The sequence below is a fragment of the Danaus plexippus genome, chromosome 5 (genome assembly GCF_018135715.1).
Source record: "Danaus plexippus chromosome 5, MEX_DaPlex, whole genome shotgun sequence".
Lineage (NCBI taxonomy): Eukaryota > Metazoa > Arthropoda > Insecta > Lepidoptera > Nymphalidae > Danaus > Danaus plexippus.
Window position 1 is genome coordinate 7,528,615 of NC_083539.1, and position 144,179 is coordinate 7,672,793.

The following is a 144,179-nucleotide window of genomic DNA, read 5'->3' on the forward strand; positions in this document are numbered from 1 at the left end:
TTAAACAAGCATGTATTCAACATTCAGGAACATTATCGGCTTGTTAATGTCATTCCAGAATACGTATAGTCAAAGTAAAAGGCGACATTTCTAATGCAGAGCTGTTATAGAATAGACTAAGCATATTCTGGCAGGTGCATATTATATACCCTGAGCATACGGCGCGTATTGTACTGCGCGCGCCTCAAAAAGCCATCAGACCACCATAGATGGGACCCTATAGCCCATGTCAAGCTCGGAGCAGGAGAAGGTACGAAGGGTTTTTAGTCAGTAGATGTCTGACACTCCCTCTTGCCCCACCCAGGACAAGAGGGGTCATTTCATGATTTTCCCTCTCAAAAAAGAGGTGCATATTCTATTTTAAAATTACTTTGCTAACAAAACACAATGGTTAGAGACGATAACTTGTTTATTGAACGTAATATAGTAATAATTGGAAAATAAAGAAGTGTTCAATTTAGCACTTGTTATACTTTGTAAACTTGCCCGTCTGCAGTACGATATAATTGCGGGGGTGGATGGTTATGGAAATCCATGAGAACCTTCACCAGCTCTCCTTCAATAGTTGTGATAAGTCGGGCTTTACAACCAGCTGCCTTTTTAGAACAATACCATCTAGTCTTATGGGTCATGTGGGAATAAGTGTAACCTTTATAAATAAGTGTAGTACCTTTGCCTCGATTACTTGGAACAAATTCGAGTACATCTGTGAAGGAAAAACAAAATCTATTTGTCAAATGTTAAAATCTTTAGAATTAAATCTAACGTCACATATAATCTCAGTTTTATTGAGAGAAAAGACACAAATTTTTGTATATTATTTTCTTTGAACTAATTATTTAGATAACAAAAGCAATTTTCCATAGACTATACCATAATTTGATCAATACGATTTATCTGCTTACCAAAACATTTTTGAGTTCATCTAATCTTCATTTTATGATTTAATGTCTGAATACAATTTTTTTTTCAAATGACCTAATAAAAAATTAATACTTATATATATATATATATATATATATATATATATACACATTTTATCTTCACATGGTTTCACAAGAAAACACACAAGACACATGAAATGTTTTTAACGTATTTAAAATAAGATATAATAATAAAAGAAAAGCATATAGTAAAAAGAAGTGAAGAGACTTACAATTTTTTTTATTAGAATTTTATAAGAATATTTACATTTTATATAATATAAGTGATTTTTTTTTATATACGTACAATATTAAATATAAGTTTTTCATCAAATTTATCTAACAAAAAATGAATATAAAGTCCGTTTAATTGATATTAGTTTCACAGTTCCGTATGAATTTAACTAAACTCGCATAATATATTTACCTATGATAAACTCTCCCATCTGATGTTCGAACAATAATTGGGGGCAAATGGTCATGTTTGCCAAAACAAGACAGAAATGTCCCGTTAGATGTAGCTGTGACCTTTACCCTGCAACCTTTATGCCACTTTGAACAATACCAGCGGGTTTTGTTGTGCATGTGATAGAAGGTATGCCCGTTGTAAATCAACAACATCCCGTTGGTGCGATAATTTTGAACGATCTCAAATGATTCTGAAAGTCACATCACGATTCTTATTCGAATTGAAAAACTTGAAAATTGTTTGTAAAAAAGGAAATTATTTGATATCAGGAATCAAAAAGATTGTAATCTATAAAAGTTAATGAAAAAAAAAATTGTAAGTAAATAAGATGTTGAGATCTAAGACTTTCGCGAGTTCTCATTTAAATAAAACTAATATTTTCTGTTTATTATTATTTAACTACATCCTGAAAACGCGTAGTAAATCCGACAATATTAGTTTTATTTAAATGACATTTTTTTTTAAATATAAAGGTCAATTATTGTTGGTGGCATTTTGTGGCATATAAGGCACAGGCATATAGAAACAGCAATCTGCTTTTCGAATCGTTTAGGTGCCACCACGACCATAGAAATAATTAAGAAAGAAAGATTATTATTAGGAATAGATTTAATATGGAAAATATAACGTTAAAGATAGAATGATTCAAAATATTTATTTAAATGCTAGCTAATTCATATTCCTGAGAGTCCCTGCAATGAAAATATCTAAATAATGTTTTTTTATAAAATGCCATTATTGTTAAACACGTGATATTTAGGTTATCGTGTTTTAGGCAAACGAGTGACTTCCTAAACAAGTATATTTTGACATCAGACTTGAAAATTAATTTCCATTAAAATCATTACTTAGCAAAATATTAAACAAAATGAACATTACTAAAAAAATCTTTTTAATTTTTCTCAATAGATTTATATTAAAATGAGGAGTATTTTTTAATTCAAATGTTCTTATCTATGAACACGCTAACAGATATATTATTAAGGAAATATTTTAAACGATAGTTAATAACAATTTAAATAATAACAAATAACAACTTCGTGACTCATGTTTTTTGGATCAAGACATAATAATAAAAAAAAAAATTATTAAAAGCAAAAACACTAACTTCTTAGCGATTAACAATGTAAATCTGAGTTTATTGGAATCAACTGAAACAAATATAATAAAACTTTATTCAATGTGTTACTGAAACAACAAATTTAATTCGTAAGAAAATATTATTAAAACAGTTTTTTTTTTATTCAGCCACTAAGCTTAAAATAAAAGCCATCAGAGCTCTGTGTATAGATCGGAGGCTTGTGCTGATGTGTATTATCACAGAACACAACCTCTGTTTCATCCGAGTTGAAGTAAACCCTGGCTTTACAGCCTTTCGCCTTCTTGGAGCAGTACCAATGTCGTTTATTGGTTTTAGCAAACGTATAACCTTTGACCATCAGGAGACGTTTGTTGCCAGCTATCGTGATAAAATTAAATTCGTCTGTAATGAAACGAGGGTTAATAAAGCTGATGTCACACGTGAGCTGAACTCGAAGGAATGTTTTATTAAATACACCTTCATTAGAGGATGATCATCATAAAAGTTTGTATCTATAGTGTGTACAAGAAAATATCTTTTTGGTGCAAATTAAATAAAAATAATAATGATCGATCGATGTGTCCTCAATAAGACACAATGATTTCACTTTTTTTTATACTTTATTTCTCTACATAACAAAAAGCCTTATTTTTGTTTACATTTTAATTTAACTATAGAATAATAAAATATGATTCACCTAGGCTGTAATTCAGGCAACGTACACCTTGAATCTAGCCTTTCAACGTGAGTATTAAATTATATATAACGATTGCAATAATACAATTAATTCCTATACATTACAATATATAAATAAAATATAGAAATAATTAAATTGATTCCAAACAGTAACAGCTTCTTAACTGGATTCTCATCATATTTTAGTATTAGACTAACATGACCAATTATATACATACATATATATTTTTGTTTCATCCACTGACTTTGACGTAGCAGCCATTTGAGCTCTTAGCGTAGATGGGTGGTTGGTGCCCGTGGTTATTGTCCAAGTAGATGATCTCCGTTTCATCTGTATTCAGATAGACCCTTGCTTTACACCCTTTGGCCTTCTTGGAACAATAATAATGTCGTTTGCTTGTCCTCGCGAAAGTATAACCGCCGACCATCAGAACCCTTTTATTGCCATTTATCGCAATGAATTTAAGATCATCTACAAATCAGACATTCAGAGGTATTATATTAATTCATTGGCGATATGTACTGGTTTACCAAAATAAAACTGGGTATTGCTGTTTAAAATTATCTTTTAAATTACTTGAGATTCTTCGATGACATGATCCTCTTCATCATCTGTTCTATTACTTAGAATATATTAATTTAGTATGATAAAAAAAAACCGATAAGAGATGTTGCTTTTATATTGCTTTATGAAATGAAATGAGCATGACAATTAATTGTTTAGATCAATTAGGTTTTTCTTTCGCGTTCTGACATACATCCGTAGAGGAGGCGAGTGGTGATTGTTGATCTCTGTGATCATGCCACCCTTTAGATTCACTTTTGCAAACCGGCGACCTCTTGGAACAGACCCAAAGGTCTGGTCTTCGAGAAAGTATAACCTCCAATAAGCAATAAAGATTTCCCGCGGTGAGATATTCACCACTTTATACGATATACAGATACGTATAATGCTATTAAACCATATAAAATATCTTTCCTATTACATAATAATTCATGGGTATTAGGAATATTTTTTTAATAGAAACAAATCTAAGGCATCATGTACGTTTTATAACTAAGAATAAATCTCTGTAGCTGGAAGGTAAACTATGATTACAATCATTATTATTAAATAATTATGAGTATTAATATGAACAAATATTACAAAAATATACCAAAGAAATTACTACAAATATTTAATTATACAACTTTCATAATAAATTCATTTACTTTAAAACATGTCGTAAAATAATTTAACAACTTGTTTAAACTAATTTGTATTAATTTTACATCAAACTAACACACATACAACATTGGTAATATAGAAAATATATATGTGATTTTTTAAGATATATTGACAACATTAGATTTAAATCTGTATTTAGAAAGAATCCTAAAATCTCTATATCTGAGTTTTGGTAAATAGAATCTCAGTTTAAGGAAAACCTTATGATATAGTAGGTAAATAATTATCCTGAGTAAACATTTTAAGTAAGGCCATCAATAATATAATTCTAAAGATTTTATTAAATACATTTCATGCCTCTAATATATTTTATTTCTAAACAAAAAATACTGCGTTATCTCTGACGTGAATCCATTAAATACTATCATTAAACGTCAAACAGACAATGACAGAAAAGATAATTTATATTACATAAAAAAGGATCTAGAGATCTGCTTGACACTGGCAGGATATACTGTGCACGTCTTTGCAAGGATGAAGGCCATAATATAAAAAAAGGATCTAGAGATTGATAACAAAAAAATATATTCTATTTTTAAAAATTCCATTTTTTTTTCTTTCACATTCTAACTCTCAAACACGCAAATAACCACCGGTGCTAGTTTTAAATATTTTCTTCGGTGGATGATTATGATTATCGAAGTACTGCTCTATGTGCCCCAGCTTATTCAATTTAATTTTGGCTTTGCAGCTAGGATGGTGAGTAGAACAAATCCAACGGTACTGACCACCTCTTGCGTAAGTGTAACCTTTTATGAGCAATAAATCCCTACCCCTTTGCGATTTTACGACATCGTAATGTACAAGTCCTGAAAAAAAAATATACATTGTTATTAATACTTTATTAATATAAAGTTAATTTTGCAATTTTGAACTGCAATGAGAGTTAAATGAGAATAACTTGTTCTTACCATTTAATGAATTTATAGAATTATTGATACTGAATTAATAAATCACAATCTTCATTAAGTTTAAGCAAATTAAACGTAAGGAAAATCAAGAAAGAGTTTGTCGAGGGTAAGAATAAAAAACGGTTGTAAATAGTTAAGGGTTATTCAGTTTTTTTTTTCTTTGTTTCTGAGTCACAGATAACTTATTACGTTATTGGTATTCCATAGACAATAGAAACGTTGAATTACAAAAATAATACACAGGGTTACAGTCGAAAAATCCTTCTGTTGTTGTCTCTCACAAATCTACTAGCACTGTGGTTATGTTTCGACGTTTCCTGAATGCGGCCGTCAGAATACTTATAAATTTTTCCTTTACATTTCGGGTACTTCGTGCAGTACCAAATATTATTCGAGTTTTGAGAGAAGGTGAATCCGGCTGATAAAATCAAATCCTTCCCCCTTTGCGAGACCACCATTTCATAAGAAACTACATCTAGAAGAGTATAATGTCACATTAAATTGAATAATGTTGACAATGTTAACTAAAAGCCATCGCTAGAATCGGGCCAAAAAATGTAAAGGAAACCAAAGATTCTGTTCAACGTTTTCCTTAACTTAAAAACCAACTTTTACTATCGTCAAACTGTCTAAAAAATTTAAAACCCGCTAAAATTCTTCAAACAAAAGGCAATTCAGAAAATTTCTAATTTACACGCGAATCACCCTCCCATCCCTAGTTCTGACGATCTTGTCAGGCTTATGATTGTGTTCGTCGGACATTAGCGACACACTGCCATCGACATTCCTAGATATTTTAGCTTTACATTTCGGGTACTTGGAGCAAATCCATAAACGAGCCGTATTTTGGGAGAATGTAAATCCATTAATCATTATCAAATCCTTTCCCCTTCTTGATTTTATGAATTCATAGAAAACTGTATCTGAAACTAAAAATTGGCATTATGGTAACCTTCTGGTAACAGAACATTAAGGAACTTGTACTTTATGTTACTTTTAATATAGAAATTAGTTTTTTTAAAGCCTTACCAACAAATGGAAGATCACGATGATTTTTCGACTGAAAATATCAAGTTAAGAGGATTTGTTACAGGATGTAAATTAAATATATATAGTCTAGGATAGTAATTTTTTCTAATCATTTTTGGCAATTAAAATTTGGACCCAATCGAGGTCTTTGTTTGATCTTATTCGGGAATCGATTAATGCGGTTGCCTTTTCAATTCTGTATCTATTTTGTTGAGTCCTATCGGCTTGTATCATATCACAAGACTGAGCAAATCTCAGGTTTAAACTTGTGTGGTGGATTACCAGACCAGGCGTGTCTGACCAGACGAGAGGAATATCAGGTTATCATAAAAACATTAACCAACTCCAAGAACTGCTGTATTTGCATTACCACAGTCACTGCTAAGCCAGATAGACGCTATAGCCTCGCTATATGATTGAATTTGCGCTAACTACGTACAGAAAAAAAACAATAATCATTTAATATGCTTTTATTTTTGTGATACGTTTTAAAGTACATTTAGATATTTTTTAAAGATTAACTGAATATTGTAATAAATGATCTAGATATAATCTAAATCGTGGCTGACATTTTAAATCTTAACGAAGGTGCCAGATGATGTTACAGTATAATTTGGAGGTGGGTGAATATGACCCGCTGCGCTATCACTTATCAATCTTCCGTCTCGACTAACTTTAACCCGGGCTTTACATCCCACGTTTTTCTTAGAACAGTAATAGTTATTTGTATCTCGCATTTGGGAGTATGTATAGCCGTCTACCATTATCAAATATTTCCCGCGTTGCGTTGGAATTTTTTGTACATATTTTTCATATACATCGTCTGAAATAACATCAATGACAGAATATTGTAATAGTTACATCGTGATAAAATATAGTTTAAGTCTATTAAAATATAAGAAACTATTCACCTTTCAGAATAAAATTCCTGTTATTAGAAGAACAATTTTATTGACAAAAATTTGCTATCAAGAGGCAATAATGTTTCGACACTATTTTTTAAGTTATATTTATCAAAACGGTATTCATATAAACACATTATTTTATTTAAATTTATCTTAACGTAAAAAATGTTAGCTACAAATTTTGACGTAATGTCCGGATGCTGTTATCATGTACTTTGGTGGAGGGTGGGCATGACTTGTGATAGACAGAGAGGATATCTTTCCGTCTTCTAACAGCTTGACCCTCGCTTTGCATCCTGAGTCTTTCTTGGAGCAGTAAAAGTTGTTGCTCTGCTTCATTTGGGAATACGTGAACCCGTCTAACATCAAGAGGTATTTGCCGCTGCGTGTTGGTATGAATTTATATCTGGATGAATCTGTAATAAAGAATGCACTTTTTGAATGTGTTTCAACTCAAACCTCTCATCAGAAAAACAATTGATAAATAACGAATATGGAAAGAACAAGTTAAAGGAAACATTACGCAACGTTTATACAACCTTTTACCAAATATTATATTTATGGGTCACACAAGCTTGTTTTTCTATAAAACAGAAAGCTTCAGAGACTTTTTTTGTCTTTTCTTTGAGAATAACTGATACAGGGACAAATAAGACGCTATCAATACATATTAATGGTCAGTGCTCACTACAATTTTTTTTTTTGGTCTCGGGTTAAAAAATCTTCATAGAGCCTCTTCGCCCTCGTTGAAAGGTGAAAGGGACTACCAGAACTACAATTTGTCTAACCTTACCAAAGCTGTGTCAGTGAAACGCTTGATTAATATCCTTTGAACGTATTCCACTTTCTTATGAACCATTAATTTGATAACAATTTATTTACCTTGTTCATATAAGTTTAATTCTTTTATTTGATATCACTTAAGCATCGTTACAGATTTGAGTCTAAGTTAATATTTCCAACACATTCGTTGCAAATTTTTAAGACAGTTTAAGTACAAAATTTATTTATATCTGTCGACTCGTTTATAAGTTTTTGTAATACATAAAATAAATAGATCAAAGAAACAGAACAGCAATTGAATGGTTCGATATTTCATATTTCATTTCATATCTTTTTCTGTGCGAATTTTGGTTGAAGAAAGTTATTTTTAAATTATATTAAGTATTTTATTCATAAAAAATAAATAAAAAGGGGCACAATTATCATACATTTAAAAATACACATTCATTTCGTCATAAATAGTTATATCCCAGACGGTTATGGCATGGACAGTTTTATCCTAGAACCATGTCACGCAGGCTATATCCACTAAGATGACATTCTGACATAAATGCCCTCAGAGGAACAATAGAATACCGGAGGCGGGTGGTTGTGAACATCCTTCTTAACAACCATCTCCCCTTGAACTATCTTAAGTCTAGCGGAACAGCCTTTCTTTATTTTGGAACAGTAATAGTTATCCGTCTTGCAGTGTTTCGCGAACGTGTAATTGTTTAACATCAACAGTGTAGCGTTGTGGGTAGTTATGTATTTGAATGCGGTACCTGTAACAAATCACATGTGTATCAAAGGAAATTTGTTTATTGATTCAATGATAAAAAAACACGATATATTTGTAGTGGTAGGTAAAGTAAAATTAATAAATCATTTCTAAACAAAACTTCTTCAGCTACCCACAGGATCGATCAATCACACCATATATATTGCATTGGTAAATTCCGCCATGATAAAACTCTATAATACTTTAAATTTTTATAAAATCTTTTGAAATTTTTGAAATTTTGAAAATAATAAAAAAAAACTGTGCCTTATACAGAATACTACAATAATATTACCTGTCGCATATATACTTATATACCTACAGAAAAGTCTTAGCTTGATACGTAAGGAATTTCGGGGTGAAATAAAACAACACAAAAGGTCCCATGTGTGTTTTTATTAAAAATTAATAATGAATTCCAAGGAATCGCACATTAAGATTGAAGAAAATTTTTAATTCACAAACTAACAAACAATAGATTTTGCAAATGTAGAGTCAATAGTTGTTTTGTTACCTAAAGTACATCAAAATATTATAAGATATGATAATACGTATTTATAAAGTAACTTCTAAAAACAGCGACAGACTTACGTCGTTTTATATTTTCGTTTCGTATGTTTGAATCAATTGTTCATATTAAGGATTGATATCTTTAATGATGGATACACAAGGAAATTTTCCATGTGCGATGTGTTTGAATGTGAATCTGTGACAGATATCATGTTTCAAAAGTGGTATAATTTATATATAGGTAAGGGCCATAAATTAGCTAATGGAATTTTAATACGAAGTATCTATCAAATACAATTTTGTTTTCTTTATGTAGACAAAGTCCGAAACAGTTATAATTAAGGTAAACAGATTTGTATGTCTGTTAGATTTGTGGTAGGTATACATCATATATTAAACCAACAAATTTTTTTATACATATAATTATTAATAAAATTTTTATTTTCAAATTGAATTATAAATCGTTTTACCGAAGCATAATTCGTCTACAAAATACATTACAATTGTGTCTACCTCTTATCCGCGTCATGAGACGTGTTTTATTTTGAACTTGCATTAACTAACATTTATTCAACTTCGCTTTCTCTTATTCACTTAGAAACCTAAAATTATAACAGAGGACATGAAACGGATATGTATAATTTTGTTATTATTTAATTTATACAATAGGAGACATTACGATTCGTAAATTTATTCCACGTTACAATCAAACAGTCTTACTGATACTGATCCCGACACAATTATACTTAACATTTATTATTATTATTAATAAATTAAATAATAAAATGAAAAGTTGAAAGTCGAGTACAAATAAAGGCATTAACAAATACCTAGGTTTAAGTTACATATATATGCATGCTGATTACTGATACATTATTGTCACCAGATATTTAAATATATATGTCATATGTTCGGACACGGTGTTCGTTAAGAATATATTTAAGATAAACAAAGAATAAATAGATTAATATAAAATCATTCAAATTATATACAAAAATATGAAGATAATAACACATTCTAAGTCCACTTAATTGCAATCTCAACTAATAATTTCAGTAAGTAATTAAAATTATTTCTCCTATTTCAGCTTTCTGCGTTCGTTTTTTTCATTTTAAATTTATTAAGAAGTTTTTTTATGTACATATGGGATTGGATTTTCATGAGGATATTTTTAAATAGAAACCCAACGGCGACTTATAATATTGCGGAGGTTCGTGATTGTGATATAAATCTTTTTTATTTTTAATAACAATCGTCGTGTTATCTAGCTTGAGACGCGCCTTGCAGCCTTTCGTCCTTTTCGAACAATAGTAATTATTAGATTTGTTGTCTTTCGTGTATGTGTAATCATTAAACATCAGCAGATTTGTTTTGTCCGTCATTATGAACTTGTATTTGTATTGGTCTGAAATTAATAAAATATATGAAATATTAAATTCATTTTTATGATAAGAACTATATTATATACATTTCACTGTCTTTCATAATCAATAAGACACCATTTTTTGTAGTAAGCATTAGTTTTGATATTCAAAATTAATTTAAATAAAATTACTAAAATACTCATCAAGTAGTCAATATAGTCAATATAACTTTTTCGTTACAATTTAAATATCGTGGATTTTTTTTTTATTTAACATTATTTAAATTTTAAGGTCATGTAAATAAAATAATAAATAGTACTGCAATGATGTATATTTAATGCAAAAAATATTATTATTACAAGAAATATATATATATTTAAATATCCAAGTTATGTAATCCGTTTCCATGAACTCTTTCTGTCAAAACTGAAGTTGACATTGACATTTGTTCCATATTCGAAGTAGTTTTATAGAAATGACAGATGTCACAAAGTATTTGTGGTTGACAGATATTTGGCAAACGGACTATCCATATCCCATTTGTCCTACAGCCTAATTTTAGCGCCTTTCCCGTTTAACCATGGAGTATATTTAGATTTTCAATTTGTTTTTAAATGATCAGTTTACCTTTTTCACCTTAAATTTTCAAATCACCGTCATTCGTAAGCAAATTTAGGTTTTTCGAACTATCGCTGAGCACAGCATTTTTCACATATACTTATTTAAATTTATCTAAATCTTAAAAGCTTTTGAAACATACACAATGACGAATCATTTTAAAAAAATATTATTATATATATATGTTTTTCTTGGTACAGAGGATTTGTATTGTTATATTTAAAAACAATATGTTGTTAGTGTAATATGTATAACTATAATTTAATATATATCCCTGAAGCTGTCTTCATAAGTTTAGGCGGTGGATGAGTGTGCACGATATCATCGCAGCCCACTATAGCATTAGCATTTTTGGTCATCTTTACCCTTGCCTTGCAGCCGGAGTTTTTTTTCGAACAGTAATAACGGTCGCTCTGCGAATGTTTCGCGAACGTATACCCATCCACCATCAGCAATAAAGCTTTAAGGGTTCGAATAAATGTATGTTTAACAGCGCCTAAAAAATAATTATAATATATTTTATCAATACAATTTTTAACGTCCGATAAACTTTAATATGGGCTACGATTACAGAAACAACGGTTTAGAAAAAAACTTTATTATTAAACAATCCATAACAATTTAAAAAAGATAATAATCATTTAAATCTCTTTTAAGTATTAATATTCATTAACGTTATGACTTTAATTTCACGTACAATCCATTCTTCTTCAAAAAGTACTTTGGTCGTGGGTGAGGGTGGTAGGATTCTTTGACAGTCAACACGCCATCATTGTCTATTTTGACAGCGGCTTTACAGCCTCGGTCTTTTTTGGAACAATAGAAGTTTCTAGAATTAGTACGTCGTGAATATGTATAACCATCTAGCATGACCAGTTGCCCTCCTCTCCCCGACTCTAGGAACTGGTAGCTAGGCATGTCTAAAACAAAGACCAAATTATTTTATACATAAAATGCCTAGGCCACATGGAAGTTGGATTTCCAGCCAATACGATATTTTTTTTATCTGCCATAATCAGTCTTCTTTAAATTCGTGTATTTTGTGTCATAAGAAATCTTAAAATTTGCATCTATCAACCGATATAAACAGCCGTGATCTTATTAAGACAATAGTTAAGATAGCGGACAACTTCCATTCATTTATGTGAATGACCTTTCAAAGTTTATTAATATACCTATACTCAATGTAAACTGATCAAGATTTGAGACAAGACACAATTTATCTGAAGATATAAATATGAATGTCCGTGCTCTTTGGTGTTTGGAACATTTTTTTTTTCATTTCGAATAATTGCAACAATCTTAAGGAACTTAAAGAATATTCAAGCACGCGTGAAGAACGTAATCTAGCTACCATACGCCAACATTTTTCGCTTACCTACATCAAACGTAAGGCAACCGCTCTTAGAAAAAAAACTGTAAATTAAATAATAATTTAATTACAACATAAATCCCATTTAAAGATATTTACTTTAGTGACCAGAATTAAAACCGAGAACTCAATTAAATACCGCAAATATAAACTAACGAAACACAGATATGACATTAGCGGAGTTTTATTAAAAATGTTTTATGTAATATTTAAGACGACACTTTTACGTATACACCCGATGTAGTCCGAACATAACTCGGAGGTGGGTGAAGGTGGTGCACGTCCTGTTTGACGATCACACCATTACCTTCCATCTTCAGACGAGCCTTGCAACCCTGGTCTTTCTTAGAACAGTAGTAATTATTCGAACGGCTGTGTTTCGAAAACGTATAGCCATTAACCATCAGCAAACTGCCATGTCTTGTCCGAATGAATTTAAAATCAGGGATGTAATCTGATAAAAGAAATGTAACATACAGAGAGATTATCGCCATTTAATTTTTTATACATTACTAACAGTTAAAAAATTCTCCTTTGCTTACTTTTCATATTAAAAAAAAAAAAAGAATATTTTAGTACAAATATTTAATTACGAGCATACTTTTAAATACATTCCGTTTGAATCTACAACGTATTTGGGTGGCGGGTGGTTGTGTTTGTCTGAAGCAGATTCAATGCTTCCATCTGCGTTCAGCTTGACCCTGGCGTTACAGTAACAATATCTTTTTGAACAATAATAAGTATTTTTGGCGTGATTGTTTTTAGAGAACGTGTACCCTTTGTACATCAACAGACGTTTTTCGTTCGGTATTTGTATGAATTTGTAATTATCTGAAATATATCATACTTGTTAGGAAAATATCAAAAATTATATATATTAAATACGTAGTTAATAATTTATTTGAAAGTACTCTTTAACGGTAAAAGATAAAAGAGAAATACGTCACGATTTTGTTATTATAGATTGTTATAATATAATATTATAATTTATTAATTACTAAAGTACCTAATGAAGAATACATTTTGCTTATCATTTACAATAGCTATTTTAAAAGAAACTATTAAACGGCACGATAAGTTAGAAACCAAGTGTTCCGTACCTAAATGTATATAATTACCGATTGACAAGAATAACTCGGTCAGCGATTTATTTGATATCATTTGATTTGATTTGACAAAAATCACTTTGTATTATTAAAACTGTCGTCCCTTAACGTAAGAATGTACGTAAAAACCCCATATGGGTTTAGTTAATCAACGGGATATACGTTTATAATAGCGTTTGCAGGACCATCGTAAATTTTTATCCGTGGATACTTATGCATGTTTGTTTGTCTATCCGTCATCGAATATATCTCAAAACCCATATTAGATAAAAAAAATGTTTTTTTCACAGATAGTAACTATCTGTTGCCACTATAATACAAATACTTAAAACCGGTCAAAAGCCACTCGTACTCTAAAAATTTTAATCAATTTTTTTTTTTAATTAAATTAGTATGATCAAAGTTTGCAACACATATAAATTAATGTAGATGAAAATTTATAATTAACTTCACAGTTCATCCTAATTATTCAAATAATATGGAGTTTATTCTGTTATAGAAAAAAAATAATATGTTAAAGGTCCGATAAATTTCAGCCAGTAATGAAAGGATACGGATCTTTCTTATACCGCCGATATCCGGTGATTGGGACACAGATATTCGTAACATCATTAGTTTGTAATCCCAAAACAGTGATTACTACGTAACTATAAGACCTGGCTTTCTTGACAATTTTTATCGCTCATCAATCATTTGTAACGCGAAGTCTATTTTTTTTTCTTGTTTACGTCAAAACATGCGAAACAAACGTAGTTCAAACATCCTTATCTTTGGTTTGCGTTAAGATAGAAGTTGAATATTATACTACCGCAATGACTACCAGAGTGTTAAATGCAATTTTCAACTTTATGATTATCTTGTAACGGTTTATTTTTCAGCTTTATGTTTAAAAATTTTTCTGTCTAAGTAGGTTTTTACAAGTATATTAACAGACAAAAACCATTAGTATACCATTTTCACAATCCTCGCTTCTAAAAAAAATATATTTATATTACTTATTAATCTACTATAACTTTTCTTGCATTTAGCTGTCATACAAAAATCTGATAAAAAAATTACAGCATAGTATATTTTATTTAATTATTTAAATGAAAACATAATTCTTTTATAATTTAACACTGCGTATAATTAGACTAACGAGTTTGTATTAACAAAAATTTTGCGTCATCACAGTACATACGCAACGTAATCTGTTTTTCGTTCACAAATCGTATGACATTCCGTATTTAGTTCTTCGATTCAATCTTGTGGTATGAAGGAAACAATTTGATTAAATTTATCATATTATTTCACGTTTATGCTAACAAACGAGGCTAGGAAAGAAAAAGCATTATGTTTAAAATTACTTTGAAAATTATCTACGCGACATTATCGTTTGCGATATTAAAATTCTAAATATAAATTTCACACTTTAATATATTGTCCGGTCTTGGTGACTATGAAATTGGGTCGTTCGTGTTTGTGTTCCGTATTAATTTTTATAAACTCTCCCTTTTTATCAAATTTCACTTGAGCCTTGCATCCGGACCAAGACTTAGAGCAATGATAGTTACGAGATTTAGCATTCATTTGAAAGTACGTATAACCGTCAAGCATTATCAAGTAACGTCCTTTTGACGATGGAATAAATTTATACTCAGGATTTCCTGTAAGAGGTTAAATGTTATCACACCTATAAGACACTTTTGAAAAAGGAAAAAAAAAAATCAAAATATAACATTGACAAATATTCCAAGAATCTAAACAGTATTTGTTATTTAATAAAAAAAATACTTGCAAAATAAAATCCATATATCAATATAAAATGTATTTACAGATATCTATAAAAAATATTCATCGACAAACTCCTTCATGCTTTCTCAGCACAGTACTCAATTCATCCATCAAATAAAAACATTGACATTGCCAAAATATCCCACGATTCCAGTGCAAATGAAGCCGTAGCATAAATACAAAAAAAAAAATAATCAGTTATTTTATTAAATAAATAAAACAATTACACTAAAAAACATGTTTATTTAAACCTTCCACAACTCCCCAGTAGATGAACATAGTGCGGTTTAGTGTGCGTGTGATTTAAATCAGCGCAAATAACTACACCTTCATCATTCAATTTCACTCTGGCCTTACAGTTTCCAGTCCGTCTCTTTGAGCAGTAATAATTATTGGTGGACTTTATTTGTGAATACGTGTAACCTTTCAGCATCAACAGGTGTTTACCTCGATTCGTCGGAATAAATCGATATTCCATATTCTCTGAAAATTTGTTATCACTTTACAAATGCTTACAATTCATATTTTATATGGATTTTAATTTTTATTTTTTATAACAATCAATGTGTTGTGATCGTGATATGTTGAATCTTTTAACATAATGTTCTGATCTTGTCTAAGTTTAGAAAACATCAGTTTTTTTATTTCCAATGTAGCCATATATTTATAGCAAATGTTATATTTGATGGTATATTTTCAATCCTATCTGAAATAATAATATGCTCTTTAAGCACTTTTTATAGTTTGCAATGATGGCAATAATAAGTAAAATATTATTATCATTCCAGGTTAGATATAACTTCACTTTATTAGATTAACAAGTTATGTGCAAGAAATCGCTCCAAAAAATTACAAAAGAAAAGGTCAATAACACACTCTTTATGTTAATATTATTTATTTCTTCATAATTTTTACAATAAAATAGTTGTGAGTACATTTTGAAATGTAAGTAAACTTATATATTAATAACAGTTTATGATACCTAATACAAAGACTAAGGTAAAAAGTTGTCTTTACCAATAAATACAAAATAAACACTGTATAACAGATAATTGTGTTTTATATGACATCACAATCTAAAAAAATATGGATTATAAATTGCCAAAAACAATAAATTCCTAATTTAAAACCAAAAAACAATTTGCAAAATAACATAATGACCACTTAACTTATTTCTAGAGACTTACCGCCAATAACTGCCAGCCGCTTCTCCCACTTAATTCACATTCAAGATTATCACTAGAACTATGAGATAATATAATTTCATTTCAATTATTTCATTACAACACAGCAATCACAACAATAATATTTTAAACGAAACCATGTAGGTTAGAAAACACAACACAAAAAGTTAATAGGTTTTGAATATCACATAGTGAAATTAATTATTGAGATCGCTCAAAGTTATAAACATTGTTTAATAAATTCCGATAAACTGAAGTTTTTGGCCAAAAATATTAATAAATACAATTTTTCGCAGTATATTTGACAATACTTAAACAACAACTAGTGACGCAGCATTTAACAATATTTATCGTTTCTTGATCATCAATTTCTAAAGTAAAGTATTCAGATTGATCGTAAAGGTTTTAAAATATACTTTTTATAATGTTGATAAAATATATACTTTAATTATTAGGTTTTAAAATTTCATGTAAGTGCTGTGATTTATTTCAGTTATTGTATTCCATTACAATTAATATATGTACTGATGCCACAATAAATAAAAGGAGATTAGTTTGATATTTTATTGTTTCTTTTTAAAAAATGTAGCATATTAAATTTACATTGTTTCAAAATAGGTTAAGTGCTAAAGCACACGGTAAACCGTAAAATCACGTTTTATTATCTCAAGTGACATCACCAATTCCGCCAATTCGTTGACATTTTCGATGCTTTTGAATAACCTATTCACATTGTTTATTTTCATTAGAATATTTATTTGGTGTAATTTTTAACTGTACTAGTGCTAAATAATAGTGGTGCTCATATTCATACAAGTGTTTTCAAAGAAATTTAAATTACAGTTTTTAGTAGGCATAACCATGTAAAGTTTATATATAAGTTGTGAAAATTTAATTTTATCCTAGGTAAAATGATTAATTAGGTAACTGAAATGTTTTTTTGTGTTCCGTGTAGTGTCTGTGTACCAATGGCAATAATATTATAATAACTTGAAGTTATACAAGTGTAATGGCGGGAAGAACATTGGAAGAAAAGCTCAGGTTCGTAAATCGTTTGTTTAAGAATTTAAATAAAAGATATTACATATTTTACATTGTTATACTAGTGTTAGTGTGATAATATATTTGTAATAACTTTAACAATAATCTAAAATTATCAATGTACTTAACCTAACTTCCATAACAGTGACACAGTAAGTACTCTATTTCTGATTACTATTAAGTAATTTTACAAAAAATACTAATATTATAAATATCATGAAAATTGTATGTTATATAACAGCCATAGTACAAGAGTAAAAATACAATGTATTTTAATTTTTCATCTTGTGTAAACATTCTGGTTAACATTTATCCAACAATTAAATATGTACATTTGTCTCATATTTTTACCATAGAATAGGTTTTAAAGTAAGTAATATTATGATTTTGCTTATAATATAAAAACAATAATCTAAATTACAACAAATCTGTACAATAGTAATTTCTATGAGGTGTCAGTGTATATAAACCTCTATGCAATATTATCATTGTTCAACATATAGAGTTTACACAAGGGAAAAGTCACTAGATCAGATTTTCAAACCATACTTTCGGACAAGGATAGAGTTATTTTGTTTAAGGATTTGAAAAATAATGAAAAAAACCATACCAAAATTTAATTGAGAAGATAACATTCAGTTATCTAACTTGTGTGTTCTCTTTGGAATATTGTGTTGAGAGTATTTTATGTCATATCTAAATTCAACATACAACCATATATTATTATTTATTACATTACTGGCAATGAGAACTGGAGAAAATGTTGTGTATATGCGACTTCCAGTTCTATTAAGATTTCTGTATAGCTCTCTTCTATAGCACTTGAGGTCATAAACAGTGATTTTCTTTTAACTTCACCGTGTTTATTTTTCCTATATAATTACATTTTTCAATTTTATGTATATTCTTACTTGTTAGGTTATTATTGTCATAATTTTTGCTTTATCACATTTATTTTCAAAGCTAGTATTAATTCTTGATAACTTCTTATACGTAGTATATAAATTATTTGTCCTAGTTTTTGGTTGAAATTGGTGTGATAGATTATATCATCTTAAAATAATAAGCAAATTTTCATGTCTTACAAGATAAATTTTGAGCATGAAATAAATGTACATTTGTAAGTATATTAAAAATAAGGTAGAGGCAAAATGAATGTCTAGGAGTGTAATATTTCTTACATCAAACTTGATGTAACTATCAAGGGAAAAACCTTGTATTGCAGGCGTTTATAAGCTTTGGTGACCACTTAACATTGGAGCCCAAGCAAGTTTACCTGCTGTATTGTGGTAAAAAACATAAAATCCCGCAATATATAGAGCTTCCTAAGATCAAATTTTGAATGAAAGAATGATATAAAATCATTGAAAGAGAATAAATTACTCACAGATTTCTGTATATAAATAAATATACAAAATACAATTGAATTATTAAAATTAATGCTTACATTAAATGCATATTTGTATTGCAAACAAATAGGTTTAAGTGGAAAGTTCTAATTCATAAGTTTATATATCTTAGTAATGTATATATGTATAAATTGTTAATTTATTTTTGTTCTTTGGGTAAAAAGAAATCAAAATATAAATACTTCTGAATGTTATAAAAATATTGAATATAAAACTTGTCTAATAATGTATATATGTGTATAAATTGTTAATTTATTTTTATTTGTCATATAAGAATTCAATCTGAAGTTGGACACATAAATATTAAACTCGAACTAAGCTTGAAATATTTGTATACATGGAATCCAAAAAGGAAGACAAATTAAAAAGACTTTATAAGCCCCTAAAACCATTCTTCCTAAGTTTTGTACACAAATCTTGACTTCTTCGAGGATCTTTCAATTTTATTATATATATACATACACTTTTTCGTTATATGAGTATATAAGTGATAAGGTAGCAATGAAAAATAAATAAATTGTGAACATCGCGCAATGAAAAATGTCCTGTCACGCATATTGTCAAGTGGTGTCAAATATAGTTTCAAGGTCAGACTTCAGAGTAAAAGTAATTGATATCTGAATCCGTCCTTATGGATCTTGGCAATAAGTAGCTTTTTTGATTATTCCAATCCAGATCCGTTGATGTAAACTTTAACGAGACAGCAAATAACTAGTGCATACGTAACCATAAACAACAACAAAATTGACACTCCAATAAACCGTTATCTGTTGACAACCGCTATATGTATGGGTAATTTTATTTAATTCACACTAATTCACACTGGAAATATGAATTTTGTATATACCGCGACCTTTTAATTACGAATTCATAACAAAAATATATTTTATTTCTTTTTATTTTTACGTAGTTTCAAAACAAAAAAAAGTTTTACCTACAATTTTAAAAACATCGGAAGTAAAGTCGTCTATACAGAATAATAATGAACTTCTTTAAAGTTATGCTAATTTTAGAAACATGAAAATTCATTTATATATTTGTGGATTTCAACTACAATCTATTAATTGGGTTTTAATTTTTTATAGTGTCATATGTAGCTTTGAACTTATCCTAAAACTCAGTCCACATGTCATAGTACACTTTTTAAACTACACTTTTGTTTTACTAACGAGACCAATTCCAAATTTAAAGTGTCATAACTAATTATCTCACTTGATCAGCCATTTATGATGGTTAAATAAATTTATATACCTACATATGTATTGTAGTGGGAAAGCATAGTAATTAATTAATATTTTCTTATTACAGTTTTAAGCATATTAATACTGACATTACTATAAGTTTCCTTCAACAAATTATAATTGTGTATTGAAGTCATACAAAGGAATACTCAGCGTTTCATTTCTTTTTCAGTCACACTACTGGTTGATAAGATTATCTGTGTGCTTACTCCATATTTTGCATTGTCACACTACCTAGTAAGAATTTTATAAAGTGTGACGATTTATGATCATTGAACTATTTATATGAAAACATTATATAAGTAATAGAAACTTACTGTATGTGTGTCAACTGTCAGCTGTTCTGAACCAGTATATTGTCACATTACAATCATCAACGCCCATAATGGTCCACTGCTGGACTCATTCTGACTCTTTATAGAGGGTAATAATAAATAAAAGTAATGGTAATACTTTTAAATGAAACTAATATTTTTCCGATACACTACACGTGATCGTGAATATGAGATCTCGTCTGCCCGTGATAACGGTTGCTGAAAAGTAACCGAAACGTCGGGAGTATGTAGTTTTAAAATAAAACACGCGTAGTATATCCTAAATATATTAGTTTAATTTAAACGAATAAAACTCGCGAAAGTCTTAGATCTGATAACGGTAATACTGCTGCCATGCTGGCTAGACAGATTATCAGAGAGTTTTATGTTGGTTTACCCTTCCCTAGCACAAGTCTTATGTGCGTAGTAGCACTTAGTCCCCTCATATGACATCCTGGGCTGGTCATGCAGTGGTGACACTGTATTCTTATGCCATCACCACACAGCACTTGTATTATGGTTTAATTAGACACATACAAATTTAAGTTATTATAGATAGTTTTATAAAAATTAATGTTTTTTTTTTTTACTTGCAGGTAAGTAAAACAACTATGTTTCTTATATTGGTAAGTTATTTTTGATAACATTGTAAAATTGTCCACTATGAGTCACTTTTTTATTATCAAATTTATTAAAAATAAATAAATCAATAAAAAATAAACCTATTTGTTACAATTTTGATGTCAAATTTGTTTTTGAAAGTATTGGTAGTAAAATAAATTTTGTAAATTGATAAGTGATTCATATATTTTTTTTATGAAATAATTTTATCATTAAATACAATATTATTGTTAAATTAATTAATTGCAAACATTATTATACTAATATCATAAACAGCAACATATTAGTTTGTGTTATTTGAAAGTGACTATGATTGTGTTTGACATTTTTCTTGTTATGTTTATCTTGGTGTGGATTCATTTCAAAATTTTTCTATTAATTCAATCTTTTATATACAAACACTATAAATTTATGTGACTGCAGGTTAATAACAATAAATCTAGTCTTTTGACAAACTGTTTTATTTACAAAGGGTTTTTTTTTTTTAGAAAGCAATGCATGTTGAAAGTATTAAATTCATAATTTTTCATAACGCGTGTTGTAAGAACACAGATGGCGCTGTCTAATTTACATTTAAATTTATCATCTGCACTTGTTTCCTTAATTGACAACAATTTATTGTTCACAATTGGGGATGATTGGCTTAGTTTTGATAATTGTTCATAATTATCAAGTCATATCAGAGAATGTTTTCAATTTACTAACTTATCTTATCTTTGCGATTTCTTATAATCTCAACTAGCTAAATGGGAATTTACCTTCACGATTTGTAAAAATGACAAATTCGATAACAGTATTGGATAAATCGTTCGCCTTTAGTATTCTTTATTAAAGAATTGAAGGTTTCAGATGCGATAAGACAAATGTATCGATTTAAATATATATTTACTTACAGACGCACTTATTATTCCGTCCAGAAAAAGATCCAAAAAATGTCACGGTCTCCTTTACTATCGGGGTTATACTTATTCGATGAGAAATTTAAAAAAGAACGGCGCGTACTGGACTTGCTCTAGTCACCATAAAAAAGGCTGCAAGGCCAACGTCACAACAGACGACAATAAGAAACAATTAAGCGTCCTTAATACAAAACACAACCATCCTCCCCCTGATGTGAATATAGCGGATTTTGAATATATTGAATTTTAAAATAGTAAATGTTCCGTACAAAATAAACTATATTCCGTTGTAATGCTGCTCTTTCCTTTTTAGTTAATAGAACAGTTATTAAAGAACTGTAATAATAGTAGGAAATATTCCAGAAATACACTTTATAAGGTCCAGAAGAGGGAAGCGATTGCTAGTTTTTGAAAAGTATCCCTATGCTAGGAACAGCAAGAACGGTTGGACTTGCTCGTCCCGTTCCTCCAAGAAATGCAACGCTCTCTTAAGGTTATCAACAAAGGGAGTTCTCACTGTAATTAACTCGGAACACACGCACGAACCTCCACTATTCTATATAAACGAACACGGTAATTATGTACGTTTATATAAATAGTATGAACACCTTTTATGTAACAAAAATATACAATGTGTTAAAAATATTCTACAATAAACTTAGAACCCAGTTATCAATTGTTATTTATTTTATTTATACTGCGTTTACGAAGCAAAAATAAGAAATTCTTGTGGCTTAATATTTGTAATTTTATAAATTTATTTGAACGAAAAGATGATATCTTACAAATGTTAAGAAGAGGTCTAAGGGAGTGCCTGATTCAGGATTTTCTCTGTAACATATAACAACAATACTGTCGTAAGAAGGCTGAATGAAACATAACCAAGGAATCTTCATACAATATATGTTCTCAATAATACTGTCTGACTTTCATTTAATAACAAATTCCCATCAAATTATGTAATTTATATCCTTGTCCGATCTTCGCAAACTATATCTATTGTAGTAAAAATTTGTTTAAATAAAAGTCTGTCAAATTCCGTAACCAAATATTTGTCGTTCTGAAATGTATTACTGCATTATCTAATTTATAAATCGTTTGTAAAGTATACAATTATTATACAAATATATATATTACAATAATAATACTGTTCCTAAGTTATTTCCAAGACGAGGCTAAAATTATTAAGTATATAAAAAATAAACCACTAGAAACAAAAAAAATCTGTATCCGTTTTCTATATATAAACGTAATAGTGAAGATAAGTAGGTATTTTGTTATGTTTATAATAAAATGGTTAATGTACTGTCCAACAGTATAAACTTAAATATATACAAAAAAGACTTTTGAGTTGCTTTGAGCTGGTGAATTATGTTATAGGTACTAAAAAAACTCAACAGCACTTCTATCAATAGTAATAACTTTTTCAGAATTTGTATTTATTAAATCCTCGAGAGGAACCCGAATATTGCTATACAATAACTATACATACGCGAGGAATAATACAAGCAGAGCCGGGGTTTCATACATGTGTTCATCAAGGATATCCAAGAAATGTGGTTCTAGAGTTTTCGTCACCAACGAAGGAGCTATTACAGTCCTAAATCCTTACCATACACATGAACCTCCATCAATATTCCTCAACAGTAGAGGAGAATATACTAAATAAATTATATATCAATAAACGTTGATTTAAGAATACATACGTTTTATTAATATAAAAAAACCCATGTTAAGCACACTGAAGGTAGGATAAAATATGCTTCGATAAATTTTTTTTGTAAACGTGTGTTTCATGTTTGAAGTTTTTTCTTACAGAATTCGAATTTATTAAATCATCAAGGGGCACAAATGTACTTTTATACAACAGATACACGTACGCCAGGAATAACGCGAGTAGAGCCGGGGTGTCGTACGCTTGTTCGTCTCGTAGTTCCAAAAAATGCGGTGCCCAGGTCTTCTTAACAAACGAGGGTGTCATATCAGTGGTGAAAGAAGAGCATAGCCACGAACCACCCAGGTTTTATATTAGTAGCAACGGGGAATACATCAGATTTCATAAATAAACTTTTAAAATATAAAAAAGTGTTTTTTTTTTTGTTTAGTTACCGGCGACAGGTTCTGAATCTATTGAATTAAGGGTATTCTGATGTTTCGATGACTAAAATGTTGACTATTTAAATATATGTATATTATGTAATATCTGTTTTTAAATAAAGAATGAAAAGAAAGATATGCTATTTGGTTCCATTGTTTAAATATGTTTTCCATTTTCCTATCTTAATTTCGTAAATAAATCAATTCTGTAATACAGTTATGTAACTACAAACACCACATAATTCCAGATCCGGTTTTGATTAAAGGCGATAAAAAGGGAAAGTACGTTTTATTGTATCGGGGATACAAATTCACGAGGAGTTCGAAATCAAAGAAGGGCATCGTTTGGAAGTGCGCGGCTAAATCGGACGAGTGTCGCGTGATGTTAACTACAGACGCAAATCTTAATGTTGTTGTGACGAAAGGCGAACACACACATGCAAGACCCGCACTCGATGCTAAGCCGAAGCATGTGTACTTTATGACCTTGTAACATTAAGACATCACATTTTTTTTGACTAAAATTCATATGCTCGACTACATTTTATTGTAAGACGACTTATATTCGTTTTGTAAACCCTTAAACTTTACATGTAATTCGTAGGTTTTTATATTAAGTTAGTTTTAGGATTTTATATATACACACACACACATATATATATATATATATATTTCATTAAAATAGTATAAAATCTTTGACAGTTTATTATTTAACATATTCAATGATGTGTGTTTAATAAGACATAGAGTTTAAAATTGTTCGTATTTTTTTTTAATAACCTGTATTAACATATCACAAAATCATTTTTTTCTCTACTACATAATAGTCTTTATTAAATATAGGTATAGGTATATTTTTATCTTTATATAAATATAATGATTTTCATCTTCTTTTGTTTTTCGTGTTTGATAAATAAAATAAAAAAAAATATTGACTATAATAACACTGCCATTTTTTAAGGTTTATTTTACGGGTTTATATTATGTGGATTGTACTAAAAATATAAATATAATTTAGTTTCTTAGTTAAAAAAAACTGGCATAAATAATTATATTTTTCTATTCTTCAATCATATTTTTGTCTTTAATATAGTGCTCATTTTAATTATATTTAGATATTAAATATAATTCGAAACTGGTTTTATTTCATACTATTTTATCAGTTCTCATTATTGTCATACGGTGGGTGATGTGTGTCGCTGCTGTATCACAACTACCCTCAAATTGTAAACTAATAGGCTTACTAATTCCAGTCAAAGTGGTAACAGCTGTAGACGGTGCGACTCTACTGATGCTAGATGGCTACGTCTTCACGAATCCGTCTCCCATGTCGGGAGGCGAGCGCTGGTACTGCTCCGGTAGAGTCAAGTGGAAGTGCGCTGTCTGTTTACATGTCAACGATGACTATGAACTCGTTTGCATTTCCCATAAACACGGACATGAACCCCCTGTATATGAGATCACGCCTAGTGGGCTGTACTCTGTCGCAATGATCTAATGTTCTTTTTATAATAATTTACCAATATTACGAATTTGTTATTTCAAAGGGAGCTTTTAAATAACCTTCATACGTAACAAATTGTATATACTAGTTAATATCTAGTGTTAATTATGAATTTTCTTCGTAATACTAATTAGGCTTATATTATGAATTTTAACGAAGATTTTTTGGTGAAAGATTTTATCCGGTTATATGTGTAAGGTTAAAAAAGTGTCATTATTTACTTAATTAAAAATATATTTACAACATAAATTCACACGTGATTTTCAGATTTACTTTCGATAATAATTCATGATATAATATATATATATTTTTATTTATATGAGACCTTGTTAATACATCTAAAATATGTAATAAGGAACCCGCCTTTCGTTTCGTTTATAAACAATATGCGAATTTTTTATCTCACGTTTTGGAGTATTACTTCAAGTAATCGTCAGCTTGGTGTCTGATTAATGCTATATAAAAAAATGACTTTTATAACATCACCTAAATTTTTTTAGTAATCTTAATCTAGACGCAGAGAGGCGTTGTTTTATTTCAAAAGGCGTACTTCAATATTCTCTTAGTTATTATTATTTTTGCTATATATTTACTGAAAAGTAAAAAAAGAAGACTAATTTATCAGACTCTATTAATTTTAAAATAAAATATATCTAAAATTTTATAATCGTTTCTTTTTTTTTAATATTTCGGTTTGTTTGAACTCTATGTTATATTTACAATATAACATAGAGTTTATGTAACAATATGAGTTTATGTATTCAATGTATCTGAAAAAGTAATGTAAACGTGACATTTCAGGTGAAATAATTACGTTGATATCTGGAAAGCAATTGCTTCACTATGCAGGGTACACGTTCAGTCGACCACAGAATTTACGCAAACATAACCTAACATCCTGGGTATGCACAGACCGCGGAGCAAAGAGGTGTAAAAAGCATATCCATATGAGTAATGACTTGAGGGTAGTTGGTAATTACAACGAACATAACCACCCCCCACCTCGGTACATCCAAACAAAAGGGGGAAAATACATAAAATTATAATAAATTTCACTTATTCTAAATAGAACGTAGATAATCTGGTGTCTTGTAATTATATATATGAAAGGACTTTTGAACTTTTTAAAGAAATACATAAAACACAATATATTCATTTTTAAAATTAAACTTCTTATTCGACTTCCAACAAGGTGGCTTTAAACGTTTAACGCTACCATGGAGGGGGTACGAAAGCACGGTTGTGTTAACCTTCCAACGCTCCTGGAAGGGGGGGGAATAAAAAAGACACAGCAAGAGATAACTATTACAGACTAGCGCGTGCGCTATCAACGAGTAGCGTCCAATATCCCAACGCAAGAGGAAGAGATAAAGAAAGAAAAATACACAAATGTAGAAAGTAAGAGAGAAAGAGAGTGAATCGGTAGATTTCAAGTCCATATGCATGGTGTTCTTGGTATGTAACGAAGTAAACAGGTTTACCGTCGTGAAATTAGCTGAAATACGTACTTGTTGTTCTATATTCATTATTTTTAAGATTGATTTCATACATATACAACATAGTCTGAAAGTATTTTATTTCCGAATTTAGTGGATAAGAATTGTCATAAATGGGTGTAACCAATCCCACGGACAATGTGGCGGATTTAAAGTTATGTCAAGGTACGTTTTGAATATCAATTGATTGTTAGGTTTTCTCTTTTGAAATTACATTGTGACGTATTCACATACACTATTGATACAATTATATTTTCCAGGGCGTGTCGATGAGGCAACCACAAGCACTTCCACTGGTTTAAGAGGTCCACGACGGAAAACGGCACAATATTACCGTGATTACAGAGCACGGAAGCGAGCGGAGCAGGAAAAAGAGTCGTTGTATAGAACAAGTGATCCTTCTACGACTGCTGCTTTTAGGAAGAAAAGAAAATCAGCCGCGGAATACCAGAGAGAGTACCGAGCACGACAAAAAGCCAAACGTAACAATATGCTCATTGATTCGTCAGCTGTAATTCCATCACCTTCGACGGGGGGATTGACTAGCACTCATCAATCAACTACAGTAGACCAACTAACAACTACTGGACTAGTACTGGGGTTATAGTAGGCCAACTAACAAACAACCCACTAACCAAAGGGGAAAAATATATGTTTTATATAAAATCCCATGTCGGTGACCACACCACAGTGAGCGCATTCTGCAGGCATCCAGAGCGGTACGCCAGAAAATTAAGAAATCGTTGGCAGTAGATGATAAATAACGAGGCCAACTGACAGACGTTCTCATCTCGTCTGCCCGTGAGCACGGTTGCTACAAAGTAACCGAACCGTTGGGAGTATAGAGATAAAATAATTAAAACGCGTTGTGAATCCGAAAATATTTTAACTATTAAATAAATAATATAAAATATTTTCGGAGTTTTATTTCAATTTCGTATCTCACTTTAGTTATCACAATCCCTCTGTAAATGTTATAGATTTGAATATTTCTCAGCTCGAACATGATAATTATAAGATGCGATCAATTGTGAATTGTAAGCAATTTTAATACAGTTTATCTTAAGAAAATAAGTTAATTAAAAATTGATTCTTACCCTTTGCTATTTTTTATTTCAACATTACGAAGTTTCACTTTTTCCGCGCGGAGGGACCTCACGCACTCTTTTTTGTTAATAAAGATTACTTTATCATGTCTTATCATTTTCACAAAGAATTCCCTCGCCATAACCCGATTTTTTCGATATATATTTCATTATAATTCTCCTTACAGTTACGGCGGTGACTCTGTCGAACGGGAACACGTTCCTCATAATTGGTGGCCACACCTTCAGAAAAGAGGTGTGTGTGAACGGCGCTACCAGTAGATGGTGCTGTAACGAGCCAAGCCGAGGGAAATGCGATGTATACGCCCACGTTAATGACAAATTTGAATTAGTATTAATGGTAAACAAGCACAACCACGAGCCCATTTTGTGTCGTCTCTTGCAAGGCAGAATAATTTAGATATATATTTCTTTATATTTTTAATGTTACATTAATTATATTAAAATAAAATTTTCTTATATTTAAGTTTAGTTTCTAAGAAGGCCAGGACAGCCATTCTGTTTTACGTATTAGCAATAATGGAGAATTTTTACTTTTTAGCTGTTTTGTACAGCGGATATGTGGAATTGATATCATATTTTATTAAGGCAAAAGTTGTTTTATTAAATTTTATTCTCTTATGATCGTAATGTTTTATTTTGTACCCGTCACTATAACTTAACCACCAAAAAAAATATTCCTGTTTTGGTTTTTATTCCACACAATTTCTTGCAGATGAAAGCGAAACATTCACAGCCGAATATCTAGAAGACGACGCTAACGAGGGTATTGCGATGTTTCTAGAAACAAGCAAAGGCAGGACAGTCTTACAATATGACGGGTATAGATATCGTAAGGCATACAGATCTAAGAATGGCACTCGCTGGAATTGCACCTGTAAGAACTGTTCAGCGTTCGTTTATTTGAATGACCAAGACGAGATCATAATGACTTCCAAGTTCCACGATCATCAACGCTGGAATTCCATAGCAGAGAGTGTTGATCCAGATCTAAGTAGTAAGTAGAGTGTTATATATATGCTCACAAACCATATGGGAATTTACCTAAACTCTCAAACTGTGTTTATTTATAAAAGTTAATTGATTTAGATCCTGACCTTGCATTACATTATTTTATGCCAAAAAAATCTTTTATATTTCATTTCGTCATTAAATTTTTAGATACAGCTGTAGTAATAACCTCGCGGAAGGGCAAAGAGATGCTTCTGTTCCGTCAATACACTTACAGAAAGCAATATGATACGGGCCTGAAAACAAGATGGGTGTGCTCTACTTTAAAAAACTGTCGCGCCTGCGTTTTCACAGACTCCAACAATCTTATAACATCTGCGTTCGAAGAACATGAACACGACCCACCTAAATATTATCTTAATCCTTCCCACATTCTGGAAGCTTTACGGGAACCTATTGTATTTGAATCCGACTAAATAATAAACAAATCGCTTTGCACCAATATTTAATTGTGAAAATCGGTTCAGCAGAAATTAATTGCGACCGGTTTATTTAATATAGACTTAATTAGTGTGTAATATTTTTTTTTATTACTATATTCCGTAATCGAATGTGTATATCGGCTTCGACTGTGCAACTATGAATAATATAGTGAACACTTCATGTCCTGTGTTTATAGGAGCAGTCATTAATTTGTCAATGTTGGATGGGTTAATAGTCTCTTATCCTTTTATTCTCCAATTCTATATTCTGTCATCATCACTAGGTTATTTGTACTTGATTTTGTATTATTTTGTAAATTTTTGTCATTAAAAAAACATAATAATTATTATATTTTTTTAATTTTTCAAATCTGTTCATATAAGAACATAGTTCAAGAAAATTGTGAATTTAATAAGAAGGATTTTAATGTGATATTAACTTGCTGGCATGGTTATAATGATACTGTCATCGCTGGGTATATGTAACTCTATTATAACACGTGAGCATAATGCGGGCTAAATCAACCCGGCATCAGTTATGGCATGGCAGTTACAAAATTTGTTATGTATATTAAATAAATTTCTTTCTCACAACCGTTTGGTACATTTTCAATTGTTTTTCAGTTTTAGCAAAAATATGTTACAAAAGTGAACGAAGGAGACATCTAGCGTTATTTAAACGAGATACAAAGTTCGAAGTCGAACAATTCAATTCTGATGACGAGGAACAACTTGATCACGTGTCACAGAGAAGTGAAGTGATACGGAACAAGAATTAAGTGAAAATGATGTGCAAGAAGCAGTAACAGTTAGCATTACTCGGCTGTTTTATATTGGGAAAGATAATTTAACTCAATGGTCATCAGAACCTCTAGAACAGATACGTATTAAGACCGAAGACATCTTATTACCCAAAATTGGCCCAAAAGCTTCTGCCTCGAATGCTCAGACAGAAATAGAATGTTGGAGATTGTTCATTACCAACAGTATGTAAGAAAATATAGTTCATCATACTAACATTATAATAAACAGAAACGAATGATGAAGATAGCAAATAGACAATCATTAAAGCATTCAGCTGAAGAGACAACAGTTGATGAATTATTGGCTCTATTTGGTCTAATGTACTTAGCAGGTGTTAATCGTTCCAGTCGTCAAAATATGAGTGATTTGTGGAGAACGGACGGCACCGGTGTTGACATTTTTAGAATCACAATGTCTTTTAGCCGCTTCCACTTTCTGCTTTGTTGTCTGCGTTTTAACGACGCAGTATGTCGTCAAAAACGAAAGCGTTTAGATAATTTTGCTCCAATAAGAGACATTTTTGAAGAATTTGTCTCGAATTGCTCAAATAATTATACACCAAGTGAATGCCTTACCATCGACGAGAAGCTGCAATCATTCCGTGGTAAATTTTCCTTTCGCCAATACATTCACAACAAAACTGCCAGATATGGCATAAAAATGTACGGATTGGTGGACGCAAAAAGTTTTTGCACTGTAAATCTTCATTTCACCACTGGTGTCGATGTGGTAGATGAACTGTGCTCAATATATAACGTTTCACGACAATCGAGGCACTCTGCAGCCGTTTTTTATGCTCTCATGAACATTGCTGGTATAAATGCCATGATCGTTCATTATTAGAACAACAGCTACAAGACATATAGACGTGACGCGACACAAATAGACGAGATTTTCTAAGAAATTCGGCTTAACGATGCTTGAAAGTCACCTTCAGATAAGAAAAAATATGGAGAACTTACCGAGAGAGATGCGTAAACGTATCCACGAGCAAACCGGAGAAACTATGATATACCCTCCTTCCAGAGACACTAAAAAGTTATACAAGAGATGCAAGGACTGTCCATCCGCTAAGGATAAAAAAACAAGATACTACTGTAAAAATTGTAATAAACCTATATGTTTGCAACATGTCTACCCAATATGCAAAAACTGTCTTGATGACAGTAGCGATTAAATTTACGTTATTTTAATTACTTATCTGAGTTACGAAATAATGAATTATGCTCGTTCATGAAATATGTATTGTTTATGTCGGATACTTGTTACTGAAACAAATATTCCTCAATAATAATATTTAAAGGTTATACAAATTGCTTACCTACTTTATAATAATTTGTGTCATCATTTTAAACACACCAGTTTTTTTTTTCTGCTGCAGCACCTCACCAGGTTGATTATAGCATTATTTCTATCCCAAAATTTTTTATATCTTTTTTTTTTTGTTATCATTCATACCAAGTGTAATATAATCCGTCAATTGTCGACAGCGTACGAAGTGATGTCAAAACGCGGTCGTCCACTTTTAATGTACAAAAATTACACATACGCAAAATTCCCATACCCCCTCAAATATGGCTGGAGATGGTACTGTTCAAGAGTGAAGAACTGCAAGGCGTATCTCCTCACCACGGATGATAACCAAATCTTGGCGGCCACTGGCTTCCACGACCACACCCCAACTTCCGCTAACGCCAAATACCCATTAAATATGCAAGTACGAAGAATGTGACACAGGCAAATTATATAACAATTGTTATAACAGATCTGTAGATATTTTGTAATTTATTTTTATCATTTTCTACATTAAGTGTGTAATATTCTTTATTTTCTTGTTATCAATGTTCAACTTATGTTCCTTGGATTGCAATACTTCTCATAAGAACTACAATTGTATTTTTTTATGAATGTCAAATAATAAAAAGATCCTATATTTTATTGAATCGAATTTAAATGTACAAAATTTTATGATTTGTTAACCTAAAAGATGCATAGAAATGTGAAAATATATTATAAACGGAAAGCATTGTTTAGATTTTACCTTTACAACTGATATGAATTAACAAAGAAAGTTTATCTGTATAAAGTTGTCTGTCTACAGTTAAGATAATCAACTCGAGACGTGGGCGACCGTTACTATTATTTCGAAACTTCGCATACTCACGTTCCTCTGGATTCACTGGCAAAGACGGGCACAGGTGGCGCTGTTCGTCGCACAGGTCGAAGCTGTGTAAAGCTTACGTCACCACCGGCGAGGAAGATTTCAATATAAGAAATTACCATGACCTACATAATCATAACGCGCCAGAATATTACGTATCCCGTGATGGCAGCTATCACCCTATCAGATAGTACAGTATACACATATATTATCAATTTATAATTTCATAATTTTAACATTATACACACATCAACATTGCCTAGGGATCTTCATTTTTACCTTATCATATGAAATTCTGTATATATGTAAATACAATTATATATGAAATTGAAGTTTATATTATGGTTTATACTTGCAATATATAAAAAGAGATGCATCAAAGATTTTTATTTTTTTGTGATTTTTTTTTGTGTGTAATTTTTACTTTGTACGTAATGGATTTTATGTAGGTAATTATGAAAATTAAAGTTATAAAATAACAATAACAGCATTTAATTAAAGTTAATAATCAGTATTTCTTCCCCTAACATAAATTAAAGTTCGGCATCGGTTATTCATGCTCAAAATTAAGTTATCCAAATCGAGCTGTGGTATCTGGTCCCAGGTTCTTTTCAAGTGCAGGAAAAGTTGTTCTTCTGTTATCAAATTTGGAGAAAAAATTACCATAGCTCTTCGTTGTAACATATCCCATGCGCGTTCAATGGGATCATGTCGGAGGACTGAGCAGGCCAGTCCATAACCCTGATTTCATGTTCCCTAAGCACATTTTATACCACTGCAGCCGTGTCGGCAAGGGCATTATCGTGCATGAGTTGGAACTCCTGACCCATTTGTACCCTGTGTGGGATAATCACAGGTTCCACTACCTCCTAATTGCGGTATTTCAGTGCATTCATGTTCCCTCTTATCCAAATGAGATCGGTTCGCGCACCGATATGAATACCACCCCATACCATAATAGTGCTGCCTTGATATGAATGGGCTTCTTGTGGATGCTGGAGACGGCTTCGTCTACCAGGAACTCGCCAAACCCTTAGTCTTCGTGAACCTGGATGAAATCCAAACCGAGACTCATCTGAAAAAAACACCATGGACCAAAGAAGGCAATGTGTTATCACTTTTAATTTTTCAGAACTTCACTGTTTTATTTTAACATGAACTAACTTTTCGACGGTCAAATTCTTTTGTTTCAAAATGAGTTTTTTTTATTTTTTTGAATTTGGAAAGAAGTGGTGGGGAAGAAAATATTTCATAAACAAACTTTTTTTATACAGTAAATAGTTTTTAAGTTAAGAAGTCTTTCATGTTATATCCCTAGACATTGTTGATGTGTATATATATTAACATACAGAATTCTAAACGTAAAGAATTATTTTATCTAAGGACTAAGGTTATTTTACTAGATAACTTTAATATTTTTCTTAGAATATAGTTTTAAATATTTATTTCCATAGAATAAATTGTCCTTGCCAGGTTCTGAGTGTTATTTATTTTTAGTATGTAAAAATAACATTGTTTATAAAAATAGAAAAAAAAATCTTGGAAAAAAAAACCGATTAGGTTAAAAAGAAGATCGAGATAAAATTTTATACAGATTTACAAAATCCTATGAACGATGTAACGAACGACTATTAAATAGTCGAAGTTAAACAAGTTTTAAGACAAATGAAAGCCAAGTTGAGAGTGTTTAGTTTTATTAAAAACGTTTTAGCTAAGTAAAGTAATAATATTATTGACGGTTTTAGTACATTATGTAAAGCATAAATATAACTTTTAATTCTAGCTCCATGGTTTATGAACAATTTTTATTTTCACATTAACTATCAAGACATGTGGAAAGTAGTCCGGGTAATTATAGACTTATTTTAATTGGGTTATTATATTGTACTATCCTATAAAATAGAAAAAGTAAGAATCATTGGTTGTGGTAAATTAAAATTAAAATCTAAAAGAAGTTACCGGCCACAGCTAATTTACGATCCAAGTCTGTGGCATTAATTTTGTTCTATTTTTTTCTCACGTCTAAATCATAATTATGAAAATGCAGTATAGATTTTAAGAAAGCCAATCTTTCATACAACGTATTTGTGCACCGTCGCAGATAAGAGCTATGATAATTAACATCAGTAGCTATTAGAGACAAAAAATTCTAGCACTTTCCTACTGATATTGAAAAAAAATTTGGGAATTATCAAATTGAATATTTTTTCTCTTCTTACAGTAAATAAGTATAAAACAATAATCTTTCTTAAAAATTGTAACAACCAACAATAAACACAAGCTAATAAAGATTCAAATAACAAGAAATATGTAAAAGAAACAGTATTAATATGTAATTCCATAGATAAAAAATATTATAGTACAATAGACAAAGAAGCGTTTATTAAAAACAACTACATAAAACCTATTTACAATATATTGATTAATGGCATTGCAATTAAACCTAATTTAGGGATATTGTTATTTATAAAGAAAGTTAAATATTAAAAATGCGGAAAAAAAAGATTTTTAATTATTATATTGAGTTCTTAAACATCTAAGGAATATTAGTTAAAAAACAGTCTTTATTTATGCCAACACAAAATGAGGTAGATTACACTATTCAGTCTTCATTTAAACTTCAAATCAGTCATATCTTAGACATAAACAATGTAGTGGAATAAAAATTATCACTAAATGTAAATTACAGAATTAAATAAAATTTGAAATACATGATACATAGCTTCCCTTTATAAAATACAAGCACATATATATTTCAATTGATCCAGTCTTACATACCCTTAGACTGTAAGATTTCTTACAATACAAAAGTAATAAGTAAATAATTATTTCTAAATCTCTTATACAACTGTAAAAAATATAAGCAATAAATACATCAAAAATATCAGGTATTACTGTGAGGTAGAGGATAAAATTCAGTCTTAGTAAGTTTGTTTTGAGCAATTTGGTAAGTCGTAGTTAGTAACTCACCCAATAGAATATTTTTTTGTTAATTTTAGAGTTGTCCGACAAAAAAAAACATTTAATTAAGAACCAATTACCATAACTTATTAGTCATTATTGTTACTGTGTCTATACAAGCCAGTAATTCAAATGTTATATTCACACAACCTTAAATGAACCATCATTTCGACGGTAAAATCCAGGTGCAGGATGGTTGTGTTTATTCCTGACTCTGTTCACAACAATTTTAGCATCCTGAAATATGGTAGTAACATCGACTTGACAGCCAGTCTTGGTTCTTGAAGTGCAATACCACTGCTTCTTCCCATAAGCCAGTTTATTTTTTAAACGGAAAGCAAATCCATTGTGTACTAATAGCATACTACCTTTTCTTGTCGGTATAAAGTTTGCTTCTGAAATAAAAGATTTGTATTAGCAAATGCATTTAGATTAGTCATAATATATTTTTCTTAAACTTATTAACATGTCACAACCAGTTAACATTAATGTATACAAATAAAACAATTTTTTTTATAGAGTATTATTTATTTAAAACTTGTATGTTATCAATTACATAATATATATTATTATACAATTCAGTGAAGTTTCTTATTTATGATGTTATTATCGAAACTTGTTATTCACTATCAACCTACTTATCACTTTTAATAACTTATTTTTATTGTATTTCATTTATCACACACTACGAAGGGCATAAAACACGTCAGACAATATTTAAGATATAACAATATTTGTTATCTTTCACTTTTGGATGAATTTCGTTTGTGTATTTACAATGACTACTGAACAAAAATATACAAACACTAAGATTCAACAAGCACGCAAGCTGTGACGTCACTTTCGAATTGTAGTGTTGCTAATGTGTAAAACTTTTTACTTATCAATAAAATCTTACTCAGTTTTACCGTCTTTACTGACTTTGCCTTTAAATTTTTATATTACGATGAAATTAAAGCTAATAGTAATATTTACTGTCATATTCTTTTAAAATAATTATAAAAAGCATACGGAACGTAGTATGAGAATAAAAATGTCAATATGACAGTCTAATGAGAAGTATCAATTCTGTTTCTATTTGCGCTTTTTTTATTTTGGTTACATGAAACTCGAAAGTCGGAATGTATATGATTAGCTTAATGATGTTTGAAATTGTGTTCTGTTTTTTAATTCAAGTGCTGTGTTTTGTGGACATTACAAAAATGACTGTAATTGAAAATGTCTATAAAAATTGATAGCGTGTTTATATGTTAAAATTTCTGTTGCAAGCTGCCTTTTAATAAAGTTTTTTTCCTTCAAAATCTTAAATTATACCTAGGCTATATATAAGGCCTCTGTATAATTTTATCTTCATAAATTTCTTCCCCAGATATAAATCTTATTTTATTTTATGAAAAATCAATAAAAGACTAACCTTATAAATCAATTAGCTTTTATTATATTTCGTAAATAAATTATTGCAATAATAGTTGGATGTGTAATGTTTTTAAAATTAAATGTATATAAACCAAATCTGTTTTATTTTCCTTCCTTATATGTTAGTAAACTTAAGAGCTCATAATATCAACCAAAAGCTAAGTCTATATATATATTTTCAGGTATATTTATTAACACGAGGGGGAATTCAAAGTTGTTCATGTACCAAAACCACACATTCAGATTGATGTACAAGAAAGCATACGGCAGTCAGCTTTGGTACTGCTGGTACTTTTTCAGCAGATGCTGCCCGGCAAAGTTGAGGATAAATAACGCTGGAAGGGTCACAGAAACAATAGGGAAACATAACCACGACCCTCCAACTTGTTGGATGACACCCGATGGAAAATCATATAGTCTACCGCCGCTTCGAGATGCTAAAAATGTCCCAAAGGAAAAAGAATAATGTATCAAATGATCAATTAGTATGTCCACATTCACTATTAATACATTTATATGATGTGTAGTTTTAGTGAATTTTATATCATTATATAAGAATTAATATATTATAATCAAAACAAGTGTATTTTTAGCTTTCTGTGCTAATTTTGTCAGTCTCAAAGTATTCATTTATGTAAGAATTACATAGCGTACATTGTAAGTGAACAAATAATAAGCATTTCAACTAACAAAAAATACAAATGCGATTAAAATTTTAACAAAATAATTATAGAATATGTGAAAAAATTAAAAAAAAAAAATTACTCTATAAATCTTAATATAAAAAAGTCATTATAATATTTGGTATAAGCCTATAAGGATTTAATGATTCTTAAAATGTACTGCCAATGTTTAGGTAACATAGGATATATGATGCATCCAAAGTATTGAATAATCCAAAGCGATGTAAATACAATGTTAATGTTTAGTCATATAAGATATAATATAACAATTTTGCTTTAAAAGTATAACATTTCCCTGTCATTATACATATATTATGAAAAATAAAATCTTATCCCTGGTCATGACTGAGATCGAAATAAAGAAATTATTGTTTAAGGAGACGACAAAGCAATTGGTTTTATTTGTGGTTTGCATTTGAATGTTTACCTTGTACCAACAATTTAAGGTTAAACATCGCCTGAACTGGTGGTAACAAGGGCTTCTTTGATCATCGAGAAATCCATCCAACAGACGACCTTATTACAATATGATAAAATCTAAAGTCGTTTTATTTTTATAACCTCGAGATACAAGTTCAGATGTCCAGACGAATCGATTTATTAATAAATCGTCATTGATTGTAAAGAATTTCTTTCAATATGATTTAATTATGATAAGAAGGAAAGTATAATCTGGCACATCTTTAAAAAGGTTTGTTATGTAAAAAGTATTAATGTTTTATATAATTGGACACCAGGTGAGGTTTATGATCATAGACTTTAATTCGCTTTTACACAAAATTTTAATTGTAAAAAGCGTTAAGAAGTTTTTGTTCTAGAGTCTAGAGATACCATTCTTATCTTAACAGAAAAATATATTGAAATCATCTAGATCTAGCATATTAAGAATTTTAAAAGGAAACAATAATTTTAAACAGCTGATTATCGTAATTAAGAATATCGCAATCAATTGTCATGCTTTCGGTCGACGTCAATTTTCTATGACATGCACAGACCTTATTTACAAAATGGTTACGTGGTCTATAAATTAATGGAGGCTGTATATGATGTCCAGTACAGTTAGTAGGTTTCAACAAACTACATATAGCTAAACAGTAAACTGTTTAGTAGAAAGTTGACCAAATAAAAATTAAGATAGAAAAAATTATAACAAAAAGAAAAGAGAATTATTTCGTGACTTTTTATTTAAAATATGTCTCCTCCTTTTCATTCATTGTGTACTTGTTATTATTTTCATAATGTGATGAAATATATTTTTATAAACCCAATAAATCATTTTTGGATATGGACTTTGCCAAAAAAGCTAACAAGAGGGCAGACGGTCTGAATACTAATTAATATATACTAGAAAATTATACGTACAGGCTGGGAGCAGATGACATCGATTACTAAAATAAGTCAATTGCCAAACATAAATATGACATGTGAAATAATCGACAATTTTAACATTATTCTGGAATTGTAAGGGATCTTCACAAATCCTCCGCCGTAAAGAGATGTATGAACCTTTTAAAATATTTGTACTTTTGAAATTTTTGAACGTTTTAAAAATTCTTATTCTAAACTTTTTTAATTTTTATGAATAATTGTGGTTAATTTTTTTCCCTAAAGAACGATCTGATCTTAGTAATTAAACCTTTTTTGTAACAACATGGTCGATATGGAGCAAATTTCCTTTACATAGAGCCAGGTACAACCTAAGCCAAAACTGTGATTACAAAATTCCTATCCAAGTCCTACCAAGCCAAAAATGGCATTCGTAGCTGATTATTATAAGGAGTACAAGTTAATCAATGAAAACAATTGTTTTTCTTCAAATTATTGGCGGCGGAGGAAAAGATGAATTATAATTATTATTCTCATAGACTACAACATTGTTTCATTCAGCCATTTACGCACCGGAAGTCAATTTACATTTTTATACATAATACGGAATGTGTTCCGGTAGTCAGGTAAATAGTGCGTAATGACAGCCATACACTTTACATGACTAAGTCCAGATCTGCACAAATACACGTATTTCGAAGGTGATCACAAACGGCTAAAGCATGCTTGCACAAATGTCATTTCAATAAGATTTGTACATGCAGTGAGCTACATATGCTTTGGATTACGGAATGGATTAATTCTATTGATAAAAAAAAAAAATTGAAAATTCTGAATAGACACTGAATTGTGCAGACTACAGACTGGTTAATTATTTTTTTTCTGTGGTGTGATATTCTGTACCTTTTATTTGCTAAAGACATGGCTCATTCCTGCATATATTTTTAGATTTTTCTATTATATCGCAAACTCCATGCCTCTCGGTAGTCTCATTCATTTTGGCGCGAAACAATAATGAAACTTGTGCTATATCCAAACTGCTACCACACACGTTCATGCAAATTTGGTCAAACGCAATGTTGAATAAGTTGGGAATTGAAATTTGGTACTTTATCAAGAACTTTGTGCATTTTTCTTCCAGTACACGTTACAGTATACTTGTGCCAGGCAGTACCTGTGCATTATACATTATAACTCAAATATTTAACAACTTTAGTTTTTGTATTAAAAAAAACAAAAGATGTCCTTATTCTTTGAATGAACAAGGATTTTAATAGCCTCCAGGATAATAAAGTAATAACGATTTAGCTTTTTCCTTTGAAATAGATTTTTTTTTATACTTAAGGAAACCGATAGTCTACGAAACATTTTTTTGATAAATGAATTCATTTTTTTTTATTTCCTTAGTATCATGAGGGTCATAGATATACAAGAAATTAATAAAATGAAACGTCATATAATTCTGTAAAACAAACTCTTTTATATTACATTTCTTATTTTGTTATATAAACACAATTAAAAAAAACTTACGAAGTGCTATAAACTATAGAGCTAAGAAAAATAACTTCAACAATACATGAATGTAACCTTATACATCACTTTTTATTCTAAATTCAAATTCGGACAAAATAGAGACGGTTTGATAAATACAATTATACAAATACCGATAATTTAATAACTAAGAACTTCAAACATCACTATTGTACGTGTAATGAGTATCTATATTGCTTTGGTTTAATAAGAATTATAAATATTCTAAGTCGCATTAAACATAGGCACATATGGTGAATCAAGGTCGAAGAACAGTAAATTAGCATGAGGCGAGTGCATCTTTTATCATTATTTGTGTCTTAAAATATACGTCATCCGACGCTCATAGATAACACAACCTATTAAAATGATAAGCATCAAAGCTTTTCACTGTGACGCGATTAATTGGCAACTCTAAAAATAATTTTTATTGAAATAAATATCTTTCTTTAATATAAGACCTTGAAATTATATTATCAAATTGTTAATTGATTATATACAAGTTCAATTGAGTTATAAAATAGCATAACATTAGAAGACAGTTGCGATTTTTCATAACATTTAAATAAAACCTATATCACAATAATATATTTTTAAATAATAGTTCAAAATGGTCATTTAATTTTGGGGTCGTAGTGTCTTCTGTTATACTTATTTGACAAAAGATGTCACAGCTATGAAAAAATGTACAATAGAAAAAAGTACTTAATGGGTTATACATTACGGCCCATTATAAAAAAGATAATCTTTTTAACAACGGATAAAAACCTTAGTTTAGATACTACTACCGCCATCTGTTGGTGAGTATAATATTTAATCAATTAAATGATGTTATTGACTTAATTTGTGCTATTATATCATACATACCTATAAGAATTATTTGTCACCAAATAATTTTCTTTTATTCCTTTTGTAGTACCATTCATTTTTCTTAAATTTAAATTGAAAAATAATTGAATACACGATACGTATAGTTATATTCCAATTTACAGACGTAAATTGGAACGTAACTCTGAATTAACAGACGTATTATAAAATATTTCGTTGGAATTTGAATATTAACCGTACATATTCCAACTGTTGTATAATTACCATTAACTATACGAATAGTCATAATAGTTACAAAGGTGAAATATATGATAAATGTATAAACGTCACTACTGTCAAAGTGACAGTAGTCTTAGGATTTGGATCATCATTAATTGTTTTTAATAAATTTGTTACAAATATAATGACATTGTCGTGCTACAGTTCCTAGGATTTAATTTGCCTATTGTTTATATGTAGGAAAAATGACTCAGTGTAATGGAAACATTAGAGAAACGACTTGTTTGGTTGTCAAATAAAAATTTCTAACAAAGTCGTGTTTTGGTTTACGAAACTTTGTGAGTGTTTAAATCATAAGTTAAATTGCAGTATTTTATAGATTGTGGTCAAATATTGCAGGTGACGAGTTAGTGCAATGTGTTCCGACGAAGAAAGGTCATCTTTTGCTGTACAAAGGCTACACTTATGTTTTTAAAAGTAGATTACAGTGCGGAGCGGAGCAGTGGTATTGCTCATACCGTCAGAAAACGGGTTGTATATCTGTTATCAATATGCAAACATATGGCGTACAGGTGGTGAGAGACTTCCACAATCACAAGAAACCAATGTTTACTGATTAAATCTCCTAAAACATTTTCTGTACATGTCATTGAAATTTACAGGAAATAAGTTACTGTAAAGCCAACTGAACTGTTTTTAGATCTTAGTCAATATATTGTTGTTCTCTTAGAGAGGCTTGATTGAGTAAAATACAAAACATTGCGTGACTGATTTTTATATTACAATGATTACAAAAGTTCTATTGAACGCCAGCATAATAATACTCTTAATAACACAATAGTAGATGTCGACAAAAACATTGTGTCAGCAGACAAAATATAGTAAGAAACTTAAACGTAAATAAAGATTAAAAAACAATATTTTCTTTTATTTCAACCAAATTATTGTGATCTAGTTTAAGAATTTATCTATTAAAATAAATTAATCTTAATCAGCTGTTTTATTTGAGCCTTATTATTTAGCGAATCCTATTTAAGAGCTGTTAAAGTAGTTGCCGTCTATAGTAAATTACTAATTATGACTAATAGTAATTTTAATATTACAGAAAACTATCAGGAATGGATATCAATATATTTCGTTAAGAATGAAAATGAATACCGTTGTAATATATGCGAGGAGAACATCAAATGCGATGAAAAGTCACCGGAACTACTGAAACATATAAAGTGCATGCACAGAGAAGTTTACGATCTCCATAAAAGCAATCCCGAATCGACTGTGGGTTTCCAAATAGAATTCTTGCAGTTTAACATGTTGAAGGACGACGATGGGAAGTCCCAGCCGGTTATATTGGAGGAGGTGTGTGAGTCCGATGAAATTGTTAAGTGTGAAGAAAAGACAGATAAAGATTTGATTAGCAACATGCAGTACGTGCTAGTGCCTAGGAAAAAGAAATTAAAAAAGAGTTATGGTGAGTGATACGTAAGTTATATAATCTGTGTATGCTTCACATACTCTATGGTGTGAAACAGAATTTTAATGACAGGAATATATTTATTTATTTTATCTTTATATTTTTCTATGTTTATTTAAATTTTCATTTGGTCTTCTTTGATCTGATCATAACTAGTTATGATAATGAGATGTTTAATTTTAAGTTGTGTAACTTATTAACATTAAGTTAAAGTCTAGAAAAAATTTTGGTTAACTATAAGTTATGCATACTTTGATAAAGCTGAATCCTAAGGTTAATTATTGCATAAATTGAGATAATATTTCTGATCACTTGCAGAGTTTAGTCGTAAGCGGAGTTGGGTGTGGAAGTATTTTGATAAGTTGACCAACATTATATATAGATGCAACCTCTGCAACGTGGTACTATCCATCAAGGGTTGCAACACCAACAACATGAACCGCCACGTCAGAACCAGACACCCTGGTGTCTATAAATCTGAAGTGGAAAAGAAAAAAGATTCACAGGAATCGGAAAATCTTGATATGACTTGGAAGAAAGAGATAGATAGTGACAAGGAACTAGATGAGACTATTGGTACGTTTATATACTAGTTATAATTTACGTCTCCTCTCGCGTCTGAATTATTCTAAGGAGGTTATATAGCCTCTGTGTGCCTTAAAAGAAAACACTTGGAGAATTCAAATTGCCTCTATTTATATATTTTTTGTTACTCTTTTCTAACTGAATTCACTGGTAGTAATATTTGATATTACTTTGTCATATAAAAATGGATCACTTTAAGAAAGTACACAGAAGCTCCAATAACAGAATTCTCAAAAGCTGATTTTACAAAAGTCACCAATGCATTAATAATTTTTCAATAATTATACAAAAATATATTAATTCAAATTATTGACAAATCCAAAGAATACAAACCAAGCTCATCCGCAGACACCAAGCACGGTCGTAGCTGGATCTGGTCGTACTTCCAGCGCGTGACCAGCACACTCGCTCAGTGCAAGCTGTGCAAGAGGAACATCTGTCACGGTGGTAACGCCACCGGCAACATGAACAGGCATCTCAAAATGATACATCACAAGACCGCAGGTCAGCTTACACTGGTTACATATGTATTATTTTTGAGGGTAGTTATAAATTCATTAGCCAATAAAGCTAATTGTTAGAATTGAGTGAATTCTTGTCATATTTTATCACAGTTAATGTTAACTTCATTGACAATATTTTTTTCTTTTAAACATGTAGTTTTCGTCTAATTTTGATTTCGACTTTAAACGTCACGTCACGTTCCAGATGACAACAACTGGGTATGGAAAGTGTTTGAGAACACGGAGGAGCATTTTTTCTCTTGTAAAATTTGTAACTTTAAATGTATGAAGTTCGATGAGGTGGATAAGAGTATTAGGTGTATCTTGCAACACTTGAAAAGCGAGCACGGAGTCATATCCGGGGACCAAATCATAACGGGAACGGAGTACGAGATGGAGAGTGCCGAGATCGCACAAATATGAACTTAATTGCTATGTCATAAGACCTATTTTCCGTCGGACCTGTACATTGAGTAGTTATAATTTTATATTTAATTTTTATTCAGATCAATGTGCAATATTCGGCACATTTAATATAAGTGGGCTTATTGTGGATTATAAATAAAATATAATATTTTAAAGTGTGACTAGTTTTATTGTTACAAACATCTATACACATATATTTTGGCAATTTTAGCAGGTAACTTACATTAACACAACCTCAGGAGACGTATAGTGTGTGGAGGTAGACAGTGTAGGAATATAGCATTTTTCATATAACATAGATTTTACGATAACATTTCACTCGTCACATAATTATATTATTATTAATTATTATATTTATTCTAACATATAATATATACCGACACATCTACTATGTACATATAAATTTGAATTAATATGTAAACATTATGTTACCGCAGCGGAAATAGTGACTATGTTTAACGGGAAGAAGGTTATACTACACAACGGAAATACTTATTACAAGAAGAATAAATCTGGCATTTACATGAGGTGGGCGTGTACGGGACACGCGAGCTGTAAAGCCTATCTGAAAGTAGACAAAGACCTCGTCATACGAGATCTTAACGAGAAGCACTCGCATGTGATAAGGAAACTCGTGAAAACGTCCACGGGAAGGTACATCCGGTTGTAGATGTGAGTATGTCGTGTAACCAAACCTTTTTGTTATGAAAATTTAAAAAAAAAAAGATTTTTGTGTGCGAGTGAGTGTTGCTGCGTAAACCTTATTGTTTTCTGTGTTTCATTGATAAAACGTGTGTACGACTTAAATAAGGAACTGACAAACTGACGGTTTAGATTGACGATTGCAACTCGTACTTGGAATTTTGTATTTGAAAAAATAAATTGTTTGTTTTAATAAGAGTACTGGTTTCAGAGTAATTAAATTATTCTATTGTCACAATTTAACTATTACGTGCGTGTATTTAGAAGTATATAAAGAATAATATAATTATAATGAACCATTGTGTTTTTTTAAACATATATAACTACAAGTAGATTTATTTATATAATACTTTACTAGTATTGCTAGGTAATGTCCCACAAGAATTTAATTATGCTTTGCGTACAATAAATATATAAAAAGATTGTCATTACTTAACGATTTTAATACTAAATAAATTTTAATTGTAAGCGAAAACTTAAAATATAATTCAACAGAGCAAACCCTGTATTCGATCCTAGTTGCGAAGTGGTTAGCGACTTGCATACATTGACGTAAGAAATAAATACGTATTCAAGACATTTCTAGAGGTTGCTAGGTCATTTATATATATAATGTCATGGCTGTCTGTATGGTTACTGTAAAATAAATTTTTAACATACAATTTTCTCCTTATAATAATGATATTTTTTTTTGACACCAAGAGTACCACTAGGTTTAGTATACGTTCGATAATTTCACACTTACTTCGAGTTTGAATCATCTAACTACATACGCAGCGTTTCTAGTTTTTACATCGCACGATAGTAACCACTTGGGTTTATTTATAAAAAAACTGGAAATATGTAGTGACGATCCAAACTATTGGTAAGATCACTTATGTTTATCTTACAGAGACCGTAATATGAGTATCCGTCATCAAACTACACACTTACAGTTTGTTCTTCCATACACAAATACATCGATCGTGTATAGATCGCAAACGATCAATCTCGTATTAAGGATAAATATATTACATAATAAATTATTTCATCTCGACGAAGTTGTTACATTCTATAAATAATTTTAAATAAATACGACCCTGTATGAGTTTTTTCTTGTTGATAAAGTATTGAAAATATATAAAATATACTTATATTATAAGTTATTTTGTACTGTCTGATTTATTGTTAGTAACATCGTGCACAAAAATACGTTCCATCGAATTAGATTTACATTTAATATTATATAAAGATTTACATTTAAGATAAGATTTGTGATCTCTTGTCATACAAGTCACATGAGGTTAGTAGGTTAGGGTTAATAAATATTAACATTGAATGGTGTAAACGGTTTGTAGTTACACACTACTTAATAATATCTTACGATTAATTTAAATGAAATTCGTATAAATTAGAATCTTCTTCAATAAAAATATGGATATAGTTGGAAACGAGAATGTTTTTAGATATAAACCAGTTAACTTGCTAATTGAGTCTAAGTCGGAGGTTTGGGACCGCAGTTATGTGTGCTCTGTATGTACACGATCCTGCCCCTGTATGTGTGGAGGGCTGCCTTGCACCAGGGGCCTCTGGAACAGCGCCAACGGATCTTTCCGTTCCTCGCACATCCGTTGAATCTGAACCTATAACCCCCCAATGTGATCCCCATCTTCCCTTGCTTGCTGAGACAGTAAGACGCGAAGCAATCCACGCCGGTACCGACCAACGCTGCAAAGGAAAGTACTGTTAGCGATGAGATTGAACTAATGACTATCGAATTATTAATAAAGGTTTTAAATTAGAATTAAACACACATAAGTTTCGACAGAGTTTTATTTATCTAACCTGATAAAATTGATCTTACAATACACACTATGAAGGTACAGGTCACTGAAAATGGCACACATGTTTTCATAACTAGATTTCAACGATCACATAATGTACTATAACTAGATGTAATATTTACCACTACATATAATATTCTTAATGTGTCTGACTTATTTTTCGTTTGCAGTACGCTTCGGTCTTTCTAACCGGGGCCACCTGGTGGTGCACGTCGGAGATCACAAGTTCATCAAACACGAATGCTACAGGAAGAAGATCCGTTGGACTTGCAATAAACGGATACAGCTGGGATGCAGAGCCAGTCTCACTACACATAATAGTGTCATTGTGAGGTCGTTTTTGGAACACAATCACTCATAAAATAAGTTCGTGACAACCCTACACTTCGCGTGTTGTGTGATTGAACGAGACAGCTGTGTTTCCCATTACGTGTGACAGAGATGGCATGCTCTAAGTTTATTCAATATCTAAGGGTTGTCAATTGCAATTAGGGCTAAAGGTTTATTTATACATGTTTTTTTATAAGTGTACCTATTACTGATAAGTTTGTATCATTTTGATATATTTGTAAAACTTTTTAAAATCTACATTTGAAACACTTAGATGTAAGTTGATATTTTTTTTCTTGTACTATAAGTGCCTTGGTATAAATAGTGTGTGCCTTAAACGAAAAAAATTATTATAGAATAAGTTATTATTGAATGTTACGATTCCGAAATGTCACAATTATATTTTATCAACGCAAGACCTTTTTTTTCTCCTACATAGTCATCGATACTGTTTTGACCCAAGAAAACTGATCGAGTGCGTGACACTTACATTAAATTCGAGAAGAACTCACATTTAAAATACATGTCAATTAACAATTCATTAGCTTGAAAACTCATTAAAAAATCACATTATTTTTATACACAGAACATATTTTTATTAAATCAATCCTCCCGAATCAACCGCTACTCGTTTAAAATTGGACTAGAATTAAGCATTAGTCTAGATTAATTTTTTCGTACTCACGAACTTGTGACATCGCTAATTTGCTTCAAAAATATAAATTACAACATATGTATAACAAAATAATAATAGATTCGACTAAAACTAGAAAGAATAAAATGAAGATTGTCGAACAACAGAATAACATGTTTCACTTGTCTTAAATTAATAAAACATTCTTATAAATAAAATTAAAAGAAAAAAAAAATATATTTTTTATATTAAATATTTAAGTATCGCTACTCTAACTTTTTTCACTACCCCAAAGTTTTAAAATTCGATTAATTATTTCTTATACAATTTGAATTAAATATGTTTATTAGATTGAAAATAATATATTGAACAATTAAAACGACTTCGCAAATATTTATCAGAATAATTTTGAACAGTAGCTATTAAATAAAAAAAGAAAAACAGTTTGCAACACAGAACTTTGCATAGACGACAGCGTCCGCGTTGAACGCTGAAAGTATAGTTAAAAACGTTACTTCCTCCGACTGTGGTAAATGCATGTGTGGAACAGGCTCTCCTCGTTCTTAACTATCCTCCCATCCATCGTCCTTATGATGGCTCGACATTGTCTCGTGTTCCTATACTTGCAGTACCACAGCTGCAGTCTCCTTTGTCTGTACGCGTTATGAGGTCTATACAGGAAGCCACAATACATCAGTTTGGGATAACCTCCGCCATGGATCACCTCGACTGCAAGGAAACCACATGTTTAGGACTCAGTCATACAGCAACTTTTATTCATTTGTCGTATCGGTCGTAAAATAAAACATAACTATTTAATCCCATTTATTATTTATGATAATCAAACATTGATAATTATTTTCTACTACATGAGCGACACTGAGTATAAGTAACATACAGACATACAGAATAACTACCTTAAGTAAACAGTTAGTTGACATAACAAGTAAAAGCGAGACAGTACGCTTAACACAAGTTCATCATTAATGCAGAATACTACATACGAAGCGTTTATCGTTTCCCATTCAATAATCTACGTAAATACCTTAATGTAGGAAGATTTATGAGGACCTGTTAATAATTGTAATAATAACCTCTAAGGACAGATTACTTCACATAATTAGTCCTATCTATTTAACTTAATAGATATTTGTTTAATTAAATTGTAGACCAGATGAATACTTTCATTTAAATAATACTTGGATATTGTAATTTAATATTTAAATATATAAATATATTTTAATATGAGTAATAATATAATGATTGTGCACAGACACATGACAGTCCTCACAGATTAATGTGTACTCGCCTTAATACACAATGTACTATAAAGCAGTTATAATAATTTATAACGTAAATGAATGTCTTTATTGCATCAAATATATTTCTGCTTCATCCGGACTTGTTTGAATTCATATCCAATCTATCTTCATCATCAGTTACAGCCGTTTGGTGAAGCATGAACCCCTAGGGTATGCTTTGATTGGTCGTATATAGTATTGATGTTGGTTATTGAATGACAAGCGGGAAACTTATTTTAAACATACAGAGTTAGATAAGAGATCAAATTACACCAATGTTTTGGTAGCCCTTAAATACTAATGGTTGTGCAAGTTTGTCAGTTTCGTTATAAATATTCCGTCCGTGATAGCGATTGCTTTGCATCTGTTGAAAGATTTGCAGCACCTCCAACGAGTGCGTCCATTGCCACCTTCATAATGTCTCATGAAGCGGTACTCTCCTATCAGGAGGACCCTCCTTCCATTCATGACAGCGAATCTCGCGGCGGGGGCATCTGAAATCAATTATATATTAATACTTATTTTAACATTTCAAATAAATAATCTCCCATTAATCATATGATGACGCATAACAAAGTTTTTTGTAAGAAAAACATATTATATACATTTCTATCACTGGTAACACTGGTTTAATTTGTTTACTTTTATGCATTTGTATATTATACAACGGATTTCAACATTATTTTCAAAAAATATTTTTATTAACATTTTCTATTAAAATAAATAAATATTAAGGTAAATTATAAAAAAGAATATCAATAGTGAAATTTTATTATTCTTAAAAATAATGAAATACACTCGTTATAAATTGACTTAATTAAAAAATGGCCGAAAGTTTTATAAATTGTATTTTGCAACACGTGGTATTGTGCATTAAATTTTCAAATTTGGAATTTAGAGAATTAGTATAAAAAAATATAAAAATGTACTTATAAGAAACCTAATATCCGTTATACCTCCGGGGATTTAAAACGTTTCTATTTTTGTATATAAAATATGAAAACTATTTTTGTTATTGTTGTTATCAAACTCGGCCTAGACTAAAAAAAAAACATTCAAATACACGCATTCATTATAAAAAGCAATACAATACTGGAACGTGAATAATGATCCAGAATTTAAAAATTAGTTGTTTTATTAAGCAAATTATACTACTTCATAAATATAACAGCTGTTCACATTAAAAGCTATTCCTCAGCTATAATTCGTAAATCGATACATCTAACAAGGCAAATATATTCTCACTATCAGCACTACGGTTTCAATACGTTGAGTAACATTTAAAATACTTTTCGAATATGTAACGCAATATCTATTAATATAAACGCCATCTATTGGAACGTGTGTGTAATGTCAATATACCAAAAAATATCAATTATTCGTATTGTCCCCACTAGCCAGATTACTAATAGGATCTAATAAATCTTTAACTACTGTGACGTCTATACTGAACCCAGACGCCTGCTTCGATTCCAGCTCCTCTTTCACAGTTTGCTTTAGTTTCTCCGCCTCATTATCGGAACTGCTCACGACGTCGGTGACGTTAACGAAGCAGTTTTCTCCACTGCTGTCGTGATTTGATTTGTCATCGGTTTTAGAATCTTCAATGGATGTCGTACATATAGGCAGTTCCGTAATCTTATCAATACCAGCATGCAGAGTATTTTCGGCAACAATACGACTGTTTTTATACGGATCTTCCTGACGGTATAACTTATCTTCGCGGCCACTGTCTATAACTTGTTGTGTCAAATTAAACTCATTGTATGTGTGCGTAAAGAGGTCGACACGCTTCGATTTTTGAATCTCCATTTCCTCTCCATCAGAGAGTATCTCTATCGGAGCTTCGTCTCTCACGACTTCAATGACGTCATCGTCCGACCCGTTGTCTCCCATTATCTCTGTCACTGTAGTCGCAAGTACGTTCACATCATTCTTCTCTGAAAGTAGAATTAGAACGTTGTACTACAAGTGTTGGCGATTTATTAATTAATAGTAATAAAATACTGCGATGGGCATGCAATAAATAATGGAAAGAAAAGAAAAATAAAGATTTTTTTATTAGAAAACAAAAATTTAACAAAAAAAAACAGTCTAGCTACTATTTACAAAAATAAATAAGACTGTTTAATTTTTTTGCCATTCTTTTTTTGCATAATTACAGACGAATGTCCCATAATTATTGTTGAATGAAATAATTCTGATTTAAAAAGGTAATTACATGTAAAGGGTAAACGTTTGATGTGCAATATATTAATTAATTATATTTTCTGTCACGTGCTGGGGAACATTTAACTTTTTTATTGTGCATTTCATATATACGCCGTGTTTTTATACGATTTTCTTATTATAAGAGTATTTATTAAATAAATGTTTATTTCTTTAAGTAATTTTTTTTCTGTAGGCAGCTGCTTTAGCTCTCCAAACTCTTCTGGCCTCTTGTAGCTCTTCTTCTGTCATGTCTTTAACAAGTTTCACAACTCCTCTTCGCTTCCGGCTTTCATATTTCTTTTTGTATTTTTCTAACAATTTTGCATATTTGAGCGGATCGCTCTTAATGCGCTCGTATCTCGCTCTTTCAGCTATCTTTTTCTTCTCCAAAATTTCTTGCCGTTTCTTTGCCTTCACTTTTTCATCTGTAAATGTGTTGAAAAATATGGTAAACCTGTCGAACGCATATACTATTATTCTTTACAACATTATTCTATACTAATTATTATAATAAATGCAGTCTTTTTCAGTAATAATATTAAGATACTAGGTAAACATGCGAACAGTAGAAAGTAAGTAAGTAATTGCAATTTTAATTACGAGATAGTTTTATACAATCGAACAGTTTACTCGGACATTTAATAACCTAACCACAATATATTGAAAGACAAAGATATAGCACGTAGAGCCAGGACAAAATATTGTAACTCTTATTCATGATATATTTACAATGAGTACCGTAGACAATGTCGATCTAGAGATTATACTGTGTTTAACATTAGTGTTTATTGGTGACTATGAATACCCAGAGGATAAATATGACCGTTAATAATCCTGATGGTAGCTTTACATCCGTGCATCACCCTTTTTGTACATCTCCAATAACTCCTTCCAACTCTTCCGTATTCTCGATGGAATCTGTGTCCTTTCATCACCAACACCTGACCACCCTTCGCGGTTTTGCATATCTGGACTGCAAAGAGTAGTATTTTAGTTATGATACCAGTGTTTGATTTACGCTGTTCGTGTGTTTCAAGTGTACGAGAATTTGAAGGTTTTTTTCTTCATATTTCAATGATAAATAAATTAGTAATAAAATGTACGGTTATAATCAACGTTTATTATAGCTTTATAACAACTATTCAAATTAATTTGACTTCTATTTCAAATAAAAATATAAATAACAATACCAGTGACCAATTTTTATGTTCTTTATTGCAACGAACTTTATATCGTTTGCTTTGTTGATGCTTTAATACGGAAAAAATTCTTACTTTTGATAACCAAGTAATTTTCCTGTAAGCTTTTATGACTTATAATTCCTGCGCAGGCCGTGTCAAGGAGCACTGATGATAAGTTTCCTATTTGTTTTTTTTTATTATTACAATTTAAAATTATATTAAAATATTTTTTTATAACTAATCCGACAAAGTAATTAACAACAATATTTTTTACAACACATTACTTAGTATATTAGGTATACATAAATTTGAATGTATAAAATTAGATTAAAGATCCAAGACAGGCAGTCTTTGTTCTTGATTACGGCTACTGATGGTGAATATGAAGACATATAATAACATTGACAAAACAAATAATGTTTGTAATAGCTCTGTACATATAGATATTTTTTATTTTACATCAATTAGTATGTTTTATCAAACACAAGACCGAACGGGATGGCGGCGTAATGTGGACGCCCTCTGCCCCATCTAGGGGACATAGGACCAAGAAGAGAGTAGAGAATATGTTTTATCTATGGTTGTGCGCTCCAGTCTCTGTGAGTTCCTCGGAGTCGAGAGTAATTATTTTGGCTCTACATGGCGGGGTGCTGTAGTAGTTAGTGTAGTACCACAGAACTTTGTTGCCGGCAGTGCTTCTTTTATTGAAAGTGAAATTATTTTTATGCAGGATAACTCCGCCTCGCTGAGAAGTTGAATAATATATAGCTGTAAAATGTTTTAGGATTAGTTAAATTATTATTTTTTTGGTAAAAATATTAATGTTTCACTTAAAACAAAGTCGTAATATTAGAGAAAAGTCTTACGGTGTTTTTTGTGTTCCATAATTCCTTTACAATAACTTGGTTTGGAGACAACTTTGTAGAATAAAAACGGCTTATTGATAAGGATTAAAGCGGCGAATAAATGTTATGCTCTTAAAACTACCATTGATATTTTGCATACAAAATATATTAAAATAAAAAAAATCTCGAATTTCACTAGCTTGGACGACGGCTGTTTAATTGTTAAATTGCACTTTATTTTGAGTCCCGAATATTATGGAAGGGTGAATTTGTGGTGTCCATATGAGTTATTCAATGGGTGGCTGTGATCATTATTTAGGATAACGATCTTGTCTTCAAGGGTGTGGACTTTTGCGGTGCAGTCCGAACTGCTGGCGCATTTCCAGGTCTTCTTTATATGGTTGATGCAGTAGCTTCTGCAGATGAAAGGGTGCCCGTTCACGACCAGCTGGCGAGTACCTCTACTAGACGTTCTGTAAAATACTGCAAGGAAATAAATTCAATGTAAAACATGAAAACAAAAAGAATTATTTTTATAATGTGAATAAAAATTAAAATTATCAAAAAAACAACGTATATTTTCACAAGAGAACACAGTTACTGTAAATGAAACTTATAAATGTATACAAACAAAAATTTAAATATTCAACATAATTATAAAACAACAAAATGTCTTTCTAAATCGATCTGCACAGATTTTATAGTATTTTTGGTCATATTATCAGGAGGTCCCATAACTTGTCTTCGCCATAACCCCAACTACAACTTCACCCAGGATCCATCATTGCCTCGTATATAGGCCGGGGCTGCATGGATGTGGGTAAGGTCTCCAGGGGTAAACACCCCGTTCATGCTGTGCACAAACGCCTTACAACCTTCCTTCCTCTTCGAACAGTACCAAATCACTTTCCCCGAAGTGCACTCCCACTGTTTCTTGTAAGTGTAATTGTTGTACATCAGCAAAGGATTCTTCTTCCGGTTGCTAGGAAGAAACCAGACTGAAAACGGGTAAAGAATTAACCAATAATTATTTTTTAATAAGAATATTTTGTTTTTGTTATTTATATTTTATTACATAGATATACTTAAACATTCAACTGGTAAATGTCATTTCGAGAAATTCTCAATTCTGCTTTATTTTATGCAAGAGCAAAGCGAGACATTTTACATAATAAAATTTTTATTAAAAAAAACATTATGTGATATAACTATAGTAATAAATAATACAACATAAAGGCCACTGGCGAATTCATTGCCATTGCTAAAAATTACAGTTCAAGTCTCTAACGATTGATGGACCAACCTCTTAACTTTTTGGCCCAATTGCCATCCCTCATTCGTCTATAATAAGCAGATCAATGGTGATGATCAGTGTAGACCTGATAGTGAACGTCTTTGTACGACTCCACGTAGGGTTTGTCTCGAGTAGAAGTGACAACAAGTCCATGTAACATTACCGGTCACTTTTCCTCGCTTCTTCTTGTAAATGTATTTAATAAGTAAGAGGACTATTAACCACTGACTAAATCTTGTCGCCAGAAAGTAAATTGTTATTAGTCACTAATTTATTTAAATAGATTTAACTGCTTCAGGATGTCTCACTTAAAAATACTTACAAAACCATTTTTTTTTTCTTTTTTTTAAATTGATTTTAACCTTCTTGTTGATCATAGTTTCTTATTATTGTTTTTAGAATTATCTGCTCATCTATGACGAGTATTAAAGTGATTTCTAGAATATTCGAGAATTCGAATTTCTAGAATATTAGAATATTCGAGACTTAATACGACCAATGACCAGTTAAAAAGTACTAAGGCCAAGCTTTTATTTCAAATAAAACAAATATACATATAACAATATAAAGGATCGTACTCGGATACTTTAAAATAATAATTTGTGTATAATATCATAATGAGTGATATACAACTGGGTACAACCTTCAAATAAAATTCGCCAATATCATTATAAAAGCATTAGGACGCCACAAACAAACGTCGTATTCACATTAATGACTTAGCTATGTTAGTATTATGTTAGTCCCAAACAAACACACATTGAGTGTGTTAGGCCTGATTTATAACATGCAGGATAAAAAACAATAATATATAGTTAAATTTTATCTCACACAGTCTTATATTCCTTTATAATTAACACCCAGTTTAGGTCGATTTTAATTATTTATCGTTATTTACATACGAATTATGTTATTCGATAATTTTTTTGTGTCTGAATGTCAAATTGTAAAATATAAGGAGGTTTATGATGTTAAGCCTTCGTAAAGACCACAGTTCATATGGAAGATCGCTTCTAAATTGGTACCCAGGTGCCGTCTTCGAAGCGGTGTCCTGCTGGGTGACTGTGACCGCCCTTGACCTCCAACTTCGTTTCATCAGAGCTGAGCAAGCAGAACGCCGAGCAACCTCTCTGCACTTGAACGCACTTATAAAAAACAGTGCCATCGCTCTTTTCAACTCTCTTATACTCGAAACCATTGAACATAATCTTTCTGTATTTCTTTGTCCGGAATCTTGTACCTGCAACCAAATAAACGGTCTGGAGTCCACATATCAGATACGATTAGTGAAGAATATGTAAAATGACAGACGGTTGTAATTAAATAAAATATTTAATATGTATAATCTACAATATGGAAATATTTTATTTATTTAGAAATCAAAATAAAATAAAAGCTAATCTAAAAGTAAAGTAAGATAGAGAAATCAGGCTTTTTAGAACTAAAATGATGTTTTTTGTGGCAGCTCTGGAATAAATGGCTTGGTATTTCCAACACAGTTCAATTCTTGGCTCTTCATACAGATCCTTGGTGTTTGTCCTCACTTATGACAATGTCTATCAAACACCACCTGAAATCTGCACATCTCGTCTGGATATGATTTAATGAAGGCTTTACAGCCGGTCCTAGTCCGTCTGGAGCAATGCCAGAGTACCCCAGTGCCCGAGAGCACTTTGTAGGTGTACGTGTAATTTTTGTACAGCAATAATGGATGCTTCCCTTTTCCCGAAGGTATGAGAACCCCTAAAAGCATAAACCAAACCAGTTTTACTAAAGCCCTACATAGACATTATCGTGAGCTTTTTTCCTGTTATTTTGATGATATGACCCATTTACCTCTCGTTTAATAATGATACAAACTTTAAATGATTGTTTCATTTAATTTATCATTTTTCTCTCTAAAGGTTTATATATTTTTTATTATTTGTATACGTTTTGTCGATGTTTGGAAAGTAATTAGGCTTCGCCACACCCCTGGGAACAGCATTACACGTTGATAAAAAACCTATCCGTTGAAAAAAATGTAAACTTTTTCTTATTAATTCTGAACCCTTATATAGGTAATTTGTATGTGCTACTATAACAGCAATTTAAACTGTTGTATGAAGGATAAAGATGTTTTAATGATTTGGTTCACTATTTTTTAAATATAATTATACATCTTCGTCATTTTTTAAGGAATGGTGATGTTTATTTATTATATGTTAATTGAATTCATTGTTTTCTTCATGATTGACTGATGTTAGCTTTAACCATTTTAATAAAGGTAAGTTAGACGAAAATAATTAGAGTATAAAAAAATAAAAAATAAAATGAAATGAAATGAAATTAAATAACAATATAAAATTATCATTTTATTACATTAAATATTTATTAAAAAAACATTTAATTAAAATACGGGTTAACTAATTATTATCTAAATTTGTCTAGATAGATCTAGACTGCTATCAAAAATAAAATATAACTGACATTTGCAGTCATAGTCCTTTTTGAATTGACGATTATTTTATCTAGGCGCTAGAACTGTTTATAAAGGGATAACGATTATCTTTTTTGCATGAATATTTATAACATACCACACACATAACTTTAAACAGAATAACAACCTTTTAAAAATATTAATTTATCTAAATCAGGCGATTATATAAACGAAATCGACATATTAAGAAGAAGACAGTTTAAGAAGATACAAAAAATAATACATTCGCAGTTATAAACATAACATAATTTTATATAAGTATTAAATAATACTATCGTTCATTAAAATATTCCACGTATTAAGATGTATGTACATACATTGGTAATAAAACAAAAGGAATAGAACGATAATCATATATTTGATATTATCTACTTAAACATTACAATATATGTACATAGTTTATACTAAACGAAATTCCACTTACGACACAACCGTAGCGTCGTTTAACTTATATGAATTAAAAAAATTGTATTCGTTCACGTTGGACAGCTTAAATATTTCGGTATCCTGGGAGGTGGGTGGTTGTGGTGTTTGTATGAGTAGGCTTGACTGCCGACACTGATGGCCGCGGCCTTACAACCCTTCAACCTCCTGGAACAGTACCACGACACCCTACCATCGGCGTTACGTTTTTGAAAGCTGTACGTAAACCCACAGAGCAGAAGTAGAGGATGTTTACCTCCTCTGTTCGTCCATAAAAAAGTGCCTGCAAAAACTACCCATTAGTCCAACCATATACAAAAATTGTTATAAAATAAGGAGTGACAATAAATATAAATAACTTTAACGAATTAATTATAAGGAATATAATAAAAACTATGTATGATTAATATTTGGCATCAATATGACATAAATAGATAGACCGATTTGTACTCCAGAATTCTAAAGAATATTATAGTAAGAGTTTCGTTTTAATAAATCCTTAATACCGCGTTTCGTTTTTTGGCAAACTTTGGCCGCGAGTGTATGTGTTGTTTGATAAATTCCATAACTTTATAGTTAGTGGTGGTTTGCCAGATCCCGGCTGGGTCATAGTGCAGCGCCATTGAAAGTCTCGCTTTCGTAATTTTTGGAGGCTGTAGCAAAAACCTTTGCAAACCAGTAACCGGTCCCCCCTTTGAGATTTCGCAAAGGAAACTGTAATACAATAAGAGATGTACCTCACAATCACCTACAACTGATGTCCTTTAAATGAAGTCAAATAGTACATGAAAATTATTTGATATTATCAGTAAATAAAAATTTTATTTTATGTCAGTTTTAATTTAACATACACACGTAACAACCTTCCTTACAATTGTTGCATTTGTCTTTCAATAAAAATAGGAAATTATGATAGTCTTTTATAATAAAATCTAAGCCACTTATATCTTATTTGATTTAAATCTTGATGTATCGACCGTCAGGTAATACATGGAACTTCTGCCGCTTGTGACCATGTTCTCCGCAAGCCTTAACAAAAAGGCCTTCATCTGATATCACGATGAAAGCCTTACAGTCAGAAGTATTCGTACACCTCCAACGTTTTCCCGTCTTCGTCTTGAATCCTGAACAATAAGTATAGCCTTTGTAGAGGTAATAGCTTCTACCATTTACCATTGTGATGGCTTTTATTTCAGCTGAAAATAAATTCTCGATTAAAGGTATGTGTAAATTTCGTATGTGTTATAAAGGTTGTCTCTTTAATCATATATATATAGAAAATAAAAAGAAGCCTCAGTATATTAAATTTAATTCGAGATTGTCATTTGTTTTTTACCGTTAGACAATTGACCCTGTATCCAAAATGTTAAGTAATAAAACTCATTTGTATTTATATAGTCGTGACCTACCAGAAGAATGTTTTTAATAGTTTTTGTTTAAGTCTTCATATTTATACTTTAATATTCCAAAAAAAATTTTGCCACATGCATTTCGAAGCTGGATGTTGGGTTTCCTCTAACCGACATGGGCTCTTTTAATTAGAGACTAGGATTTGAGTGTCATTGGTACAGTTATGAAGCATCAGCTTTTTTTTTGTATTTATTTCAACATGTTGCTTTCCATCAGAAAATAGAATTACAATAAAAAAATCCATTAATTTAGGGAATAATAGATTGACAGATATTCTGGTTATTTATTATAGAGGTTACGATGAAGAGATTAAGTAGGTACACATTAAACACTAAAACCTGTTATATGGGTATAAATTATACGACGGCCATACTTCCGATCCTCGCAGACATCTTGAGTACCTTTTTATATCTGATACGAACATGTGCCTGCCGTTGTTCAACCTGCGAAGGATGGTTGGGTTGTGATGATGTACGCCAGGTTCTCTCATGGGAGTAAAGTCCGGGTATACATTCAGACCCACGTAGCAAGTCTTCGTGCACACACAGCGCCACCTGCTCCTACTCTTGGCTAGTTTGGAGTAATAGAAACCTCTGTACTTAAGAAACATTCTTCCATCATCTGTAAATATTTGCTGGACTGCAACAGAAGATAATAACTTAGAATCCATCCGTCTATCGTTCATTCAACATATATCCAACCTTTTACTACTGTTTTTCTGTCTCAAAGTTTAAAATTACTAATTTTTAAATAAGATATTTTTGAAACTTCTTATGCCACTTTCAACAAAGTTGCGTTAAACGTTTAACGCTTTGGAGGGGGGGGGGGGATAAAGACAGAGCGAGAGGGCATTCGTGGCGCTGGAACGCATGCGGACAATCAATTGTGACTTATAAGAAATTAACATTACTGATTTTCGCTTCTTCCACGCGGAGGGAGTCAACGCACAATTATTATTTTTTTATATTTTTCTCAACGTTAATACATTTTCTAAATTTTATAATAAAAAAAAAACTTCATGGAGTATTGTTCAAATATTATTAATAAATAAAAAAAGTTTAATTACGAATATGTATATAATATTGAGGAAAAAATATATTTTTTTAAATAAATATTTCACCTGTGATTCGTCACGTGAAATTTTTGTACAATGTAAATAGGTTTGTAAATTTAATTTTAAACACTTTCTCTGAATATATACTCGTTTTTTTTTTTGTTTTAAAGCACGTTTCCTCAGATTTTTTCAATCTATAACTATATGAACTGAACAAAAAAAAATATAATAATTATAATTATTAAAATTAATATAATCATAATTACATTTACATGAAGTAAATTCCTTCCTTTAAAAAATTACTTTCGAGTCTTGCGACGTCTGACCAAAACATATTTTCCGTCCCTGCACCTCGTATAGATCGCTGGAAAGTGACAATGATCCCCTCTCATGTTCAAAACGTGCAAGTCTCTATCGACGTGGATATGCGCGAAACATATGTTTGTAGAAATGCATCTCCACTTCCTCTGGACCCCAGCCACCTTAGAGTAATAATAATTTTGATATTTCAACAGCGCTCTACCTCGCTTAGTCTGTATAAGGAATGCTGAAATATAATAATACTATAAATCCGTATAATACAAGATAATGCAAACAAAACAAGCTAAAACTGTACATTTATTATCTTGTAATATCAAAAGTATATTTTTCGGGATAAGTATTCGTTATTTTTTTTTAAATTTCGCGACGTTTCGACTACTTTACGGTAACCCTGACCACGGACAGACGAGATGAAAGTTATAATTTAAAAAATTATGACTTTCACATATAATTTGCAATAATTTTCTTAACTAGGTAACAACTAGGTAAATAAAAATTTTTCTTAAGTAGGTCATATCTGTTCTAAATCAATTATCAATGTTAGTATATGTGCATAATGTATTTAGCAAAAATAGATTAAGAATAACTTTTTATCTTATGTATGCTTTCGCTAGTTGACTCCGTCTTGTGATGAGGTCTTAGACCTTCGCGAGTATTAATTTTAATAAAACTAATATTTTCGGATTTACCACGCGTTTTTAATAATTTTATCTACATACTCCCGACGCGACGTTTCGGTTACTTTGCAGCACACGTGATAACGGACAGACGAGATGTGTCTCTGGCCTAAATGGTTACGATTATATTTTTTGTGCTAAAGTTTCGGTTGTGTTAATTTTGATGAATTGGAAAAGAAATTAGTACTGATTCGAATAAAAATCTTTCAATAAAATACTAAGAAATTCCGGATGTGAGTGAGAGTGAGATGAAAAAATTTTCAAGTATACATATGTCAAATAAATTGTAAGATACGTATGAAATAAAACTGTATGATGGTCTTTAGTAAAATATTATTTTGTTGTAAAATAATATTATTTTCTCCGTCACAATACATACCATTTTACAAGAGAGTCAAGTGTCATATAGATACGCCTATTTCTTTAAGAGTATATAATTTTGATAAATAGAACATGAATATTAAAATATTAATTGCACAATATCTGTGATTAATTTAAATTATTTATGTCATAGTATTTGGCATCTATGTTTTGTGTTTATTCAAAACTATGTAACAACGACGGGGATAAAACATATGATGTAAAGAACAAATAGACAAATAAGGTCATATGTATTTATATAGACCCGTTTATTAAATAAGTAACAAAATATTTTCTTTTTGTAAAACTAAAGAATAACATAAAACACATAAATAGCAGGCGTGTAAATTTTAACTGCTTTCTTGACATATTATAAGTATTGTTAGGTTCTTAAAAAATAAAATAAAAAGTACAATGCATTCCTTGGTCATATAAACTAAAAATAAAACCGTTATTTTATATTACTGACATCAAAACATTGAATGCTAGGCTATAAACAAAATATACAAAAATTTGCCACAAATAACTATCTTAATATTATTCAGATAGTAGCATTGAGATTAGCTCTTTGTTTGCTCAATCTTAAAACCGACTTTAAAATGAAATGGTTTTAATTTGAGAAGAATTTTTATTAAATTTTGAAAAAAAAAAAAACAAAAAAAAATACAGATTTTTTTTTACTTTTAGGTTCTTATTCATTGAATCTTTCCTTTCTTATGATATAATTGACATTTGCATTTTGAAGGGTTTAAAAATACTCCAGGTTTAATATTTCTGTGATTGGATTTTAACCAAATGAGTATTAGCAGTTCAAGAAATTTCTTATCTCTAATTGATGACTATACCTTTCCCCTTATTCCTTCTCTTCATCAGGATTTGATTAAAACAAATATTTTTAGTCATTCATGAATAACCCTAACTATTTAATGCAAGACACTACCAAGTATTCTGTAAGCCTCAGTTGTATTAGCGTATAAGTAGAGACAACGGTGAGTAACGGTGAGGCAGGAACACTTTACTTTTATAGTTAAAGTATGGAACAGAAACGAAACTTCTCAGCATTCCGCGGATTCACCATGTGGGCGGTTTCGGGTCCCTCCCGTTGCAGGGAGAGGAGCTTTAACAGTGCCTGGGACTTGCGACCCGTCTGTAGGTTATAGAGCCTTTAACTAACGAGTTCAACGCTCACCTCCACCGTCCAATCTCCTCTCTCTAACTAACCAAATTTGAAACCAACCTTGTAATGGTGCCTTTAGAGTACGTTCTAAGAATGAAATGAGTTATAAGTTATGCATGTTTTACATGGACTTTCATTAATTTATAAGAGTCGACGACCTCGATTTAGTCGTCTGTCAGAGCAACAATTTCCTTCATTAAGGTACTTTGAAACAGACAGAATGTTTTAACTAAACAGTTGAGCTATTTTTAAAGAGCTCTGACTTTGTATTCTTCGGTGGGTTAGCGTGATGTGTTTGGAAGAAGCCTGACCTAATCATCATTAAATGTGAATATACGCATAACATAAGGTGCAAAAGCAACGTGTTAATTTTTTTTTTTAATATTTTTTTATAATAAGTATGATTTTTACACCAGAAGTTACTTGACGTTCCTGAAATCGAGCATCTAAGCTGAACATTCTGACACATTAATTATATTCATACAGACAAAAAAACAAGATAAAAATAAACAAATAGAACTTGTATGAAATAAACCTGATTTTTAAATCCTTAAAGTCCTGATTATATTCAGTAAGCTTTAGAACACAAAGAAATTGGGAATTTACAAAAAAAGTGCCCCTTTTAGATTAATAATTAAATATATATATATATATATATATATATAATATATATATATATATATATATATATATATATATATATATATATATATATATGAGCAAAAAAGTCTTTATAATTTTAGTAAATTAGAAGATAAATTACTATTGTCATTATTGTATCGAAAGAAGTTAGTCTTTAAGGGAAGTACAAAATATCGTCTAACCAATGAAATAAATAAACGAAGGAAATTTCTTCTGATAAAACTCTAAAATAATGTGGATTAGACTGAAGAATAAGATTCTAATTTATTGCAAAATTCCGTGCAGTTCCCGATGGATCAGGGCATAAGAATATAATGTTCAGTCACGGAACACAGGTTACAGATGTCGGTACCTTTTGATCACGTATCTAATTTTTTAACACGCTTTATAAATTGCCCTCCGAGGCTTATTCCGAAGTCCAGCGTGCGGAGTCGCTGGCAGAAACGAGTATTCCGTACTATATCTTGAAGTAAGTCCCGTCGACAGTTTTGTGGAGTCGCTTGTTTCTGTGGTTGTGTTCGTTTTGTGTTATCTTGATGTTTAGCTCATCATCAGCACACAGGTACGCCTTACACCTCGGATAGTTGGTGCAACTCCATCGCATCAGACTTCTGGTTTTGTAAAGCTTGAAGTAAGTGTAACCGTGGTACAGCATCTGAGATTTGCCGTTGCTCAGCGTTATTAGTCTCCCTGGAAGATGTTTTATTTTATTCAACTTGATGAAGATATATAATAATAATAATAATCAATTAATTTCAAGTCCGCCAGGCATTTATTCCCTTTTTGTCTCGGGAAACGAAAGTTTTATATTCTTTATAAATTAGGAACATTTGGGGTATAATCATATTTTTTTTCGTAAATTTCATAATTTCTACATGTCCTTTGCACTCTGAATATAAGTATATATACATTGGTCTGTATATATACATATACATATACATACGAATCATTTTATTTTTTCACCTTCAATGGTAATCTTATAAGTTTGTAAATAATGTCTTGTAATAAAAAAAAAATCCGATATGTTTCATTTAATCTCACAACGCGACAGAAACAAGTAATACGTAATATATTAACTATTAGGTACTAAACTAATACACTAAGTACATTTTACCGAGTTAAGGAATTAAAATAATAGTATCATATAAATTAAAATTAGAGGTACATAATTGATAAATTTATTATAATTTAAATAAATTTGATAATTATATATCTATTTTATATAATAAATAATTAACATATAAAAAGATAACATGGAGAATATTAGAATGTATTTTCTAAGTATTCATATTTACAGAGCTGTTAGTGAAGAGAATTAAGAAAATTTAAATGCTCAGCAGCTAAGTGATAATAAAAATACACTTATAATAAATAAATAGGAAGAGATAATACTTTGTGTTGTATAGCGTAAATCTAATCTATTCTAAGATCACGACTAAAGTACATTTATAATAAACAACTAAGCGTCTTAACTGGCTCATATATCTGTGGACTAAAAAGATTATACATTGGGCGCAGAACCTCAACTAGTTTTTTTTAAATAACAAACCTTGAAATTGAATTTGAAGTTTGTGACTGACCTATAATTTTTTAGGTTAAGTTTACTATATAAATTTTTGTAGGTTTCTCCGTCGATCTGTAAATTTATTACGTTAAATCTGTTTTAATTTCATCTTAAAACTAACGAGATCCTCTGAACTACGTCTTAATATTTAACTTGGCAGAGCGTGATTGGCGTAAGTAATGGCATGACATGTCGTTGGCGGGGTCTTCGTTTTTTCTCCAGCTTGTAAGTTCCATTGAGAGTCCTGTGGAACAGCTTCGGTTGGTGCTCATGCTCTCGCGGTTGACGGATTATGTTGAAGAATTCGTCCACGTATAAACTCACGTAACAGTGATGAGTATTTATGCACCGCCAACGGTTTTCTAAATTCGGCGTCCGTGTGTAGTAATGGTCACGGTACTTCATGTACTGTTTGCCGTGAACGGTCGTAATCATCTGTACTGAAATATTTATATGTATTTAGTTTAGATTATTCAGCATATATTAAAATCTGTTAGTGGTCTCTGATATATTTTTTTCATACTTTTTTTTATTTAAATATATTTAGTACTTCAAAATTTTCAATTACCTTTTATTTATCTTGATTGAATAATCTTTTTCTATTGTATAAAACAAAGTGTTTATTATTGATTTATTTATTTTAAATTTTTTCACGTACAATCATTGTCTAATAAAGATTTTTTTGTATTGATATATTATATATAAAGTATTTTTAAGTAAATTATATGAAAGGTTTCACAGCGTTCAGCAATTTAAGAAACTTTTAACGATTTACAAAAATATTATTGTATTATTATATAAATACGACAAAAATATCTATCTAAAGCATTTGACTAAAGACTTACATATTTTTATTGTGACACCGTATAAATATTAAAATCATTACATTAGATAATTAAAATATATTTTTACATACACGATCTGCACTCGCATAACCTATTACTAAAGATAAGGAATATTTGCAGGTTATATTGATAGAGTTATAAAAATACGGAAATGGACTTATGTTATTACAGTAACTATAAATTGTGCTGTGGGAGTGTCGTTCTTAGAAATTTGTATATCCTACAAAATGTATTCAAGAAAAAGGCAGTAGATTAGTAAAAAAATGGAAAAACGGTTTTAGTTAAAAAATCACAGTAGTTGTTGGCTCGATTGGCTTTGACAGTGTCACTGGGAGGGACATAGAAAAACTGGTTACTGTCAGTTTATTATTAAACTTGTTGGACGTTTGCTATCCTGAATACGACCGTGCGCTTCAAACAAGTTTTAACCGTCACTCTATAGAGCCTTTAAATTTTATATTCATAAATCTTTGCACGTCATAATATCCTTTAAACCTATAGTAAACCTGTAGAACTCCCATCACACACGTGCATACAGTCCGTTTGTAGTTTTGTAAAGCAATTTCTTTCTATGGTTGTGTTGTACATTTGCTTTGATTACTGTGTTGGAGAGGTCTATATTAAGGTAGGCGCCACATTTAGGGAACACGGTACAACACCACCTACTACAGCTCTTACTCGAGTACCTCTTGTAAAACGTGTATCCCTGGCATGTTGCTATCGTTTTTCCGTTCGTCATTGTAATGATATTAACTGCAAAACAATAAAATAAAGAAAATATGAAAAATTTAATTTCAAATAAAACAATAATATTTTCTTGTTCTATTTAACAGTACAGAATATATAACGTATAAAGTAATTCGTTAATGATAATAAATTGTAGCGTAAATTTTAACGTATTGATCGTTAACACACAAAAGTAATGTTTTCCTGTCGTGGTTGTGATCTGTAGGTGCTTCCACTTAGGATGAGGTGCGTCTCATTTACACACACATACGCCTTGCATTTCGGGCGTGTGGTACGAACCCATGTCTGACCCATCTTCACTGAGTACCGGAAAAAAAGCTATACCCATCGTGTTCCAACTACAATGTTTTTTGTTCGATATTTTTATTAAACGCACTGTAATATAAAGGCATATAATGTAAGCTTTGATATGAATGAAAAAATATTTAGTTCTTGATTCATCTGCTCAAGAAATAAGGTCATTACAAGGCTTCTTATCTAATGGATAGAAACTTATTGCCGTGCCCTTGAAAGAACGAAATTATCAATGAAAACAAAATTACATTTCTATATTATAATTAATAATAAAATTTTAACATTGGTAACCATTGCTAACAACTAATATTCAGGAATAAAATTTTATAACGTAACATCACTGACTATTAATGTTGCAACTAAGATAAATAATTTATTGAGCGTGAAATATTAAAATACTAAAATATTTTACTTAAAACGGAATAATTACTTCTATTCCATTTAAAATTTGGTCTATATTTTTAAAAAAATTAGTCTTTTTATAACCACGTATACGCTCAGACAGATTTTAGAAGCGCGTTCTTTAAGACGCCATTACATTAGACAGCGATCTATATAAGTGCGACCATAAGTTGCTTACAGTAAATTTTAACAAAGTTATATTTTTTTCATATTATTAAAATACGTAACATATATAAAAGTTAATTAAATTTACATTTAACTTAATTTATATTTTGAAATAACCATACCTTTCAGCGAGACAATGCTAAATAAAAATATATCTATGAGACTTTTAGTCTTTTATATTATAAATGACTATTTTCTTACATCTAAGAAACAAACACATTAGAGATCCTTGTTTTGTACATAATAACTACAACCACAATGATAGAAGCTAAGCCTTTGAAATAAAATTGCAATATGTTACCTATACTATATCCTAGGAATACTAGGAGATATAATTTTATATTTATATATATATAGTTTTATATACATCGATTTACGAACATTGAATAAAATTTTAAAGATTCAACATACCTATTATGGAAATAAATTTTTAATTAAATTAATTTAACCCGCGTCTTGATATATTTACCATCCGGGCATAGTTGTAGTATGCGTTTGAAATGAGAGTGATCTATAAGACAGTCGATGACGTCATAATGGTCGTTAACGCAAAGGAAGGCTTTGCAGCGCGGGAAGTTGGTGCAGACCCATTTTTGTCCCACTCTCATCCTGTACCGGAAGTAGAAAGTGTAACCGTCGTAAACCAGCCAGTTCTTACCGTGCGCCGTCGTTATCATGTGGGCTGTAAGTATTTGATATTTAAGATATATATATATATATATATAACTATCTGTAAAGTATAATTTGCGTTTCATAAAATTCTTAATATCGTTTTAAATTCATGTTGCCGCTCATTAACTTTATATAAAATTGTTACTGACATACATTACTTGAGGTTAAAGTTGTTAAAAGGTTAGGCTATTTCATAAGCCTATCAAAATAACTAATAATATTGATATATGGATAAAAAGTAATAAGAAATGTTGAAACATAATATATATTTGTAATCGTATAATACACTGTGATTCACTTAATTTTTCTCTTAACATATGTGCCGTTAGCGCACATTTGCAGCTTCTTCTTTGCGTGGTTGTGATCTGTCCTGCAGTGGAGTATGAAGAGCCAGTCATTGACGCAGAGATATGACTTGCATCTTGGGAAGTTGGTGCAAACCCACCTCTGTCCTGAGCGTCGTATACTCCTCAAGAAGAACGTGTATCCTCCATACACTAAAGACTTTCTCCCAGTAGACATTGTTATCAGGTGAGCTTTATTGATAATAAAAAAAAAAACAATTTTAACTTTTGAGAACTTCTAATCTAATTGCTATTTGTAACGTTATATGTACGTTTGAACTAAAATTTATTGGTAAAAAAAAGAATGATTTTTTAGTGAAAAAAATATTCTTTATTGTTCTGTAGTCGTAATAGTATATCGTTTATACTTTTATATATTTCCCACTCGGACATAAGTATAGTTTTTTTTGTGAATGATTGTGTTTTGTTTTGGAATCTATGACGCAGAATTTATCGTCGACACAGAGGTATGATTTGCAGCGAGGGAAGTTGCTGCAGACCCAGCGTTGACCCGTCTTGATGGTATAACGGAAGAAAAACGTGAAGCCACGGTATACCAGGCACTGGCGATCAGTCTCCATAGTTATCAGACGAGCTGCAATTAAATTAGACATTTAATTTTAAAGTTAATAAATATTGTAAAGCTTATCTATCTACATAACTGTTGAGACAAATAACTGTTAACATTCATGTCGTTTTAAAAAAGAAATTAAAATAAGAATAGAAATAAATTTAAAAAAAAATGTTTTCAATAAAATAACAATAATAGGATATAGCAAAACGAGAAATAAAAAAAATAAAATAATTTTTTTCATGTTTTTTTTTTTATGGATTGATGTCACACTCGTTCTTGAATGAATATACATATGTCATGATATTTTACTGACGCACTTATCGTAATATTTTTTATAAAACAATTTTTTTACAAAAATCAAAGAGATAATATGAATCTTCAGCAGAAGCAGGACTTGTTTCTACTTTAATGCAAGCGGGACGAGGTATCTGAGAGTTCGAAACGATGAAATAAACTTTACCGGTCTTTTTTCGTGTCAGTTGCCGGTCTTTTCAAATAAAACGATAAAAAAAAATAGTATACGCAGCATAAAACCATTGCTTATAAAAAATAACTGAACGCTTACTACAACTCAAAAGCATTTTGAAATATAACAATTCTCACAGATCATCGTGGCGTGCTCTAAGCAGAAATATATTTGACAATTACGACAATTGTATCTTGTTTTTCGATTTTTTGCACTGGAACAGAAAGAGCAACGTCCTGGTTGACGTCTAGAGATTTTCACTCCGTTGAAATTGGTAACTAACGTCAGTTCCTTGACATCTAGAAAATAAAAATTCGGTCAAAATTGTTGACCAGTGTATTATAAACATTTTATTGAATTTAAAATAGTATGATTTATATATGACTTTCGTCTCAAACGATACCTTATATAATAATATTAATAAAATGGTTTATACTTTAATGTTTTGTAAAGACAATGGTACTGACATAATGGGATCTAAGACTTTCGCGAGTATTCATTTAAATGAACTTATATTATTCGGTTTAATACTAAAAATAATCCGAAAAATATTAGTTTCATTTAAATGGTACTGACATGTTTTTTAAAGGAATTATTTCTGTATTATAAAAAAAAACGTCGTCTACGTCGATTTAAAAAAAAACGCTTGTAGGCCTAGAGATCATACTACCCGATAAAAAAAAGTGATTGATTTTCGATGAAAAAAAAATTATAAGTTATAATACATTTTTCTTGATTTTGTCGGTTGTTAATAATTAATTTTAACATAACTAAAAAGTCTGACTGCATATAACCAGTAACAGGTAGCTTTAAACACATATTTCTTGCTTTGAATATATTTATACAAGAATTGTAATATATATTTTGGCAAGATTTAAGCAAAATCATAACAGGTTTTGTTCGTAAATAATTTTTTTAATTCATTTCCAATTTATACATATTATCTCTTTTTGAATGTATCAATTCAAATATAATTCAATTAAAATCCAAAACACTCCATCACTATTCTATCGTTACAAAGTTGTAATCCCTTTGAGTTTATTTTTTTTTTAATATAATTATAACTATAAAATAATACTCAATAACAAATCTAGATATTTATTACATTATGTTATGAAAAGAATATAAAAAAAAAATTGATCATCACATATCTGAGGGGATAACATCCGAGTTATGAAATTTTAACATAGGCACCAGTTTTATCCACTTTATAGACGGGGCGTTCATGACCGTTGTGGTTGAGGCTGTATCTTATTACCACTTCATCATTATCAGATATTGCAACGTAGGCATTGCATCTCTTCTTGGAGGCAGAGCAACGCCACTTGACCCCTCCGAAACATCGTATGTGTCCGCCCCCCTTGTGGAAGGTGTAACCATCCACCATAAGAAGTACCTTCCCGTTAGGCAAGTTAATAAAATGAGTGTCTGAAAATTTTAACTTATCTCATTTATAACTGCATTATAATGGGACAAAATAATGTGATAATTCATATAAGTCTTTCTTTGAAAATCGTTTAATTTAAATAAAAAGCGATACCTTCTGCGTCATAATTTTTTTATGATAAAAAAAAAATACTAACTAGGAAATAAATAATATTTGGACAAAGATATGGCACATTAAAATTAATATCCTATAAAACTTCACTCCTTTCAGATCTAAATCAGCATTTTTTATCACTACAGTCGAGTTAGCGTATAATCCTCATAAAACCGGACGGTGTCTGATTGTACATTGGTGGACTGTGGTTGTGCTGTCCGCATACCCTGAGGATAGCGTCGTCTTCTTTGGAAACGACAGCAAAAGCCTTACACTTTTCCTTCTGTTTTGAGGAACATCGCCAACGGAATCCACCGCCGTATTTCGAAGATGAGATCTTATGATAGGAATATCTGTCAATTACAAGAAGTGTCGCACCGCTGGTCAGCTGAATGAATTCTGCATCTGTGGGTATGAATTAAGTGAGTGATGCGTCTGGTGTCTAAATCATGGCTGTTAAATTAGGTTAAAAGTCGGATATATGGTGACATATTAAAATAGTATACGTCTTGTTGCGTGGAATTAATTATATTTGAGGTAAAGTCGTGTTAGTTTTTTCATAAAATCTAACGAGTAATTGCGATGTCTTGTCAGTCTAAGTAACGCATTTCTATAATCCGAAAGGGCAACAATATTGCTGAATCTGTTATAACTTGAGGGACAAACTCACTTCATATTAAATCTATATTTTTTGATGAGTTTTTAGTGCTGTGTAAATTTATTTATCAAATATATAGTGTAGTTAAAAAGTTAAATGTATTGTATTTTAACAAAATTATGGTATTCCGATTTCACACATAGTTCTTATTTGTGCAACCAACCATTATGATGTGGGGTTAGGGTGATGATTTCTGTCTATTGATCTTATTTTGGGGTCATTGACCACTATCAATTTATGTAAAAGTAAATTATGTAACAACATTTGCGACTAAAACCCAAACACTTTAGTATCATTAATTTAAATGTCTCCTAGCGGAATCCCTGGACAGTAATGAACTGTAAATCGGATGGCAAATATTTTATAACACGAAAGTAATAAAAAGAAATGTAATTTAAATTTCAATCATCAAATTCTTATATAAAATCGTCCAGCTTGTTTGTAAACTGGTGGATCATGATTGTGATATCCGTGTACACGATAAAGGGTCTCGTCGTTGTCGGAGAGAATCACGAAAGCTTTGCACTTGGTCCTCTTTCTGGATGAACACTGCCACCTGATGCCGCCACCGTACTTAACTCCGGCTATTTTGTGGTAGGAATAGTCATCGATCATAACTAACACCGACCCATTTATCAGTGTTATGAAGCACGCGTCTGTGATAGAGATACAAATATACATAGATTACAAGTTTCTTTCAAGCCATACTTTAATAGCGTCATTCAATGTCTTATCTCATTTCCTACTCACACAAGTATAGCAATATGCACTGCTGTAAATTTCAAAATAAAAACCAATATATATATACATACATATATATGTATGTAATTTTATAACAATTAATAAATCCTGGTAACATTATAATAAAATATTGTCAAAGAGTTAAATTTTATAATGCAATCCATTGATTTCTCTGTACTGAGGCGGTTCATGACAATGGTTTGCTGTCACTTCCAGAATTTGACCGTTTTCTTCGTTGACGCAATAGTTGGCGTTGCAACCCCTATTTTTACCAGAGCACTGCCATCGCACACCTGATTTGCTCTTGACTCCAGTACGATGAAACGTATAACCATTTATCATCATAAGACGCTTTCCAGATGTAAGCTGAATCATTTTAACTAAGGAGAAGAAATTACATAGTTATTTCAGATTTCCATTTCATTTGTATGAGTATCATTAAAAAAAACAGCTCAAGAAGAAACATAGGAGAAATAATTCTTAATATGAACATAAAATTACAATGAGAAAAGCTAAAGGTGCTCCATAAAAATGACACTTAACGTCCTTGTGTATAGTGGCCGTTCTTGAACGGTCTAAAAAGTTTAAAACAAATCTATTTGGCACCCTCAAAATACATGCGATTAAGAGTTTTTTATTCATAGATCTTCTCACAGTTTTGTTACGTACGCGCAACATATTATAAAATAAATGAACATCGCCGGGGCAACATCGTTGTATGGATAAAATTTCATATTACGAGTGACGTTGCTGACTCCGCGGAATGAACACCAAGCCGTGTGAACCAGAAGATTCCTGATACCGCACAAGCAATGGAATGGTATTGCTAGTCTAACATCGGGGCAATCATGTAGTCTTAGGTTTAGGTTATAAGTTTTAATATGTAATTTTTATTATGAGACGAAACCTCTCAGCATTCCATGGATTCACCGTGGGGATGCCGGGTCCATCGCGTTGCAGGGAGAGGAGCTTCAACATTGCCTGCGACTTGCGATCTAGGTGTAGGTTTAAGGGGCCCCTATCTAACGCGCGTTAAACGCTCACTGCCACTGTCCAAGCTCCTCTCTCTACCTAACTAAATATGAAACGAACCTGCTAGGGCTGCCTTCGACGCACGTTCCAAAAATGAATTGATGTTAGTTCTTGGCAGGCCTAAGTCTTTTAGCAAGTGTACAGAGATTTGGCTGTTATACCTCTCGCTCCCACTTCTACCGCGTACAAATTTACAACGAACATATTCTTAGTGATTTCGTTAGTGAGCTCGTAATACTTATTGACCTTGATGGCATGGTCTTTGGGGATGTTAGTTTCCCAAGGAACCGTGAGCTCTTTTAGTACAACGCGCTTTAAAATACGCGAATTTAAAAATATGTCCTATCTGGAGGCCGACGCAAAAATATCCTCTGGGATCTTATATTGCTCCTCATACGTGTCCATCATTAAAGTCCAATCCGAAGCCGCTTTAATAATAGAGTAAGGCTTGACGTTTCATTTTGTAGCCCTAGTGCCTTCTCTCACAAAACCTATTGATCGTTGGTTCGTGGTTATTTCTTTTTGCGCCCTTGCTACCGATAGACTATACATATAAGTTAGTTTCGAAGTTTTCCTGGAACCTCCCGTTGCCACCTTATATAATTGTATAGTATCACGTAGGTTGTTGAATGAAAAATAGTAAACGCTGGTGTGTGACGATACGAACTTAAATATAAGGAGTGATTAACAAACGTACATTAACACCAAGGTTGATTTATTTTAACTTTCTTTAAATATAATATATTTATCAACTATCTATTTAATTCTATTCACAATGTTTTTAATCGCCCTGACTTCATTTTGAATATATTAAATATTTATCATATCATATGTACAAATAAATAAAATTACTTTTTTTTGTTTCTTTACCAAAATATTTTTTTGTCTGCCTATTCGCTTTCGTGTTAAAATCTGAAACGGTGATTTTCACTGAGAGATAACGTGTAATGAGAAATGACTAAAACTAAAATTTTTTTAATACTTTTTTCACGTTCACAAAATGGCTGGCATAGTTTTAAATGAACTTAAACCGTTATCAAATTCAAACTTATTCTCTTATATCCGAAGACGTTACCATATCTTCTTTGTATTTGAAAACAAAGATACATCTGAAAGCAAGGTAACAAAATAAACACCTTTAAAATTCCATTCATGAGATTTTTTTAAACGGTTCTAAGAGTGTCATTTCGAATCAAATCTTCACAAAATGGCCGGTCTTCGAGAAGGCATATCCTGGGGGTTCATGGTTGTGATCGTTTCTGACTTTCATAATAACTCTGTCCTTTGATATCGTTACGAACGCTCGACATTTCTTCGACAGACGTTTACGACATGCGTACCTGACGGTCCCATTTAAGAATGTACTATTTCTGCTGAAAGTATAACCTTCTAGTAGAAAGAACTGTGAACCGTCTATCGTCTCCACGAATTGACCTAAAATTTTATAAAACGTATGTTATGTCGGATAAAACATATCAATGACAAAGTAAAACAGTTCAGGCAATAGTCGACGAAACTACATTAAATTTAATAATCATTAAGGCTTAAAATTGCTAAAACACAACAAAAAATATAATTAAAATTTAAGATAAATTGTTGAATATAAATTAAATTAGTTCGAGTATTTTGATACGATATAAAAATCATTAAAATTTAATTAATAGGTACAAACAATATATATATGTAAGTGTATATATAAGAGTCATCATCGTCACACCAAATACGAAAATTTATTAATGGAATATTGTACACCCTCTGTATGTATATGCATAAGGTTAGTCAACCACTATCCAGGCAATGAGTAATCAAACCTTCACCAAACGGCTGTAACTGATGATGAATATAGATTGGATATGAATTCAAACAAGTCCGGATGAAGCAGAAATATATTTGATGCAATAACGACATTCATGTATGTTATAAATTATTATATCTGCTTTACAGTACATCGTGTATTAAGGCGAGTACACATTAATCTGTGAGGACTGCAATGTGTCTGTGCACAATCATTATATTATAACTCATATTAAAATATCCAAGTATTATTTAAATTAAAAGTATTCATCTGGTCTACAATTTAACTAAATAAATATCTATTTACTTTAATAGAAGATAATATATTTAAGTTAAAATAATAACGATTATGTTATTCTACAACTACCCTATAAATATTCTGTATTCGCGTATACATTTAATAAGCGGGAACACGTATCACTTTAGTCACTAACACGTCTATTAGATCTTAACATCAATGTTAAAAAACAATAATATTTTTGATATACATATATTAAATCTATACACTAAATAACTAATCTATAAACAATAAATAATTCCTTATATTTTCTTATAGAAGCTAATGTTTTAAGCAATAGAGGAAGAGTTTTTTTAAAATATATTTTAAATTGATATTATATACATATATATATTTTATTAATCGTCAGCAAAGATTTCCGCCTGGACGTTATAATGGTATGGGTACTTGGGATTTATTCGCACATAGCCTTCCTTGGTGTCCATATATTTCAAGGGTTCGTGCGTATGTTCTGCCGCGGCGAGTGTGATCACGTTGTCTTTGTTGACGTGGATGTGAGCCTTGCACTTCTTGCTGTTCGAGCTGGAGCAGGTGAATCTGGAGCCACCTCCTCTTGTTTTGCCGCTGCGAGAAAACGTATACTTCTTGTATAATAGCAACTTACTTCCGGAGGCTAGTTGTATGAACTTGGCTGGAAATTATCATTGTGTTAGCATTGATTTGATCTGGACGATAATTGAACTTAAATAACATAAAACTTGGTTTATTTAATTAAGACAGCTTTTTTACACATTTTTATTACATATTACAAAATATTACCAACAAATACAGCTTTATATAGTTACGATTATTACAAAAAGAAAAAAAATACTTTTCTTAAGTTACTCGATCAATAAGACAACATTCATTGCTAATGACTAAATGACTTAGAAACATTTGTACTTCAAGCATCTCTTAGAAAAAAAAAAACAGAATAAGGATAACTCAAATTTCAACTGCGTGTTACACAAATATTTTTACGAAAATTATTAACTATAGTATTATATAGCATTACTATAACGTTATTGATTCAAATCTTTCAATTGTGTTAACTATATATTTATTACACTTCCAGATAGAGACCTTTTTTTGTCTTCCAATAAACTAGAGGATGATGATTGTGCTGGCTATCGGTTATGATGATGTCGTCTTTGTGTATGTACACGTGAGCCTCGCATTGCTTGCTGTCGGAACAGGAACACCTGTACCTCCAGAACCTCCAGCCCTTGTGACGGAAGAAGCCGCTCCTAAAGTAGGTGTACTCCTCGCAGAAGTGAAGTTTGGATGGGGTGATGTATGTCGCTAGAAAACCATGAGCTTTACATGTGTGCACTTGACACGTATGATTGTATTGAGAAATTAATAAGGGAATATCATGTATATATACTATATTTATATGATATTAGGTATGTATTTTTTATATTTATTTGTGTTAATAGTAAGAACTAAATATGAACAGGAGTGACTGACGTAATTTAGCATGTTACTTTTACGATGCTGTTATAAATATGAAAAAAAAATGTATTTATAAACAATATGGCGCTGTGATGTTATTAGAATGATATAATTGAATTTTTCATTGCTTTTAATTATAAATACATAACATATAATTCAAGGATATCAATATATAGAAGTTATATATCAGGACTGAATACAAAAAGTATGAAACAAACTTAAAAATCTCTAATGGAATGTCTTAAAAGGTAACAAAATATATTTAATCAAATTAAATATTATCCTAAAGCTACTCACTATCAACAATAACATTCAATACATGGTACATGTTATTCTATTTATAAATGTAAAAAAAAATCACAGAAAATCTAAATCATAATTGACTAGGTCTTTTTAAAATAATTAACTTTCTTTGGAAGCGTTCTACTGGCGAGAGTATTTGTCCTTGTTTTTCATTTTATCAAAAATGGATGGAGAGAATAAAGTCCAAAAGTGTTTGAAGGGCTCAGTGGTTGATAATTTTTCCATGAATAGTTTGTACTTCAACTTTATAGTTTCTAGTATAAATTGTCCTTAATATATTGTATAAAAACTTTCATAACACATTCGGACATATTTACTTCGAGATCAATAAGAAAGATGCAATTATATTAAGTTATGATAAGGAACAGTAGGTAGAGTAACTTAAATGATATTAATTTTATCATTACTTTTAGTTAACCCCTGTTGTTAAAATTTATCTGAAAAATACGTGAAAGCTACATGGACTAGAGTTATGTCATGGGATTTCTATCAAAAACTACTTGATTTTGACTATAACAAAATTTCTATGACTATAAAAACTTACATTTCAAAAAAGTGCTATCTATTTAAATAATGATCTCATAAATCACGACAATCAACCTATACAGCCAACAACACACGAATATAGCACCAAAAAGGTAACAACCTCACAACCTCTTCAACAAAACGGGTGATATAATCTATGCCATTAAAAATATCTTCCATCTATGATGATAAATTAATTTTATTCGTGTTTTCTCTCTATTACGAAAGCTGGATGCGTGTGTTGCATGTTACTTCTAACTATTATGAGATCATCTGACAAATGAAGATAGGCTTTGCATCTGTGCCATCTATTTTTGGTGCATCCCCATCTGAACCCATTACGAGTTCTGCTTTGCTTGTAATATGTAAAGTTGCGATAAATTAAACGCTCCTTCCCACGTGTCGTCATAAATATGTTCACTGGAAAAGATAATATCAATGTCGATATTTTATCCATGCTCTATTTTATCGATAGATTTTTCCTACTACAAAAAAAAATCTCTCCTTTATAAACGTTTTCTTACGAAATCCGTCCCTAAAGATATCGATATTGCTTTGGAAGTAGGTAGGGTTAATAAAACTGTCATTTATTAGAACATCGTGCTATATTTTGACGTAGGTTCCAACGGCTGTTCTGTGCAGTCGGATGGTTGGATGGCGGTGCTCCCTTGATGGTGGATGGATGAGGTTCATCTCTTCATCCAGATGAATATAGACTGGACAAGCCCGCCGTGTGCACTGCCATCTCATAGCGATACCTTTATGAATGTAGCCGATCTTATAATATGTGTAGCCGTTCAGGTAATATCTGGTTCTTCCGTTACCGAACTCTATAAGACCTATGGATAACGTTAATTATTGAATTTAAAGTGATAAAATAAAGGAAAAAGTCACATTATAAATTATATAGGTTGAGGAAATATAGTTAAGCGCGTTATATTAATTACAATAATTAAGGTTTTTAAGAACAACTTTGAATTTATTGTCATGTGATGACAAAAAAAAAACCGTGAGATGAGAATGTGATTTGGTTCTATAAATTTTCAAGCACAAATAATACTTAATATAAAAATAAGTAAATATAAGGAATAATGATTCTTAAGAACGTTACTTTTCAAACTATAGTTTCAATAATTGATCCAGTCTTCAGGTATTTAGAATTTATATAAAAAATAAGGTGAACTGACTAATATACAACGAAAACTAGCTGTTGCCCGCGACTTTCCCATTCCATGGGGTTCGGAAAGGATCTACGCTTGATACATACTCTGTAGGTATAAAAGAAACTTACAAGTTTGAGTCCCATTAAAATATTATGGGCCCTTAAAAAGACATGATTGCTCTGATAGTAAATATATCCATACTCTTATACTACGTAATTGGTTTCAAAAATGTTACCCTGTGTATAACAGGAATTTGCATCGTCAGTCTGAACATAGACTATAAAGTTGTTCGTTTATAAATCCTCACATATGTTACTGTCAACTTAATTATACAAAAAAATAGTGCGTGGAGTCTCTCTGCACTAAAGAAGTGAAACGTCGTAATGTGGAAATAAAAATAGCAAAGCGTAAGAATCGATTTTTAATTAATTTATTTTCTTAAGACAAACTTTATTAACATTGCTTGCTATTCACAATTGATCGCATTTTTTAATGATCATGTTCGATTTGAGAAATTCAAATAACATTTACAATGGGTCTGTGATAACTAAAGTGAGATACGAAATATTTAAGTTCTATTTTTTCGGATTTTTTGCAAAAACTGCATCAATGGTAGTTCCCCTTTGGTTGTTGGGTTGTTTGTTAGTTGGCCTACTATAACCCCAGTACTAGTCCAGTAGTTGTTAGTTGGTCTACTATAGTTGATTGATGAGTGCTAGTCAATCCCCCCGTCGAAGTTGATGGAAGTACAGCTAGTGAATCAATGAGCATATTGTTGCGTTTGGCTTTTTGTCGTGCTCGGTACTCTCTCTGGTATTCTGCGTTTGTTTTCCTCGTCCTCCTAAAAGAATTAGCGGTCGTAGAAGGATCACTTGTTCTATACAACAACTCTTTTTCCTGCTCCGCTCGCTTCCGTGCTCTGTAATCACGGTAATATTGTGCAGTTTTCCGTCTTGGACCTCTTAAACCAGTGGAAGTGCTTGTGGTTGCCTCATCGACACGCCCTGGAAAATATAATTGTATCAATAATGTATGTGAATACGTCACAATGTAATTTCAAAAGAGAAAACCCAACAATCAATTAATATTCACAAGAGACGTACCTTGACATAACTTTAAATCCGTCGCATTTTTTACAATTCTCTACCACTAAATTTGAAAAAAAATACTGCCCTATTGTGTTATAGAACAAACAAGTACGTATTTTAGCTACTTTCACGACCCTCACACTGTTTACATATTGGCTTAGCAAGATTACTATTCACATGTGCTTAGAATCTACCGACTCACTCTCTTTCTCTCCTATTTTCTACATTTGTGTACCTTTCTTTCTCTTTCTTCCGATGGAAAATTGGACGCTACTTGTTGCTAACGCACGCGCTGGTCTGTAACAGGTAGAGTATACGCATGCTTTCGAGCATCACACGTTTCCTCTCGCTCTATCTCTTTTTATCTCCTCTTCCAGGACCGTTGAACGTTTAACACAACAATGCTTTCATAACCCCTCCATGGCAGCGTTAAACGTATAAAAAAACTTTGTTGCAAGTAACAGAAGAAGTTTCATTAAAAAAAAATCTGGAAAACAGTTGTACCTAGTTTTCCAATCCAAAACTGATAGTAAGTTCACGGTCAACATAAACTAAATATTCACCTTCAAAGTTGCCATAACATCTTTAAATAAAATCTTTGTAACACATAATACATTTATTTTATACTTAGATAAGGAAAACTAACATTGATCTATATCAAATATCACAACATTGACCACCAAAGCTTTTAAAAGATCATGGACTAGAATATTTATATTGACAGATGCTGACACACAGACGGTCCTCTTAAACTAACCCACCAAAGTTTAATGCGAAATACTTGACCCTTCATATACAATAAAATTTAAATAGCTTTATTTTATTACAGAGAAATATTTAGAACAGCACAGTTCTTATAAAAAAGCATCCTAATGAGTACGTTATCAAGAAAATATTGTACTCATCTCATGAATAGTGCAACAATAACAAAATAATCAGTGAGGAAGGTTAATTAGGGAAGAGTGTCAGAAAAATAAGCCTTAGTATTTAATTTTGGTGTAAGTACCGCTTGCGTTCCTGTAAATACAAACGGGCGGATGCGGATGTTCTCTGGAAGGTCGGTAAAGAAGGTTCAGATCGCTATCCAGGTGTAAATACACAGGGCATTGCCGCCTGGTGCACAGCCAACGACTGGCATCCCCTCGCAGTATGGGCTTGTGCTTATAGAAGGTGTACCCACCTAGGCAGTACCTCTTCCTACCGTTGTCAAATTCACGCAGCCCTGTGATGAAAACATCATTAGATTTGGAAATCGCTAGATTCAATTATGATTTCTGATTAAGAGGAAGTTCGTTTTAGTTTGTTTAAATTAAGAATTAATTTCTTTCCAGCCTTATTACGTTAAGCTTCTGTTTCTAACTGAAGCACCTATGTTCTCATCTTCTTTTGAGTAAAATGTTCAGTAGAACTGTTCGTGTTAACTTGTTTATAGAAAGTCACACAAAGGTCAAGGTATCAGTACACTGATATTTACCTACTTTAAGTGCGAGACAAAGAATATTTTTCTTTTCTTTTTTATTAGTTACATTAACTATATTAATAATATCACGTTTGTGTTAATCATATTATATACTCAATGGTGATATTATATATTTTTCTAAAAATCTTTTTCGCTATCGTTCGCCGACTTGCGACAGTCTCAATTAACGATTTTATTAAGCTTAAAGATTATAAACGATTTTTAATTAGATCATTGATATTTTTTTATATAATTATTTTAAATAGGAAAATAAGGATATCTGAATATGGCTAATACGACGGAATTAGTTTGACATTGCATGACATTATAATGATCTCGAAGTTTTTGTCCAAGATTTAGAGCTTTTATGAAGACATTCAACATTTTACTGTCATGGAATCCTTATTGTGTCGCAGTCCTACGAATTTTACTGTGTTTGATATATATATATACATACCAAATAATAAATATACCTGATTTTACCCATTGCATGATTTTTTCTCTCTTTACAATGATAAGTATTTTTCTACTTTGTTCTAAAACTTATCAATACTACTAATTAAATATTAAAAGTAAGGAAGATTTTATATACTCACTGTTTATTGTACAATTATTGTACTGTAAGTTTTAAGTATACCCAACTTACTCTTACTTTGGACCTTATAATTTCAGTAACTTGATTGTTGCATAAACATATAATCTATCATAATCTTTACTCTGTGGTTTAAAATAAAACATGATCTGATCTGACACGTTAGGCGAAACCTCTCGCTTAATATAAGCCTTTGTATATTAATTGTAAAGCAACTATTTCGGTTATTTGACAAAAATAATATAGTGTTTGTGGTAATCATCTCTACACGGAACCGTCTTCTTCATGAGTCATGGAATTTATGTAGGTAGGTACGTATACATTTATTAATAATCCTTTAAATTTTACAATAATTATATAAATTTGCAAGTTAATATAGTTTTATCAAACACTTTATAATCATAATAGTTTAGATTTTTTTTAATAAACTAAAAAAAATCCCTTTTATATCAAAAAATTTAACTAAATCTAAGGTGGGTAGTTTTTTTTTTTGGTATAAATTTTCTTAATACAATAACGCTGAGCAAACTAATATATGCTTCAAACATCTTATAGAAACGCCATTCATAAGAACCATCTCTTGATGGACTATGATTTAATTTAAGTATTATCAACCTTAATTTTAAAAAATATTTGCTGATAAACATCAAAACATTACTGTGAAACTAATTAAAATAAGATTTTTTCGATATAGGCAAAGAGAGTTTTATTATTACAATCTTATTAGTAACAAAATAGTATAAGAAGGGCTACAACTTGACATATTTCCCATTTCTAATCTTTCGTAATTTCGGCGGCTCGTGGTTGTGGTTTTTGGATGATATGAAGATGACATTAAGAAGATTATCAAGATGAATGTAGCTCGGACATGTCACGTGTTGCGTGCAAACCCATCTGGTACCCCGTTTGATAGCACTGTGCTTACCGAATGTATAGTTATTGAGAAGATACCGTGAACGACCGTTTGCAAATTGTATAAGCGTTCCTGGTGAAACAAAATTTTGTTTTATACATGGCAAATACTGACATACACTAATAAATGAAACATGATTTATGTGGCAATATCATTTATATATAATATATGAACCTATACAAACGTAAACGTACGTAAAATCCACGTCCGCATAAAACCATTTCAATTTATGAACATCTCTCCATGTACATATGTAGACATGTGATCTTTTTTTTTTGACATATCAAAATATACTGCGCAGTTCTCTTACGAAGACATATATTGCGATATAAATTTCTCCTGACAATATTAGGATCTGATCGTATTCTACAATCTTACATATTCACCAGTTTTAACCCTTAATAATTTAGGGGGTTCATGTGTATGACATAGTGGGGGCAGGTGAATGACCCTGAACTCTTTATCCAAATGTACGTAAACTGGACATTTGTGGTGCTGCGAACAAATCCACCTGGTGGCTGTTCCTTTCCGTATAACGGAATTCCTTTTGAAGGTGTAACCTTGAAGTAGGTACAGCTGTCTTCCATTAGTATACTTAATCAGAGTTCCTGGAATATATAATATTATGTGAAAACAATACGGATGTCACCAAGTAATTTAAAGTCCATATTTTCTATGCTATCCAGCGATAATTCAAGCAGACCAAATTGATGGTAATTGTCTCGAATAATGTTGGTCTTCAGTAACAAAGTTATTCTGAAGATAATTTTTTATTTAATAAGGAAAAGTAACGATACCTGGGTTTTGTACAGAATTTCGAGCTCCAGGTACAGTTGCACCAGTGGTGTTGTCGAGCTGGAACACTCCGGAACGTCGTTTCGGTACTTGCTTTTTGGATAGGAACGCGATCCGGAATTAAAAATCATTTATAATAACGAGAATTGGCTGACGTATTGAAAAAAGAATTGTAGTATTTTTTTCTAATTTTGGACGAATTTTCGTATATATTATTATAAATAAGGGTTTAAACCGAACCCGAACCGGAATGAACCGGCTTGTTATTCCGAACGATGAACCGTAGTCCAGAACGGGTTTTTTCTGCTGAACCGGAAGTCGAACCGAACCGAAATAAATTCGTGAACCGGTTTTTGAATCAGTTCAAAGGGTATTAAACTTTATTTATAATAAACATTAGAAGAAAATCACCCCCGTCGCTAAATTTGGGACATTAGACCGCACAGAGCGACCACCTACCCAAAATCGGCCCTGTCCATATAATTATATATACGCGTTCTGGTAAAAAAAAAATTTAGCACAACACCACTGAGTTGGGCTCCTAGACTCTTAGTTACAATAATAGAAATAATTTAGAATTCTGTTAAAGTTCAAAATAAGAGTGAAAGTCGTTAGTCCTTTTCAAAGAGAACATAGTCTCTTCCTAATTTTCTTATACTGTGTAGTTTGTGAATCTTTACAAAGTTTTAAATAAAAGAGGCTAAAATTTAATATTATATTCTCAATTTAAATAATTAATTCGATCTGAACAGACTGTGAGATGGAAACATCGATTTTGTGTAAAATACTTTATTAAATGCCTATAAATGCAAAAAAAATAATAGTATATATATACAGACGAAGCACTGTTAGTCAGACAATCATAAAAAAATAGTCAATCAGATAAATGCATGAATTAAAACCTGTAAAAATAATACGAGATCTTTTTACATTGACATACGCAATTATCACATAAGCACACAGTCTTAATACATTAATGTTACTGTATCACAATACTTAATACTTGACACGTAAATATAATTTTACGGTGTAGCGGCACAGACACGATAGAGGGTCGCATCATACGGAGATAACGCCAAAGGACATCTTATACAATACTTTAAACGCTTTACTTATGCTTAGCCTTTTTGGGTATCGAGGAAGATTGGATTTTTATGTCAGGAATCGAAATTGATTACGACTTTCGTTACGTATATGATGATAGCGCCTACTCTATCGAGAGGGGCTACCGACTATCGCTGTTTATAAAAAAATAACCTATAAGCTAGATAATTAAAATGATCACCGCCACAGCCTGCATACCAATACAAAAAGGCACTTCCTCCAAAAAAGGTTTTTTTTTTTGGAAACATTGGTAATATTTTGTGATGCTGTTCACTTGACAGATCCATCGCCTAATACTTACGACACTAACAATAGAGTATAAAACTTATACCACGATATTTGGATACAGTCTTTAGTCTAAAATAATATGAATGATAAAAATAGCATAAGAGACATTAAATTATCGTTGTGATCCTTCGATTATGATATATCTTAACTAGGATATGCGATTATTAGAAATTAAAAACTAAAGGTACAATATAAAGCGAAATGCGTTAAACTGTTTTAGATACACACCAAGTAATAGCTGCAATAAAATGCAATAAAAACACATTTAAAAATTATTAAAAACACTGTGGGCGATCAAATAATCGTGGAGGGGGGTTAGGGAGGGGGGCTCGGGAAGGTGGGGGGCTTGCCGTGTGTTTTCCTTATTTCCTGTACCATTCCATAGACGATAGCTCGGATTGTTAGGGGTACGGGTGTCTTTCTTCACGCTCGGCGGATGACTGTGCGAAACATTGGCTTTGAGAACTTCCAGTTTGTCCGTGATAATGAGATGGGCTTTGCATTTCCATTTGGAACCATAGGCGGTGCAGCTCCAGCGATGGGCATTACTTCTGGCTTTCAAGTGTTTGTAGAACGTGAAATTATTCAAACGTAGGTTGATACGGCCATTCGGACGGAGGTAAAACTCAACTGTGGACAATTACCGTCATATTTTTAGAATTTGAGTAGAACATATCACTGGTTTTTGGTCATGCAAGTGACGAATCGACAAAAATGGTTCGTCACATCTGGCTTCCGTATACACTATACTACATTAAAAATAACGGATCATACAACAGGGTAAATAAGTACAAGTTACAATTACAAAATATATTTATATGAATTTTAAATTTTTTTACAATTTTTAATAAAATCTATGATTATAAATTTATATGTTTAAGTACAGGTATAATTTATGAAAACGGCATGGCATTTATAGACCAACACACTATCAGAATCCAACACGTCCCTGTATATTGGCTATTCTCAATGAAATTCCGGTGACAAATTTCTCTGACGCACTTCTCTTCGTCTGAAATAAACTTCAGCATAAGTATCATTCTAACAAATACCATACATATCAAATATCTTTAAAAAAAAAAAAATTAATGTGAGAGTTGTTTTTTTTGACAGGCTAAATGTTAGAACTAAATAAAGTGTTCTATACATACATCTTTTTTCTGCCTTTTCCTGTTCTCCAAGAAGTAAGTGGATGGTGGATGGGTGTGATCGGTTTGGGCCCTTATAACCAGCATATCATTCGTCACATGCAGGAATCCCCTACAGGACCTCGATCCCATTTGTGTACAGCTCCATCTGTACCCATCTTTCAGCAGCTTATGTTGGTAATATGTATAACCATTGAGCATGAGCAAATCTTTCCCCGTACGCCCCTTGACCATTAGAACTGAAATAATCTACAGTGTTACCAACATTTAAATTTTATTTTCATTAATCAATTTATATTTATATTAAGTATTTCAATGATCATGCAAAAAGTTTTAATGCACCTCAAACCTCACATTTTGCAATAAATAGTATATGTATTTATTTCAGATTATTTAGAGGGATATTTTTATATTTAAATTAAAATAAGCATAAAATCCAATATAAATAACTATAATGTATTGAAGAAGTGTCTATATTAACACGTATATAAAAAAAAAATTAAATTAAGTACATACAATTTGGCACAATAAATTTTAAATAGTCGTTTGACTAGGATTCATACGTAGGTAATACAAGTCTATTATCTAAGTCAAGATTACATTGAGCAACATGGGAATGACAAAGCTTAGCTCTTGTTGAGATAAATAATAATAACTAAATACAATTTTAGAGGAATGCTTAAAAACTAGTTGATATATTTTGATCACAACGTATTAAATATATTTAATAATTGTTGTCTATTTAAAAATAGACTGCCATTAACTTCAGATGCTAAGGTATTTTATGATAAAACACATACGTAATGAAATTATTAAGGTCTAGTAAGATTATTAATATTTTAAGGATAGCGCCATCTGTTGTCAAAATACCGCAACAGTTTCATCAATGCGTCTATGTTTTTAGTGCAAAAATCAGGCAAGTAAATCCGTTGCTTGACTTCTATTTTGGCACAAATATTGTTATATGACATACAATGAGCTACCGCAAATAATTTCAGTGTGTTTAATACGATTGAATTAATTATTAATTATAATATTCGTTTCTACATGATTAAATTATAATAGATGGTAATTAATAACTAAAATACATTACTTTCATTTACCTTAAAATATAAACTAATTTATATGAGTATTATATTATAAGTAAAATCATTTAAACAGGAGGACTAATACTGGCAAGTTAAATGTGACTTAAAATTTAAAAAAAGAACTATGGTCACGAAGCAATACTAACAGAACAAAAAAGAAAATACGATTAGTGCCATTAATTTTTTTGGCCATAAAACTATTACTATATTTAATTTTAAATAGTTTTCTATACCTAAAACGCTACATGAATATTTGTCAAGTCTTAAAAAAAAATTCCACGTTAATCATTGAAGTTATATTTCGTGTAATTATCCTCGTGATTGTGAAAGCCCTTGTGTTTTATGTAGCGGCCCTCAACAGTTGTCTGCACACAGCTGTTGCAACCGAGGCGTTTGCGATCTCTGCACGTCCAGTTTATGGTGTTCTGATACCTGTTGTTTATCCAATACTTATTGTCCTTGAATATAAGAACCATACTCCCAGTTCTATGCGATGGCAGATAGTAAATACCTGAAAAGAACTAGCATTCATTAAAAGCACAATAACGAGGGTAGGAGGTAAAGAAAATAATTAAAAAAAAAAGTAAAATCTCTAAAATTTAACTTTAATACCTCGAAAAAACAGTAAAATAAAAGATTTACATATGAATACTGTATTCTAAAATATGGTCAAAATTTCTTTTTATCCCATCTATCAACAGGTCCCTTGAAATAGAAACACTCTTACAAAAGACACATCTGTATAAAACTAATTAAGTACATTTAAAATTACATCACATGATTAAACAAACTTAAAAAAATATACAAAACAACATTTATATAAACATATATAAAGATGATCATTTTGGTGATTGTCTGTAAACATCCTTTTCCCTTATGAATCTGCCGTCATGGCATTGTCTTAGCCGTGGTGGTTCATGTATATGCCTTCCACGGAATATTGAGATGTAATCACGCCCGTCGAGTCCTTTATAAGTGATGACATCAGCACGACAACCATGAACATCTCTAGAGGAACAGTACCACTGCTTCTTCCCATGAGCTTGGTGGTTTTTCACATAAAATGTAAAACCGTTAAGTAAAAGTAAACCGGCCCCCGTCCGTCCTGGTATAAACTGCGCTGGCACTGATGAGAAAAACCACAACATTAAAGTCCTGTTACCTAATAAAACACATATTTTGTTTCGAACGCTTTATTTATTTTCAATTTGTACTGTCAAAGTATTATATTTTATAGTAGTCCTCTTAGAAATTAAGGAACACAATAGCTTTGACGTACAAATTTGTTATTTGTAAAAAAAAATTTTAGAAGGATATAAAGGATAAGGGCAGGTAAATAATGAATTCGACCATCCCGCATAACTTTATTTCAATATTCTTTTGGGGTAAACTTTATTTAATGAATAGACGGAATACATAATTTTATTATCAAAATATCAACAAATAAAATGAAAAACATTTTTGAATTATTCATAAAAAACCGAAGAAAAGTTTTATATCCGATAAGATAATGGCACCATGATTGTTCGAGGAAGAATAAATCACAAGAAAGACATCCAAACTATTGAAGCAATCACTCAATGCTATCATGAAGTAAAATTTGAGCTAAATCGTTATTGTCGCTGTATGATAAAAAATTATATTGACATAAAACTTTTTCTACTAGTCATACTATCGTATTAATATTCACAGATAATCAATGTACGAATTTACTTATTGATGTATAAGTCCAAGATCAGCTAGATATATAGTAAAAAAGATAATTTCAACGAAAATGCAACATAGTTCTTTAAAAATCTGTTAAATCCATTTCAGTTATGATTTTGATGAAATATCACTTTAAAATCATGTGATTATTCTTATAATTGTTGCAACTAATTTTCAATATTAAATTCCACTTATATTGTTTCAGTTCAGTAGTTTTTTTACCTCGATTATATCGTATAGTACAAAATAAAACAATAAACTCGCACAATAGTTATTGATTGTGTTAAAAATACTTCATTTTTAATAGATTTTCTCATACAGAAGTCTCTTATACCTCTTACATACTAATGTCTAGGTTGAAATCAGATATCATGTATAACTAGACAAACAAACATATAATACTTGTCTGAAATAGTTCAGGGTGATTTAAATAATTATTGACAGTTAGGTAGAGTAACGGAAACTTATTTGTGTTTTATTAGCTATTCTACATTGAAATGAGTATTCAAGTGTGAAATTATATGTATATACAATTTTTATAAAAGCATCATATCATTTTACAGGAATCGAACCTGCCACATATAATAAAATGAGTAAATAACCCAACCCAAGCATTTTATATCTGTAATATAATACAATAGCAACTGATTTGCTGTTCAAACATTGTTACATGATATGTTTGTACTTTAAAAGTCATATTTGCTTTCAATAATTGAAAAATATTAACTGATGTTCACTAAAACTAGATGCATGTAGCTATGAAAGTTTGTCTTATTATTGGTTAAAACAACACAAATACAGCAACAACATAGCAATGAGTGATTACCTTTAGCAATAACAAATTTTGTGTTGTCATTTTGTAAACATAGTTTTTATATTCTTTTATACCATAATGAAAAGAAATATTTGGACGTCTTTTAGTAGGAAACTTACTTACTATTACTCACCGAACCGGAGCCTGCAAACGGGGGCGAGACCTCAAAATATGGTAAAAGCGGGAACCGAAACTAACCTTAGTATCACAAGCCACTTAGATTTTAAACACTTCACATGCAATTTATTGGTATACAAATGATATTTAACACTTCTTAATCTTAATAACAAATTTTCTTAATGCTATTTATAACAAAAATACGCGCAAAACAAGTTTAAAAACAATTTGACGTTTCGATGCTTTAGGATAACACCACGAAACATTTGTATAACACAATTAACGACCCGGATTTTGGTACCGCCTGGAAGGTTTTTAACACCAGCTTCGCGAATAACTCTATCTCGATGCGTTTACTAAACAAATTTGGCCAAAAAACTTATAAAACAATAGTTATTTAGTATCGAGAGAGTTATTTTGACAGAATATTTGAAGTAACTGTCCACAGATAGGCAAAACAAACTTCATTATAGAACTTTTACAAACAAAACTGGGAGGCAATAGTATTTTTTAAAGTTCTCAATAAAATTTATAGAATGTATAATATGAAATAGTACAGAAAAATATATGATCGCATTTTCAAGAAAGGAGCTATTTGAAATGAACATTTCAGTATAGCGACATCTTTTAACTTTTTGTTGTACTTCATTTATTATTTGCATATTATAATCTCGTACCAGTAAGGTTGTCATTTCTTTACAATAGAGGTCATTAAGAGTAGAATAATCTTAAAATAAATAACGATACATTTATATATAACATAGTGGCATAAATGTCAGCAAAACAATTATAGACAATACAATAGACAAGTATAAAAGACTTTGGTCATTAAAGCAAAAGATGATTTGAAAGTTCTTAGTATCTAAATTCTAAAATGAGGAATATAAAATAATATAATAAAATAATAATGATTTATAAGTTGAACAAGAAAAGTGTATAAATCAAGATTTTAGATTTCGAATACCATTTGCAATTATAAATTAAGGAAACCGGCATACAACAAGTTGGCACAAACTCAAATATCGACTCAATCAAATGTTTCTTGTTTGAAATTCGTCCCACCGATTTTATTACAATGGAAAGATTAAATTGTTATTTATTTTAGCTATAGCATTTCTTGCTTATTACCAATATGAAGAATACATTTAACAACACAAATATATACAATAAGTGTAATAAATTAAGAAAGGAGTATATTATATTTTTGTGAGTCGATCTTTTTTAACTGGCAATACAATCTAATATTTTTTTGGTAAGTATTCATTTCCAGAAACTTAAGTTAGTTTAATTTAACGGATTGGAACTTCTTCATTTTATATATCATTGTAAAATCAAGTTGGAATTCGGACGATTGATGCTAGACTGTAGCAGTAGAAGCAATGTTTGATGAATTTAATTATGCTCTTTGGATATGGTTTCCTTTGAAAACGAAATATCTTATTATTAATTTAACAACCGTCATATTGCAATTTATATATTTCAAAATATGCAGACAAAGATAATTGGCGTTGTTATTAATATTGGATTAGATGATGTTGGTTTTTAGTTATTGATGTTAATTTATTACGTGATGTTGGCGGGATATGCTGTGCACATATTTACGCGAACATAAACCTACATAATAAGGAAACGTTTTGATCGGAAAACACTTGTGATGAATACCTTTTAAAGAAATAATTATGTATATATTTCTACTAACTGGGTATTATGTAAGAATTCAAATTCGCTGGATTTTCTGAAATTGAAAATTATTTTTCATATATTCTTTAATTTTACGTATTCTCTTGGGATGTTATTTCATAAACTATTTAGATGATACATTAATATAATGTTTAACAATAAAATGCAAATAATAGTGCAAACACAATTTACTGTCTATATAATATTTTGAATCGCTTTTTTTAAATTTATAAACTTTAATATTAAGAAAATATATATGTACTATATATGGAAAATTAGATGTAGCATCGGTGGTTCAGTGGTAGAATGCTCGCCTGCCACGCGGGCGGCCCGGGTTCGATTCCCGGCCGATGCATCTCTTTTTAAATTTCATTTTATTATATATAAATAAAAACTGTGCGCTATTTTTGAATTTTAATTGTATGTTTGCTTTAACATAATTTTTTATTGTGTTTTTTCACTTTTTATGAGATCTCAACTATATTCTGCGTACAATGTCGCAAAGAGCTTGTATTTTATGATAAAATATGTACACTCAGAAAAGACAAACGGGTTTAAATATGTGGGAATCTATTTTGCTTGGAGCCCAAAAAATATGTTTATGGGATATTAGTGATGATTGGAAAATATTTGAAGTCCGACTGAAAACATTTTAATATATTTGCAACGGTTAAAATTTAAATTAGTGTCCATATAAATAGCTCGTGTTCGTCACATTAATTTATAGCCGTAATAGCTTTAAATTTTCAGTGAGGACAAACAGACAGTGTTTTGTTTTGTGATCATAATTATTTAATTATCGTTGTAATAGTGAATCTCGAGAGTTCTCTCTTCTTGGGTACATTAACTATGAGTAAACAGTCTTTAAAACAAGTAAGAACTATAGTTAAATAAATATTGAGTATAAAACTACCGACAACAAAAACCATTTTCTAGCTATGGTGCGGACAAATAAGTAAATCGCTTGCTCGTCTTTGGTATATCATCACATGAGGCATGAGCCCAAAAAAAATCTGTCATTCATCCCAACCAACCGTAGTTAGGCTTAGAGTACAAAAATATCATTGCAATAAGTATAGGCAGAGGAGCTGTCTTCGTGTTCTGTCTCCATAAGAAATCTTCGTTTCTTGATTCTTCTTTAATGCAGTTCTTGGCCACATGCATTCAACATCTACTTTGATGGTAGAGTATTCTTGAAATCATGATTTTTGTGACATGAGCAAACTTTTTTACCCTATTCAGTTTTCTACGAATAGATCCTTCTGTCTATTTTTATTGTTATAATTTTTTTAGGATTTTCGGTGCACAATTTGAAAGACCTGAGATAAGTTTCAGTTTTATTTTTGCTTGACCTCGAATATACTAACGGATTTTTTAAAAATATCAATGAAAACACGTAGCAATTTGTCGATATGAATAAATTCGTTATTTTATTTATTAAAATTATAATATTAAATTTATTAAAATTATATACAAACGTTGTAACTTACTAACTGACTTTGATATATGTGAAAAAAATAACAGGTTTTTGGCCCCTTCATAAATTTATAAAATGAACAATTTGTTCAGAGACAACATTTAATTTAGGTCTTCACGTGTCGTTCTTCTGAGAAAATAAAGTCGAGTCTCTTGGGAAATACAGGCTTTATGAGATAAATAGATTAAAATTTAATAACCAAGATATTGTTCTACAATACAGACCTTTATTATATGAAGCGGATATTGACTTTTACAAACTGTTATTATACGTGCGTTAAGATATTATTAATATGTCCCTTTTATGAGTCTTTCTTTATGGTAAATACTAGGTACCAGCCCCGACTTCGCACGGGCTCTTTACAAAAAAATTAAAATAGCCTATTTAATTTTGAGAATTATGAAACTTGTATTATAATAACTTTCAAATGGTACGCCCGATTTAAATGATTTAAAAAGTAACTCACGGATACTAATTTAGGCTTGAAAACGAAGTAATTTATTTTGATAAGACTTAATACCGTATTTATCTAAATAGCTTTCCAATAAACGCTTTAAGAATACCAATTTTTTAAAGTTGTAAAATGGATATAGTATGTTATCCTTAAGGTATGAACATATGCCACCGCGGACTGTTCTTTACATTTATATAAGATACACAATTCCACCATATATTAATTTGTTATATCTCAAAGACTTACGGCAGCGTTTTCGCTAAACCTCTCAGACGGCTAATATTGTACCGACATCTTCAACAAATATCGTTAATGTACACATAAGTAAATACAAAAACTTAACAAATTATATACTAAAACCTTTCTCGAGAATCAGGCCATCGAGTGGTGATAATTGTTTGCTAATCGGTGTAGTAGTTTTTCCGTTTATTGCGAACAGATAGACAGACAGACGCGGTCAGGGACTTTGTTTTGTAATATGTATATTGATATTGATAAATTAAAAGAAAAAGGAAAGTAAGTTAGAAATTTAAACATTTTTAAATGATATTAAAATACGTATTTGTATTATGTTGTAGTGTGATCGCTTAATTTTTCTGATTATTTGACACTTGAAATTTTGCTGTGACGAGGAGTTATTTGAATTATATTATTTGTTTGTCTCACTCTCAGTACATTTTTATAACAAATTAGTTAATATGTTCAGATTTTTTTTATATATATACAAAATAATACAAAGATAAAATAATAAATAAATTATCTTTAAGCAAATAAAGCCAAAAAAAAAATAATTATGCATCGGCCGGGAATCGAACCCGGGCCGCCCGCGTGGCAGGCGAGCATTCTACCACTGAACCACCGATGCTTTGATGTGCAAATCGAAAATAGAGTTCGGCTTAAAGAGATGAAACTTCTCAGCATTCCATGAATTCACCGTGTAGGTGCCGGGTCCGTCGCTTTGCAAGAAGAGGAGCTTAAACAGTGTCTGGGATTTGCGACCCAGGTGTAGGCTTAAGGGGCTCCTATCTAACGCGCGTTAAACGCTCACCTCGTGTCCAAGCTCCTCTCTTTACCTAACCGAATTTGAAACGAACCTACTAGGGCTGCCTTCGAAGTACATTTTAAGAATGAATTGATGTTGGTTCTGGATAGGCCCAAGTCATATGGCATGTTGTAGAAAGATTTAGCTGTTATACCTTCCGTTAAAATTTACAACGAAACTATTGTTTCAACGCGGTTAAATTGGCGAATACAGAAATATGTCTGGTCAGGACGCCGACGCACAAATATCCTCTGGGATTTTGTATGGTTTCTCATAAGTATCCATCATTATAGTCGAATCCGGAGCCGCTTTAAGGATAGAGTACCTAAAGCTTGAAATTGAAATATTATTATGTACATAGATGATAATAGAAATGATTTAGTTATATCTATGCAAAATGTATTTGTAGGTATATATTTAACGTGATTAGAAGTTACTGGTCTGATTGCTCCTTATCGAGGCAATAAGTACGAGAGAAGAAAATGTTCTCATTTTAATGTAATTGGATACCACGCTAGTTTTTTTATGGAATCGCCATTTCGTTTAGACGTTTAAGACGTTCATAATTTATAAATAAATGCTTTATACATACAATCATATACACATAACTACTTATTCTAAAGTTTATATTTTCTATACTTTGAAATGCTTTGAAACTTTGAAATTTCATAAAAATCCGTGCAGAAATTTTAAATAATATAATTAAACAATAAGTGGCAATGTGTAATTAATTACTTTTATAATAATAGTAGGTTTACTTTTTTCACTTTTACATGTTTATATTTTCGTATCGGAGATAAAGACATGTTTGTATAGTTCCAAAGAGACATATATATGTTAAATTGTCCTACTGCCCGTGTGCGAAGGTCTCCGTGAACACCCTGAGGCTTTCTTGCTTATCTGTAACAATGAGTTTTAGTAATACATATATAAAATATAAAATGAATTATACCTAGTAAACTATTTTTTTTTTTAATATGTCCGTCTTTTGGCGGACTCTATACTGTAAGATTAGGACAAGTACACACTAGAGACTCAGCGTTTCCCGTTTCTCTATAGATAACCAACATCAATATTATAATGGATTATAATATTTTTATGAATGAAATCTGTTAATATACAGTATGTTGTATAACTTGATGTATGCCGGAGAATAAGCAATGTTTTACAGATAAAAAAGGTATATTAAGACGGTCACAAAACTTTAAAATGCACAGGGATGTTTGCCAAGTCGAAAATAAAGAAACTTCTAAAATTGCGTTTCTTGACAGTTTTATTTACGACTTCTGTGAGAAAGAATTTATCCTCGGAGTTGGCAGTCAAAAAATTTTTAAATTATCTTAAAATTCCACTAGAATATTTGAATATTTTTTTATCTCATATTTTATTATAACATTGTTTTAATGATATTATAAAGAAAGTAAAATATAACCGCTGTACTGTAAGTAAAAAACATACATTAATTTGTTCGTTTATTTTGCAAGCCAAGAAATTCTTTACAAGCGATTCACACATTATTATACTCAGACGATATCGCAATGTTGTCAATTTATAGAAATTTGATGCATTGCAGTCATTATTAACTACATGTTTTTATAAACTAAATACTTAATAAAGTTTTGCATAACCAGAAAGGTTGCGGTGTATGAATTGAACTTGTATTTATATAAGCCTCTCAAAAATATTTTTCATGTAGTTTCGATTATATTTCTTATGCGTCTATTATCAGTGTAACTGTTAGTATGTGTCACTCAGATATCAAAATAACTTTTAAATTTCTTCTAGCGCCATCTAGTTGACTCATAAGTACAACTTATATGTATATAATCTATATCTGTCACCACTGTCTATTGTTAAATAAATTAGTTCATAGAGAATCTCCTACGTGTTTTAATAGTACCAAAATAAGTAAACCAGCAATATATATATATATAACATAACTTTTATACTGAGTTTTCTCTCGAACATGAAAGATATGGAAATTCTTAGTACGTACTCGATCTTATTATAAGTTATAACTTTGATTTATTACGAATATATTATAGAAATGATATAGTAAGGCAAGTTGTATTCACGACGGAGGACTTGTTAAAGAAAAATTCTAATAATTTAAAATTATATTCAAGTAACTATTCAAGTTAGGCTAACTTAAACAGTCTCATTTGATATTAATATTAATACAACTATATGAGTGAGCGGAGCCATCCAGCGGACCAGTAGGGATGCTTCCATTGTTCATTTTTTAATGAATTTTGTTAGTGTTTGCAGGTGTTGTACGCTGTCTCACTCGGTTTCGTTCCAGGTGTTGACATTATTATTGTCCTTACCAAAATTGGTTTGCGATCGCAGTTGTTCGGTGCTGTGTCAGAGGAAATGTTTTGAGAGTAAATATACATAACTTTAATTCAACGTTTTCAAATAACACTATTACCTTTTTATGTCATTGTGTGTTTTCTATTAATTGATATACAAATAAATAATAGTTCATTTAAATGAAACTAGTATTATTCGGATATACTACGCGGATTTTATTATTTCAAAAAAACTACATAATCCCGATACACATATGTGTGACAGAACACATCTCGTCTGCCCGTGATCGCGGTTGCTGCAAAGTAACCGAAACGTCGGGATTATGTAGTATCTTAGATCTCATTAAATAATAGTTCGTTTATTATAGAGGGCCAATACATTTAAAACAGTTACAATGAAACAGGTTAAGAGACTCTTGTTGTAATTAAATCATTCATTAATAGTTAGTTAATATATTCGGAATACTTACATTTTAATCTTTCCGTTTATTATTTCCACACTAATTACATACACACTCATAATATAGATTTCTGTAAAAAGAACAAATACTGCACGTTTAACGTGAATGTTAAGGTGCTACTAAGGAATCTTATTCTTTATTAGCTATCTATAAATTTTCTCATCGTAATACAAGAAAAGCTAATTTAAAATTCTCTAAAATGAAACAACAATGTACATTTATAATGAAAGATAAATTAATACCAAGGAATAATTATAATCTTTCTCGTTTCCAATACATTGACCAATGTAGAATTCCATCAAACCATGTACATTTATCGGGAATGCTAAATCCTAAATTATGATTTATATAAATTCAGCGTTATAGTTTCACTAACCATTGCACGGGTCGTATAGGTTTACGTCAAGTATACTGTATATTGTACATTAACTTCACATTTAATGAAAAAAATTAGTTAGAGTACCTACATTTTGGTTTACCTTCGGCGGAAGCCCGAAGGCTTTATTTATTGTAACTCCTTATGGGAATTAATAGAGTAATATCTATATCTTCGTTACATGTGGAAAACTTACTGTATATGTCTCGGGAGTGAAGGCTTTTATAATGGCTTTAAATGAAAGTTTAAATTATTTTACCTAAGAAATATGATAACTATAAATCCTCAAAGAATGTTACTGCCATTTAAATTATTATCCTCTTAATGTACTCTATAAAGTAGATTGGTGATAGTTGTTGTTACAGAATCGTATCCAGTCTGTCAACAGCTGAGTTACTGAGATAAATGTCATTCGACTCGAGGGACTTATTCGTCTGTGTTAATATCCACGTTTTGGCAATATAGATATCAATAAAACTATAAACTTACAAATAAAGGATAATATATTTAGATAGTATCTTGTTTCTCCGTAGTTTTATTTGAAAGAAACACCCTTCTCATTATTTTTATTAGTATTTGAAAAGTAAATAACATAATGTTACATTACACAGTCGTTAAGTACAATCTTCTTGATTATTTATTATCTTTTATGGATTTGACCGTATTTTATCCTTATTTTTTCTTTTCTCTTTTTACATTTTCATGATCATAAGATTGACTTTTACACTATTATTTATAACGTGAAGGACAAGATAGTGTGTCAGAAAATAATCCTTTGATCGACTGATTCAGCCACAGACAATAAAATCAAATATTTTTATTCTGTTTGCAATAGCTATAGAAGATTTTAAATACTTTAATAAAATTGAAGTTGTGTTTTAATGGGAACTTGCGATTTAGAACGTAGTGAGAGATCCTTTGAAATCTCAAATTTCACTTATGTCACAACTGTATGCTCATACAGAGTTTGTATCATCACACTAAATAAAAACATTAATAGTTTTTCATTCATAAATCTCCTCATACTATAGAATTAACGTAGGTTATTAAAAGGAAAAGCTTCGAATGTGTGACGACGTGATTGTGCTAAGCCTACTCCAATCATGGCTCTGTCTTTAATAACTCCTCTATTGAATAGAGTATTGTCGTCACGCGCAAAGCAAACGTCGGACAAGGGGCTTACTAAATGCACCATGACAGTACATTCACTTTGACCAATCAGCTCTAGTGTGGCTCTTTGGAAATGACAGCTATTCACTATTAAGTCCTTTGAGTATAACTTCGAGTAATCTTGTCTCTGGTCTATTAACCTATTCTTTTGGACACTTTTGGGTCGTATTGCAATGCTGTTTTGTCTGTTATTATCCATAATTTGTCTTTAAAAGTTAATGTATTTTTACGTAGTGTTTAAGTTTTTATTTTAACCTGCATTATATTAAAACATTGAGTTGTTATATTCGAGTGATTGGCTTTTGAAAATGTTGTGTCACAAATTATGAATTTCAAATACAATCGGCCATTTTGTGAAGATTTATCTCCGCTGAGACATTTCTAATTCAACGGGGTTAATTTTTGAAACATTATTTCTGGACTCTCTCTGACGCGTTCATCCGATAGCAATAATGGATGGGAAAGTGTAATAAAAGGTAAAAACGACACAAAACCATTCATTATAACGCAGAAGCGCAATCTCATATAACGTTCAAAGGAATTCCTTTGACCCGTCCGTTATAAAAATATACAAAGGTATTGTGCACTTAAGTGAAAATATTGACATAGATAGCCACAGATAAAAGATAAACATTTAGGAAAGATAGAATTCGAAATATTTTTTTTTTTTTTAAATTTTAAATTCAAATGTGTTTTACATGATTTTTTTTTTTGTTACATAGAAACAAAATCCTTTACTGTGTCTTATTATGCACGGTAATTTAAAAAATGCACCATTTTCTTGGTTATATTTGTTTAATGATAGGACCTATAAAAGAATTAAGGAAAATTATAACCCGAAAAACAGAGAAGAGTTTAAAAAAAGTCTGTAAGTCATTGGATTTAAATGAAATGATTATTTTTTAAATTTTCCACATCTCTTTGGATGTTTCATAATATGCCACTGACCTCCGACTGAGACTGAGACACAGTCTAAAGCCAAAAACTCTACAACTCGTAAACTAAACTAAGAAAAACCATGAGAAACAGAAGTCAGAGTAGTTTAAGCAATATATTTACCACGAGCTTTTATACACTTGAAGATTAAACAAACTACGCCTATTTATTTAACCAAAAAACACTATTCTAAAACTTTCTCATCTTTTTGAAGACCGGAGTTGGATCTTCTCTTCGTGATCGTATTGAACGTAATTTAAACAAAATGCGTTTCAATTATTCCAAAAATCCAGACACTTGAATGTTTAAATAAATAAAAAAAAATCTATTCCTAGTTTCATTTAAATGAATACTCGCGAAAATCTTAGATCTCATTAAAATCTATTCCGATAAAAATATTTTTAATTTGCAAACGTACCAGGACTATCAGTATAATCATTCTGAGTTAGCATCGTTCCACTATATACTGAGAGTTAATAGTTTTTCAATTATAAATCTTCTCACATTATAGTATTAAGGTAGCTTATTGAATGACAAACGGGAAACGCTTCGTATGTAGAGTGGCGGTGATAACTTGGACTAAGTATACCGTAGTCCAAAGGCCTTTCTAAGTTACGCCTCACTTTTAATAGTTAATGTATGACGTAATAAGGTTTTATAACTATATAGATTTATATCACAAGTGATTTCATCAGCCTTTCTTAATATTTTGTGTAGGAATAAAATACTTTTTTGTCAACCCTATAACGTAGAAAAATATGTTCTAAGCTATGTTATTTCTGTTATACATTTTTATTCCTGTAAAGAAAAATATAAACAACAATATTAAAAACGAAGCTATGATAAAATATTAATACACAAACTGTGTATAAACCAGAAACAAGGAATCGAGATTTTAATGAATCAATATGGATTGTTCGTGTAATGGGAAATCGAAAGTTATAAGTAGTACAAAATTATGTTACTCTTGCTGTAAGAGTGCGATTTATGTTCAACTAACTTTATTAACGTTCAGTTAAAAAAAAAAAATTCAAAACCAAATGTAGAATTAAGAAAATATCTGACAGTATAATGTGTAATAATAATGAAAATAACATTGTGCCTTTAAACATTATCTTCATCCGAGATGAAAGTTGTAGGCAGATGGTATTCATACCAGCCTTCACCTCACACTATCTAATGAGGCGAAAGTACCGTCCCCACACAGCATCTCTAGAGATTTTCGACCACACTAACATAAGTAGTTTAATATAAACAAAACTTGAACTTTAGTACCAACGGAATTTTAACCGAAATATTTAGAAAATATGTATATTATGTTTATCATTCTTATCGCATTAAAATGAAGTTGGTCACTTTTAGAATTTTGCAAAAGTAATTCTTAATAGTAAGCAATTTGTTCTGTTCTAATTGTAAGTATTGTAAAAAACGACGTGACGAATTGTCATATATAATATGAGAATAAAATTTACAATCTTTGGAATAAGACAGAATAAAATAATTACCTTATAGAAAAAACCAAGGCAAAATATTAATTGCATCGGCCGGGAATCGAACCCGGGCCGCCCGCGTGGCAGGCGAGCATTCTACCACTGAACCACCGATGCTATACGTCTCATCCGATTATTCTTTGAATTATCAGTCATTTGCCTATATAATTATAAAAACTTATATCAACTATTTGCTCTCTACTTTATTCAGACACAAAATTCTGCTTTAAGTACATCAGGAAGTGAAACTATAATAATTTGTTCAGGCCCCTTATCGAGAGTACAATTTGAATAGATGGCATCTATACTTGAATGGGTGATGATCAGTTTATGTCAGGGGAAATCCGCTGGATGCAGCGGTACAGGACCGTAGGAAAGGAAATGTTATATAATAGTTATCATAAAGAGATAAAGACGATAATTCTTCGTACATTAAAATATGTCATATATGAATATTTGATTGTTTTAATGAAAAAGGGGTTTTTATATCAAAGGTGGTAAGCGAGCAGACGGCCTACTTAATGAATGGTAGTCACTATCGCTCATGGGCATATGCAACATAAGGGATGTTGCGGATGCGTCTCCAACCTTGATTGTGGAAGAGGAAGAGGAATGGGTCAGAAAAGGGCAACCAGCTCTCTCACTCATCGGACGAAAAGCAGCCATTAAAGACTACTTCACGTCGATCTTCTGTGAGAGGGTGGTACTTCCATGGTTGGGCCAGACCATGTTCGAGCTGTAGTTACTTGACCACAGTTAGGCTCCAGCTAATAAAATTACAGTCTCAAAAAAGTATCATGCAAGATAATTAAGGCGTCTTTCCTCTACTTAATTTTTTGTGTTTAGCAGAAGACTAGGTAGACCATCGAGGGATATAACAGTATAATTGAAAATGCATATTCATGTAATTTGTTTGATAATATTTTTTTTAGACTTTCACACTTATCAAACATTAAGTATTTCTTTATAATATCAGATATTTCAATTACTATTACTAACAAAAATACTCGCTTAACGTTAAAAGTATATTTCCTTACCTTAAAATAATATGTTTATTTCAATAATTTCAGGCAAAAATTTTTTTTTTACTATAATTGCGTCAGTATATAGACCATCAGATGTATGAAATTTTTCAATAAAATATGTAAATGTTTTATTATTGCGAAAATCATCTGTCCAACCCTTATTACGATTTACATAGCAATTAAAACTTGGCGTCATTACTTCTCAGAACGTGTCCCAATTATAACTACAACGTGTAACGCTTTTTAATTAAAGATTAATTTAAATTCAGTAATTTGGTTACAATGACAATACATTAAAATTATACTACAGCAGAGCTTCAGGGAAACATTTACTGTTGTGGAAACTGAATAGAGTAATATTTAATTTCTCGCGGATTAAAATATTGATAAACATCATAAATAATGATCAAATTGTTAGCAGTTATCACTTTTATTTTAATATAACTGTTAATTCTCATTTATTAGTAACTAATATTTATTTATCGTTAATATGTTTTATGCATTGTTTGTTTTTAAGTGTTGTATCGGAAATTCAAGCGGCATCCATAATAGTTTTATCAAGTTTATATGAAAAAACCTATCTATTAGACTTACTGCATAGTCGCATTTGTACAATAAAATAAAAAAAATATTACAATTGAGAGTTATCAGCATATAAGAAATGATTTAATATAGACGTGGGGTGCTATAAGTGAAATTAATGGATATATTTTTGAGAATAAACAGATATGCAAATGCGAATAACGATGTAAATTGTTTTTAGGTGGTAGAGCCTAGAGCTGTGGTCAAGTTAAAACAGCTCGAACATGGGCTGGCTCGACCGGGCAAGTACCATCCTCTCACAGAAGATCGGCGTGAAGTAGTAATAAATGGCTGCTTTTTGTCCTATGAGTGAGCGAGCCGGTTGCCCTTTCCCTTTTCCCACCCTTTCCTCTTCCTCTTCCACAACCAAGGTCGGCAACGCATCCCCAATATCCCTTACGTAGCAGATATCCATGAGCGACAGTGACTACCTTCCATCAAGAAGGCCGTCTGCTCGTTTTGTCACCTTGCACATAAAAAAAAGTGTAAATAAGTTTGAAATAAAAACAGGTAACTACATATATAAGCAAGTTCAACTGTTAGTATGTTTTTAAAGTTTGTGAAGTGTTACGGTTATAATAAGAACATTACTAGTTAAAAATATTCATATTTCTGTTTGTTTAACTCAAATTTAACGGTAACAGTTATGTGATTACGCTATAATGTTTGAGAAATGAAGGCAATAATACAGACAAACACAAACAGAGAATACAGGAGCAATAGATTAAGTTATAATTCTTAGTTTTAAAACAATCACTACCTTAATGAGATGTTCATTAAGGATTATTATGTTTTAATAGCAAACTGGCACTCCGCCAGTTTACCTGCATAATAGTTACCCCGTTACAAACACATTCTGCTTCAAAGACCAAAATCCTTTTGGCTTATGTTCAAATGGTAAAATTTTGGTCCTAAAGATATTGCTCACGAGTGCTATGAACAAAGAAAATAACTAATTTGGCTTTGTGCTTGATAAAAAATATAATCTAATAGAAATGATTCAAACATGGCTACTTCTAGGATATCTGGATAAACATTTTCGTCATAAATATTTTCATATATACGTTTAGAATACTAAAACAAATACTCCTTTTTTATACTAGACATAGGTTTAAGTATAGTTACAATTTAAACAGTATTTTAGTAAACTGAAAACGCTGACTAGACTTCGCTACTAAAGTTATATACATGTAGGAAACGCCTATATTTTAATACACTATAAGTTAAAAAACAATTCCTTACTGGAGACGCAATGCTTTGATACAATTTCTATTTAACTAATTGTAAGACAAGTATAATCTTGCGTGGCTTATGATGTCCGTGAGATCTCCGATGACTGGTCCATCAAAAACATATCAGACTGAGACTCGGTTTTATATCGGTTTTATGATTGCGTCGTGAAATACTAAATAGAGGTGAGAGATGTGAGAAATTTGGATTTTATGATTCGTGAGTTTATGGCGTACCACTGTGTGATAAAGTGATAAAATAACTCCAAGTAAAAGTCATTATTTCTACACAGAAAATCTTAGATCCAAATAATTATAGTGTTGAGATTATCAAAAACAAACATGATTTCTTAAATATCTCTATTTAATCTTATAGAATTTTAATGTTTCATAATTATCTCTTAGGTACTTAAGGCAAACGACCAGTCAAGACTTGAAAAACACACTGTGACTAAATGTTTGACATACATTTATAGGAATTCTTCATTAATTTTGATGTGTTCTATTGTTCTCAGGATCGTTTTAATGAATTAATGTTATAACGCAAATAAACTTCATATTTCATTATTGTTTCCATGTTTTATTAAGTTCACTGAGAGCCAGTCGCATTCGTATCTCAGATAGATTAGTGGTGCACCTTTCATATAACTTTACTGAGTTGTATGTATATTTACATATTACCAATATCATAAATGAAGAATCAAAATGATTATCGTATGATGATTTAATTATAATGTAAATACATATGGGAAATTAATATTGTATTGCGTGAATTCAGTCCGATATTTTTGGTAGCAATGTACCAGATACACATATATTAAAGTCTTTGATAAATTCTTATGACTGATGTTTTGAAATATTATCTATGCTCTAGTTTTTTGTCAAACAATTATAGGTATGATAGAGAGTGGAGACGTAACACAGTCGTTCCGACAAAGTAACTTCGTGGTACAAAGCCAGCGTTCCTTAATTAACATTAGCTCGTTTATAGCTTGAAACATGAAACACGTGGTTTCATTGTTGAGACAAGCTGTTAGAATAATATCGGACTCCTGGAAAATGGTTGCCACGTAAAAGTTTCTTAGTCTTAGCTCATTCGATTGAGTCAGAAATAACCAACATTTTTAAATATTTCTCCTAGATATATACTAGAAATAAAGTCAATAAAACGTGTAAATAAGTTGAGTCTGATGTAAATATATTAATGTATTTATCATTTAATATAATTAATGGATATTTAATCTGAGATAAAATCTCTTTTATCAGTCACCTACCGGTGCTTATCCAACTATATACAAAAACTACTTCCTGTGTTGTCGATAATGACTAAGTCTCTTTACACTGTGATCGTCTTTATTAACGGCAAATATTTCTTGACACGTCGCGTCGCTGACGGTCTAATGACGTCAAATTACTGGAAGTGATCAACGACGCAGCTTGAACCAATATTTATGACACTGAGTCAGATTGCACTTCCAGCTTCTATGTATGTGACCGCACTTTATGGGTCTCCCACATGTGGTTTTTATTAAAACAATAAACTTTTTCTTATCTTTTTAGAAATTTGGTTAAGTAGAGAGAGGAGCTTGAAGAGTAGAGGTGGAGGGGCCCTTAAAACTACACCTGGGTCGCAAGTCCAGGCACTGTTGAAGCTCCTCTCCCTGCAACGCGATGGACCCGGCATCCCCACGGTGAATCCATGGAATGCTGAGAGGTTTCGTCTCTCGTACAGTATATAATCGCATATGCGTTTGTTGTACAGATTTTTATTAGATCTCACAAACAGACACTTAATTTCCTTTTGTGGTATATATATTATGGATTATATAATAAAAAAAATATTTCATTTGTATTTGTGATTTCAATATTGTTTTGACAATTATTTTTCTCTTAACTCACTGACTATCTTCATGGACCAAATAAAACCCTTCCACGGCTATGAAAGTTTTGCGAGTGAAGTCGCAGAAATAATTTAAAACAAACTCACAAAGATGACTCAATATTTCTTATTTTTACTTGTGTGTTGTTTAATTCAAAGCTGTTAATTATATTTTTATTGATATCTGATTTAATTATTTTAAATATTCAGTTTATAGTCGATAGAAAGCAGTAATTACATCATTAAAATGTCATTTTATTCTTACAATTCTAGGACTTTAATTACAAAATAAATTCAAGTCTTTAAAGAGTTGTATATAGCTATAAAGTATATGGAATATAAGGGACATTTTTATACAACTTTATATAAAATTTAAATGATACTAATATTTTTCGGATATACTACGCAAATTTTATCATTTTAAAACTACATAATCACGAATGTTTAAAATTTGGTAATTTAATTCAAGCAATATTTTCCGATTAATTGCAAGATTGCGATAATTATTGTTTCTATAAAATCTTTGCGATCGAAAAAAATGTTACGTTTAAATATATAGAGTTCTAAATAATTTTATTTGCTTGTAAAATTTACAAGGCAATTGTTAAATTTCATATTCTTTCATTATTCAATATTTATTTTTATTATTATAGCAGGTGAGCGTTTTATCGCTGAACCACCGATGCTAAAACTGCCCTGTGTTTGCGTCAATTCGATTTTCATATAAACAAAGCTATGAATAGCTTGAATTTTTAAATAAAATAATACATAATAAATACACTTTTATAAACTGTAATATAAAAATAAGAAATGAACAAGAAAAATTACTCTTTTCGTTTTATTCGCGGCTGACAAATTGTCTAAAATTATTTCTTAAACATTGAAAACTACGAGGAAGTGGCTAATTTAGTTAAAGTAATTTTTGTCGAAGCAAGCAAGAAGTTTTAATGTTTAAAAAAAAAAAAAAAATAACTTCTTTATAATATATTCGGAGGAACCAAAGCAAACGAAATATATAATAATAACTTATTTATGTTCGGAATAATATATAAAATGTTAAATACAATTATTTGTAATATTTAATCTATTATTCAGATTGTTAAGCCACTGCTTCATTATATTATTATTTGCTAATTCTTATAAATGCTTTATCTGATTAACAGATTATACGTCTGAAAACAAACGCAAGAGATAATCGGAACACCCTGTTAATACTATAATAGGATTTGTGAGATTCATGGAACAAGCTTTACATAGCTCTGTAGTGACTATATAGAGATATGCACAGTACTTTGAGATATAAATGACTCATTACCAACCTTTAATTAATGAAGATCAAGTGTTATAGTACATTTTTATGTTTGTCATTACTTATTTGCTTTCAAAGTCGTATAATATTTATACCACAAATGTTATAAAAGTCAACTCTCTCAGCGTGTTGCTATGTAATCATATATACATACTATATTATGTACTATTCAAGCGATCCCCGTCAAGTTCACTTCAATCTGAAACATTTGTAATCTCATTAAGTTTCACGAGTGAACTTTTTATTTCATAACTCCCGTTCCATTTTTGAATTTCAAATACCATGTACTTTATAGTAATATAAAAAACTTGCTGAATAAAACAAAAGTAATCTGGTCGAAAATATGATTTCGTTTCACAGGACGTCTTCAATATATGTGGGTAGTGTTTTAAATTTTATCAATCTGTTTACTGTTTTACTGATCAGTTATTTAGAATAACGTTGTAATAAGTTTTTACGATTATTTATTGATAAAACAATATGAGTGTTAGGGCCAACTTCGCTGTTGATTATCCTAAGAGGTTTACAACGGATGCATGGTTTAGTTATAAATATTTGCTATTCTTTTATTTTCATTTTGTGAACACATAATGAATGTTTTCTCGAAACATAAAGTCTTTGAAAATATAAAAAAAAATTGGTTCAAAATTATAACCGGAATTTTGATTTCTTTGTTTTTGTTATAATTATATGTACATTTAACAAATTTGATACAAAGACATATTTAAACAAGGTGACTTAAAAAAATAATTAAGGATCTTAAAGAAAAGTGTTAAAAAATGTATAATTCAAATAACTGAATTCGTATTAAAATCATATTGTTTGAAAGACTGTTTGCAGGTGAGCTGAGAATTTCAATGACCACACTACAGTCTTTAAAAAATCATATTAATTTACGGATGTTCATCTAGAGTATTGTGGTTATTTACCGAGCGACATTAATATGAAAAGCAGACTACGTTACATATGGACATTCTTTCGTTCCTGCCAAGAAGAATAATTTGGCCAAGATTTTGCTCCCGATGCGAGCAGCATAGCCGACTTGTTGTAATCTCACTGAGCCTTAGCAAGTTGTTTTTCTTACACTTTGGCTCATCTCAAGACTCTCCTTATAGTTAAGAGAATTTCCTTCCTAATAGGGACTTGAGATTCCGATGGTTGGGAATCATGAAAACCCTGGCTCTACATCATCTCTGACAGATTGCCCTAGTGATATTCGACTTTCGTCCAATGGTTTTTAGTCGAAAGTATTGTTTTCTCTCTTCCGAAAGACCCTCACTGAATATTTATCATCTATTTTAAATCTAAAAAATAAATTGTTTATCTTCCTCCCTTATTTTACCTAAGACATCATTCATATTGCCAGTTTGTACATATGTATAATTATCGTGTCTCGAACGGTTGTATTCGCTTTACCTTATCTCATTGGGAAAGAAAATACTATCAACCGCTTTCATATAACATCTATAAAAGTTTATTGTTTTAATAAAAACCACATGTGGGAGACCCATAAAGTGCGGTCACATATATAGAAGCTGGAAGTGCAATCTGACTCAGTGTCATAAATATCTGTTCAAGCTGCGTCGTTGATCACTTCCAGTAATTTGACGTCATTAGACCGTCAACGACGCTACGTGTCAAGAAATATTTGACTTTAATATAGAGGATAACAGTGTAAAGAGACTTAGTCATTATCAGCAATACAGGAAGTAGTTTTTGTAGTTGGATAAGCACCGGAAGGTGACTAATAAAAGAGATTTTATCTCAGATTAAATATCCATTAATTATATTAAATGATAAATACATTAATATATTTATATCAGACTCCAGTTATTTACACGTTTTATTGACTTTATTTCTAGTATATATCTAGGAGAAATATTTAAAAATGTTGGTTATTTCTGACTCAATCGAATGAGCTAAGACTAAGAAACTTTTACGTGGCAACCATTTTCCAGGAGTCAGATATTATTCTAACAGCTTGTCTCTACAATGAAAAACTACGTGTTTCATGTTTCAAACTATAAACGAGCTAATGTTAATTAAGGAACGCTGGCTTTGTACCACGAAGTTACTTTGTCGGAACGACTGTATTACGTCTCCACTCTCTATCAGCCCTATAATTGTTTGACAAAAAACTAGAGCATAGACAATAGTTTAAGACATCAGTCATAAGGATTTATCAAAGACTAATATGTGTATCTGGTACATCGCTACCAAAAAATATCGGACTGAATTCACGCAATACAATATTAATTTCCCATATGTACTTACATTATAATTAAATCATCATGCGATAATCATTTTGATTTTTCATTTATGATATTGGTAATATGTAAATATACATACGACTCAGTCAAATTATATGAAAGGTGCACCACTTATCTATCTAAGATACGAATGAGACTGGCTCTCAGTGAACTTAATAAAACATGGAAACAATAATGAAATATGAAGTTTATGTGCGTTATAACATTAATTCATTAAAACGATCCTGAGAACAATAGAACACATCAACATTAATGAAGAATTCCTATAAATGTATGTCAAACATTTAGTCGCAGTGTGTTTTTCAAGTCTTAACTGGTCGTTTGCCTTAAGTACCTAAGAGGTAATTATGAAACATTAAAATTCTATAAGATTAAGTAGAGATATTTAAGAAATCATGTTTGTTTTAGATAATCTCAACACTATAATTATTTGGATCTAAGATTTTCTGTGTAGAAATAATGACTTTTACTTGGAGTTATTTTATCACTTTATCACACAGTGGTACGCCATAAACTCATGAATCATAAAATCCAAATTTCTCACATCTCTCACCTCTATTTAGTATTTCACGACGCAATCATAAAACCGATATAAAACCGAGTCTCGGTCTGATATGTTTTTGATGGACCAGTCATCGGAGATCTCACGGACATCATAAGCCACGCAAGATTATACTTGTCTTACAATTAGTTAAATAGAAATTGTATCAAAGCATTGCGTCTCCAGTAAGGAATTGTTTTTTAACTTATAGTGTACAAAAATATAGGCGTTTCCTACATGTATATAACTTTAGTAGCGAAGTCTAGTTAGCGTTTTCAGTTTACTATAAGACTATTTAAATTAATTTTGCGTTATGAAATGAATTGATCGCATATTGTTCACGACTTTTTGTTTTTTATATTTGTTTAAAACTATTCATATGAAATTTAATAATATTACCGTAATCTTAAAAGTTTTGACTATTTTAGTATAATGAAGAAATGAGAGAGATATTTTAATAATAGTATTTCCTTTAAGAGTTATTGTCTCGCATCATTTGGAGAAATTATTATATATAAGAAATTAGTCTAGTAAAAAATTATAATACAAAAATTCTTCACTAAATTATTCTTCCCATTGGAACTATAGCCAAAATACATTTGTTATTTGAAATAAGTTTTTTATTTCTAAGTTAATTATATATTTAAAGTGGCAGAGTGCCAGCTAGCTATTAAGACGTAATAATCTGTAATGAACATCTGAGTTAGTTAATGGTTTTTTAAAACTGGGAAATGTTATTTATTTCTATATACGCTGTTTAATATCTTAATATATTATAGTTATTAAGATTTTAAATAAAAAGTAACGTATTGTAAAATTAAGTTTATTCTCACTAACAAAATAAATATATATTTTTATATAAACCTTTTTTTTTATAGTAATATATTTTAAATTTGGTAGCCTATTTAAAAATTATTAATATATTTGTTTTTCGTATATTTACAAGAACACGAGGTTTTTTAAGTTTGAATTTTATGATTCTACCAAAATAAATATATGTATTGTTATTAAGCATTGTTTTTAAATCTAAAAGTTATATTTTCATAAAATTTCTAGCTTTTTGTAGCTCTTGTTGAAACTGTAAAATCATTTCTCAACGTTAAGTTCACTTATAGTAGGTAGAAGTCTGTTCTGTTTCACAGCCATATTTGTAAAAACTTTTCTGCCTGTAACAAGTCTATTCTTAATTGTAAAATAGCTTAGCCGTAATGTAGATGTTGCTTCTGTTTTATAAAAAATTATATCGTAGAAATTAAATTGGTAGTTTTTGTTAATAACATATTTGTATTATTTTTTTTCTTACCAAACATCAATGATATGTTTCACAGAATTGTCTCTTGAATTTCTGTTATTTAAATTAATTAGCGTACAATATATTTTAGCAATAATATTGATCAAGTAAGGAAGGCATTGTTTGTTGTTAGAACGAATTTATAATAACGTGAAAAGTAGATTAATACGAATTGACAAGTTAAGTGACATTGAGTGTTGTCAATAAATTATTTGACTCTTCAGGGAAATGGTCCCTGGTTATGTATTTTAGTCTAATAAGTCTTGTATCCCATGTCATGTGGTATCGTTACCATTTTAATATCTTTCCAAAAAAAAAATATAAACTGAATATAAATTAATCTTTAATTAAATAAATAGCTATATAAAACTTTGTAACCAAATAGGGACATGTCCTGAGGACAAATGACGAAAAGTTTTAATTGCTGTCTAAATCGCGCTAATGTTAGGTATAGCTGGTTTTTAACGAAGTCATCTTGACTGAAATTAATTAATACTTTATAATGATTCTTTATACTTACTACAACTAGTATTTTCATATTTCAAAATAATTTTAGTGACGTAACGATTGTAGGCTTTGTTTTTCGTTCATTAACTATTAGAAAGTGGTTAGGTATTAATGGAAAGTAATTAAACAATGTTGGCTGCGTGTTCATCAGTTGTGATCATGTGTCTTCTTCGGCACAAGCTCAGTTGCCTACCAATTTGTGATCACAGGAATATTCATTCTCCATCTTCTTTCAACTTTACTTTGGAATTTAACTACTCTACCTTATGTGAAGGAGCAGTTTGTTCCTTAACAACTTCTAGAAACTTTCTTTTTAAAATTCCTCTCTAGTCCACATCTTTCTACGCCAACTTCTTGAGTGTTCCAGACTCTCGCCTGTGGAATTTCTTACCCCTTTTAATAGGCACGTCGAGCGTAATATATTTCTACTTAAAAACTATGTAAAACCTGCTTTCTTTCTGTTAACTATCATTTCTCAAAACTCTATCCCCTCTGTATCTTCGTTTTTTATTATACACTATTAATTTATGTTTTAATCTTAAGTTATTTTGTTGTAGGTACCGATAGACACATATCCATATACACATGTATTTAAATATGTATCATTTATTAGCTCTTCACCGCCTAAAAACTCAAATTCCTGTAATGTTTGGCTTGTCTGGTAGAGATCGCGTTTTAGAGATAAGATAAACCTTTGTGCACAGTCTTTTTTCGTTTTTATTATTTCTTTTCTTTCATTCTTAGGTAGTTGTAAAGATTGTTATATTTATAATGATAAAAGTTATTGCTTATAAAAATTTTACAAAAAATTTCCAACATAAGTATTTAAATTCATAAAAAAAATAATTAATATTACACATTAATATAAATAATTAGGAACTTAAGCCTGCTATAATTTTATTTTTATTTCTTCTGAATGCACAAATCTTTACGTAGACTAAACTCTAGATATAGAGTTATACAAGTCTTGATTAGCTTTATTTAATACAAGTTACTTATAATAAATCTAAACTATAACCATCTACCATCAGCATTCAAATAGTTTAGGAGATATAAGGAGACAAATATTAAAATGTGATTAAATTATAGCTACATACATAAACGGTTACTTAGAGTTATTTAAAGACATTTTATAATGTTCAAAAATATTTTAAATAGGGAAACTTAGCAAACTTTAGATGGCAGAGCCCAGCTGTGGTCAAATTACTGCAGCTCGAACATGGGTAGGCTCAACCGGGGAAGTACCACCCTCTCACAGAAGATCGGCGTAAAGCAGTCTTTAATGGCTGCATTTCGTCCGATGAGTGAGAGAGCCGGTTGCCCTTTCCTTTTTCCCACCCTTTCCCATTTCCCTTTTCCCAACCTTTCCTCTCTCTCTTCTCCAAACAAAATTATTTTGCGGATGTGCATGGGTGACGTTACTCCCTCGGTATTGCGCTGCAAGCTGAATCTCTTTATACAGTTTCTTTATAACTTTTGAACTTCACTTTAAGATCAGTTATAAATAATGTGTCCCTACATGAATATTGAATAGCATATTAAAAAGCTCAAATTATTTATTTTTAAAAGTATAACATAGGACCATTAATGAAGATCAGACTTTTGCTATTAATATTTATAAAGTATCTATGAGTGGAGTTTCTATCAAAATAAGAGCCCACAGACAAAGTTCTGGGTAAGAGCTAGTATGTGTTAAAACGCGAAAACATGACGAGAAAGATATTACAAGAAACTACTAACAAGCCTTCTCGTTAGTAGTTGTATAAGTTTTACATTCTGGCATGGATAACTTTTGTAACGTGAGACTAAGGTAAAGATTTTACTTACCTTAGCTAACACAGGGAGCACAAATTATATATATTATGAGCTGGGTATAATTTATATAATATATATTCAATAGCTTTGAAATATTTCATATCGTGTCACCTATTTAGGCAGGTCATTAAAATCTGGTCCATGGACCATAAAACACGAAGTAGGGGCAATGTTATAATAAAATTAGGTTCATCAAAATCAAAACAGTACTATAACATAATACTGACCATGATGAGATCTAAGACTTTCGCGAGTATTCATTTAAATAAAACTAATATATTCTGATTTTTTCATCTCGTCTGCCCGTGACCTCGGTTGCTGCAAAGTAACCGAAACGTCGGGATTATGTTAGTATAAAATAATTTAAAAAAAAAGCGTAGTAATTCCGAAAATATTAATTTTATTTTTGTTCATAAGTCTGTGTTTATTTTAATCATGTATTATTAAGGGGAAGGTTACAGACATCGGTAATAATTTTGGAATAAAACAGAAATAGCTAAGGTTTTTTAATACTAAATCATACATATTCGTGTCGTACATTTATGAACAGAAAAAGCTGAAACGGTCGAAGTTAATTTGAGGATGCAAATTTCTGCTGATATTGAATGTATGTTTTTCGTTTTCGTTTTTGGTTTTGAAAGAATCCCTCGGTAAATACACCTATACCTATTCATGAGGAACCGTTCAACTCTCAAGTCGTCCCGATAGTCTAAATCCTCTATTTAAAGGAGACTATATATGTTGATAATTAAAATACGTTTCAAAGTATTAGGAACTTAGGGGTTGAGGATTATCTAATCTATTATGGAATAAAAATCGATTTTTCTTTAATACGACTAAAATATCGAGTGCAACTTGAAACTAAGGCTTGATTTATTAAACACACCTAGGTTTTGCCCGCGACTTCGTCTGCGTTGGTTTCAGAATTAGAAATGTATAGCTGACCGGACGAACTCTATTCCTCGTTAAAGACAGTAGATTAGAAGATTTTGAATTTGATAATATTTTTTTTTCTTTTTTAATCGGATGAGATATCCTATGTCCTTTCCCTTGTTCTAAGCTCCACCAATTTTCAGCTAAATCCATACAGCCGTTCTTGAGTTATAAATAGTGTAACTAACGCGACTTTATTTTATATATAAAGAAGATTCTTTTTGTCTATTTTAAAGTATAATGAAATTTTATATTTGTTTCCTGGGATGTTAAACACTGGTCTTGTTGCGTTAAAGACTACCAAAACACGAAAAATTTAACAAACTTTATTTCTACGACACGGAACACGCGGCGTTGACGTTTTACAGATATATTTAATATTTTACCATCAACTTTCTATTTTCATTAAAACCTTTTTCTAAAGTCAAAGTTTTACTATTAAATTATGTCGGTAATCAATTCTGTGTAATGGAAGTCTTTGTGCTGTTTAGAAACTTATCTTTAATTAAACAGTATAAATCACAGCTATATTGAAAAAAAAAATTATATTAATATTAAATTTTATATATTTTATATACAAGACATTTACATCTGTATCTATACATGAGACTTCTAAAATTTTTTTTTCTTATATATATAAAATCTCTTTGAAACATAAATAAAGACAAAAAGAACATTACAATCTGTAACAATATTTTGTTCCGAACACGTTAACAGTCCCGTGATATGTAGAATCATTCGTACAAATTTATTATCAGGCATTCAATATATATATAAGTAATTTTCTTAATAATATTTTTTTAGTTGTTAATTAAAATATACACTTAGTTTAATACACTTAGTAATTAATTAATATTGTGGCAAAAAAGGAATTTCATTCTTTAAATTTAAATTAATCTTATTATATTTATTTTGTACCTAAAGTCCATGGTTTTAGAATTTATATAACTACGTTATCAGGAAGCTTAGTACGCGTTTGATAAACGAAAACTACCAACGTTATCGTGTTTTCTTTTCATGTCCTTTCTTAAGTCTCAAAGTTTCTTAAGCATCTCCTTACCAAATTTCATTTAAATCTGTTCAGTATTTTAGGCGTAAAAGCGATCAGCCCAACTGAATTTTCCCATGGGAATGCGTCATTTTCCCGAGGTAAAAAGTAGCCTATGTCCTTTCGTGGGTATCAAAATATCTCCATACGAAATTTCATGCAAATTGGTTCCGTAGTTTAGGCGTGATTGAGTAACAGACAGACAGACAGTTCTTTTCGCATTTATAATGTGAATATTTAAGTATGGATTCTGTGAAAATTTAGGAATAGTCTCAAATATTTTATAAATTTGTCATTTTGTTTGAAATGGAAAAAAACCTATTTAATTTAAATTTTAAACAAAAACTAAGTCAATTTAGAAAAAATTACATTTACATAAAGTTATGAAATACTGAAATCAATTTTTTTTTATTATTTCTTATTTTTATAATTAACTGTTACTGTTACTAATAAAACAGTATATTTTTAATGACCGAACCTATTGTAAACCCCACATCAAAACATTGACTGACATTTGAAATTGACAATAATTATTAAAATCAAATATTTTAACAGCATTGCTCTAAAACATTCTCTTAATAGAAGAACACAACTGGATGTTAAAATTTTTGGAAATGTAACAATATATTTTTTTAAATATGTGACTATTTAAAGAAGTATCACATAGTGTGTGATTATATTGACAATCAATCAATGTAAGTTATATCTAAAATTAAAATAAAAGCCTACTTCATCAGTTGCGCCTCTTATTTATCTTAAGGATTTTGAATGTATGAATATGAAATGATTATATGAATTAAAGGGAGAAAGCACTTTGTTAAGACTTCACACTCACACACACACACACACACACACACACACACACACACACACACACACACACACACAAACACACGCACTCACACACACACACACAAACACACACACATCGAGTTATAACATACTTCAAAGACATGATCAGAATATAAAAATTATAAAAGCGTACGTAATTCCTTTGGTACTTAATGTTTCTGTAAACAGAATGAGTAAGTGATGGCTATTTGTTAGCGTTAGCTCCGAAAACGAAACACGTTCACGCCGTACATACCTAAGAAAGTATTTGACAAAAAAATTAAAATAATATAAAACAGAAACTGGCATTTAAGATAGTTAAAAGTAACGTTTTTAATATTAAGAATTACTATGAACTGTAAAACATAAGAAAATTTGGTATTTTTTTTTTATTAAATAATATTATATTGACGACCTAACAATCAAAGGACTATTAGATGAGAATAATTCTGAAACATAAGTTATAGTAAAAGGAAAATACGGACAAAATGTTTCTCCCAAATTGCTAGAAGCCTTCTAGCTAGCGCCACCAGCTGTACAAACATTTTAAGAGACTAAATAATGAATTCTTTAATTAAAATAAACAGTTCTGTCCATAAAATAAGGCTCTATATATAATTTTTTTTTATATAAAACAAATTTCAATAGACCATAATAAGTGAATCTTTGTGAATTATGAAAAGAAATAATAGAAGTCAATGGATTGTGAAACCTAATGTTACTTCCGTTTGAAATAAATTATCATAAAAATATGTCAATTTATACTTCCTAAATATTATTATAATTATATCTTAATTGGAACGAAGTTTTATTTATTTGTATTTTATAAACATTGTACAACATTCAATCAATCAGGTAGAAGTTGCCAATTTCTTAATGTACTGGAAATAAGAAAGTTAAATGAAGTTCCGTTTACTTTCGAACAATTTAGATTGGAAAAGAAAAAAAATTACAAACAAAACAAAGTTTTAAAAGGGCTCTCGTAGTGATTGAACTTCAGGAAACGCTATTCACTTATTTAAATACTATTTATTATCAAATAAATTTAATTAAACATTTCAAAGTTTTCAACGAAACATCTATTTTTTTTTCTTATAAAATACAATTTGCAGTTAGTTACATATTTGTAGAAATCCGGTCACGTCTAGTCAGATGTTTCGGAAAAGCTTTCAAATTGCTAGACATACGAGTATATTACAATAAATATTACCTTGTTAAAATTTTTAACTTATGACAACACGGTGTCCCAATTTAAGGGTACCAATAACATAACATTTCTTGTGTGATATCAGGAATGTTATAGTTCACCTGGCCATGTGTTCGTTCCACAGAGTTAGCAGTGTCACTTACTGAATAATATTTTAGCTCTACAACTAATTTGAACCGATGATGTTTGGTAGTGGTTTGAGACAAGTTCGATAAACTAAGATTTTTCTGTGTCGGGTGCTTAGGCAAACGGGATCCTAAAACGGGTTCTCCGATGGCCTTCCGAAGTCTATTGTTCCGGATGGCGAATAAGTGGCGACCTCTAAAAAGGTTTCGGTCACCCGCATGACTACATCAAGCCCTTACTGGCACAGTGAGTCGAACCTTTCTCTCGGATTATGTTAACAAGACCTCGCTTAACATCCACCCTAAATATTTACTATTCGCTCTATCAAAAAAAAAATCTTGGAAGAAAATTAAGTCTAGACAACTTCTACACTGTAACCTGTTGCCTGTCTATCACCACCTAGAGACTAGCAAGCCAGACTTGCATTTTTTTGACGTAAAAGCAGATTCTATTCCGGCACACGCGGTGTAACTTGCATACAAGGGTTATACAATTGAGTCTTACTTTATTCAGTATAAGTGTATGTCCGCAACGATGATTTTTTTACGCCATGGATGCTGGTTGACACAGGTATGGAAAGAATAGTTTATGCCGGTGTCTACTAAAGAAGGTTTGTCTTAATCGCATTGACCAGTAATGAGAGTAACTTCTCAACCTTATTAAGAGAACTAACCCAAACTAATTAAGATAAATTCCGGTAAGTCCGTACTACCTCTACTAGCTATGTAAAGCGTACGGTAAACAATTTTTCAGACTGTTTTTTTTCCCAATTACAATTTTGATATCTTTAAGGCCAGAGTAAATAGTAAACTGAGATTGAGATCTTATTTCCACTTAACCACGAAATGGAAGGAAAGTCAACAACTATTCAGATAAACAAAAAAATACAGAAAAAAATTGGTAAGTGGTATATGAATATACATTAAAAATAAATAAAATAAGCCTTTATTGCTGTTAAAAATTTAACTTATTTAACTAAACATTATTTAAAAAGTGATAACGGTAGAGGTAAGAAAACTATAACTATAAAAATTAAATCAAACTAAACATATTCTCGGGATTCGGCTTATCTCTTCTATTAACAGCTTGTTTTTCGACAAAGGCCTCTTCTAAGGATTTCCATTTGTTTGTATCCTTTGCTGTACGTAACCGTTCTGGCCCTGCTACGTGCTTCAAGTCATTTTCCCATCGCTTTAGCTGTTTTCCTCTGCTTCTTCTGCTTTCTCTAGGGTACCATTCCGTTATTATTCTGGTCCATTTCTCTTTCTTTTCTCTCAGCATATATTTTGTCCAGCGCCATTTTAATTTTCTACATATTGGTTGAACTTTTCCAAACTTAGTCTTTTCTTTTACCTTCTTTAATTATATTTTATTCATTCTTCTTACTCCCAATACACTTCTCTCCATCCTGTTCTGACTTATATTTAATTTATTTTGTTGTTGTTCAGTTAAGGCCCAAGTTTAGCATCCGTATGTAAGACATGGCAATATGCAAGCATTGAAGGCTTTTCGTTTCTCTGCCATAGGCATTTGTTTATTTTTCATTATTTCGCTCAACGACCAGAATCTCTTCCAAGTATTTGTTATTTTCCTATCTATTTCCTCTGCATACTTCCTGTCGGTGATGCTAATTTACCCAAATAAACGTATTCGCTTACATATTCTAACTGTTGATTATTAACTGTAATAGCATTTTTTTTGTAAAGAATTGCTCATTACTTTTGTTTTCTTTATATTCATTGTCAGCCCTGCTTATGCACTTTCGTCTGATAATTGTTGTAGTAATTTTTAAATTCCATCGGACATTCGGAGAAAAGTATTAAATCGTCAGCAAATCTGAAATGACTAAGTTTCTCTCCATTTACGTTGAGTTCGAAATTAGGCATTATATTATTTATTATACATCTTTATTTATAAAATTTTTTCTTATTATTTATTCAGGCATATTGATATTTTTGTTACAGCGTCGGTTATTGACTGGATTAAAGCGGTTCGGGTTTATTTTCTACTCTTGAAGTGGTTTTATGAATATATTTTTCATGTACGAGAATATAATAAATATAGTACATTTTTCTAAAAGGAGCACTCTGTTTTGGTGAAAGTACATGCTTTGACATGTTATAAAATATTATTTGCTGAGCTAAGTTAGGCTTAGCTTCGTATCTTTGCGCAGTTTTATTATCTAAATATAAAAAGTACAATATTGATTAAATATATATAACGTTTCTAAGTAAATAATATAACATGTAAGGGTTACATACTATTAGATGTACCTAGAGTTCGCATCGTTATGAATATTAATACAACTAGGTTATCTAAACAATTTGGACGGAATCCAACTTTGACGGAAAATCCGCTTGCACATTAGCTAACACTGAAGCTAACGTTAATTTGGATATAAGATATAACGTTGCTGGTTCGTTAAAGACCTAATGATTAAACTCTCGCATCACTTACCAGTACCATATCATGTTAGTTAATTATTTTACGGGTCATAATAGAATATTAAAGTCACAAGGAGCCGAAAGTTCCAGTGTTATGTTTTAAATATATAAAGTTAAAAAAAGGCGGCCATCCTTTCTGAATAGCATTAAACGCCAGGTGTAAAACAACTGGTTGCGGTCAAGAGGTTAAGAGCAGAAGGCTATGTAGTCTTTTGTTTCTGGGGTGTTTAGCGTCGCTTGCAAATTCAGTCAGTATTTGCCCAGGTTAAGTAATAGTCAATGACCTCTATGTAGAACAAGTAGAGCTGTGTATGGACGTGCCACTCCACCATCATCAAGGTTTTAGCTATTTGTATAAAATATGTATTTAAAGATTGAATTAAGTGTTGTGAAGTATATATATATATATATATACTTCACAATATATATATTACTTATTCACCTAAGCTAAACGGTCAGGCTTTTCCAATCTTATTTGAATTTGTAATCACTTTACATTAGGATAATTTGTCAGGAATTTCCATAAACAAAGAACGTTGTTCAAAATAATCATTTAACGAAAAGACTTTCCTTAAAGTAAATATTAATTTTGTATAATATCTAGTTGTCATGATTTCCAAGACAGCCTCTCGTGTTCTTCCAAGTTGAATTACTTTAATCTTTCCTGCGGGACCCTAAAATTTAATACGGTAGATAATAATAAGTCTATTCACAATTTTACTAAGGCCTAGACCTAGAAATGAGATCCTAAATATAATATAAACAACTATTACCAATATGCTTTCAATATCTATATTTCTATTTGTTTCTTTATAAAAAATCCTTTAGTATTCTTACATTATACGTAAGAGTTAATAAGAGTTAAGGCTCACAAGATAATTGGAAGTGAATAAAAAAGAAAATAGTTTTATCTAAGTAACTAATTAAATGAGATAGGAAAATATTTGTCTTAGTATTTTAGGTTATTTACAGAGTGCATTGTTGTGTTTAAAGTACAATCCACTCTCTGTATAAGTTACTTGGTGAAGCAGATCTTGTTCTTAAGTGAGCTCGAATGCAATGAAGTTGGCAAATTCACTTAAAACTTAACGTACTGCAACAAGATAGTCTCTTATTTCCAAATTACCTTGAAACGTACTATTGTTGATTGATTAAATCATTGAACAACTTTAGTGTCTTTTAGAAGTTAGTGTGTTTTATATGCTTACTCTTCTTTTGCATTTTTACACTACATACGGAGCGTTAACAGTTTTTATTCATAAATCTTCGTACAGTATAGTATTAACGTAAGTCCATTGAATTGGGAAGGGGAAAAGCTTCGTATAGTATAAGACAACGCAAAGTTTCACTTATAATAGTTATGAAATACTATCTCATATCCTTAAAATCTTAACATTAAGCATTAAACTTTTAAATGACGTGTCAATAATAGAAAACAGAAACAAAATCTGTTAATATGTAAAGAATATCAATACGAATCTTGAAATTTAAATCTTGATACAAAGAGGACAGTTCTTTTTTATAGGTCTCAAAAACAAATACAAGACTTGAAATTATTTATGAGTGTTCTATATATATATATATATATGTATATGTATATATAACGCTTTTTACTCTGAATTAAATTATTTTGTTAACAACTTAAATTTTATTATAATTTTATTTTGAGGTGACTAACTATGTATAATTGTTTGACCTTCTACTACGGTAATATAATTTCTTTATAATTGAAAATTATTTTCTATTTTTCAGTTCTGTTATCTGTAAAAGCGTGTTTTTTTTTAATTATTATTTAACTGCAGGCATGCGCAGACCGCGCACTAGCTCTATCTCTCTCACTCTACCATAGAGGTTCTATTAAAGAATGAATTAATCCTGGCGGTCCTAATAAGGATAATGGAAAACTGTTATCAAATTATTGCACTGTCATCGGTCCTTGGTACATGTGCAAAGTTTCAAATTATCAGACTTCTAGAAACCGGTGAAAATTACATACATATAACCCAAGCTAATAAAATCGTGTTAATAAAGCAGAAGCTCTCCAAATCCAAATTTGAGTTTCTGATACTTTTGTATTAGAGAAATTGTAAAGTTAAATAATGTTCCGTTTTTGTTCAAACATTTAGATTGGGAACAGACGAAAAAACGAGCTGGATTAAACAGTTTTATAATAGATCCTTTAGTATTTAGGCCGAGGAAATGTTATATGCTTTCATTTTATTATAATTCGGTATTTTAAGGATCAAATATTGTAAATAAAATGAATAATACATTTTTATAACATAATTTGGGTTAAGTGTCTTAATGAAATTTGTTTTTGTACATTTATTATAAGTAGATTATGTTAATTTATCGCATATTATATTATTGAGGTAGGCGTTAGAGTTAAATTTGTTTCTTCTTGTTATATCAGTATGTATTTTATAATTTTTAAATTGGACTAAACTATAATTTTATTGAAATTTATGTATTCATATATATATTTGTTGAATCGTAGCATCGGTGGTTCAGTGGTAGAATGCTCGCCTGCCACGCGGGCGGCCCGGGTTCGATTCCCGGCCGATGCATACTTTTTTTGGGTTGTGCTCACATATAACTGAATATATAGTATTCAATGACAATTACCAGAAAATGTAGAAATAAACAGTTCGCTGAACACAGGCGTAAACTACTAGTAACTTTATGAAAAAAAGGTAGTTATATAAATTGTAGGCAATTGTCTCTAGTTTTATTATATATTAAATTATATATTTATTTTGTATGTAACTGTTTTTATCGTAAAGTTAGTCGGAAAGGAGGTATTATATAAGAACTACTTTTAGGCGCCATTATACCAATATGGCGGCGCGAGCGGCATAAATACGAAGTGGAAAAATTAAAATTCGAAAAGTGCACCACAAGATTTTCAAAATTCCCGGCATAATCCAGGTAAATCTACCAAAGGACTGTATTATAAGAGTTATAATTTTATATCATAATTAATCTCCATACAACTGAATTAGCTGAGTTGGAATGGATCCAACTTCGTGTGAAAGGATTTTATTAAACATTCGCCATGATTTAGTTAACCTCATTTGAATTTAAGGTACGAGTATAGCTGGTTCATTTCACAGGCATAATCTGTAGCGAGTTCGCAGTTAAATAACTTTAAATATATCAATAAGGAGTTATTGATTAAAACATTATTTGGCTTAAATTGATACATTTTACTTATATATGACAATGGGAGGTAAGAAAGACAATTAGAATATTTATCTTACCTAATGAAGAAGTCAAGTAAATGACTTAAAATTTTACATTTTAAACAATAAAGCAATCTCTGTAGAAATAGGTTCACGAAATACAGTTATGTCTAGACTCTTGAGTGTTCTTAAATACTGTGAACTTGAAAATTCTCTTAAAACTAAACAGCCTGAAACAAGATAACTATTCCAACTGTAATTTCGAAGAAGTGCTATTTAGCTTTATAATTCCCTTCTTAATTTAATTCAAATAACCTCAGTTAGATAGTCACAATTAGGGCTTTTCTACCCTTATTGGACTATGAAATCACTTTAAACAAGAATAATTAACTAGGATTTTCTGTTAACAAAGAACGGTATTCGACATAAACTATTTACGAAAAGACTTTTCAGTAAGTATAAAATCTTCGCAGAGAGAAAAATTTCAATAACTATTAAAGGATTAAACTATTTTCGTATCTAATTAAACCTATTTTATATATTTAAAAAACAACATTTTGGAATTATACAACTAAATAAAATAACCTCTACTTTCTTTCCTAGCATTTTTTGTCACAATAACAATATTTAATTTCATAATAAGGTTTTATTATCTGTTAGATGATAAAATTATTCTAAGTTAAACCTTAATTACCGTAGTATAACCTGGTAAGATGTAACCCTTGTCTATCTTTATGGGCGCTTATATTTACTGGGTCAAATAAACCTATTTAAGCCACGGCCCTTATCACAAATATTGCTCAAAATTACAGCCAACTTCAGGTTACAAAGTATGTATAATTTAATGTAAATTTTGGATGAAATCAAATTTATGTTATCACTTCTTCTAAATCAACATGAATAACGTAATAAAAATATGTAGTTTTGAAGTACAAATATAGTTTCTACTTTCATATAATATTTTCAAGAAAAAAAAAATAAGCAGGTAATAAGACAAGAATAGAATAGAAAAACATTAGTCAATTCTAAGTCCAGGTTCAGATTATTTAAATTGATTTTATTCATTATAGAAAATTCTATAGCTCTGTCTATATGTGAATTTATCTTACACTATTTTAATTTTTTTTCCTATAGAATCTTTTTTTATGTATTTAAAACTTTCCTCTCAAAAATAAGGTTCTAAATAGCGAAAGTCATCTAGATTATCAATGTAATTAATGAGAAAATTTTAAATTTGGCTTCACAACTCGTTTGCATGCATTGTATATTTTGGGTTTATCACATTATAATACATCACATCCTAGATAATAAATTATATTATAGGTTAGCGACGATACTTCTCAGAATTCCATGGATTCACCGTGCGGTACGGGTCCATCGCGTTGCAGGGGGAGGAGCTTCAACAGTGCCTGGGACTAGCGACCCGGGTGTAGGTTTAAGGGGCTCCTATCTAACGCGCCGTAAACACTCACCTCCACCGTCCACGCTCCTCTCTCTACCTAACCAAATGTATAAAGAACATACTGGAGCTGCCTTCTAATTTCATCTTAAACTACGTCCTGGTAACTTTTATTTCATTTAACAATATATATGTTGCATTCTTTTGATTTATTTGTTGAAACTAGAATTTAATTATAATTACCATTCATGAACTTAGAAATGATAGAATTGTTGAAGTGATTTTACAAATTAAGTTCCCGAGTGCATATTAGTCTCGCTGAAAATAAATTATCAAGACTAGCAAAGAGCAAATAGAATTAAGTGTTGAATGCAATACTACGGGGAAAATCAAATTATGTTTTTTTCTTAGATTCAGGACAGAAATAAGGATCATTTTTAAAGAGCTGTGATGTTAAAGAATAAGAACAGGTAATATAGAGATAAGTAGATGACACAGCTGCTATAGAGATAAGTGATTTTGTCTAAGTTAAATATGTTCTATCTTTAACCATTGGGCAACTGCTGACATTGCGACCCCAGTTATACTTAGCTCATTATATACAATACTATTGCAAAACCGTTGACGCTGCTGAGCCGGCAGGTAGTTGCTGCACGAGCAATACCAATTAATGCTTAGTATCAGCACTCGGTTTAATCGTTAAGAGACACGTAGTGGTGAAGCTTCGATCACTATTGTTTCTTAGTATAAATATTAGTTTTACTTTCATTTTAAATATATTATAAGATTCTGTTGGTTTTAAAGTCCTCCGGTTGTCCTAAACTTAATTAACAAAGCACGTTCCAAGAATTAATTGATGTTAGTTCTGGACAGGCCCAAGTCTTTTAGTAGGTTGTAGAGAGATTAGCTGTTATACCTGTCGCTCCCACTTCAATCGCGTACAAATCTACTGCGAACTTATTCCTAGTGAGTTCGATAGTGAGCTCGTAATACTTGTTGACCTTGATGGCTTGGACTTTGGGGATGTTGGTTTCCCATGAACCGTAAACTAACTGTAATTAAGACATTGCTCTTTAAAATTCTCTAATACAGAAATATGTTTGGTCTGGACGCCGACGCACAAATATCCTCTGGGATTTTGTATTGTTTCCCATACGTATGCATCATTATAGTCCAATCCGGAGCCGCTCTTAGGATAGAGTAAGGCTTAACGTTTGATTTTATAGACCTTGAGCTTTCTCTCACTAAACCTTTTGATCGATCGTTTGAGGTTATTTCCCTTTGCGCTCTGGCTACCGAAAAACTAATCGCTTCACGTATGATTTCCAGAACCCTATCGTGACGACGCAAGTATTGATCGCTTCCAGGAGTACCTTACATCCCACCAGTAAAAGGTCCAACTGCCTTCCCGCAGATATAGCAAAATTTTACGGTACCTTTACCTCATCTTACTAAATAACTCTAATCTGGGGAGTCATTTGTAAAGTACTGACATAAAATTTTAGCAATGCCGGCAACCAATCATGAATCAAGGAGCGCCATTTTAGTGCTAATGGGATGCAAAAATCTCCTATGTCTAATCACGCTAATCAGTATGTCAAATTGTATCAAAATTCTACATATTTATTTTATGTTTAAAAAACACAATATTTAACTTACCAGATTAATAACGACTGCGTGTAATGACTACTTGTTAAATATTATTTTCAAACGTCATTTTCTTCTCAGTTTCTACGTTAATAAAAAACAGATATTTTGAAAGTTAAATAAATAATAGAAATATGTTATATCTATACAGAAATCAATTCACTTTGGAACGTGACGAATTACGCAGTACCCTTTTCATGTTTACGGAAAAGATGCCGGGGAAGGGATACGACACCTGTGTACATTAAAATGTTCTAGTCCACAAGTATTATTAAAAGCCCAAAAAGGCTTCCCGTTAAAGCTTTATGCTATCTATGTATTTTCTCCACTTTGTTGAATATAAAATTTAAAAAATGTTTAATGTAGGAAAGCTATTACAGAATTTTACAATATTAGTATTCGATCACGTCAATAACAAAACAGAATTGGAAATTATAAGGACCAAAGAAAAATATTTTGCGCGGGAAAATAAGAAAAAACAAAGCACAATTGTAGCAAAAATTACAGATACAAAATTAATTATTTTTTGTTTATTAGTAACATTATCAATTATCAAATCAGACTGAGTCTATTAATCCATTACGTTTGAAACTATCCGTCACATTTTGAAAACTTTAGATAAATCGAAGTTAATTGTCAGTCATTTTTTAATTAACGCAGATCATTTAAATTTATTAATTGTATAATAGAGCCAAAAAAATTTATCATATACATATGTTATTTTAAACATGTTTTTACTTAATATTAATAGTGTATATTGGTAGCTATTTAATATAAAATTCATTGACATAAAATTTATATCGTAATATTTTTTTTTATTTCACTAAAGATATTTTTTTTTATTGCTCTCTAATTACTGCTTGGCTATTATTTCGCATAATGGTAAGTAGCAATTATGATAAAGTTAAATAGACCTTTGGAGACTTCAAAATTGTACATGCGTATAAAGACAGACTTCGGCAAGCTGTTACAATCATTTGGTGTGTGCATGAGGCAGGGAGGAGCCTATTTTTGAGTGTATATATTTTTTATTATAACTAAATTATTTTACATTTTAAGACCCACACTTTGTGAAATAAATGGGCATGATTCAACATCCCTTTTGTGAATTGTAATGAAACAGTGGCGTATAGAAAATTATCGTAGAGATACGGATTTTCATACCTTTTTTTCTTAATCTTAGGATCTATGAAATAAATCACTAATTATAAAATAAATAAACCAAATATATTACAGAAGTTTTTAGAAATATACCAATAAATTACTTTTTAAATACTATTAATATTTACAGAGTTTCTTATTACATATATTTAATTTATTGACAGTATTAAAATTACGTTTTTTTTCTCACATCCTCGATTTAGCATTTTTAAAATCGGACAAAATGGTCATTTCTGAAACCATTTTTCATTTCGACAAAGTCCAAAAACAGCTGTCACATCTACATCAGGAATGGCGTAATTTAAAAAGTTCAACATATTACATACAAGAAAGAAAAATAAGTTGGACAACTGCAACAGAAATTCAGCAAATAATAAAATACGAATACAAAATATTTTTATATCTCTGAGTAACCTTCCAACCAGCGACACTAGCATCTGAACAAACATGAAAACAAAATTCGTAAAAAGTCTACAACAACTTATTTAATAAGTCCTTATTAAATATCTTACTCTGTTTACTTTATATTTGTAATTGTATTATAATAATATTAATAATAATGTAATATAAAACAACAATACAAAGTAGAGTCCTTTTCCGCAGAGAATAATTTTCTCAGTCATAAAAATAGGAATACCTTCCATTTCAAATATTTATTATTAGAGTAATATGTACTTATATTATTAGTTTTAATATTTAATATCTATAAATACACAGTACATTTAATAAATAAATCTCTCTTGGGATCCAAGTTTGAGTTTCCGTTTTCTTTATGTGTCGGAAACGTTAAATTATTCCGTTTTCTCTCGAGCAATTCAGATTGGAAACGATGCAAATGAAAATAAAAACCATTTTTTATAATAGATCTAATATTATTGTAGAATAATATCTTAATAGTATGATTTATTATTGATTACATTAAATTATTAATAAAAGATTGATTTTGCATGTTAATGCAAATATGCAATACATGTATAGAAACAATAATTGTTAACAAATTTTGTTGCTTTTACTATAGCATCGGTGGTTCAGTGGTAGAATGCTCGCCTGCCACGCGGGCGGCCCGGGTTCGATTCCCGGCCGATGCATAATAATCTTTTGCACAGATATATAGTTTACCTGTGACACGATTTTAAAGTGTTGTAGAAATCCTATATATAAAAAAAACCTCCTCCTTTTTGAAGTCGGTTGAAAAATGAAAGTTGCTAAGCGCATTACTTAAAAATGGCTCGACCAATTGTGCATACTTTTTTTGCATGTTCCTTCAGGTTCCCACGTAAGGTTTTAAATAAAAAATAAGCAAATCTTTAAATATAAAAACAACAACAAAAATTTGTTTTCAAACACTTGATGTAATTTATCAACGTCAACGTAAATTAAAAAAAAAATGGGCGTTTTTATGGAACTCACATTCAAGTTGATTACGCTGTTTGAATATTATTTTAAAATGAAAAAAATTACAATCGAGTATATAATAATATAATTGTAATATATATATGTATAAACTATTATTATTTTATATTTCGATAGAAAGAATTTTGTTCGGACAGCTGGTGGAAAATAAATAGATGACATAAAAAAAAATTACATTTTCCAAACTGTCACTCAATTATTGGCTGTTTGTCATTAATGCTTAGAACTTATTTAACCGAGCAATTCATTTGAATAAAATCCGGTTAAGGCCAATAAAAAATATTGGTTACATACATATAAGCAAATTATTATTTGTTTTTATCATAATTTAAAATACATACATCTGGTTAAAATTGATCGTAATATGTCATTCAGGACACTTCCATCAAGATACTTAATCATAAAAATATTATATAAGCTTTATTTTATATTTTTATTAAGAATTTTTATTGTTGAACATGAAATAATACTATAAATTTATATATTTTAATATTACGTTCAAAGGCTTGTCGGAAATGGTTTTGGAAAAGATTTGCTTTTGAGAAAATAATTGTTATAGCTTGATATACTGTCTAGGAGCTTATATTAACATTAATATATTATTTTAGTAAATATTTTACCAAAAAAAATATTTATTAGAATGTTTTTTCGTATATTCTAATCCAAAAATAAATTTTTTGAGGCAATAAAATTTGATGAGTAATGGAAATGAATTATTTAACTAAATGAGGTACATAGGCCAATGAATTAGTTCGTAAATTTTTGAACACAACTATTCACTTTATGTATATATAAGCTACTGCGAAGAATAGATATTCTTTAACTATATTTAAATGTAATGGATTTGGTAAATTCACTTAAATCTTAACACACTGAGTCAGAATAACTGCCATCTCGACTTTATCTTTGAAGATATATTATTTAACTTTAATTATTTCAGAAAATAGTTTAAGTATATCCGAACAGTTAGATAAAAAAAATATAAAGTTTAAAAGATATTTATGTTTTATAATTAAGGAAATTCAATCAGAACAAAACAATTGTAAAATCCTTCCATATGTTTAGATTTTTTATCGTAATATTATTAAAAAAAAAAAACAACTACGATGCCCTTTGTGAACAATTAAAATTTTTTAATAATATTATTTACAATACTTATAATTTTAATTCAAATAGCAGCTTCAATCGAGTTTCTTTTTGACATTTTTCTTGATACTTTTTTACAAACGTCGCATACCAATGCTTTAAATTGTTCTATAATGGCAAAAAAGTTACATTTTATCTCTTTTCAGATGTAAAAATGTCATAACTCGAGCCCCAAGTATCTCAGTCAGCGTCGCCCATGACTTAGATGTGACCATTGTCTTATTTTATAGTCTCTTCTTTACAACATCACATAAACTTGTGTGAGTTACGGCAATTATCTCAAATACTGCTGAAAATTACAATCAAACATACAATGGTATTAACAAATATTTATAATTCAGATCGTCTGTCGTATGAAATTTATATTATCAGTAAAATTATTTTAGTTGTTTATTAATTAAAAATTATTTAAATTTAATGAAATATTTTCAACACTCGCATAGTTTTTTTTTTAATCCAAAATAACATTTTGCAGAAATTGGCTCAATATAACGCGAGTTGAATAAATAATGTTAACAATTCCAGAAAACATTTACATATTATTCAAATAGAAATTTATATATATTTCTACTCTTTACTGGAATCCTTCCTACAAAATTTGCTTTTCCAGAAGGACAACCGTTCAATAATTTATATTTGGATAAATATCAGACAAAATTATTATTCAAAGAAAAGTTTGGTAAACATTAAATTTACAGAAAAAGATTTTATTTCAAAATAATCATGACGTTTAACAGAAAAATAATTAATCTCTATACAGCCTGGGTTACTATTATTCTTTAACACCACAGGCCTAAAAAATGTTCCTTATTTCTGTCGGCAATCTATGAAAAAATCTTAATTTGATTTCTCTACGTAGTATTGCATTCAGCACTTAATTCTATTTGCTCTCTGCTAGTCTTGATAATTTATTTTCAGTGAGACTAATATGCAATCGGGAACTTAATTTGTAAAATCACTTCAACAATTCTATCATTTCTAAGTTCATGAATGTTAATTATAATTAAATTCTAGTTTCAACAAATAAATCAAAAGAATGCAACATATATATTTTTAAATCAAATAAAAGTTACCAGGACGTAGTTTAAGATGAAATTAGAAGGCAGCTCTAGTATGTTCTTTATACATTTGGTTAGGTAGAGAGAGGAGCGTGGACGGTGGAGGTGAGTGTTTAACGCTTGTTAGATAGAAGCCCCTTAAACCTACACCCGGGTCGCTAGTCCCAGGCACTGTTGAAGCTCCTCCCCTGCAACGAGATGGACCCTGCACCCGCAAGATGAATGCATGGAATTCTGAGAAGTTTCGTCTCTGTCATAGTCTAGTTGAGCATACATAGCATAAAGGCCTTTTATGAGAGAAATTATTCGTTATGACATAATTATGGAGTGAAAAAATTTATATTTAAATATAATTTTTATTTTATACAATATAGCAGAATACCAAGTGACTGTCTGACAAATATTTCAGTACAATCAGTTAACATAAAGCTAAGTTATTTGTTTTTTATAATATTTAATTCACTTTCAGTCACCCAAGTACAAGTTTCCGTATTCGAAGACAACACGAATACGCAAACACGGATAGTTTTCAGTTTTTTATTCGTATATCGTCGCAGGTGAGTATCAATTTAGGTGCAAACTGATGCTAAGGATACGGATATTTTCTTATGAGCCGTTTTCTCTATTCCCTTTATTAATATTTATGTAGCTTTTGACTTTCAAACGAGATTAATCTTCTCTTCATCTTTATTACAGCATCTATTTTAAATTCGAGAAAGACAGTTCTTACATTACAGTTAAGAAATTATCTTTAAAGTAAAAGTATTTATTTTTTGTTTATTTAAATATTAGTTTGTAGTAAATTTTTTCATCATTTTTCTTGAATTTCAAAACGTATGATAACTCGTTAGATCACGTTATGTTTGAATATCTAATATTGAACAAATACAAAATAACTAACACGGAATAAACTACACCAAATACGTATTTTTTGTATGTCAAATAAAAATTATATTTAAATGTAATGGATTTTTTTATTTCTGCCCAAATAAAAAAAAAATATTTGTTCCCATATATTACATGCAAATTTTGTGGAGATTGGATACGAGAGGTTGAAATGAAAAACGGAAATGTTGAAGAAATCGCAAGTTAAAAACATTCTTTATACGATATAATAAATTAAAAAAATATAAATACTATATAAAAAATAAGTACGAAAAAATAATAATAATTGAGAAACTCTTTTTGAAAATCTTAAGATATAATAATTTGCTTTTAAATGTATATAATAATAAACGTATGTCACATTCCTGTTAAATTTTTTAAGGGTTAATTTAGTCTAACAATAAGATCAACATTATCACCCTTAATCAAACCATTATTGGCAATACCTCCGTATATTAAAGCTATATTAACGTCATTTTGCTTAACTATAAAATAAACGTGTAATAAATGATATAAAAAAAAAAAATATTAATGAAAATATTCGTTGCAAGAAATCACACCAATTTCCTAAACAACAAATGGTGTGCATCAATTAGAAATCAACAAAGCGGATAGGACTGACGTCAATTAATGCTCATCTCTGTATAAATAGCCGACCCTCTGTCAGAGATGTTACGACAGATATGACATCATTAATTTAAAAAAACATTTGTTTGTAATACAGGAAATAAAGTTATAAAAACATTAAGTAACATCTGGACCTTTATGTTAATAGTAAGTTACAATTTTTTACTAGTTTTCATTAAATATCATATTTTAATATCTAGAGTATAATGGGTAAAGATATATAGGGCATATATACACGGTTGTACATATCTGAATAAACAATATTAAGTCCAATTTGTGGTTATGATGTCCTACTTTTCGTCAACTTGATTACCTATAAGTAACGAACGAATTCCATTGCATAAAATAATTGAAATTTTTTACTAGACAAATTATAAAAGATATGAGAAATTAAATCATTGAACGTAAATCGTTGGAAATATTACTTAGAGTATGTGCTTAAATGAGTGGCATATAATGAGAAACATAATAAAGTACTTCAACTGTCGGAGTTAATGGAAATCAAAACTTAATTATAACTGAGCACATTAATTCTATTCAGTGTAATTGGAGCTAAGTTTCTTAAGTTTATACTCGTCAAAGATCGACAATTATTAATTTTATTTATGTAAATTAATTTTTATTTTAATAACAAAAGCGTCGTCCTATTGCCGCTCTCATGAACACTCAGTGTTTCCTAAAATCGATATTTGTATTAGTAATAGCAAAAAGCACTGATTCCTGTGGGAGACGGAATAGCTCAGTGGATTAGAGCATTGGCGCTTATCGCTTTGGAAGCTGGTTTATATTTTCAAAGTAAATTCTGTGTCTGTTCATTACGAATTTGTTAATTTTATTGCTAGAAACTGTTTTCAAGACCAATAAAGTAATAAAAATCGCGACTGGATAGGTATTATATCGTTTTGCGTTTGGGAAACACCACGTACAATGACTAAAATAATTTTATTTTAAAACTTTATCTATAATACAATGTTATTATAACAAAATGAGATATGTTATACTTTGTATTCCGAATTATTAAGTGTTTTAAGCACAAACATGCACTTCGATATATTTTAAGATTTTCGGAATTTCATAATATGAGAATGCTGAGTTTGTAATGAGTATTTAGTTAATTGCAAAGCTATCCACATGTCATGTGATGATAGTACAGGTCATCGCACTCCTTTCTATCGGCAGATGTTCAGACGCAAGCGAATTTAATCGTCGCTTATGAGGAAAGGTTTGATAAGAATATAGTAAATTTAACTCTATATCAGTTGCTTTATAGATCAATTTACAATGTGTTAGGAATATTTTAGTTATATTTGATTTGATATTTAGAACTAGCAGCAGAAGCATCGGTGGTTCAGTGGTAGAATGCTCGCCTGCCACGCGGGCGGCCCGGGTTCGATTCCCGGCCGATGCATAATTACTTTTTTGTTAAATTGTTGGTAATAAAAAAATTCCATAAATAGGTATAGGTATTCCATTTTAACTACAAAAAATTAATACGTGAAACTCGGAACAAAGTGTGAAATAGACAGCAATTCGACTTAAGAAAAATAAAACGTTAATTTTAGAAAGAAAAATAAATTTGAAAACTAAGCTTTTATTTTCAAATTTATCAAAAACTCAAAATAAACAATGTTTATTTCTAAAAAATATCATTAATAATACAGTTTCCTCTCTTTCATTTCTGTTCATTAGAAACAACATTACAAGAAACTAAAGAGTAATGAAACCAAGGCTGACCTCATGATAAATAATCTTAGTGATTATTGTAACTAATAAGAATGCTGGAGATAAGCCGACTTCCACTTTGTCATTGAAAGGCCTGATCCTTAATGAATTTTATTTCAGGTTTAACTTCACTAGACGCTCTGAGAGTGCAATATAATAATGGAATCAGAGTTTGGTTGGGACTTGGACGCTTCTGTAGCGCGTCCGCCATGTTCGCTGAGGCGGGTACAGATGACTTCTTTTCTATAATAAGTAAAAGGACTGCATCACTACTTAATAGAATGCGATCAAGTCACAACAGGATTCCGAAAATGTTCAGTGCCAAGCTGGCCGAGCCTGCGCTTCAGCACTTTGTCAACGTGCTGGTGAGGCAGGTTAGGCTAAGCAAATAATCTTTTGTTTTTTCCTTTTTTTCTTGTATAATTTTTTTTGTCTTATTATTATTAATTATTATACTAACATAGTTGTAAGGGTTCTTTTTTTGTTACTAACAAATGGACTGTAAATTGTCTGAAATAAACAAATTATTATTATTTAACTAAGAAAATTATGAATCTTTACAATATATTACTTATAAATGTGAGTTGTTACTTATTCGTCTTAAATTTACTAAACAAATTTTGATGAAAGTTTCCAGTAATGCAGTTTAAATATTGGAAAAAGATATAAGTTATAATTTCTTTGTTTATTCTGTGCATTTTGAATAAGAATACATCATAATAGCGAGATCTAAGACTTTCGCGAGTTTTATTCATTTAAATGAAACTATTTTTTTTCGGATATGCCTACTATGCGTACTTTGTTTTTTGTTAAAACTACTTACTCCCGACGCTTCGGTTACTTTTCAGCAACCGTGATCACGGGCAGACGAGATGATCATATTCGTAGTAGGTATATTCAAAAAATATTAGTTGCATTTAAAAATCATAATAGCGCCGGAAACATAAGTCTGCGTTTTGTACACTTGTGTCAAGGTTAAAATTATATTCAGTATGAAGTATCGCATCACAGATGACGTCACTGGCTGTTGGTTAGCACATTCATTTTATAAACACCACATTTCAATTTTTCTCTGCACACAATATCAAATACAACTTGGACGAAGTCGCTGATAAAAACCAGTATTTAAATATTACGTGGTTATTGGCTTATATTATTATGTATGACGTCATTATGAATTCATTTATTTTTAATAAAATATTTTGTATTTATAGCTACATTTAGTTCAAAACGCTTTTAAGTCCAACATTTATAGCTTCGTCATAAAACTTATGTAGTGTAGGTATATCTTGGGCACACTATTTATTGCCACCCTTAAGGCCTTTAAGTTTCGAGACAAGACTGCAGAAACCATCTCCTGTCGTAGCTCTTGCGTTGAATAATTAATGTCTTTATATATCTATCGGTTGCCTTGTAATAATTTATATGTACGAGATAACATTAAATATATACATTCTCAAATAATGACACTTATAATGTTATCAGGCTAAATTGAAAAAGGACTAAGAAAAATAGTATGAGTCCTACAATTTTTTTTTCCCGAGAATCCCTCATTATCAGAGACCTGGGTTTTTTGGGTCACAGTACCTGAGGCCATTTACCAACTGTGAATAGCTGAAAGTACGTTTCCAGTGGATATAAATCACGTTATCTTGGAAACTCGTGTCGAAAACTTGCTTTTCATTACTCTTTATTCTCAAGGAACGGCATAAAATGTTATTTATACGGGCACATTAGATTCTTAACGTCTACAGCAGAATTTACATCAGAAGACTAGCGACAAATATTTGCTTACGTCTTTGGTTTTAGTTTGCTCCAAGAATACATTTGTAATTCATGTTCGAAGAAAATGTACAAGTAATAAATTTTGTTACATAAATTTTTGTGTATGTTTTTGAGGACAAAATTTCTGATTTATATTATATACGTAGATTTTCTTGCATATGATGTATTCATGCCGATGGGCTTAGCTTATACCTTTTCTTATTTTGAATACAATTGTCTCTAGAGGTACGTCTCTTACAGTAGTCTCAGTTTCTAAACAATAATCATATATTTGTTTATTTCATAAATTTAATATTTTTATTGTAAACAGAACATGTTAGTAGAACAAGGATATTAAAAAATAAGAATTATATTCGTATTGTGTAAATAAGGTCACAGTTCAGTAATTACAGATTAATATTAAATGTAACAAAAATCTGGGATGGTTGATATAGCATCGGTGGTTCAGTGGTAGAATGCTCGCCTGCCACGCGGGCGGCCCGGGTTCGATTCCCGGCCGATGCATGTTTTTTTTAGCTATATTAAGCAAGAAAAAAAATTATATAATATAGTGACAAATATAATTCAATAATCTTTAGAATTTATCACAATTTTTTACTTAACAAATATGATTGAATGTCAACAGTATGTAAAGTCTAATTGCGTATCATTTTATAGTTTTTAGTGACTACAAGAAGTTAAATTATGGGATCTAAGGTAGTCTTACTTGGTAATAGAGTCTCCATAGCAATCTCCGAATCACCTAGACCTAGACTTTATATGAATCCAGGAAGAATGCTTTAAATTTATTCTCTTGAAAATGTTATCCAGTATCGGATTTGTTTCGAGCTGTCCACTCTCATAGATGTTGCTTTTTAGAATTCAGTAGTTCCTTACATCATTCACAATATATATGTATGTAATGTTGTCTTTATGTCAATTCATAGAATATCATTATATATTGAAAAAGTAATATTTAAATAAAACAAAATTAAAAAGACAGTTTATAATTAAGCCACCTTATATACAAATTAATAGAAGGTAACATTCTTTTACTAGTTAAAAAAAAAAAAAACTAAAAGGAACATTGGTCTTATCTCAAATGTATCCTTTTACAGCGTTTTCATAGAGTAAGAGGTATGATGAAATTGATATTGAAATTCTACAGAAATTCATATGTTATGCTTCAATAGATAAAATATTACGGAATGTATTTAGGTTGAAAACTATTTGGAAATAAGTAAAGTCGTGTACAAAGAATGGAAGGTGGAATTTTAGATAAGTAAAAAGTGTTATGATAAAAATATTTCTTTAACTATAATGAGTGCATATAAATAAATATAATATGAGATCTAAGATTTTCGCGAGTTTTATTCATTTAAATGAAACTAGTATTATTCGGATATACTACGCGGATTTTATTATTTAAAAACTACATAATGCCGACGTTTCCTGACACCTCGTCTCACGGTTGCTGCAAAGTAACCGAAATTAACCGAAATATTATTTGGTTGTGTAAGTATGTGTCTCGAGAAGCCATGAATAATTTCATGTCTGTGTGTTGAAAAAGATCTTGGTTTTCTGTGTCTATTGTAAAAAATATCATTGAAGTTAAACTTCTTACGTGACTTCCAACAAGGTTGCGTTAAACGTTAAACGGAGAGAGAAAGAAATGCACAAATGTAGAAAGTAGGAGAGAGAAAGAGAGTGAGTCGGTAGATTCCAAGCACATGCGCATGGTGTTGATGAAATTAGTAATACATACTTGTTGTTATATATTAATATTAATAATTAGCTATTTATAATGTCCATATTTTTGTTATTTTGATTAAATACACATGTACTTTAATAGGGAAGTATTTGATTTTCTAATTCAGTGGATAACAATTGTTTACAATCACGAATTTTCACTTCTTCCGCTCGGATTGACTTCACACACTATTTTTTTTTCTTGCATAATTCTTCATTATGTTATATAATTATTAGAGGATAAAAATATTGTCTGAAATAAGACTTAATAAGGCAGAAGGAAGCTGTATGCTGTAGTTGATATGCAAATTATGATAATGGGGACTAATTAATACGCAGGTTTGATTCTTTAGTTTTGGAACTTGGAGCACAGTTCAGAATATAAATAGAGTTCGATGATTTTGCAACGGTTACAACTATTTGATACATCAGTATTCGCTAAGTATAATGAGACTTGTTCATTACAAGCCTGAGAAGCTCAATCTTGCTTATCTTCTATAGTATAAACTCGTAACAACTTTTTTTAAAATAGTTTAAAGTTCTGTTTGACTTTTAGGGAATTTTTCCCAAATGTTTATCAATTAATAGATCGTCTGTGAATAATGGCGTTCTTCTAAGCATTCAAATAAAAAATATCTAAAAATGGTATCCAGTGTTGTTGCTGTTTTGAAAAAAACTTGCAAATAATTAAATAGTTTTTGTATAATGTTGAACTAAAATGTAACAATTAAAAATGTAGCCAGATTTGCAATGCTGTGTGAATGAATTGCCTGAATGATTTTATGAAAAAACGTCGACGGCTGTATCACGTAGCGAGCATAAAATTTTCGGTGACGTCCGTTGATTGTCAAAATGTATTATTTATTTTTTTTCTAAAATAAAACCGTGTTTTGACGCAGATTATGAATTTTATTACGTATTCTCAAAATTCACATAACTCTATATTTTTATGCCCTGTTTATATAAGATCAGATCTCCATAAAGATTAGTTGCAGACAAATGACATTTCCATAGTCTGTTATTAAGATGAGAAATTCGTTCTAAAGTGTTTCCTACGTACAATCGAGTTAGACCTTGTACACAACAATGTAAAGACGATCAGTCATGTCTGTCTATTGTAAAGCCTTTACGTTTGTGCATATATGTACTAGTTGCAATCGTAGTACAAGGGAATAATCTCATTGAACGTTGGTTTTTATACAGAGTTCATTTTCCTAAAGGAAACTAAAAGAAAGAAAAGGTTTTTAAATTAGATTCAAATGTAAGTAGAATCGAACGATTAAACTCATTCAATTATCTCTATTATCTTATAACGGGAAATAAACACAGCTTGTATGTAATCTAACAATAGATAGAGCTCCTCTCATGTTATTACAGATAATGACTTCTTTGAGCGCTCTCGAAATAAACGGATTATTTGTTTTCACTAGAACAACTTTTGCAAGATAATCATAAGTAATTGGTAATTAAAATTGAGGTACAGTTAGGGTACTATTTAATAAAGTAGATACTTCTTTAAGATTAAGTAGTTTAGAATTTACGACATAGTCGTGTTCAGTTGGATCGTGACCCCTGTCTTGTTTTATGTTTGTTTATATTTATGGTGTTTAATTAAAGCCGCAAGTTTGACAACAATGTCCCTTGCAAACTATATACAATAAGAACGTAATAAACAATTCAACAATGTTATTTGAATTATGTAATTAACGTAGCGGAAGTTTAAAAGTATATTGTTGAAAAATATAAATAACATAATTTTTTAATTCTAACAATAATATCTATGTTTGGCACAAGAGATTGCAAGACAACAAACGTCATATTTGTAGGAGTAATATTGGAATCAGGTCACGCAGAAAATCTATAGAAACCGGAATATTGCTACAGACTTTCATTTTATTCAGAATTATATAAAAATAACATTATAATATTTGTTATGAGAGATATTAAATACTATTTCCGTAGAGAAATCATAATCTTGGATTTTCATATGAGTATGGATATGCACTAAAAGCTTGCAATCTGATGCTGGCAGAGGTAGTTTTGTCGAATGCTTATCCGTAAGATCAAATCTACATTAGCTGATAACAGCTGTAGCAGGTGATATGCAGGATCCGCGAATAAGGAATATACTTACATTAAAATTTTAATACACAAATTGAAACTTCTTGTCTGGGATTCTTAGTTGTTACATTATTTGAATTATAAATAAAAATTTTATCGACAGGAACATATTTTTATGTACGTAAGATTAAAATGTCATAACTACTAAGACATTTGCTTCCATACAAGATGAATATACTGTTGATTTAGGTTGATTTTATTTTATTTTAAGAACATAAATTGAAAATTCTGAAGGTAATTATAATTTAATACTAGTCTAAAGTTACGTGACTGTTAAAGGAGACGAGAGCAAATTGGTTGGCAATTGGCTGGGAGCGAAATACGTTAGTCTTTTAGAAAATGTTTATATAATTTTAACGACTATTGTACTTAAGTTAGAATATATGAATCAATAAATTAACTTCATATTAAAAAAAAAACCGTTAGTTGAAAATGAAATTGAATAAAAAAATAATCTGGATGTAATCTTTACACGTTACTAACAAAGCATGTGTAACGTTTATGTGACGTATGCTATTTCAATATTGAATCCACGGTACAATATTTTCGATACTTTCATAACGTGAAAGCTATTCGTGAAAGGAATTTGACGTCGCATCGACATTCGACGGTTTTCAGATTGCTTACTACAAACCTTCGTCCTTATACTACATACTAGGGTTTTTCACGTTAACATTTATAAATCCTTTCACATCAGTATAAACATATGTTTTTGAATAGAAAACGGGATACGCTTCGTGTGTCGTGTGACGAGACAAACTTGTGTTTAGTGCAGGGGCGTTCCAAACGTGTTTGTATTTATTACAATGTCTTTCGTGCTTGTTTTACAAAAAAATATGTAATATAAATTAAAAAATATTAATATGTCGTTAGGTATGGCAGAATACAGTGTATTACGTTAATGAAAAGTGCTTTGAAGTTAAGACAAGATAAGGAGAGAATTTTTTATGAATCTGTTGTAACAAAGATTTATATCAATTTTTTTTTAATAAGCAAAACGGAGCATTAAAATTATAATTAAGATGATGTATTCCTTACCTAAACTGTTTCAACAGAGAGCTAGATAGCTTTTAGATTATTAACAGCATCTTTTGTTCCACAAAGTTATCTTAGCTGACTTGGCTTAATTAAAATCAAACTACTTTACCTCTATCACACTACTCAGAGAACACTCCATATTTAAAAAACACATAACCATTTTTATTAATTGCAAAATGTTTTTTTTTCTCTAGTCTTTTTTTCACATACGAACATGAAAATGTTATAAGTTCCACCAATATATATATATTTGATTGTAACCGCCCTGACACCCGTCAATAAATGCTTTATTAAGTTACAAGTCGTCATAATCAGGTAATTACTTTATTGAGTAACCTTATTTCTTAGTTGTAGTCTATTTTATTAAATAAACGGATCTAAACCAATAAATATATTAGAAACCTTCTAGTGAGAAGATTTAAGTATAGACATAATTATATTAACAAATAAATATCTTTTCAACTTAATCCTGGATTTAACGTTTAACGTGCTGATATAAGGAAGTCAATTTAGTGATAGTCGGCAATAAGTTTACCACAAGTTTTAAATGGCCAATCACATACGGAACTGGAAACGATCTGTTTGTAGTGCGAAGTTGTGGTCACCTGTTTTAAAGTACATGGTTGTTTCCATGTAAATTTTTATTATTAACGATCAATTTGCCCGACAAATTATATACCTTCAAGTTTCTTGAACATTCGATGTAATGAAAGATAAGATGTTAAACGTAGGAGATGTTTATAGTTTAAGCTCGTAAATAGCTCCGGAGGTAGATTCGATAAAAAAACCTGTCATTTGTCGACGTATGTTGGTCTAAAAAGTTTATAAAAATATCTGTCCCTCTTGGTTTCATAACAAAAAAATCATTTTATTTCCTATAGTTTTTATCAAAGCCGTTGAGTGAATCATTTAATTAATCAATTCAATTTTACGTTTCAGCAACCATTGTTATTGCTTTCCGCACAAGTCAATTCAAATTAATGGCTTACTTCGATCATTTCGTATTCAATTTTATTCGTTTTTGTATTTTTATTTGAATAAAATACAAAATATGTACATTTTAATTCAACTTATTGTGGAATTTATTAATTATTTTATTTTCTAAAAGTCTTTTTAGGTTGATATTTTCGAAATAAGACAAAGAATTAGATTCGTCTCTAAACAATTCGTGTTTATTTAATTAGTTTGTCAAAGCGTGTTACGACATCTTAGTGTATTTTAAGTGCAAGGCTTGAAGCACTTTCGGATTGAAAGGGGTGGCCATTTATTGGCTATACATTAATATGAAAGGTTTATTATTGATTGCTATTTCATGAAAAGAAAAGAAAGGAATATTAATTACCAACTTACATCATCAGAGAATTACTATTGAAATTATTAAATTCTAGTTTATATGTTGATATTGTGAATTCATGAAGACTAAAGTAAGTAAGTTAATCGTAAAGTCAGCTCCAAATATTCAATAAATTAAGATCGCTTAATAGAAAATATCTACAATTTAAAGCGATTCTTCTGCCGAGCGACTGTTTTCATTTCTACTCAGATTCCACTCAGAGGCTTGCTGTAATGCGACATGAGATAGAAGGAAGAATTTTTTTTTTAGCCAATGTTATAAAAGTAACATCCTAAAAATTACGAATTCTGTTAATAATATTATTAATTATAATTATATCATTATCGCTATTTTTGAATATAAAAACGTTTTATTTTTTCGGGCACAATTCCATCATAAAAGCGAAGCGATATCGAGCTATTTATTTATTTGCTGTGGCAGAAACCACAGCTTCATCCAAGTGAGTTATGCGATGTGATTGTGTAAGTTATACGCCAACATTTTAATATCTACAGAAGTGCTGCATTGAGTCATAAGTCCTGCTTTTAGAACAGAGTTTTAGAATCGATTTTGTATTTAAAAACAACAACTTGAATTGATTTATACAATAAGGTTTTGCAGGATTTGTAAAAAATTTTCAATTTCGTTTCTTCTATACGTTTTTAGTTTTTTAGTCATTTTTCTTTATTAATCCAGATTAATTAATTTCCAGAAATTCAATTACAAAATAATAATAGTTTATTGCGTGTTTTGAAATTTTTTTTTTATGTAAATGTTGTCAAAATATTTACGGTAGATATAATACTATTCAAACTAAAATAATAGCTAGTATATTCCTTTGATATCATAAAAGGCGAGTAAAACTTGTGCGCACAAAAACTGATAGATTAAGATATAAAAAAAATATATATTTGGTATTAAAACACTAAAATTGTGCAATCAAAAATACTTAAAATAGCCAATCAATCAATCTAGAATCTGAGGAAAATAAAAAAATAAAAAATTCGTTTATTTTTCCTTATCGTTAGGTTGCCAGTAACAAAAACTAATCGACAACTGACTAACATGGACACTTAATATGTTTTTTTCTAATTAATGAACAAATAGCATAATATTTATTTATATTTGCATGGAAAATTATAACAAGTAGCTACAGAGCATTTCTTTCAAAA

At 30.5% G+C, this 144,179-nt stretch overlaps 8 protein-coding genes, 7 long non-coding RNA genes and 7 other non-coding genes across 22 annotated transcripts in view; 10 read left to right on the plus strand and 12 right to left on the minus strand.

Annotated features, from left to right (window-relative positions):
- Nucleotides 1-391: 391 nt before the first annotated feature.
- On the minus strand, nucleotides 392-4,962 carry LOC116769157 (uncharacterized). Its single transcript, XR_009753640.1, has 3 exons — nucleotides 3,388-4,962; nucleotides 1,351-2,875; nucleotides 392-706 (listed from the first exon to the last, which is right to left on the minus strand). It is a non-coding gene; the product is annotated as an uncharacterized LOC116769157 (long non-coding RNA).
- Nucleotides 4,963-10,972: 6,010 nt separating this feature from the next.
- LOC133320204 (uncharacterized) lies at nucleotides 10,973-17,033 on the minus strand. The gene is made up of 4 exons (XR_009753638.1): nucleotides 16,716-17,033; nucleotides 15,780-16,011; nucleotides 11,975-12,197; nucleotides 10,973-11,773 (listed from the first exon to the last, which is right to left on the minus strand). It is a non-coding gene; the product is annotated as an uncharacterized LOC133320204 (long non-coding RNA).
- A 379-nt stretch (nucleotides 17,034-17,412) lies between these two features.
- Nucleotides 17,413-30,220, plus strand: LOC116769152 (uncharacterized). The gene is made up of 3 exons (XM_032660184.2): nucleotides 17,413-17,753; nucleotides 29,156-29,437; nucleotides 29,602-30,220. The coding sequence occupies exons 2-3, from the start codon at nucleotides 29,215-29,217 to the stop codon at nucleotides 29,865-29,867; spliced, it is 489 nt and encodes a 162-aa protein (XP_032516075.2). The 5' UTR covers nucleotides 17,413-17,753; nucleotides 29,156-29,214; the 3' UTR covers nucleotides 29,868-30,220.
- LOC133320419 (uncharacterized) lies at nucleotides 26,644-28,209 on the plus strand. Its single transcript, XM_061528847.1, has 2 exons — nucleotides 26,644-27,499; nucleotides 27,595-28,209. Exons 1-2 carry the CDS (start codon nucleotides 27,448-27,450, stop codon nucleotides 27,939-27,941), a joined length of 399 nt encoding a protein of 132 aa, XP_061384831.1. The 5' UTR covers nucleotides 26,644-27,447; the 3' UTR covers nucleotides 27,942-28,209.
- Nucleotides 30,221-34,515: 4,295 nt separating the features above from the next.
- On the minus strand, nucleotides 34,516-36,727 carry LOC133320194 (uncharacterized). The gene is made up of 2 exons (XR_009753634.1): nucleotides 36,438-36,727; nucleotides 34,516-36,194 (listed from the first exon to the last, which is right to left on the minus strand). It is a non-coding gene; the product is annotated as an uncharacterized LOC133320194 (long non-coding RNA).
- A 5,049-nt stretch (nucleotides 36,728-41,776) lies between these two features.
- LOC133320157 (uncharacterized) lies at nucleotides 41,777-42,804 on the plus strand. The gene is made up of 2 exons (XR_009753602.1): nucleotides 41,777-42,376; nucleotides 42,464-42,804. It is a non-coding gene; the product is annotated as an uncharacterized LOC133320157 (long non-coding RNA).
- Nucleotides 42,805-42,878: 74 nt separating this feature from the next.
- LOC116769151 (uncharacterized) lies at nucleotides 42,879-44,944 on the plus strand. The gene is made up of 4 exons (XM_032660183.2): nucleotides 42,879-43,272; nucleotides 43,594-43,851; nucleotides 44,209-44,364; nucleotides 44,569-44,944. The coding sequence occupies exons 1-4, from the start codon at nucleotides 42,879-42,881 to the stop codon at nucleotides 44,784-44,786; spliced, it is 1,026 nt and encodes a 341-aa protein (XP_032516074.2). The 3' UTR covers nucleotides 44,787-44,944.
- Nucleotides 44,945-51,622: 6,678 nt separating this feature from the next.
- Nucleotides 51,623-52,796, minus strand: LOC133320155 (uncharacterized). Its single transcript, XM_061527523.1, has 2 exons — nucleotides 52,596-52,796; nucleotides 51,623-52,215 (listed from the first exon to the last, which is right to left on the minus strand). The coding sequence occupies exons 1-2, from the start codon at nucleotides 52,720-52,722 to the stop codon at nucleotides 51,962-51,964; spliced, it is 381 nt and encodes a 126-aa protein (XP_061383507.1). The 5' UTR covers nucleotides 52,723-52,796; the 3' UTR covers nucleotides 51,623-51,961.
- Nucleotides 52,797-57,928: 5,132 nt separating this feature from the next.
- LOC116769161 (uncharacterized) lies at nucleotides 57,929-64,085 on the minus strand. Its single transcript, XR_009753920.1, has 4 exons — nucleotides 64,006-64,085; nucleotides 60,743-61,023; nucleotides 59,824-60,061; nucleotides 57,929-59,208 (listed from the first exon to the last, which is right to left on the minus strand). It is a non-coding gene; the product is annotated as an uncharacterized LOC116769161 (long non-coding RNA).
- A 4,503-nt stretch (nucleotides 64,086-68,588) lies between these two features.
- On the minus strand, nucleotides 68,589-70,249 carry LOC133320384 (uncharacterized). Its single transcript, XR_009753755.1, has 2 exons — nucleotides 69,864-70,249; nucleotides 68,589-69,281 (listed from the first exon to the last, which is right to left on the minus strand). It is a non-coding gene; the product is annotated as an uncharacterized LOC133320384 (long non-coding RNA).
- A 5,320-nt stretch (nucleotides 70,250-75,569) lies between these two features.
- Nucleotides 75,570-78,390, minus strand: LOC133320793 (uncharacterized). Its single transcript, XM_061529428.1, has 3 exons — nucleotides 78,330-78,390; nucleotides 76,852-77,154; nucleotides 75,570-76,420 (listed from the first exon to the last, which is right to left on the minus strand). The coding sequence occupies exons 1-3, from the start codon at nucleotides 78,388-78,390 to the stop codon at nucleotides 76,128-76,130; spliced, it is 657 nt and encodes a 218-aa protein (XP_061385412.1). The 3' UTR covers nucleotides 75,570-76,127.
- Nucleotides 77,023-81,567, minus strand: LOC133320794 (uncharacterized; the record flags this gene model as incomplete). The annotated part of the gene is made up of 2 exons (XM_061529429.1): nucleotides 77,023-78,890; nucleotides 81,309-81,567. Coding segments are annotated over 2 exons (495 nt in total), but the record flags the coding sequence as incomplete, so codon positions are not given.
- A 4,681-nt stretch (nucleotides 81,568-86,248) lies between these two features.
- Nucleotides 86,249-86,840, minus strand: LOC133320425 (uncharacterized). The gene is made up of 2 exons (XM_061528870.1): nucleotides 86,605-86,840; nucleotides 86,249-86,465 (listed from the first exon to the last, which is right to left on the minus strand). The coding sequence occupies exons 1-2, from the start codon at nucleotides 86,833-86,835 to the stop codon at nucleotides 86,385-86,387; spliced, it is 312 nt and encodes a 103-aa protein (XP_061384854.1). The 5' UTR covers nucleotides 86,836-86,840; the 3' UTR covers nucleotides 86,249-86,384.
- A 196-nt stretch (nucleotides 86,841-87,036) lies between these two features.
- Nucleotides 87,037-89,383, minus strand: LOC116769158 (uncharacterized). Its single transcript, XM_032660190.2, has 2 exons — nucleotides 88,645-89,383; nucleotides 87,037-88,200 (listed from the first exon to the last, which is right to left on the minus strand). Exons 1-2 carry the CDS (start codon nucleotides 88,835-88,837, stop codon nucleotides 87,971-87,973), a joined length of 423 nt encoding a protein of 140 aa, XP_032516081.1. The 5' UTR covers nucleotides 88,838-89,383; the 3' UTR covers nucleotides 87,037-87,970.
- A 2,908-nt stretch (nucleotides 89,384-92,291) lies between these two features.
- On the plus strand, nucleotides 92,292-92,362 carry Trnag-gcc (transfer RNA glycine (anticodon GCC)). Its single transcript has one exon. It is a non-coding gene; the product is annotated as a tRNA-Gly (tRNA).
- Nucleotides 92,363-94,732: 2,370 nt separating this feature from the next.
- Nucleotides 94,733-94,803, minus strand: Trnag-gcc (transfer RNA glycine (anticodon GCC)). Its single transcript has one exon. It is a non-coding gene; the product is annotated as a tRNA-Gly (tRNA).
- A 6,968-nt stretch (nucleotides 94,804-101,771) lies between these two features.
- On the minus strand, nucleotides 101,772-101,842 carry Trnag-gcc (transfer RNA glycine (anticodon GCC)). The gene has a single exon. It is a non-coding gene; the product is annotated as a tRNA-Gly (tRNA).
- Nucleotides 101,843-123,258: 21,416 nt separating this feature from the next.
- On the plus strand, nucleotides 123,259-123,329 carry Trnag-gcc (transfer RNA glycine (anticodon GCC)). The gene has a single exon. It is a non-coding gene; the product is annotated as a tRNA-Gly (tRNA).
- A 5,839-nt stretch (nucleotides 123,330-129,168) lies between these two features.
- On the plus strand, nucleotides 129,169-129,239 carry Trnag-gcc (transfer RNA glycine (anticodon GCC)). Its single transcript has one exon. It is a non-coding gene; the product is annotated as a tRNA-Gly (tRNA).
- Nucleotides 129,240-134,617: 5,378 nt separating this feature from the next.
- On the plus strand, nucleotides 134,618-134,688 carry Trnag-gcc (transfer RNA glycine (anticodon GCC)). Its single transcript has one exon. It is a non-coding gene; the product is annotated as a tRNA-Gly (tRNA).
- Nucleotides 134,689-137,220: 2,532 nt separating this feature from the next.
- Trnag-gcc (transfer RNA glycine (anticodon GCC)) lies at nucleotides 137,221-137,291 on the plus strand. The gene has a single exon. It is a non-coding gene; the product is annotated as a tRNA-Gly (tRNA).
- Nucleotides 137,292-143,743: 6,452 nt separating this feature from the next.
- The window catches only part of LOC116769346 (uncharacterized), a 3,576-nt gene continuing 3,140 nt past the window's right edge, over nucleotides 143,744-144,179 (plus strand). Inside the window, exon 1 of the long non-coding RNA XR_004353456.2 lies at nucleotides 143,744-144,179. This exon is cut by the window's right edge and continues 1,554 nt beyond it. This is a non-coding gene — a long non-coding RNA (uncharacterized LOC116769346).

Excerpts from the sequence above, each read along its gene's own strand:
- LOC133320793 (XM_061529428.1), bottom strand. The coding sequence starts at position 78,390 with ATGGGTTCAGATGGGGATGCACCAAAAATAGATGGCACAGATGCAAAG. Across the intron at positions 77,155-78,329 it reads TGCAAAGCCTATCTTCATTT|TATATATACATGATATTCCC; the intron begins GTCAGATGATCT and ends ATATAAATATAG. Across the intron at positions 76,421-76,851 it reads TTATTGGAAGACAAAAAAAG|CCAAGTTCATACAACTAGCC; the intron begins GTCTCTATCTGG and ends GATAATTTCCAG.
- LOC116769151 (XM_032660183.2), top strand. The coding sequence starts at position 42,879 with ATGACTAATAGTAATTTTAATATTACAGAAAACTATCAGGAATGGATA. Across the intron at positions 43,273-43,593 it reads GAAATTAAAAAAGAGTTATG|AGTTTAGTCGTAAGCGGAGT; the intron begins GTGAGTGATACG and ends GATCACTTGCAG. Across the intron at positions 43,852-44,208 it reads GGAACTAGATGAGACTATTG|ACACCAAGCACGGTCGTAGC; the intron begins GTACGTTTATAT and ends GCTCATCCGCAG.
- LOC133320155 (XM_061527523.1), bottom strand. The coding sequence starts at position 52,722 with ATGAAAGGACACAGATTCCATCGAGAATACGGAAGAGTTGGAAGGAGT. Across the intron at positions 52,216-52,595 it reads CGGTCATATTTATCCTCTGG|ATGAAAAAGTGAAGGCAAAG; the intron begins GTATTCATAGTC and ends ACACATTTACAG.
- LOC116769158 (XM_032660190.2), bottom strand. The coding sequence starts at position 88,837 with ATGTTGTGGTTTTTCTCATCAGTGCCAGCGCAGTTTATACCAGGACGG. Across the intron at positions 88,201-88,644 it reads TTATAAAGGACTCGACGGGC|GTATTTACTATCTGCCATCG; the intron begins GTGATTACATCT and ends AGTTCTTTTCAG.
- LOC133320419 (XM_061528847.1), top strand. The coding sequence starts at position 27,448 with ATGGGTGTAACCAATCCCACGGACAATGTGGCGGATTTAAAGTTATGT. Across the intron at positions 27,500-27,594 it reads GGATTTAAAGTTATGTCAAG|GGCGTGTCGATGAGGCAACC; the intron begins GTACGTTTTGAA and ends TATATTTTCCAG.
- LOC133320425 (XM_061528870.1), bottom strand. The coding sequence starts at position 86,835 with ATGGTCAAGGGGCGTACGGGGAAAGATTTGCTCATGCTCAATGGTTAT. Across the intron at positions 86,466-86,604 it reads GGAAAAGGCAGAAAAAAGAT|ACGAAGAGAAGTGCGTCAGA; the intron begins GTATGTATAGAA and ends AGTTTATTTCAG.
- LOC116769152 (XM_032660184.2), top strand. The coding sequence starts at position 29,215 with ATGTTTCTAGAAACAAGCAAAGGCAGGACAGTCTTACAATATGACGGG. Across the intron at positions 29,438-29,601 it reads TGTTGATCCAGATCTAAGTA|ATACAGCTGTAGTAATAACC; the intron begins GTAAGTAGAGTG and ends TTAAATTTTTAG.